General features: G+C 42.4%; 7 protein-coding genes and 1 long non-coding RNA gene across 11 annotated transcripts in view; 2 read left to right on the top strand and 6 right to left on the bottom strand.

Moving 5' to 3' along the window:
* LOC139424325 (calmodulin-regulated spectrin-associated protein 3-like) overlaps positions 1 to 567 on the top strand; it is a 44,383-nt gene extending 43,816 nt beyond the window's left edge. Inside the window, exon 18 of the mRNA XM_071176040.1 lies at positions 1 to 567. This exon is cut by the window's left edge and continues 422 nt beyond it. The gene's annotated coding sequence lies outside the window, so the exon portion shown is untranslated.
* Positions 568 to 24,392: 23,825 nt separating this feature from the next.
* LOC139424211 (keratin, type I cytoskeletal 9-like) lies at positions 24,393 to 55,590 on the top strand. Its single transcript, XM_071175889.1, has 9 exons — positions 24,393 to 24,926; positions 27,578 to 27,660; positions 30,162 to 30,318; positions 30,407 to 30,568; positions 30,729 to 30,854; positions 31,086 to 31,229; positions 33,988 to 34,138; positions 53,338 to 55,155; positions 55,454 to 55,590. Exons 1-9 carry the CDS (start codon positions 24,393 to 24,395, stop codon positions 55,492 to 55,494), a joined length of 3,216 nt encoding a protein of 1,071 aa, XP_071031990.1. The 3' UTR covers positions 55,495 to 55,590.
* Positions 55,591 to 58,254: 2,664 nt separating this feature from the next.
* On the bottom strand, positions 58,255 to 65,584 carry LOC139424324 (heme-binding protein 1-like). The gene is made up of 7 exons (XM_071176038.1): positions 65,452 to 65,584; positions 64,277 to 64,345; positions 64,022 to 64,103; positions 63,804 to 63,924; positions 61,268 to 61,407; positions 60,197 to 60,360; positions 58,255 to 59,896 (listed from the first exon to the last, which is right to left on the bottom strand). Coding segments are annotated over exons 1-7 (1,047 nt in total). The 5' UTR covers positions 65,454 to 65,584; the 3' UTR covers positions 58,255 to 59,427.
* On the bottom strand, positions 58,642 to 59,411 carry LOC139424209 (uncharacterized protein in mobD 3'region-like). The gene is made up of 2 exons (XM_071175888.1): positions 59,356 to 59,411; positions 58,642 to 59,080 (listed from the first exon to the last, which is right to left on the bottom strand). The coding sequence occupies exons 1-2, from the start codon at positions 59,409 to 59,411 to the stop codon at positions 58,642 to 58,644; spliced, it is 495 nt and encodes a 164-aa protein (XP_071031989.1).
* Positions 65,585 to 74,665: 9,081 nt separating the features above from the next.
* Positions 74,666 to 75,696, bottom strand: LOC139424323 (uncharacterized). Its single transcript, XR_011635925.1, has 2 exons — positions 75,459 to 75,696; positions 74,666 to 75,380 (listed from the first exon to the last, which is right to left on the bottom strand). It is a non-coding gene; the product is annotated as an uncharacterized lncRNA (long non-coding RNA).
* Positions 75,697 to 75,963: 267 nt separating this feature from the next.
* LOC139424322 (protein GPR108) lies at positions 75,964 to 100,054 on the bottom strand. Of its 4 annotated transcripts, none has more exons than XR_011635922.1 (19): positions 99,797 to 100,049; positions 98,361 to 98,471; positions 98,221 to 98,271; positions 95,568 to 95,653; positions 95,375 to 95,454; positions 91,545 to 91,909; positions 91,175 to 91,237; positions 90,863 to 90,964; positions 90,650 to 90,783; positions 83,442 to 83,517; positions 83,180 to 83,253; positions 82,378 to 82,495; positions 79,919 to 80,049; positions 79,661 to 79,704; positions 78,865 to 78,914; positions 78,268 to 78,351; positions 78,007 to 78,128; positions 76,616 to 77,866; positions 75,964 to 76,294 (listed from the first exon to the last, which is right to left on the bottom strand). XR_011635922.1 is itself a non-coding variant. In XM_071176037.1 (18 exons), exons 1-18 carry the CDS (start codon positions 99,881 to 99,883, stop codon positions 77,779 to 77,781), a joined length of 1,866 nt encoding a protein of 621 aa, XP_071032138.1. In that variant the 5' UTR covers positions 99,884 to 100,049; the 3' UTR covers positions 75,964 to 77,778. The 4 variants fall into 4 exon arrangements, 1 of the variants encoding a protein (XP_071032138.1); XR_011635923.1 differs by having other exon boundaries at positions 75,964 to 76,760; positions 77,091 to 77,866; XR_011635924.1 differs by lacking the exon at positions 75,964 to 76,294 and having other exon boundaries at positions 76,573 to 76,760; positions 77,187 to 77,866; positions 99,797 to 100,054.
* A 2,464-nt stretch (positions 100,055 to 102,518) lies between these two features.
* Positions 102,519 to 106,300, bottom strand: LOC139423650 (uncharacterized). Its single transcript, XM_071175246.1, has 7 exons — positions 106,105 to 106,300; positions 105,954 to 106,012; positions 105,621 to 105,835; positions 104,861 to 105,493; positions 104,592 to 104,745; positions 104,328 to 104,354; positions 102,519 to 103,170 (listed from the first exon to the last, which is right to left on the bottom strand). The coding sequence occupies exons 1-4, from the start codon at positions 106,225 to 106,227 to the stop codon at positions 105,174 to 105,176; spliced, it is 717 nt and encodes a 238-aa protein (XP_071031347.1). The 5' UTR covers positions 106,228 to 106,300; the 3' UTR covers positions 102,519 to 103,170; positions 104,328 to 104,354; positions 104,592 to 104,745; positions 104,861 to 105,173.
* A 3,141-nt stretch (positions 106,301 to 109,441) lies between these two features.
* Positions 109,442 to 130,402, bottom strand: LOC139423640 (uncharacterized). Its single transcript, XM_071175232.1, has 15 exons — positions 130,308 to 130,402; positions 129,673 to 129,761; positions 126,319 to 126,394; positions 125,725 to 125,998; positions 125,333 to 125,578; positions 125,125 to 125,195; positions 123,378 to 123,657; positions 114,795 to 115,046; positions 114,616 to 114,707; positions 113,421 to 113,479; positions 112,860 to 113,074; positions 112,440 to 112,693; positions 112,184 to 112,312; positions 111,328 to 111,520; positions 109,442 to 111,051 (listed from the first exon to the last, which is right to left on the bottom strand). Exons 1-15 carry the CDS (start codon positions 130,320 to 130,322, stop codon positions 110,741 to 110,743), a joined length of 2,556 nt encoding a protein of 851 aa, XP_071031333.1. The 5' UTR covers positions 130,323 to 130,402; the 3' UTR covers positions 109,442 to 110,740.
* Positions 130,403 to 144,179: the final 13,777 nt, after the last annotated feature.

Raw genomic sequence — 144,179 nt, 5'->3', positions numbered from 1 at the left:
TATACTGTATATACATACACACCTGTGGCACAGCAAGAGGCCTGGCAAGCCAAAATAAACATGTATATACTGTATATACATACAGGAATGGATACACACATACACACACAAACAACTGAATTACTGTTTGTCCTGCATGGGACACACTACCCCTCTCGCCCTTCTCATCGGACCTACTGACTGTTGACGAGGTGCTTTCTCTCCCCTGTATGTGCATGGAAATGGAACAGTCCAACTATCCACCCTTATGGAGAAGGCTCTAAGACTCGTCCACACGCGGGGGATACTGAAGAACCAGTTGTTGTTGTTGTAAAAATGACCTTTTCAATCTTAAATGGTTACACTACACAGAAACAAACTCTACACAAAAAAAGTGTATCTTTCTCTTTTTTTAGTTAAAACGTTCTCCTGGAAATGTCTGAGGTACAAAATGATTGTTTCTCTGCTACCCATAAACCCTTTGGCCTTATGTTCTGTTCACTACTAGCTGAAAGGCTGGAGGCATGCTGATAGCCATTGTGTAGGTTGACTAAAGTTTTCTGTTTTATAACATGAACACGATCCTTCTAATGCCTTCTGCCCAACGACTGGCAGGCACGGGACTTTTATTATCCTGCAAACCACTTCTGCCCAACGACTGGCAGGCGCGGGACTTTTATTATCCTGCAAACCACTTCTGCCCAACGACTGGCAGGCACGGGACTTTTATTATCCTGCAAACCACTTCTGCCCAACGACTGGCAGGCACGGGACTTTTATTATCCTGCAAACCACTTCTGCCCAACGACTGGCAGGCACGGGACTTTTATTATCCTGCAAACCACTTCTGCCCAACGACTGGCAGGCACGGGACTTTTATTATCCTGCAAACCACTTCTGCCCAACGACTGGCAGGCACGGGACTTTTATTATCCTGCAAACCACTTCTGCCCAACGACTGGCAGGCACGGGACTTTTATTATCCTGCAAACCACTTCTGCCCAACGACTGGCAGGCACGGGACTTTTATTATCCTGCAAACCACTTCTGCCCAACGACTGGCAGGCACGGGACTTTTATTATCCTGCAAACCACTTCTGCCCAACGACTGGCAGGCACGGGACTTTTATTATCCTGCAAACCACTTCTGCCCAACGACTGGCAGGCACGGGACTTTTATTATCCTGCAAACCACTTCTGCCCAACGACTGGCAGGCACGGGACTTTTATTATCCTGCAAACCACTTCTGCCCAACGACTGGCAGGCACGGGACTTTTATTATCCTGCAAACCACTTCTGCCCAACGACTGGCAGGCACAGGACTTTTATTATCCTGCAAACCACTTCTGCCCAACGACTGGCAGGCACGGGACTTTTATTATCCTGCCAACCACTTCTGCCCAACGACTGGCAGGCACGGGACTTTTATTATCCTGCCAACCACTTCTGCCCAACGACTGGCAGGCACGGGACTTTTATTATCCTGCCAACCACTTCTGCCCAACGACTGGCAGGCACAGGACTTTTATTATCCTGCAAACCACTTCTGCCCAACGACTGGCAGGCACGGGACTTTTATTATCCTGCAAACCACTTCTGCCCAACGACTGGCAGGCACGGGACTTTTATTATCCTGCCAACGCCTGGGTCAAAACAAGGAATGGCAGACGTGTTGTTTAATGTGAATAGGAGAAAAGAACAGGAGATGTGTGTTCAGCAAATAGCACAAAATCAAAGATTGTACATAGCTGTGACGGACGGGCCATCATTAAGGCCTAGATTCAATCCGATTCCGCACTATAGCTCGACTGAAATTTAAAAGCACCTGTTCCCGCATTCGCCAAGACTGCATTCTCGACAAACGCTGAATACGTTGGCCAAATCGGAAATTACCTTGAAATTTAAATCACGCTATAAGGCAGATGTTCTGCGCTATGGATTGAATCCCTAATCTGCCATAACTGATTTGTACAAAGACGCTGCAGCATGGACATGTGGTCTCACAGTGCTTGACTTGGACAGGACCTCACCGGGACTGAGTACCGAACGGCACCTTAAATGTTCTACTGCTTGACTTGGACAGGACCTCACCGGGACTGAGTACCGAACGGCACCTCTAATGTTCTACTGCTTGACTTGGACAGGAGCTCACCGGGACTGAGTACCGAACGGCACCTCAAATGTTCTACTGCTTGACTTGGACAGGAGCTCACCGGGACTGAGTACCGAACGGCACCTCAAATGTTCTACTGCTTGACTTGGACAGGAGCTCACCGGGACTGAGTACCGAACGGCACCTCAAATGTTCTACTGCTTGACTTGGACAGGAGCTCACCGGGACTGAGTACCGAACGGCACCTCAAATGTTCTACTGCTTGACTTCCTGCACCTCTTACAGAATATTATCTCTAAACCGTTGCAGAGTTCCTGCACCTAAATATAAACAGTACCCGTACTCAAAATGAGTCCTGGCACCTATTTTAGTCCAAGTCAAGCACTGGTTGTTATGGGTTGTCAGCCAATAGAAATGTAAAACCCTGACAGTTAAAGGTCAGGGGTCAGGGGTTATGATCCACCCACGGTACAGTCGGGTTAATAAAGTAGATGTGTTTTAAAACCTGACTCTCTGTCTATCTGAACTAAACAGTTGTCTGAACCTCTCTCTCTCTCTCCCTCTCTATATCTCTCTCTCTTTCCTCCCCCACTCCCTCCCTCCCATCCTCCCTGTCTTATTTCATCAACATTGTTTTTCTCTCTCTTATTTTGAGGGTTATATCATTATGATAATCACAACCCAACTGTATAAAGTTGAATTATACTATATATAATGTCACTGTAAATGCCCTGCTGTCACGGCAGATTTCCTCCTCTTCGTCTGAGGAGGAGGAGGAGGAGGAGTAAGGATCGGACCAAGATGCGGCGAGGTAATTCCTTCATTTTAATGGGAAAAACTGGACACAACAAAACAACAAAATGACAACCGTGAAGCTAATGAATGATCGTGCTGAACACAAACACTACACATAGACAATCACCCACAATCCACAATGACAAAACAGGCTACCTAAATATGGTTCCCAATCAGAGACAACGACTAACACCGGCCTCTGATTGAGAACCGTATCAGGCCCAAACACAGAAACAGACAAACAAGACATCCAACATAGAATGCCCACTCAGATCACACCCTGACCAAACAGAACATAGAAACATACAAAGCAAACTATGGTCAGGGTGTGACACCTGCGGCAGCTAACTCACTGAGAAGACCTCAAGTAGTATTTAGTAACCTAGAAAATAAATGCAGAGAGAACTACTGTATAGAATAAATAAATATACCTAAATATGTGTACATTCTACTAGAGTATGTATAGTGATAGTTATAGGATATGTACATTTCACTAGGGTATAGTGGTAGTTATATATACATTCTACTAGGGTATAGTGGTAGTTATATATACATTCTACTAGGGTATAGTGGTAGTTATATATACATTCTACTAGGGTATAGTGGTAGTTATAATATATGTACATTCTACTAGGGTATAGTGGTAGTTATATATACATTCTACTAGGGTATAGTGGTAGTTATATATACATTCTACTAGGGTATAGTGGTAGTTATATATACATTCTACTAGGGTATACTGGTAGTTATATATACATTCTACTAGGGTATAGTGGTAGTTATATATACATTATACTAGGGTATAGTGGTAGTTATAATATATGTACATTATACTAGGGTATAGTGGTAGTTATAATATATATACATTTCACTAGGGTATAGTGGTAGTTATAATATATGTACATTCTACTAGGGTATAGTGGTAGTTATATATACATTCTAGTAGGGTATAGTGGTAGTTATATATACATTCTACTAGGGTATAGTGGTAGTTATATATACATTCTACTAGGGTATAGTGGTAGTTATAATATATGTACATTCTACTAGGGTATAGTGGTAGTTATATATACATTCTACTAGGGTATAGTGGTAGTTATATATACATTATACTAGGGTATAGTGATAGTTATAATATATGTACATTCTACTAGGGTATAGTGGTAGTTATATATACATTATACTAGGGTATAGTGGTAGTTATAATATATGTACATTCTACTAGGGTATAGTGGTAGTTATAATATATGTACATTCTACTAGGGTATAGTGGTAGTTATAATATATGTACATTCTACTAGGGTATAGTGGTAGTTATAATATATGTACATTCTACTAGGGTATAGTGGTAGTTATATATACATTATACTAGGTTATAGTGGTAGTTATAATATATGTACATTCTACTAGGGTATAGTGGTAGTTATAATATATGTACATTCTACTAGGGTATAGTGGTAGTTATAATATATGTACATTCTACTAGGGTATAGTGGTAGTTATAATATATGTACATTCTACTAGGGTATAGTGGTAGTTATAATATATGTACATTCTACTAGGGTATAGTGGTAGTTATAATATATGTACATTCTACTAGGGTATAGTGGTAGTTATATATACATTCTACTAGGGTATAGTGGTAGTTATATATACATTCTACTAGGGTATAGTGGTAGTTATATATACATTCTACTAGGGTATAGTGGTAGTTATATATACATTCTACTAGGGTATAGTGGTAGTTATATATACATTCTACTAGGGTATAGTGGTAGTTATATATACATTCTACTAGGGTATAGTGGTAGTTATATATACATTCTACTAGGGTATAGTGGTAGTTATATATACATTCTACTAGGGTATAGTGGTAGTTATATATACATTCTACTAGGGTATACTGGTAGTTATATATACATTCTACTAGGGTATAGTGGTAGTTATATATACATTCTACTAGGGTATAGTGGTAGTTATATATACATTCTACTAGGGTATAGTAGTAGTTATAATATATGTACATTATACTAGGGTATAGTGGTAGTTATATATACATTCTACTAGGGTATAGTGATAGTTATAGGATATGTACATTTCACTAGGGTATAGTGGTAGTTATATATACATTCTACTAGGGTATAGTGGTAGTTATATATACATTCTACTAGGGTATAGTGGTAGTTATATATACATTCTACTAGGGTATAGTGGTAGTTATATATACATTCTACTAGGGTATAGTGGTAGTTATATATACATTCTACTAGGGTATAGTGGTAGTTATAATATATGTACATTCTACTAGGGTATAGTGGTAGTTATAATATATGTACATTCTACTAGGGTATAGTGGTAGTTATAATATATGTACATTCTACTAGGGTATAGTGGTAGTTATATATACATTATACTAGGTTATAGTGGTAGTTATAATATATGTACATTCTACTAGGGTATAGTGGTAGTTATAATATATGTACATTCTACTAGGGTATAGTGGTAGTTATAATATATGTACATTCTACTAGGGTATAGTGGTAGTTATAATATATGTACATTCTACTAGGGTATAGTGGTAGTTATAATATATGTACATTCTACTAGGGTATAGTGGTAGTTATAATATATGTACATTCTACTAGGGTATAGTGGTAGTTATATATACATTCTACTAGGGTATAGTGGTAGTTATATATACATTCTACTAGGGTATAGTGGTAGTTATATATACATTCTACTAGGGTATAGTGGTAGTTATATATACATTCTACTAGGGTATAGTGGTAGTTATATATACATTCTACTAGGGTATAGTGGTAGTTATATATACATTCTACTAGGGTATAGTGGTAGTTATATATACATTCTACTAGGGTATAGTGGTAGTTATATATACATTCTACTAGGGTATAGTGGTAGTTATATATACATTCTACTAGGGTATACTGGTAGTTATATATACATTCTACTAGGGTATAGTGGTAGTTATATATACATTCTACTAGGGTATAGTGGTAGTTATATATACATTCTACTAGGGTATAGTGGTAGTTATAATATATGTACATTATACTAGGGTATAGTGGTAGTTATATATACATTCTACTAGGGTATAGTGATAGTTATAGGATATGTACATTTCACTAGGGTATAGTGGTAGTTATATATACATTCTACTAGGGTATAGTGGTAGTTATATATACATTCTACTAGGGTATAGTGGTAGTTATATATACATTCTACTAGGGTATAGTGGTAGTTATATATACATTCTACTAGGGTATAGTGGTAGTTATATATACATTCTACTAGGGTATAGTGGTAGTTATATATACATTCTACTAGGGTATAGTGGTAGTTATATATACATTCTACTAGGGTATAGTGGTAGTTATATATACATTCTACTAGGGTATACTGGTAGTTATATATACATTCTACTAGGGTATAGTGGTAGTTATATATACATTCTACTAGGGTATAGTGGTAGTTATAATATATGTACATTATACTAGGGTATAGTGGTAGTTATATATACATTCTACTAGGGTATAGTGGTAGTTATATATACATTCTACTAGGGTATACTGGTAGTTATATATACATTCTACTAGGGTATAGTGGTAGTTAGTTATATATACATTCTACTAGGGTATAGTGGTAGTTATAATATATGTACATTCTACTAGGGTATAGTGGTAGTTATATATACATTATACTAGGGTATAGTGGTAGTTATATATACATTCTACTAGGGTATAGTGGTAGTTATAATATATGTACATTCTACTAGGGTATAGTGGTAGTTATATATACATTCTACTAGGGTATAGTGGTAGTTATATATACATTCTACTAGGGTATAGTGGTAGTTATAATATATGTACATTCTACTAGGGTATAGTGGTAGTTATATATACATTCTACTAGGGTATAGTGGTAGTTATAATATATGTACATTCTACTATGGTATAGTGGTAGTTATATATACATTCTACTAGGGTATAGTGGTAGTTATATATACATTCTACTAGGGTATAGTGGTAGTTATAATATATGTACATTCTACTAGGGTATAGTGGTAGTTATATATACATTCTACTAGGGTATAGTGATAGTTATATATACATTCTACTAGGGTATAGTGGTAGTTATATATACATTCTACTAGGGTATAGTGGTAGTTATATATACATTCTACTAGGGTATAGTGGTAGTTATATATACATTCTACTAGGGTATAGTGGTAGTTATATATACATTCTACTAGGGTATAGTGGTAGTTATATATACATTCTACTAGGGTATAGTGGTAGTTATATATACATTCTACTAGGGTATAGTGGTAGTTATATATACATTCTACTAGGGTATAGTGGTAGTTATATATACATTCTACTAGGGTATAGTGATAGTTATATATACATTATACTAGGGTATAGTGGTAGTCATAATATATGTACATTATACTAGGGTATAGTGATAGTTATATATACATTCTACTAGGGTATAGTGGTAGTTATATATACATTCTACTAGGGTATAGTGGTAGTTATAATATATATACATTATACTAGGGTATAGTGGTAGTTATATATACATTCTACTAGGGTATAGTGGTAGTTATAATATATATACATTATACTAGGGTATAGTGGTAGTTATATATACATTCTACTAGGGTGTAGTGGTAGTTATAATATATGTACATTCTACTAGGGTATAGTGGTAGTTATAATATATGTACATTCTACTAGGGTATAGTGGTAGTTATATATACATTCTACTAGGGTATAGTGGTAGTTATAATATATGTACATTCTACTAGGGTATACTGGTAGTTATATATACATTATACTAGGGTATAGTGGTAGTTATATATACATTATACTAGGGTATAGTGGTAGTTATATATACATTATACTAGGGTATAGTGGTAGTTATATATACATTCTACTAGGGTATAGTGGTAGTTATATATACATTATACTAGGGTATAGTGGTAGTTATATATACATTCTACTAGGGTATAGTGGTAGTTATAATATATGTACATTCTACTAGGGTATAGTGGTAGTTATATATACATTCTACTAGGGTATAGTGGTAGTTATATATACATTCTACTAGGGTATAGTGGTAGTTATATATACATTCTACTAGGGTATAGTGGTAGTTATATATACATTCTACTAGGGTATAGTGGTAGTTATATATACATTCTACTAGGGTATAGTGGTAGTTATATATACATTCTACTAGGGTATAGTGGTAGTTATATATACATTCTACTAGGGTATAGTGGTAGTTATATATACATTCTACTAGGGTATAGTGGTAGTTATATATACATTCTACTAGGGTATACTGGTAGTTATATATACATTCTACTAGGGTATAGTGGTAGTTATATATACATTCTACTAGGGTATAGTGGTAGTTATATATACATTCTACTAGGGTATAGTGGTAGTTATAATATATGTACATTATACTAGGGTATAGTGGTAGTTATATATACATTCTACTAGGGTATAGTGATAGTTATAGGATATGTACATTTCACTAGGGTATAGTGGTAGTTATATATACATTCTACTAGGGTATAGTGGTAGTTATATATACATTCTACTAGGGTATAGTGGTAGTTATATATACATTCTACTAGGGTATAGTGGTAGTTATATATACATTCTACTAGGGTATAGTGGTAGTTATATATACATTCTACTAGGGTATAGTGGTAGTTATATATACATTCTACTAGGGTATAGTGGTAGTTATATATACATTCTACTAGGGTATAGTGGTAGTTATATATACATTCTACTAGGGTATAGTGGTAGTTATATATACATTCTACTAGGGTATACTGGTAGTTATATATACATTCTACTAGGGTATAGTGGTAGTTATATATACATTCTACTAGGGTATAGTGGTAGTTATAGGATATGTACATTTCACTAGGGTATAGTGGTAGTTATATATACATTCTACTAGGGTATAGTGGTAGTTATATATACATTCTACTAGGGTATACTGGTAGTTATATATACATTCTACTAGGGTATAGTGGTAGTTAGTTATATATACATTCTACTAGGGTATAGTGGTAGTTATAATATATGTACATTCTACTAGGGTATAGTGGTAGTTATATATACATTATACTAGGGTATAGTGGTAGTTATATATACATTCTACTAGGGTATAGTGGTAGTTATAATATATGTACATTCTACTAGGGTATAGTGGTAGTTATATATACATTCTACTAGGGTATAGTGGTAGTTATATATACATTCTACTAGGGTATAGTGGTAGTTATAATATATGTACATTCTACTAGGGTATAGTGGTAGTTATATATACATTCTACTAGGGTATAGTGGTAGTTATAATATATGTACATTCTACTAGGGTATAGTGGTAGTTATATATACATTCTACTAGGGTATAGTGGTAGTTATATATACATTCTACTAGGGTATAGTGGTAGTTATAATATATGTACATTCTACTAGGGTATAGTGGTAGTTATATATACATTCTACTAGGGTATAGTGATAGTTATATATACATTCTACTAGGGTATAGTGGTAGTTATATATACATTCTACTAGGGTATAGTGGTAGTTATATATACATTCTACTAGGGTATAGTGGTAGTTATATATACATTCTACTAGGGTATAGTGGTAGTTATATATACATTCTACTAGGGTATAGTGGTAGTTATATATACATTCTACTAGGGTATAGTGGTAGTTATATATACATTCTACTAGGGTATAGTGGTAGTTATATATACATTCTACTAGGGTATAGTGGTAGTTATATATACATTCTACTAGGGTATAGTGGTAGTTATATATACATTCTACTAGGGTATAGTGATAGTTATATATACATTATACTAGGGTATAGTGGTAGTCATAATATATGTACATTATACTAGGGTATAGTGATAGTTATATATACATTCTACTAGGGTATAGTGGTAGTTATATATACATTCTACTAGGGTATAGTGGTAGTTATAATATATATACATTATACTAGGGTATAGTGGTAGTTATATATACATTCTACTAGGGTATAGTGGTAGTTATAATATATATACATTATACTAGGGTATAGTGGTAGTTATATATACATTCTACTAGGGTATAGTGGTAGTTATAATATATGTACATTCTACTAGGGTATAGTGGTAGTTATAATATATGTACATTCTACTAGGGTATAGTGGTAGTTATATATACATTCTACTAGGGTATAGTGGTAGTTATAATATATGTACATTCTACTAGGGTATACTGGTAGTTATATATACATTATACTAGGGTATAGTGGTAGTTATATATACATTATACTAGGGTATAGTGGTAGTTATATATACATTATACTAGGGTATAGTGGTAGTTATATATACATTCTACTAGGGTATAGTGGTAGTTATATATACATTATACTAGGGTATAGTGGTAGTTATATATACATTCTACTAGGGTATAGTGATAGTTATAGGATATGTACATTTCACTAGGGTATAGTGGTAGTTATATATACATTCTACTAGGGTATAGTGGTAGTTATATATACATTCTACTAGGGTATAGTGGTAGTTATATATACATTCTACTAGGGTATAGTGGTAGTTATATATACATTCTACTAGGGTATAGTGGTAGTTATATATACATTCTACTAGGGTATAGTGGTAGTTATATATACATTCTACTAGGGTATAGTGGTAGTTATATATACATTCTACTAGGGTATACTGGTAGTTATATATACATTCTACTAGGGTATAGTGGTAGTTATATATACATTCTACTAGGGTATAGTGGTAGTTATAATATATGTACATTATACTAGGGTATAGTGGTAGTTATATATACATTCTACTAGGGTATAGTGATAGTTATAGGATATGTACATTTCACTAGGGTATAGTGGTAGTTATATATACATTCTACTAGGGTATAGTGGTAGTTATATATACATTCTACTAGGGTATACTGGTAGTTATATATACATTCTACTAGGGTATAGTGGTAGTTAGTTATATATACATTCTACTAGGGTATAGTGGTAGTTATAATATATGTACATTCTACTAGGGTATAGTGGTAGTTATATATACATTCTACTAGGGTATAGTGGTAGTTATATATACATTCTACTAGGGTATAGTGGTAGTTATAATATATGTACATTCTACTAGGGTATAGTGGTAGTTATATATACATTCTACTAGGGTATAGTGGTAGTTATATATACATTCTACTAGGGTATAGTGGTAGTTATATATACATTCTACTAGGGTATAGTGGTAGTTATATATACATTCTACTAGGGTATAGTGGTAGTTATATATACATTCTACTAGGGTATAGTGATAGTTATATATACATTCTACTAGGGTATAGTGGTAGTTATATATACATTCTACTAGGGTATAGTGGTAGTTATATATACATTCTACTAGGGTATAGTGGTAGTTATATATACATTCTACTAGGGTATAGTGGTAGTTATATATACATTCTACTAGGGTATAGTGGTAGTTATATATACATTCTACTAGGGTATAGTGGTAGTTATATATACATTCTACTAGGGTATAGTGATAGTTATATATACATTATACTAGGGTATAGTGGTAGTCATAATATATGTACATTATACTAGGGTATAGTGATAGTTATATATACATTCTACTAGGGTATAGTGGTAGTTATATATACATTCTACTAGGGTATAGTGGTAGTTATAATATATATACATTCTACTAGGGTATAGTGGTAGTTATATATACATTCTACTAGGGTATAGTGGTAGTTATAATATATATACATTATACTAGGGTATAGTGGTAGTTATATATACATTCTACTAGGGTATAGTGGTAGTTATAATATATATACATTATACTAGGGTATTGTGGTAGTTATATATACATTCTACTAGGGTATAGTGGTAGTTATAATATATGTACATTCTACTAGGGTATAGTGGTAGTTATAATATATGTACATTCTACTAGGGTATAGTGGTAGTTATATATACATTCTACTAGGGTATAGTGGTAGTTATAATATATGTACATTCTACTAGGGTATACTGGTAGTTATATATACATTATACTAGGGTATAGTGGTAGTTATATATACATTATACTAGGGTATAGTGGTAGTTATATATACATTATACTAGGGTATAGTGGTAGTTATATATACATTCTACTAGGGTATAGTGGTAGTTATATATACATTATACTAGGGTATAGTGGTAGTTATATATACATTCTACTAGGGTATAGTGATAGTTATAGGATATGTACATTTCACTAGGGTATAGTGGTAGTTATATATACATTCTACTAGGGTATAGTGGTAGTTATATATACATTCTACTAGGGTATAGTGGTAGTTATATATACATTCTACTAGGGTATAGTGGTAGTTATATATACATTCTACTAGGGTATAGTGGTAGTTATATATACATTCTACTAGGGTATAGTGGTAGTTATATATACATTCTACTAGGGTATAGTGGTAGTTATATATACATTCTACTAGGGTATACTGGTAGTTATATATACATTCTACTAGGGTATAGTGGTAGTTATATATACATTCTACTAGGGTATAGTGGTAGTTATAATATATGTACATTATACTAGGGTATAGTGGTAGTTATATATACATTCTACTAGGGTATAGTGATAGTTATAGGATATGTACATTTCACTAGGGTATAGTGGTAGTTATATATACATTCTACTAGGGTATAGTGGTAGTTATATATACATTCTACTAGGGTATACTGGTAGTTATATATACATTCTACTAGGGTATAGTGGTAGTTAGTTATATATACATTCTACTAGGGTATAGTGGTAGTTATAATATATGTACATTCTACTAGGGTATAGTGGTAGTTATATATACATTCTACTAGGGTATAGTGGTAGTTATATATACATTCTACTAGGGTATAGTGGTAGTTATAATATATGTACATTCTACTAGGGTATAGTGGTAGTTATATATACATTCTACTAGGGTATAGTGGTAGTTATATATACATTCTACTAGGGTATAGTGGTAGTTATATATACATTCTACTAGGGTATAGTGGTAGTTATATATACATTCTACTAGGGTATAGTGGTAGTTATATATACATTCTACTAGGGTATAGTGATAGTTATATATACATTCTACTAGGGTATAGTGGTAGTTATATATACATTCTACTAGGGTATAGTGGTAGTTATATATACATTCTACTAGGGTATAGTGGTAGTTATATATACATTCTACTAGGGTATAGTGGTAGTTATATATACATTCTACTAGGGTATAGTGGTAGTTATATATACATTCTACTAGGGTATAGTGGTAGTTATATATACATTCTACTAGGGTATAGTGATAGTTATATATACATTATACTAGGGTATAGTGGTAGTCATAATATATGTACATTATACTAGGGTATAGTGATAGTTATATATACATTCTACTAGGGTATAGTGGTAGTTATATATACATTCTACTAGGGTATAGTGGTAGTTATAATATATATACATTCTACTAGGGTATAGTGGTAGTTATATATACATTCTACTAGGGTATAGTGGTAGTTATAATATATATACATTATACTAGGTTATAGTGGTAGTTATATATACATTCTACTAGGGTATAGTGGTAGTTATAATATATATACATTATACTAGGGTATTGTGGTAGTTATATATACATTCTACTAGGGTATAGTGGTAGTTATAATATATGTACATTCTACTAGGGTATAGTGGTAGTTATAATATATGTACATTCTACTAGGGTATAGTGGTAGTTATATATACATTCTACTAGGGTATAGTGGTAGTTATAATATATGTACATTCTACTAGGGTATACTGGTAGTTATATATACATTATACTAGGGTATAGTGGTAGTTATATATACATTATACTAGGGTATAGTGGTAGTTATATATACATTATACTAGGGTATAGTGGTAGTTATATATACATTCTACTAGGGTATAGTGGTAGTTATATATACATTCTACTAGGGTATAGTGGTAGTTATAATATATGTACATTCTACTAGGGTATAGTGATAGTTATAATATATGTACATTCTACTAGGGTATAGTGATAGTTATAATATATGTACATTCTACTAGGGTATAGTGGTAGTTATATATACATTCTACTAGGGTATAGTGGTAGTTATATATACATTATACTAGGGTATAGTGGTAGTTATATATACATTATACTCGGGTCCTCAAACTCAACTCTGGACCTCTTAGCCAGTTCCACTGCGTTGTTTCATTGTTCCCCTCTAATCAGGGACGGGTTGAGACCTGGGACACCAGGTGGTTGTAGTTAATATCAGGTAGAACAGAAACCCAGCATGCTCTGGACCTCGTAGGGTCAGAGTTGAATTCCCGGTACTAGGGTATGTATAGTGATAGAGTTATGTCTGTGTTCTGGACCTCGTAGGGTCAGAGTTGAACTCCCTGTACTAGGGTATGTATAGTGATAGAGTTATGTCTGTGTTCTGTAGGTTAAACAGAGAGTGGTATATTTATATAACTGAGATGCAACACACAAACACATACACACACACACGCACACACACACACACACACACACGGACACACACACACACACGCACACACGACATGCACTTTTATGCTTTCTGAAAGATGGACACATACATGTGCACAAAGACTTTCTCTTGGGTGTACACAAACACACACACACACACACACACACAGGTGTTGTTAGTGATTCCTGCTGTGTAATTGCTTTAGCCATGTGAATGGAGAATAAAGGGTGTGATGAGAGATCTGATGACACCCTGGTTAACACTCATTACTACCCAAGATGCACCACTTCACTGTCTTACAATACATCATCCCTCCCTCCCTCCCTCCCTCCCTCCCTCCCTCCCTCCCTCCCTCCTGTCCCCTTTCTCTCTCTGTTTCTCTCCCCCGTCCCCTTTCTCTCTCCGCCTCTATCTGGCTCTCTCCCTGTTTCTCTCTCTCTCCCCCCTCTCTCTGTGTCTGCGTACCTCTAAGGTGCTGAGGCATGGACTCACGTTTATCAGCGTACACAAAGAAGTTCATCAGAACCCCCCCCCATCTCCTTCCCCCTCACTACACACCAGACACCTGAGAGCATTTTGAAAGTCATGTTGCTACAATCAGAACTAGATATTAACTCAGGGACTAAAGGGGATATAAGAGCTAGGGTAAGGAGACATAGGCTAGGAGCTAGGGGACATAGGAGGTAGGGTAAGTAGGCTAGGAGCTAGGGGACATAGGAGGTAGGGTAAGTAGACATAGGCTAGGAGCTAGGGGACATAGGAGCTAGGGTAAGGAGACAGGCTAGGAGTTAGGGGACATAGGACCTAGGGTAAGGAGACATAGGCTAGGAGCTAGGGGACATAGGAGCTACGGTAAGAAGACGTAGGCTAGGAGCTAGGGGACATAGAAGGCTAGGAGCTAGGGTAAGGAGACACAGGCTAGGAGCTAGGGGATATAGAAGGCTAGGAGCTAGGGTAAGGAGACACAGGCTAGGAGCTAGGGGACATAGAAGGTTAGGAGCTAGGATAAGGAGACACAGGCTAGGAGCTAAGGGATATAGAAGGTTAGGAGCTAGGATAAGGAGACACAGGCTAGGAGCTAGGGGATATAGAAGGTTAGGAGCTAGGATAAGGAGACACAGGCTAGGAGCTAGGGGATATAGAAGGTTAGGAGCTAGGGTAAGGAGACACAGGCTAGGAGCTAGGGGATATAGAAGGTTAGGAGCTAGGGTAAGGAGACACAGGCTAGGAGCTAGGGGATATAGAAGGTTAGGAGCTAGGATAAGGAGACACAGGCTAGGAGCTAGGGGATATAGAAGGTTAGGAGCTAGGATAAGGAGACACAGGCTAGGAGCTAGGGGATATAGAAGGTTAGGAGCTATGATAAGGAGACACAGGCTAGGAGCTAGGGGATATAGAAGGTTAGGAGCTAGGATAAGGAGACACAGGCTAGGAGCTAGGGGATATAGAAGGTTAGGAGCTAGGATAAGGAGACACAGGCTAGGAGCTAGGGGATATAGAAGGTTAGGAGCTAGGGTAAGGAGACACAGGCTAGGAGCTAGGGGATATAGAAGGTTAGGAGCTAGGATAAGGAGACACAGGCTAGGAGCTAGGGGATATAGAAGGTTAGGAGCTAGGATAAGGAGACACAGGCTAGGAGCTAGGGGATATAGAAGGTTAGGAGCTATGATAAGAAGACACAGGCTAGGAGCTAGGGGATATAGAAGGTTAGGAGCTAGGATAAGGAGACACAGGCTAGGAGCTAGGGGATATAGAAGGTTAGGAGCTAGGATAAGGAGACACAGGCTAGGAGCTAGGGGATATAGAAGGTTAGGATCTAGGATAAGGAGACACAGGCTAGGAGCTAGGGGATATAGAAGGTTAGGAGCTAGGATAAGGAGACACAGGCTAGGAGCTAGGGGACATAGAAGGTTAGGAGCTAGGATAAGGAGACACAGACTAGGAGCTAGGGGACATAGAAGGTTAGGAGCTAGGATAAGTAGACACAGGCTAGGAGCTAGGGGACATAGAAGGTTAGGAGCTAGGATAAGGAGACACAGACTAGGAGCTAGGGGACATAGAAGGCTAGGAGCTAGGATAAGTAGACACAGGCTAGGAGCTAGGGGACATAGAAGGTTAGGAGCTATGATAAGGAGACACAGGCTAGGCAGACAGATTGTACACTGTGTTCTAGTACCACTCCTCCAACAGTCCTCCCATCACAGGGCTGGGCTGGGGAAAACCACACAGGACGAACATAAACATTAGATTAACCATTAGACACCACACAACGTGGGCCGCTGCCAGCCATTGTCTCAGAGGTGACAAGAGGAACGTCAGATAGGCATTTTTCAACTGAAGTTATTATGAAACTGCATTGCTTGTTGTTATCAAAATGATTCTACTGTTGTAGGCCCTGTGTGTATAACCATATGTGTAAAAGTGATTTGCTTTGGTGTACACACACGTTTAATATCTCCATAGTTACAGAAGATTTATATAGTTTAATATCTCCATAGTTACATAAGATTTATATAGTTTAATATCTCCATAGTTACATAAGATTTATATAGTTTTATATCTCCATAGTTACGTAAGATTTATATAGTTTAATATCTCCATAGTTACATAAGATTTATATAGTTTTATATCTCCATAGTTACAGAAGATTTATATAGTTTTATATCTCCATAGTTACAGAAGATTTATATAGTTTTATAACTCCACAGTTACACAAGCTGTAAATGTGTTTTATATCTCCATAGTTACATAAGCTTTAAATACGTTTTATATCTCCATAGTTACATAAGCTTGATATACATTTTTATTCTCCAAATTACTACACACTTTCCCACTCAAGGTGTTGTGTCCCCCTCCCCCTTCTTAATCTCCCCCACCACCTCCCCCTCTCCCCCTCCTTAACAATAAGGCCTATAATTGTACCCAGGACTCCCGGGGCGACAGATGAGCAGAACACCTGAGCATCCTAACAGGTTCAATCATGACACCCTGACTGTTGTGCCAAGAGTCAATCTCATTCTTTATCTCACCGTTTCTCTCTCCATTCTCCCACTATCATTCTCTCTTTATCTCTTTATCTCCTCACTCTCTTCTCTCACACACTCTCTCTCCCGTTCTCTCTCCATTCTCCCACTATCATTCTCTCTTTATCTCTTTATCTCCTCACTCTCTTCTCTCACACACTCTCTCTCTCCCTTTCTCTCTCCTCCAGTGTCTCCCTCACCACTCTTCCTCTCTCCAACAATCCGTAAATCAATCTTAAATGTGTATCAAACGTTTAGGCACAGGACTCGCGGTTGGGAGACCTCGAGCTGTGCAGGGCGCACACGAACAACACTTTAAATAAACCTATCTTTGATATCTGCATTTAAACGATTCCTTCCCTTCGAAGCTTCATGCAAATGTCGTTATGCTTCATTTGATTACTTACGCTGTGATGAACAACAACAACAACACCCAACCCCTTTGGTCTTGGTGAAGAAATGCAACCGGGCCACTTTTTTTTGCACACAGCTGCAGGCAGAGTGAATGCGCTGGCTGCAAACCGTGGGATCACGAAAGGAGAGATCTTTCCCCACTGTGGGTGGAATCGAAGAAGGGATTTGTCCCGAAGGGTGTCTCCTCTATTCTGTTATTTTATTATCTGTTACTGTTTATTATTATTATTTATTATTATTATTCATTTGGAATCAGTCAAAAAGTCTAAAAGAGAAGCCATCATCTGGGGGGGTTTTGATTGGGTTACATAAATTCAAGTGTGACTTGCATTGAATCCCTTTCTGTGCCATGTAGACCTGTCTCAGCCAGGCATCTGTCATTATGTTGGTGTTGAATCAACAATCAATCATGAACTGTCACGATCATCACCTACACAAACTGGCACACCCAATGGTACACACAAACTGGCTGACACACACCCAATGGTACACACAAACTGACTGACACACACACACACACACACACGCACGAACACACCACAAATTCAGAATTTCCGCTTAATGAGATGTAAAAGTAATAGAAAAACACTTGTGATTATTTCCCTAATGGCCCCCTATTCCCTACATAGTGCACTACTTTACCCTAATGGCCCCCTATTCCCTACATAGTGCACTACTTTACCCTAATGTACATCCCCAATGGCACCCTATTCCCTACATAGTGCACTACTTTACCCTAATGTACATCTCTAATGGCCCCCTATTCCCTACATAGTGCACTACTTTACCCTAATGTACATCTCTAATGGCACCCTATTCCCTACATAGTGCACTACTTTACCCTAATGTACATCCCCAATGGCCCCCTATTCCCTACATAGTGCACTACTTTACCCTAATGGCCCCCTATTCCCTACATAGTGCACTACTTTACCCTAATGTACATCCCCAATGGCACCCTATTCCCTACATAGTGCACTACTTTACCCTAATGTACATCTCTAATGGCCCCCTATTCCCTACATAGTGCACTACTTTACCCTAATGTACATCTCTAATGGCCCCCTATTCCCTACATAGTGCACTACTTTACCCTAATGTACATCTCTAATGGCCCCCTATTCCCTACATAGTGCACTACTTTACCCTAATGTACATCCCTAATGGCCCCCTATTCCCTACATAGTGCACTACTTTACCCTAATGTACATCTCTAATGGCACCCTATTCCCTACATAGTGCACTACTTTACCCTAATGGCCCCCTATTCCCTACATAGTGCACTACTTTACCCTAATGGCCCCCTATTCCCTACATAGTGCACTACTTTACCCTAATGTACATCTCTAATGGCCCCCTATTCCCTACGTAGTGCACTACTTTACCCTAACGTACATCTCTAATGGCCCCCTATTCCCTACATAGTGCACTACTTTACCCTAATGTACATCCCTAATGGCCCCCTATTCCCTACATAGTGCACTACTTTACCCTAATGTACATCTCTAATGGCCCCCTATTCCCTACATAGTGCACTACTTTACCCTAATGTACATCCCTAATGGCCCCCTATTCCCTACATAGTGCACTACTTTACCCAAATGGCACCCTATTCCCTACGTAGTGCACTACTTTACCCTAATGTACATCTCTAATGGCACCCTATTCCCTACATAGTGCACTACTTTACCCTAATGGCCCCCTATTCCCTACATAGTGCACTACTTTACCCTAATGGCCCCCTATTCCCTACATAGTGCACTACTTTACCCTAATGTACATCTCTAATGGCCCCCTATTCCCTACGTAGTGCACTACTTTACCCTAACGTACATCTCTAATGGCCCCCTATTCCCTACATAGTGCACTACTTTACCCTAATGTACATCCCTAATGGCCCCCTATTCCCTACATAGTGCACTACTTTACCCTAATGTACATCTCTAATGGCCCCCTATTCCCTACATAGTGCACTACTTTACCCTAATGTACATCCCTAATGGCCCCCTATTCCCTACATAGTGCACTACTTTACCCTAATGGCACCCTATTCCCTACGTAGTGCACTACTTTACCCTAATGTACATCCCTAATGGCCCCCTATTCCCTACATAGTGCACTACTTTACCCAAAGTACATCCCCAATGGCCCCCTATTCCCTACATAGTGCACTACTTTACCCTAATGGCCCCCTATTCCCTACATAGTGCACTACTTTACCCTAATGTACATCTCTAATGGCCCCCTATTCCCTACATAGTGCACTACTTTACCCTAATGTACATCTCTAATGGCCCCCTATTCCCTACATAGTGCACTACTTTACCCTAATGTACATCCCTAATGGCACCCTATTCCCTACATAGTGCACTACTTTACCCTAATGGCCCCCTATTCCCTACATAGTGCACTACTTTACCCTAATGGCCCCCTATTCCCTACATAGTGCACTACTTTACCCTAATGGCCCCCTATTCCCTACATAGTGCACTACTTTACCCTAATGTACATCTCTAATGGCCCCCTATTCCCTACATAGTGCACTACTTTACCCTAATGTACATCTCTAATGGCCCCCTATTCCCTACATAGTGCACTACTTTACCCTAATGTACATCCCTAATGGCCCCCTATTCCCTACATAGTGCACTACTTTACCCTAATGGCACCCTATTCCCTACGTAGTGCACTACTTTACCCTAATGTACATCCCTAATGGCCCCCTATTCCCTACATAGTGCACTACTTTACCCTAATGGCCCCCTATTCCCTACATAGTGCACTACTTTACCCTAACGTACATCTCTAATGGCCCCCTATTCCCTACATAGTGCACTACTTTACCCTAATGTACATCCCTAATGGCACCCTATTCCCTACATAGTGCACTACTTTACCCTAATGTACATCCCTAATGGCCCCCTATTCCCTACATAGTGCACTACTTTACCCTAATGTACATCCCTAATGGCACCCTATTCCCTACATAGTGCACTACTTTACCCTAATGGCCCCCTATTCCCTACATAGTGCACTACTTTACCCTAATGGCACCCTATTCCCTACGTAGTGCACTACTTTACCCTAATATACATCTCTAATGGCACCCTATTCCCTACATAGTGCACTACTTTACCCTAATGTACATCCCTAATGGCACCCTATTCCCTACATAGTGCACTACTTTACCCTAATGTACATCTCTAATGGCACCCTATTCCCTACATAGTGCACTACTTTACCCTAATGTACATCCCTAATGGCACCCTATTCCCTACATAGTGCACTACTTTACCCTAATGTACATCCCTAATGGCACCCTATTCCCTACATAGTGCACTACTTTACCCTAATGGACCCCTATTCCCTACATAGTGCACTACTTTACCCTAATGTACATCCCTAATGGCACCCTATTCCCTACATAGTGCACTACTTTACCCTAATGTACATCCCTAATGGCACCCTATTCCCTACATAGTGCACTACTTTACCCTAATGGCCCCCTATTCCCTACATAGTGCACTACTTTACCCTAATGGCCCCCTATTCCCTACGTAGTGCACTACTTTACCCTAATGTACATCTCTAATGGCACCCTATTCCCTACATAGTGCACTACTTTACCCTAATGTACATCCCTAATGGCACCCTATTCCCTACATAGTGCACTACTTTACCCTAATGGACCCCTATTCCCTACATAGTGCACTACTTTACCCTAATGTACATCCCTAATGGCACCCTATTCCCTACATAGTGCACTACTTTACCCTAATGTACATCCCTAATGGCACCCTATTCCCTACATAGTGCACTACTTTACCCTAATGGCCCCCTATTCCCTACATAGTGCACTACTTTACCCTAATGGCCCCCTATTCCCTACGTAGTGCACTACTTTACCCTAATGTACATCTCTAATGGCACCCTATTCCCTACATAGTGCACTACTTTACCCTAATGTACATCCCTAATGGCACCCTATTCCCTACATAGTGCACTACTTTACCCTAATGTACATCTCTAATGGCACCCTATTCCCTACATAGTGCACTACTTTACCCTAATGTACATCCCTAATGGCACCCTATTCCCTACATAGTGCACTACTTTACCCTAATGTACATCCCTAATGGCACCCTATTCCCTACATAGTGCACTACTTTACCCTAATGGACCCCTATTCCCTACATAGTGCACTACTTTACCCTAATGTACATCCCTAATGGCACCCTATTCCCTACATAGTGCACTACTTTACCCTAATGTACATCCCTAATGGCACCCTATTCCCTACATAGTGCACTACTTTACCCTAATGGCCCCCTATTCCCTACATAGTGCACTACTTTACCCTAATGTACATCCCTAATGGCACCCTATTCCCTACATAGTGCACTACTTTACCCTAATGGCCCCCTATTCCCTACATAGTGCACTACTTTACCCTAATGTACATCCCTAATGGCACCCTATTCCCTACATAGTGCACTACTTTACCCTAATGTACATCCCTAATGGCACCCTATTCCCTACATAGTGCACTACTTTACCCTAATGTACATCTCTAATGGCACCCTATTCCCTACATAGTGCACTACTTTACCCTAATGTACATCCCTAATGGCACCCTATTCCCTACATAGTGCACTACTTTACCCTAATGTACATCCCTAATGGCACCCTATTCCCTACATAGTGCACTACTTTACCCTAATGGACCCCTATTCCCTACATAGTGCACTACTTTACCCTAATGTACATCCCTAATGGCACCCTATTCCCTACATAGTGCACTACTTTACCCTAATGTACATCCCTAATGGCACCCTATTCCCTACATAGTGCACTACTTTACCCTAATGGCCCCCTATTCCCTACATAGTGCACTACTTTACCCTAATGGCCCCCTATTCCCTACGTAGTGCACTACTTTACCCTAATGTACATCTCTAATGGCACCCTATTCCCTACATAGTGCACTACTTTACCCTAATGTACATCCCTAATGGCACCCTATTCCCTACATAGTGCACTACTTTACCCTAATGGACCCCTATTCCCTACATAGTGCACTACTTTACCCTAATGTACATCCCTAATGGCACCCTATTCCCTACATAGTGCACTACTTTACCCTAATGTACATCCCTAATGGCACCCTATTCCCTACATAGTGCACTACTTTACCCTAATGGCCCCCTATTCCCTACATAGTGCACTACTTTACCCTAATGGCCCCCTATTCCCTACGTAGTGCACTACTTTACCCTAATGTACATCTCTAATGGCACCCTATTCCCTACATAGTGCACTACTTTACCCTAATGTACATCCCCAATGGCCCCCTATTCCCTACATAGTGCACTACTTTACCCTAATGTACATCCCCAATGGCCCCCTATTCCCTACATAGTGCACTACTTTACCCTAATGGCCCCCTATTCCCTACGTAGTGCACTACTTTACCCTAATGTACATCTCTAATGGCACCCTATTCCCTACATAGTGCACTACTTTACCCTAATGTACATCCCCAATGGCCCCCTATTCCCTACATAGTGCACTACTTTACCCTAATGTACATCCCTAATGGCACCCTATTCCCTACATAGTGCACTACTTTACCCTAATGGCCCCCTATTCCCTACATAGTGCACTACTTTACCCTAATGGCCCCCTATTCCCTACGTAGTGCACTACTTTACCCTAATGTACATCTCTAATGGCACCCTATTCCCTACATAGTGCACTACTTTACCCTAATGTACATCCCCAATGGCCCCCTATTCCCTACATAGTGCACTACTTTACCCTAATGTACATCCCCTAATGGCCCCCTATTCCCTACATAGTGCACTACTTTACCCTAATGTACATCCCTAATGGCACCCTATTCCCTGCACTACTTTCCAGTGGTGGTTAAAGTACCCAATTGTAAGTAGTGATTTCAAGTATTTTTTACTTAATGAAGTACTTTACATCACTGCATAGTGCACTACTTTTACACAGAGTCCTGTGGGCTGTCCTGTGTGCAGTGCCACGCCCTTAGCCACGTGACAGTCACATTAATACACAGTTCACCTCCCTGTACCTTCAGCTCCACCCAAAAGATCAAGGAACATTGGCCTGGGGCTGGGGGGTTCGGCTAACAGTGGCCAATTGCGCTTTACCGGGGCGTGGAGAGCGAGCCAGTGCCGCTCTATATATATATCCATCACTTAATACTCAGGATATTAACACTTGACGCTCGGTGACAGTAGCCGCGGTCACAGGCTCTCTCAGCCGCTTCAGACCCTCGCCACCTCAGCAGCAGCACAAGCAGCAGTAGCGGTAGAGGACAGAAGACTGAAAGATAGGCAGTCTCTTTCTCTCAGATAGGCCATAGTCATTGTTGTAATCGTGATCGATGAGTCTGTCCGGGAAGCAGCGGTTCTCCGCCAACTCTTTCTCCGGGTTCGGGAGCCGGAAGATGGCATTGTCCTCCGCCGGGGGTTCGTCAATGCGCTCCAGCTTCGGGAGCAGAATGGGCATTGGGGTCGGAGGAGGAGGAGGAGGCGCTAGTCTCGGATTCGGGAAGGGCTTTGGAGACGGTGGAGGAGGAGGGTTCAGGATGTCATCCTCCAGCCACATGGCAGGTCTGGGGAGTGGGATGAGCACCGGTGGCAGTGGCAGCGGGATGTTCGGTGGTGGTGGAGGCGGTGGAGGAGGAGGTTTCGGGTACGGTGGAGGTGTTGAGGACACGTCCCTCGGGTTCGCCGGTAACGAGAAGCAGCACATGCACAACCTGAACGACCGCCTGGCAACCTACATGGAGAAGGTTCGCCAGCTGGAGGCCACCAACCACCAGCTGGAGGAGAAGCTGAAGACCTTCACCTTCAACAAGGTGGAGGCGCACGACCTGACCATCTACGACGCAAAACTCAAACCACTCATGGAGCAGGTAGGCGTTAAAACTATCTCTCTCCGTATTTCTCTCCCTGAGCGAGCTTGCCAATTGTAAAAGTTGTGCGTAAAAGCGCACAATAACTATCCCACGGGAGACACACTGGTTCAATCAACGTTGTTCCCACATAATTTCAATTATATTACGTTGAACCAATGTGGGACAGACATTGAATTGACATACAGTATGTGCCCAGTGGGAGCCTACTGCTAAACGTCTTGCGATGTTTTTGTTAAAATAATATCCAGTATTGTAGATTACCTTATCTATATTTGCTATAGTCATATATGTCGTTGAGTGCATTATGGGGTACGTCGTCGAGTGCATTATGGGGTATGTCGTTGAGTGCATTATGGGGTATGTTATTGAGTGCATTATGGGGTATGTTATTGAGTGCATTATGGTTATTGAGTACATTATGGGGTATGTTATTGAGTGCATTATGGGGTATGTTATTGAGTGCATTATGGGGTATGTTATTGAGTGCATTATGGGGTATGTTATTGAGTGCATTATGGTTATTGAGTACATTATTGGGTATGTTGTTGAGCTCATTATGGGGTACGTTGTTGAGTGCATTATGGGGTACGTTGTTGAGTGCATTATGGGGTAAGGTGTTGAGTGCATTATGGGGTACATTGTTGAGTACATTATGGGGTACGTTACTGAGTGAATTATGGGGTACGTTACTGAGTGAATTATGGGGTATGTTACTGAGTGAATTATGGGGTACGTTACTGAGTGAATTATGGGGTATGTTGTTGAGTATCTTATGGGGTACGTTGTGGAGTACCTTATGGGGTATATTATTGAGTACATTATGGGGTATATTATTGAGTACATTATGGGGTGTATTATTGAGTACATTATGGGGTATATTATTGAGTACATTATGGGGTATGTTATTGAGTGCATTATGGTTATTGAATACATTATAGTTATCGAGTACATAATGGGGTACTTTGTTGAGTGCATTATGGGGTACGTTGTTGAGTGCATTATGGGGTACGTTGTTGAGCTCATTATGGGGTACGTTGTTGAGTGCATTATGGGGTACGTTGTTGAGTGCATTATGGGGTAAGTTGTTGAGTGCATTATGGGGTACGTTGTTGAGTGCATTATGGGGTACGTTGTTGAGTACATTATGGGGTACGTTACTGAGTGAATTATGGGGTACGTTACTGAGTGAATTATGGGGTACGTTACTGAGTGAATTATGGGGTATGTTACTGAGTGAATTATGGGGTACGTTACTGAGTGAATTATGGGGTACGTTACTGAGTGAATTATGGGGTACGTTACTGAGTGAATTATGGGGTACGTTACTGAGTGAATTATGGGGTATGTTACTGAGTGAATTATGGGGTATGTTACTGAGTGAATTATGGGGTATGTTACTGAGTGAATTATGGGGTATGTTACTGAGTGAATTATGGGGTATGTTACTGAGTGAATTATGGGGTATGTTGTTGAGTACCTTATGGGGTACGTTGTGGAGTACCTTATGGGGTATATTATTGAGTACATTATGGGGTATATTATTGAGTACATTATGGGGTATATTATTGAGTACATTATGGGGTATGTTATTGAGTGCATTATGGTTATTGAGTACATTATGAGGTACTTTATTGAGTACATTATTGGGTATGTTGTTGAGTGCATTATGAGGTATGTCATTGAATGCATTATGGTTATTGAGTACATTATGGGATATGTTATTGAGTACATTATGGGGTATATTATTGAGTACATTGTGGGGTATGTTGCTGAGTACATTATGGGGTAAGTTGTTGAGTGCATTATGGGGTAAGTTGTTGAGTGCATTATGGGGTAAGTTGTTGAGTGCATTATGGGGTATATTATTGAGTACATTATGGGGTACTTTATTGAGTACATTATTGGGTATGTTGTTGAGTGCATTATGAGGTATGTCATTGAATGCATTATGGTTATTGAGTACATTATGGGATATGTTATTGAGTACATTATGGGGTATATTATGGGGTATATTATTGAGTACATTATGGGGTATGTTGCTGAGTGCATTATGGGGTAAGTTGTTGAGTGCATTATAGGGTATGTTGTTGAGTGCATTATGGGGTAAGTTGTTGAGTGCATTATGGGGTAAGTTGTTGAGTGCATTATGGAGTATGTTGTTGAGTACATTATGGGGTATGTTGTTGAGTGCATTATGGGGTATGTTGTTGAGTGCATTATGGGGTATGTTACTGAGTGCATTATGGGGTATGTTGTTGAGTACCTTATCGGGTACGTTGTTGAGTGCATTATGGGGTATGTTGTTGAGTACATTATGGGGTATGTTGTTGAGTGCATTATGGGGTATGTTGTTGAGTGCGTTATGGGGTGTTGTTGTTGAGTGCGTTATGGGGTATGTTGTTGAGTGCATTATGGGTCTGTTATTGAGTAGATCATTTGAATATCTTACTACATGCCCTAAAAAACGTCTTTGGAATTATTTCTCAAAAAATTAAATGATATTTTTGAAAAGCATCATCTTTTGTGAAATGGCTTGTGGGACTGGGACGGACAGACACACACACACACACACACACACACACACACACACACACACACACACACACACACACACACACACAGTGTCTGACTCCTGTCTCTGTCTGCAGCTCATGGGTTTCCTGATTCAGAACACTCAGATTGCTGTGGAGATCGACAACGCCAAGCTGACTGCTGACGACTTCAGAGTCAAGTAGGATGGATGGATGAGCGATTGGATGGATGGATGAATAGTTTATTGTCCTTGGCAACATTCTGAGTAGATTGTCATGCAAACTTGATTGAATTATTTTCTTCATTAAGGTGTCTCAGTGATACGTAGTGGACATATCCTGAACAGTGAAACAGGTTTTATGTCCTGGAGGAGAATGGTTCTTTATGCACCACTCTCACACAGTTGTTACCTATATAATTAATCAACAATATATACACAACAATATGTACACTATGTCTCATTTAAATAGATACCAGTTGTTACCTATATAATTAATCAACAATATATACTCAGCAATATGTACACTATGTCTCAATGAAGTAGATACCAGTTGTTACCTATATAATTAATCAACAATTTATACACAGCAATATGTACACTATGTCTCAATGAAGTAGTTACCTATAAAACCAGGTGTACCCTATATAATCAATCAACAATATATACACTGTCTCAATGAAGTAGATACCAGTTGTTACCTATATAATGAATCAACAATATATACACAGCAATATGTACACTATGTCTCAATGAAGTAGGTACCAGTTGTTACCTATATAATTAATCAACAATATATACACAGCAATATGTACACTATGTCTCAATTAAGTAGATACCAGTTGTTACCTATATAATTAATCAACAATTTATACACAGCAATATGTACACTATGTCTCAATTAAGTAGTTACCAGTTGTTACCTATATAATTAATCAACAATATATACACAGCAATATGTACACTTATGTCTCAATTAAGTAGATACCAGTTGTTACCTATATAATTAATCAACAATATATACACAGCAATATGTACACTATGTCTCAATGAAGTAGATACCAGTTGTTACCTATATAATTAATCAACAATTTATACACAGCAATATGTACACTATGTCTCAATGAAGTAGGTACCAGTTGTTACCTATATAATTAATCAACAATATATACACAGCAATATGTACACTATGTCTCAATGAAGTAGATACCAGTTGTTACCTATATAATTAATCAACAATATATACACAGCAATATGTACACTATGTCTCAATGAAGTAGATACCAGTTGTTACCTATATAATTAATCAACAATTTATACACAGCAATATGTACACTATGTCTCAATGAAGTAGGTTCCGGTAAAGAAAATAATTCAATCAGTTGTAGCCTATAGTCCAAACAACACTATTCATTACTTAATCCTCATCTTCTCCTACAGACCAAGTCTATTGGACAATTAGTCGTCAGGAAATGGCAAGGACGTGAGTTAGAAGACACAGCTGTTAGCTTGGTACCAGTCTGTCTGTGCTAACATTCCACTCCGTGTCACATTCCAAACAGGGAGTGGCAAGGAGTGGAACGACAGCACTGACAGACAGGTGCCCAGGCTAACAGCTTTGGTTCGGGAGATGAAATGCTCACCGTTATCATAGGCTTCTTCTATAGGGTCTTTGCTTGTAGTTGTAACCCCACTGATTTTCTTCATTATCTATCACTCTCAGACAAAACATACATTTCTTACAACAAAACCATGGCAGTTATCGAGTTCACCTGACCCGGTGTTGAAATAATAGAACTACAATGATTCTGTTTCTATGGTTGAAATGCTCACTGTGTGTAGCGTGTAGGCTATGAACTAGTCGTATTGGGCCTTATCTTGCAGTTAATCAATCACAGTCCTTTCTTAATAAACAACCTCCTAAGGATCCGCCCCTTTTTTCAATTCTCGCCTAAAATGACATACCCAAATCTAGCTGCCGGTAGCTCAGGCCCTGAAGCAAGGATATGCATATTCTTGATAACATTTGAAAGGAAACACTTTGAAGTTTGTGGAAATGTTAAATTAATGTAGGAGAATATAACTCATTAGATCTGGTCAAAGATAATACAAAGAAAAAAACAGGCGTTGTTTGTATTTGTTTTGTAGCATCATCTTTTAAATGCAAGAGAAAGGCCATAATGTATTATTCCAGCCCAGGCGCAATTTAGATTTTGGCCAGTAGATGGCAGCAGTGCGTGCACAATGGTTTAGACTGAACCATTGCATATCTGTTCAAAATGTTGTATCAAGACTGCCCAAATGTGCCTAATTGGTTTATTAACACATTTTCAAGTTCATAACTGTGCACTCTCCTCAAACAATAGCATGGTATTCTTTCACTGCAATAGCTACTGTAAATTGGACAGTGCAGTTAGATTAACAAGAATGTAAGCTTTCTACCCATATCAGATATGTCTATGTCCTGGGATATGTTTTTGTTACTTACAACCTCATGCTAATCACATTAGCCTATGTTAACTCAATCGTCCCTCGGGGGACCCATCGATCCTGTAGAGTTAAAGCCCTTTTTGCATCAGCAGGTGTCACAAAACGGGCTTGACAGATACCCAGCCTAAAACCCCAAAGAGCTAACGGATCTGTCACTCATCTCTCTGGGCCTGTTAATGTGGTGTCATCTCTGTTCATTGTATTTCTGCCAGGTGGGAGAATGAGCTGTCTTTGCGCCAGTGTGTGGAGGGGGACATCGGAGGTCTGAGGAACCTGCAGCGGGAGTTTGAGATGAACATCACAGCCACGATGCAGGACCTGCAGGGGTACGAGAACGAACGGGTCTCCATGGCGAAGAGCCATGAAGAGGTGAGGGCACGCCTGTCTCTCGCTCTCTCCCGCTGTGTTTCTCTCGGTCTCTCTCACCCTCTGACCCCTAAAAATGTGACCTCTCTAGGAGCTGTTGTCCATGCGTGGGGGGATGACGGGCCAGGTGAACGTGGATGTCCAGGCTACTAAGAGCCAGGACCTGTCTCTGATGCTGGCTGAAGTCAGGTCGGAGTACGAGGCGGCCGTGGAGAAAAACCGCAGACAGGCCGAGGCCTGGTACATGAAACAGGTCTGTTACCACGCCAACGCAGGCACTACCACAGGCCAACATTAAAATATGTATCAGAGGTGCTGAGTGTGTGTGTGTGTGACATGTCTCTCTCTCTGTGTGTGTGTGACATGTCTCTCTCTCTGTGTGTGTGACTTGTGTCTCTCTCTGTGTGTGTCAGGTGGAGATGAAGCAGGCAGAGTCGGCGGTGGTGATGGAGACGACCACGACGACCACGTCGGAGATGACAGAGTTACGGAACCGCTACCAGACCCTACAGATGGAATACCAGGGACTACGTATGGGGGTGGGTCACACACACACACACACACACACACACACTAGAGAAACCCTACAGATGGAATACCAAGGACTATGTATGGGGTGGGGTGGGTACCATGCCCACTCACTCACTATACTCCCCAAATGTCCCCATTTCTAATCCTTGTCATGTGTCTTCTGTGTGTGTGTGCGCCTGTGTGTGTGTTACCTTCGTGTCTCTCTCTCTGTGTTTGTCCCCCACCCGGCCCTCCTCCAGATGGCGAACCTAGAGGCCAGGCTGTTGGAGGTTCAGTCCCAGTTCCAGCAACGTCTGTCTGGGTATAGTGGCAAGGTGATGGGCCTGGAGGGAGAACTGACCTCCATAAGGGCCAGCACCACTGAGCAGAGCCAGGACTACCAGGTACAGTCACCATACCTCTATACGGAATCACTCACAAACACTGATTAGGGATTCAATCCAAGGTGTGTTACAGAGCAGCGTTACAGAGCAGCGTTACAGAGGAGCGTTACAGAGGAGCGTTAGAGAGGAGCGTTACAGAGGAGCGTTACAGAGGAGCGTTACAGAGGAGCGTTAGAGAGGAGCGTTACAGAGGAGCGTTACAGAGGAGCGTTACAGAGGAGCGTTACAGAGGAGCGTTACAGAGGAGCGTTACAGAGGAGCGTTACAGAGGAGCGTTACAGAGGAGCCTTAGAGAGGAGCGTTAGAGAGGAGCGTTACAGAGGAGCCTTAGAGAGGAGCGTTACAGAGGAGCCTTAGAGAGGAGCGTTACAGAGCAGCGTTACAGAGGAGCGTTACAGAGGAGCGTTAGAGAGGAGCGTTACAGAGGAGCGTTACAGAGGAGCGATACAGAGGAGCGTTACAGAGGAGCGTTACAGAGGAGCGTTACAGAGGAGCGTTACAGAGGAGCGTTACAGAGGAGCGTTACAGAGCAGCGTTACAGAGGAGCGTTACAGAGGAGCGTTACAGAGGAGCGTTACAGAGGAGCCTTAGAGAGGAGCGTTAGAGAGGAGCGTTACAGAGGAGCCTTAGAGAGGAGCGTTACAGAGGAGCCTTAGAGAGGAGCGTTACAGAGGAGCCTTAGAGAGGAGCGTTACAGAGGAGCGTTAGAGAGGAGCGTTACAGAGGAGCGTTACAGAGGAGCCTTAGAGAGGAGCGTTACAGAGGAGCCTTAGAGAGGAGCGTTACAGAGGAGCCTTAGAGAGGAGCGTTAGAGAGGAGCGTTACAGAGGAGCCTTAGAGAGGAGCGTTACAGAGGAGCGTTAGAGAGGAGCGTTACAGAGGAGCGTTAGAGAGGAGCGTTACAGAGGAGCGTTAGAGAGGAGCGTTACAGAGGAGCGTTAGAGAGGAGCGTTACAGAGGAGCGTTAGAGAGGAGCGTTACAGAGGAGCGTTACAGAGGAGCCTTAGAGAGGAGCGTTACAGAGGAGCCTTAGAGAGGAGCGTTACAGAGGAGCGTTAGAGAGGAGCGTTACAGAGGAGCGTTACAGAGGAGCCTTAGAGAGGAGCGTTACAGAGGAGCCTTAGAGAGGAGCGTTACAGAGGAGCGTTAGAGAGGAGCGTTACAGAGGAGCGTTACAGAGGAGCCTTAGAGAGGAGCGTTACAGAGGAGCGTTACAGAGGCGCGTTACAGAGGAGCCTTAGAGAGGAGCGTTACAGAGGAGCGTTACAGAGGAGCCTTAGAGAGGAGCGTTACAGAGGAGCCTTAGAGAGGAGCGTTACAGAGGAGCCTTAGAGAGGAGCGTTAGAGAGGAGCGTTACAGAGGAGCCTTAGAGAGGAGCGTTACAGAGGAGCCTTAGAGAGGAGCGTTACAGAGGAGCGTTAGAGAGGAGCGTTAGAGAGGAGCGTTACAGAGGAGCGTTACAGAGGAGCGTTACAGAGGAGCGTTACAGAGGAGCCTTAGAGAGGAGCGTTACAGAGGAGCCTTAGAGAGGAGCGTTAGAGAGGAGCGTTACAGTGGAGCCTTAGAGAGGAGCCTTAGAGAGGAGCGTTACAGAGGAGCGTTACAGAGGAGCGTTACAGAGGAGCGTTACAGAGGAGCGTTAGAGAGGAGCGTTAGAGAGGAGCGTTAGAGAGGAGCGTTACAGAGGAGCGTTACAGAGGAGCGTTAGAGAGGAGCGTTACAGAGGAGCGTTACAGAGGAGCGTTACAGAGGAGCGTTACAGAGGAGCGTTACAGAGGAGCGTTACAGAGCAGCGTTACAGAGGAGCCTTAGAGAGGAGCGTTAGAGAGGAGCGTTACAGAGGAGCGTTACAGAGGAGCGTTAGAGAGGAGCGTTACAGAGGAGCGTTAGAGAGGAGCGTTACAGAGCAGCGTTACAGAGGAGCCTTAGAGAGGAGCGTTAGAGAGGAGCGTTACAGAGGAGCCTTAGAGAGGAGCCTTAGAGAGGAGCGTTACAGAGGAGCGTTAGAGAGGAGCGTTACAGAGGAGCGTTACAGAGGAGCCTTAGAGAGGAGCGTTACAGAGGAGCGTTACAGAGGAGCCTTAGAGAGGAGCGTTACAGAGGAGCGTTACAGAGGAGCGTTACAGAGGAGCGTTACAGAGGAGCGTTAGAGAGGAGCGTTAGAGAGGAGCGTTACAGAGGAGCCTTAGAGAGGAGCGTTACAGAGGAGCGTTACAGAGCAGCGTTACAGAGCAGCGTTACAGAGGAGCGTTACAGAGGAGCGTTACAGAGGAGCGTTACAGAGCAGCTAACAATACGTAATTTCTCCAGCATGGATATCGCATTCATGGTAAGCGCTGTGAATGCCGGCTCAATCATAAATTACCTCTCCACTTCTCTCCCTCTCTCCCACTCCCCTCTCTCTCTATCACCCTCTCCCTCCCGTCTCTCTATACCACCCTCTCCCTCCTCTCTCTCTACCCCCTCTCTCTTTACCACCCTCTCCCCCCCCCCTCTCTCTACCACCCTCTCCCCCCCTCTCTCTACCACCCTCTCCCCCCTCTCTCTACCACCCTCTCTCCCTCCTCTCTCTCTACCCCCTCTCTCTTTACCACCCTCTCCCCCCCTCTCTCTACCACTCTCTCTCCCTCCTCTCGCTCTACCCCCTCTCTCTTTACCACCCTCTCTACCTACTCTCCCCCTCTGTCTTTCTCTTTCTCTCTCTCTACCTCCCCCTCTCTCGCTCTCTACCTCCCCCTCTCTCGCTCGCTCTCCCAGATCCTTCTGAACATCAAGAGTCGTCTAGAGATGGAGATCCAGCAGTATAAGCATCTGCTGGAGGGAGCCGGCCTGGGAGGGGGCATGGTCCCTGGAGGGGCTGACCTGGGAGGGGGCATGGTGGTCTCTGGAGGGGCCGGGAGGTCGGCAGGTAAAACTTGTTAGTTAGGATATCTCTCAGCCCATGCATGAAAGGCTGATCTTTCAAGAGTCTGTAAAATATAAAAATACACAAAGAAAACATTTGAAGTTCAAAGTTATCAAGTATTGAGTCCTACAGTATGAGTCATAAAACCCAGAAATGGTTCCAATCGTTTTTTTCACAATTCATTTTTCCATCTGGGATTTTGGAACTACTTTTATTCAAGGTCTGTGTCTGGTGTAGGCTTACACTGGTGTGACGTGTTGATAACCTGGTCTGTGTCTGGTGTAGGCTTACACTGGTGTGATGTGTTGATAACCTGGTCTGTGTCTGGTGTAGGCTTACACTGGTGTGATGTGTTGATAACCTGGTCTGTGTCTGGTGTAGGCTTACACTGGTGTGACGTGGTGATAACCTGGTCTGTGTCTGGTGTAGGCTTACACTGGTGTGACTTGTTGATAACCTGGTCTGTGTCTGGTGTAGGCTTACACTGGTGTGATGTGTTGATAACCTGGTCTGTGTCTGGTGTAGGCTTACACTGGTGTGATGTGTTGATAACCTGGTCTGTGTCTGGTGTAGGCTTACACTGGTGTGATGTGTTGATAACCTGGTCTGTGTCTGGTGTAGGCTTACACTGGTGTGATGTGTTGATAACCTGGTCTGTGTCTGGTGTAGGCTTACACTGGTGTGACGTGTTGATAACCTGGTCTGTGTCTGGTGTAGGCTTACACTGGTGTGACGTGTTGATAACCTGGTCTGTGTCTGGTGTAGGCTTACACTGGTGTGACTTGTTGATAACCTGGTCTGTGTCTGGTGTAGGCTTACACTGGTGTGACATGGTGATAACCTGGTCTGTGTCTGGTGTAGGCTTACACTGGTGTGACTTGTTGATAACCTGGTCTGTGTCTGGTGTAGGCTTACACTGGTGTGACTTGTTGATAACCTGGTCTGTGTCTGGTGTAGGCTTACACTGGTGTGACGTGTTGATAACCTGGTCTGTGTCTGGTGTAGGCTTACACTGGTGTGACGTGTTGATAACCTGGTCTGTGTCTGGTGTAGGCTTACACTGGTGTGACTTGTTGATAACCTGGTCTGTGTCTGGTGTAGGCTTACACTGGTGTGACTTGTTGATAACCTGGTCTGTGTCTGGTGTAGGCTTACACTGGTGTGACATGGTGATAACCTGGTCTGTGTCTGGTGTAGGCTTACACTGGTGTGACTTGTTGATAACCTGGTCTGTGTCTGGTGTAGGCTTACACTGGTGTGACTTGTTGATAACCTGGTCTGTGTCTGGTGTAGGCTTACACTGGTGTGACGAGGTGATAACCTGGTCTGTGTCTGGTGTAGGCTTACACTGGTGTGACTTGTTGATAACCTGGTCTGTGTCTGGTGTAGGCTTACACTGGTGTGACATGGTGATAACCTGGTCTGTGTCTGGTGTAGGCTTACACTGGTGTGACTTGTTGATAACCTGGTCTGTGTCTGGTGTAGGCTTACACTGGTGTGACTTGTTGATAACCTGGTCTGTGTCTGGTGTAGGCTTACACTGGTGTGACATGGTGATAACCTGGTCTGTGTCTGGTGTAGGCTTACACTGGTGTGATGTGTTGATAACCGCGCAAATCTCTCCCGCCGGACAAGGTAACGTTTGTCAACAATTAGCATGTCCATTTTTTTGGAGGAAATTTAGGTGGATATATTGGTAAAACTCACACTGTTCGAGAGAATTACACGGCTGTTAAAACATCACGCCAAGGTACAGTGCATTCAGAAAGTATTTAGACCCCTTGACTTTTTTCCAGATTTTGTTACGTTACAGCCTAATTCTTAAAATTGATTAAATAGTTTTTTCCCTCATCAATATACATACAATAACCCATAATGACATCACAATACCCCATAATGACATCACAATACCCCATAATGACATCACAATACCCCATAATGACATCACAATACCCCATAATGACAATTATTGTAGCAAAAATATATAAAATGGAAACATCACATTCACGTAAATATTCAGACCCTTTACTCAGTACTTTGTTGAAGCACCTTGGGCAGAGATTACAGCCTAGAGTCTTCTTGGATATGATGCTACAAGCTTGGCACACCTGTATTTGGGGAGTTTATTGGCTGTGTGCTAAGTGTCGTTGCTTAGGGTACTGAGCGCTCTGGAGCAGGTTTTCATCAAGGGTCTCTCTGTACTTTGCTCCGTTCATCTTTCCCTCGATCCTGACTAGTCTCCCAGTCCCGGTCGCTGAAAAACATCCCCACAGCATGATGCTGCCACCACCATGCTTCACCGTAGGGATAGTGCCAGGTTTCCTCCAGACGTGACACTTGGCATTCAGGCCAAAGAGTTCAATTTTGGTTTCATCCGACCAGAGAATGTTCTGAGAGTCCTTTAGTTGCCTCTTGGAAAAATCCAAGCGGGCTGTCATGTGACTTTTACTAAGGAGTGGCTTCTGTCTGGCCACTCTATCATAAAGGCCTGATTGGTGTAGTGCTGCAGAGATGGTTGTCCTTCTGGAAGGTTTTCCACAGAGGAACTCTGGAGCTCTGTCAGATTGACGATCAGGTTCTTGGTCACCTCCACCTCCAAGGCCCTTCTCCCCCGATTGCTCAGTTTGGCAGGGCGACCAGCTCTAGGAAGAGTCTTGGTGGTTCCAAACTTCTTCCATTTAAGAATGATGGAGGCCACTGTGTTCTTGGGGACCTTCAATGCTGCTGAAATGTTTTGGTACCCTTCCCCAGATCTGTGCCCCAACACAATCCTGTCTCGGAGCTCTACAGACAATTCCTTTGACCTCATGGCATGGTGTTTGCTCTGACATGCACTGTCGACTGTGGGACCTTATATAGACAGGTGTGTGCCTTTCCCAATCATGTCCAATCAATTGAATTTACCACAGGTGGACTCCAGTCAAGTTGTTGTCTCAAGGATGATCAATGCAAACAGGATGCACCTGAACTCAATTTTGAGTCTCATAGCAAAGGGTCTGAATACTCATGTTAATAAGGTATTTCTGTTTTTAAATGTTTAATACATTTGCACAGTTGTTGCTTTGTCATTATGGGGTATTGGGGGTAGATTGAGGAAAAACATTTATTTAATCCATTTTAGAACTAGGCTGTAACGTGACAAAGCGTGGCAAAAAGGAAGGGGTCTGAATACTTTCCGAATGCCCAGTAAACCTACACCAAATACACGCTTCGTTTGAAATGTTTGTGCAATTCACGACGTGAAACATTAATGGCATGAAAAATCATTGGAACCAGTTCTGTTGTTTTTATGGGTAATATGACTCTACTGGGGAGGACTATTGTTTTATATGTAGATGTGTTTATGGGTAATATGACTCTACTGGGGAGGACTATTGTTTTATATGTAGATGTGTTTATGGGTAATATGACTCTACTGGGGTGGACTATTGTTTTATATGTAGATGTGTTTATGGGTAATATGACTCTACTGGGGTGGACTATTGTTTTATATGTAGATGTGTTTATGGGTAATATGACTCTACTGGGGAGGACTATTGTTTTATATGTAGATGTGTTTATGGGTAATATGACTCTACTGGGGAGGACTATTGTTTTATATGTAGATGTGTTTATGGGTAATTTGACTCTACTGGGGAGGACTATTGTTTTATATGTAGATGTGTTTATGGGTAATATGACCCTACTGGGGTGGACTATTGTTTTATATGTAGATGTGTTTATGGGTAATATGACTCTACTGGGGAGGACTATTGTTTTATATGTAGATGTGTTTATGGGTAATATGACTCTACTGGGGAGGACTATTGTTATATATGTAGATGTGTTTATGGGTAATATGACTGATCTACTGGGGAGGACTATTGTTTTATATGTAGATGTGTTTATGGGTAATATGACTCTACTGGGGAGGACTATTGTTTTATATGTAGATGTGTTTATGGGTAATATGACTCTACTGGGGAGGACTATTGTTTTATATGTAGATGTGTTTATGGGTAATATGACTCTACTGGGGAGGACTATTGTTTTATATGTAGATGTGTTTATGGGTAATATGACTCTACTGGGGAGGACTATTGTTTTATATGTAGATGTGTTTATGGGTAATATGACTCTACTGGGGAGGACTATTGTTTTATATGTAGATGTGTTTATGGGTAATATGACTCTACTGGGGAGGACTATTGTTTTATATGTAGATGTGTTTATGGGTAATATGACTGATCTACTGGGGAGGACTATTGTTTTATATGTAGATGTGTTTATGGGTAATATGACTCTACTGGGGTGGACTATTGTTTTATATGTAGGTGTGTTTATGGGTAATATGACTCTACTGGGGAGGACTATTGTTTTATATGTAGATGTGTTTATGGGTAATATGACTCTACTGGGGAGGACTATTGTTTTATATGTAGATGTGTTTATGGGTAATATGACTCTACTGGGGAGGACTATTGTTTTATATGTAGATGTGTTTATGGGTAATATGACTCTACTGGGGAGGACTATTGTTTTATATGTAGATGTGTTTATGGGTAATATGACTCTACTGGGGTGGACTATTGTTTTATATGTAGATGTGTTTATGGGTAATATGACTCTACTGGGGAGGACTATTGTTTTATATGTAGATGTGTTTATGGGTAATATGACTCTACTGGGGTGGACTATTGTTTTATATGTAGATGTGTTTATGGGTAATATGACTCTACTGGGGGGGACTATTGTTTTATATGTAGATGTGTTTATGAGTAATATGACTCTACTGGGGAGGACTATTGTTTTATATGTAGATGTGTTTATGGGTAATATGACTCTACTGGGGAGGACTATTGTTTTATATGTAGATGTGTTTATGGGTAATATGACTCTACTGGGGTGGACTATTGTTTTATATGTAGATGTGTTTATGGGTAATATGACTCTACTGGGGGGGACTATTGTTTTATATGTAGATGTGTTTATGAGTAATATGACTCTACTGGGGAGGACTATTGTTTTATATGTAGATGTGTTTATGGGTAATATGACTCTACTGGGGAGGACTATTGTTTTATATGTAGATGTGTTTATGGGTAATATGACTCTACTGGGGTGGACTATTGTTTTATATGTAGATGTGTTTATGGGTAATATGACTCTACTGGGGAGGACTATTGTTTTATATGTAGATGTGTTTATGGGTAATATGACTCTACTGGGGTGGACTATTGTTTTATATGTAGATGTGTTTATGGGTAATATGACTCTACTGGGGTGGACTATTGTTTTATATGTAGATGTGTTTATGGGTAATATGACTCTACTGGGGTGGACTATTGTTTTATATGTAGATGTGTTTATGGGTAATATGACTCTACTGGGGAGGACTATTGTTTTATATGTAGATGTGTTTATGGGTAATATGACTCTACTGGGGAGGACTATTGTTTTATATGTAGATGTGTTTATGGGTAATATGACTCTACTGGGGTGGACTATTGTTTTATATGTAGATGTGTTTATGGGTAATATGACTGATCCACTGGGGAGGACTATTGTTTTATATGTAGGTGTGTTTATGGGTAATATGACTCTACTGGGGAGGACTATTGTTTTATATGTAGATGTGTTTATGGGTAATATGACTCTACTGGGGTGGACTATTGTTTTATATGTAGATGTGTTTATGGGTAATATGACTCTACTGGGGTGGACTATTGTTTTATATGTAGGTGTGTTTATGGGTAATATGACTCTACTGGGGAGGACTATTGTTTTATATGTAGATGTGTTTATGGGTAATATGACTGATCCACTGGGGAGGACTATTGTTTTATATGTAGATGTGTTTATGGGTAATATGACCCTACTGGGGAGGACTATTGTTTTATATGTAGATGTGTTTATGGGTAATATGACTCTACTGGGGAGGACTATTGTTTTATATGTAGATGTGTTTATGGGTAATATGACTGATCTACTGGGGTGGACTATTGTTTTATATGTAGATGTGTTTATGGGTAATATGACTCTACTGGGGAGGACTATTGTTTTATATGTAGATGTGTTTATGGGTAATATGACTCTACTGGGGAGGACTATTGTTTTATATGTAGATGTGTTTATGGGTAATATGACTCTACTGGGGAGGACTATTGTTTTATATGTAGATGTGTTTATGGGTAATATGACTCTACTGGGGAGGACTATTGTTTTATATGTAGATGTGTTTATGGGTAATATGACTCTACTGGGGTGGACTATTGTTTTATATGTAGATGTGTTTATGGGTAATATGACTCTACTGGGGAGGACTATTGTTTTATATGTAGATGTGTTTATGGGTAATATGACTCTACTGGGGTGGACTATTGTTTTATATGTAGATGTGTTTATGGGTAATATGACTCTACTGGGGAGGACTATTGTTTTATATGTAGATGTGTTTATGGGTAATATGACTGATCCACTGGGGAGGACTATTGTTTTATATGTAGATGTGTTTATGGGTAATATGACTCTACTGGGGTGGACTATTGTTTTATATGTAGATGTGTTTATGGGTAATATGACTCTACTGGGGTGGACTATTGTTTTATATGTAGATGTGTTTATGGGTAATATGACTCTACTGGGGAGGACTATTGTTTTATATGTAGATGTGTTTATGGGTAATATGACTCTACTGGGGAGGACTATTGTTTTATATGTAGATGTGTTTATGGGTAATATGACTCTACTGGGGTGGACTATTGTTTTATATGTAGATGTGTTTATGGGTAATATGACTCTACTGGGGAGGACTATTGTTTTATATGTAGATGTGTTTATGGGTAATATGACTGATCTACTGGGGAGGACTATTGTTTTATATGTAGATGTGTTTATGGGTAATATGACTCTACTGGGGAGGACTATTGTTTTATATGTAGATGTGTTTATGGGTAATATGACTCTACTGGGGTGGACTATTGTTTTATATGTAGATGTGTTTATGGGTAATATGACTGATCTACTGGGGAGGACTATTGTTTTATATGTAGATGTGTTTATGGGTAATATGACTCTACTGGGGAGGACTATTGTTTTATATGTAGATGTGTTTATGGGTAATATGACTCTACTGGGGTGGACTATTGTTTTATATGTAGATGTGTTTATGGGTAATATGACTCTACTGGGGTGGACTATTGTTTTATATGTAGATGTGTTTATGGGTAATATGACTCTACTGGGGAGGACTATTGTTTTATATGTAGATGTGTTTATGGGTAATATGACTCTACTGGGGAGGACTATTGTTTTATATGTAGATGTGTTTATGGGTAATATGACTCTACTGGGGTGGACTATTGTTTTATATGTAGATGTGTTTATGGGTAATATGACTCTACTGGGGAGGACTATTGTTTTATATGTAGATGTGTTTATGGGTAATATGACTCTACTGGGGTGGACTATTGTTTTATATGTAGATGTGTTTATGGGTAATATGACTCTACTGGGGTGGACTATTGTTTTATATGTAGATGTGTTTATGGGTAATATGACTCTACTGGGGTGGACTATTGTTTTATATGTAGATGTGTTTATGGGTAATATGACTCTACTGGGGAGGACTATTGTTTTATATGTAGATGTGTTTATGGGTAATATGACTCTACTGGGGAGGACTATTGTTTTATATGTAGATGTGTTTATGGGTAATATGACTCTACTGGGGTGGACTATTGTTTTATATGTAGATGTGTTTATGGGTAATATGACTCTACTGGGGAGGACTATTGTTTTATATGTAGATGTGTTTATGGGTAATATGACTCTACTGGGGAGGACTATTGTTTTATATGTAGATGTGTTTATGGGTAATATGACTCTACTGGGGTGGACTATTGTTTTATATGTAGATGTGTTTATGGGTAATATGACTCTACTGGGGAGGACTATTGTTTTATATGTAGATGTGTTTATGGGTAATATGACTCTACTGGGGAGGACTATTGTTTTATATGTAGATGTGTTTATGGGTAATATGACTCCACTGGGGAGGACTATTGTTTTATATGTAGATGTGTTTATGGGTAATATGACTCTACTGGGGAGGACTATTGTTTTATATGTAGATGTGTTTATGGGTAATATGACTGATCTACTGGGGAGGACTATTGTTTTATATGTAGATGTGTTTATGGGTAATATGACTCTACTGGGGTGGACTATTGTTTTATATGTAGATGTGTTTATGGGTAATATGACTCTACTGGGGAGGACTATTGTTTTATATGTAGATGTGTTTATGGGTAATATGACTGATCCACTGGGGAGGACTATTGTTTTATATGTAGATGTGTTTATGGGTAATATGACTCTACTGGGGTGGACTATTGTTTTATATGTAGATGTGTTTATGGGTAATATGACTCTACTGGGGAGGACTATTGTTTTATATGTAGATGTGTTTATGGGTAATATGACTCTACTGGGGTGGACTATTGTTTTATATGTAGATGTGTTTATGGGTAATATGACTCTACTGGGGGGGACTATTGTTTTATATGTAGATGTGTTTATGGGTAATATGACTCTACTGGGGAGGACTATTGTTTTATATGTAGATGTGTTTATGGGTAATATGACTCTACTGGGGAGGACTATTGTTTTATATGTAGATGTGTTTATGGGTAATATGACTCTACTGGGGTGGACTATTGTTTTATATGTAGATGTGTTTATGGGTAATATGACTCTACTGGGGGGGACTATTGTTTTATATGTAGATGTGTTTATGGGTAATATGACTCTACTGGGGAGGACTATTGTTTTATATGTAGATGTGTTTATGGGTAATATGACTCTACTGGGGAGGACTATTGTTTTATATGTAGATGTGTTTATGGGTAATATGACTCTACTGGGGTGGACTATTGTTTTATATGTAGATGTGTTTATGGGTAATATGACTCTACTGGGGAGGACTATTGTTTTATATGTAGATGTGTTTATGGGTAATATGACTCTACTGGGGAGGACTATTGTTTTATATGTAGATGTGTTTATGGGTAATATGACTCTACTGGGGTGGACTATTGTTTTATATGTAGATGTGTTTATGGGTAATATGACTCTACTGGGGTGGACTATTGTTTTATATGTAGATGTGTTTATGGGTAATATGACTCTACTGGGGAGGACTATTGTTTTATATGTAGATGTGTTTATGGGTAATATGACTCTACTGGGGAGGACTATTGTTTTATATGTAGATGTGTTTATGGGTAATATGACTCTACTGGGGTGGACTATTGTTTTATATGTAGATGTGTTTATGGGTAATATGACTCTACTGGGGAGGACTATTGTTTTATATGTAGATGTGTTTATGGGTAATATGACTCTACTGGGGAGGACTATTGTTTTATATGTAGATGTGTTTATGGGTAATATGACTCTACTGGGGTGGACTATTGTTTTATATGTAGATGTGTTTATGGGTAATATGACTCTACTGGGGTGGACTATTGTTTTATATGTAGGTGTGTTTATGGGTAATATGACTCTACTGGGGAGGACTATTGTTTTATATGTAGATGTGTTTATGGGTAATATGACTGATCCTACTGGGGAGGACTATTGTTTTATATGTAGATGTGTTTATGGGTAATAATACTGACTCTACTGGGGAGGACTATTGTTTTATATGTAGATGTGTTTATGGGTAATATGACTCTACTGGGGAGGACTATTGTTTTATATGTAGATGTGTTTATGGGTAATATGACTCTACTGGGGAGGACTATTGTTTTATATGTAGATGTGTTTATGGGTAATATGACTCTACTGGGGTGGACTATTGTTTTATATGTAGATGTGTTTATGGGTAATATGACTCTACTGGGGTGGACTATTGTTTTATATGTAGATGTGTTTATGGGTAATATGACTCTACTGGGGAGGACTATTGTTTTATATGTAGATGTGTTTATGGGTAATATGACTCTACTGGGGAGGACTATTGTTTTATATGTAGATGTGTTTATGGGTAATATGACTCTACTGGGGAGGACTATTGTTTTATATGTAGATGTGTTTATGGGTAATATGACTGATCTACTGGGGAGGACTATTGTTTTATATGTAGATGTGTTTATGGGTAATATGACTCTACTGGGGTGGACTATTGTTTTATATGTAGATGTGTTTATGGGTAATATGACTCTACTGGGGTGGACTATTGTTTTATATGTAGATGTGTTTATGGGTAATATGACTCTACTGGGGAGGACTATTGTTTTATATGTAGATGTGTTTATGGGTAATATGACTCTACTGGGGAGGACTATTGTTTTATATGTAGATGTGTTTATGGGTAATATGACTCTACTGGGGTGGACTATTGTTTTATATGTAGATGTGTTTATGGGTAATATGACTCTACTGGGGAGGACTATTGTTTTATATGTAGATGTGTTTATGGGTAATATGACTCTACTGGGGAGGACTATTGTTTTATATGTAGATGTGTTTATGGGTAATATGACTCTACTGGGGAGGACTATTGTTTTATATGTAGATGTGTTTATGGGTAATATGACTCTACTGGGGTGGACTATTGTTTTATATGTAGATGTGTTTATGGGTAATATGACTGATCCACTGGGGAGGACTATTGTTTTATATGTAGATGTGTTTATGGGTAATATGACTCTACTGGGGAGGACTATTGTTTTATATGTAGATGTGTTTATGGGTAATATGACTCTACTGGGGTGGACTATTGTTTTATATGTAGATGTGTTTATGGGTAATATGACTCTACTGGGGTGGACTATTGTTTTATATGTAGATGTGTTTATGGGTAATATGACTCTACTGGGGAGGACTATTGTTTTATATGTAGATGTGTTTATGGGTAATATGACTCTACTGGGGAGGACTATTGTTTTATATGTAGATGTGTTTATGGGTAATATGACTCTACTGGGGTGGACTATTGTTTTATATGTAGATGTGTTTATGGGTAATATGACTCTACTGGGGAGGACTATTGTTTTATATGTAGATGTGTTTATGGGTAATATGACTCTACTGGGGTGGACTATTGTTTTATATGTAGATGTGTTTATGGGTAATATGACTCTACTGGGGTGGACTATTGTTTTATATGTAGATGTGTTTATGGGTAATATGACTCTACTGGGGTGGACTATTGTTTTATATGTAGATGTGTTTATGGGTAATATGACTCTACTGGGGAGGACTATTGTTTTATATGTAGATGTGTTTATGGGTAATATGACTCTACTGGGGAGGACTATTGTTTTATATGTAGATGTGTTTATGGGTAATATGACTCTACTGGGGTGGACTATTGTTTTATATGTAGATGTGTTTATGGGTAATATGACTCTACTGGGGAGGACTATTGTTTTATATGTAGATGTGTTTATGGGTAATATGACTCTACTGGGGAGGACTATTGTTTTATATGTAGATGTGTTTATGGGTAATATGACTCTACTGGGGTGGACTATTGTTTTATATGTAGATGTGTTTATGGGTAATATGACTCTACTGGGGAGGACTATTGTTTTATATGTAGATGTGTTTATGGGTAATATGACTCTACTGGGGAGGACTATTGTTTTATATGTAGATGTGTTTATGGGTAATATGACTGATCCACTGGGGAGGACTATTGTTTTATATGTAGGTGTGTTTATGGGTAATATGACTCTACTGGGGAGGACTATTGTTTTATATGTAGATGTGTTTATGGGTAATATGACTGATCCACTGGGGAGGACTATTGTTTTATATGTAGATGTGTTTATGGGTAATATGACTCTACTGGGGAGGACTATTGTTTTATATGTAGATGTGTTTATGGGTAATATGACTCTACTGGGGAGGACTATTGTTTTATATGTAGATGTGTTTATGGGTAATATGACTGATCCACTGGGGAGGACTATTGTTTTATATGTAGATGTGTTTATGGGTAATATGACTCTACTGGGGTGGACTATTGTTTTATATGTAGATGTGTTTATGGGTAATATGACTCTACTGGGGAGGACTATTGTTTTATATGTAGATGTGTTTATGGGTAATATGACTGATCCACTGGGGAGGACTATTGTTTTATATGTAGATGTGTTTATGGGTAATATGACTCTACTGGGGAGGACTATTGTTTTATATGTAGATGTGTTTATGGGTAATATGACTGATCTACTGGGGTGGACTATTGTTTTATATGTAGATGTGTTTATGGGTAATATGACTGATCTACTGGGGTGGACTATTGTTTTATATGTAGATGTGTTTATGGGTAATATGACTGATCCACTGGGGAGGACTATTGTTTTATATGTAGATGTGTTTATGGGTAATATGACTGATCCACTGGGGAGGACTATTGTTTTATATGTAGATGTGTTTATGGGTAATATGACTCTACTGGGGTGGACTATTGTTTTATATGTAGATGTGTTTATGGGTAATATGACTGATCCACTGGGGAGGACTATTGTTTTATATGTAGATGTGTTTATGGGTAATATGACTGATCCACTGGGGAGGACTATTGTTTTATATGTAGATGTGTTTATGGGTAATATGACTGATCCACTGGGGAGGACTATTGTTTTATATGTAGATGTGTTTATGGGTAATATGACTCTACTGGGGTGGACTATTGTTTTATATGTAGATGTGTTTATGGGTAATATGACTCTACTGGGGAGGACTATTGTTTTATATGTAGATGTGTTTATGGGTAATATGACTCTACTGGGGAGGACTATTGTTTTATATGTAGATGTTTTTATGGGTAATATGACTCTACTGGGGTGGACTATTGTTTTATATGTAGATGTGTTTATGGGTAATATGACTCTACTGGGGTGGACTATTGTTTCATATGTAGATGTGTTTATGGGTAATATGACTCTACTGGGGAGGACTATTGTTTTATATGTAGATGTGTTTATGGGTAATATGACTCTACTGGGGAGGACTATTGTTTTATATGTAGATGTGTTTATGGGTAATATGACTCTACTGGGGAGGACTATTGTTTTATATGTAGATGTGTTTATGGGTAATATGACTCTACTGGGGAGGACTATTGTTTTATATGTAGATGTGTTTATGGGTAATATGACTCTACTGGGGTGGACTATTGTTTTATATGTAGATGTGTTTATGGGTAATATGACTCTACTGGGGAGGACTATTGTTTTATATGTAGATGTGTTTATGGGTAATATGACTCTACTGGGGTGGACTATTGTTTTATATGTAGATGTGTTTATGGGTAATATGACTCTACTGGGGTGGACTATTGTTTTATATGTAGATGTGTTTATGGGTAATATGACTCTACTGGGGAGGACTATTGTTTTATATGTAGATGTGTTTATGGGTAATATGACTCTACTGGGGAGGACTATTGTTTTATATGTAGATGTGTTTATGGGTAATATGACTCTACTGGGGAGGACTATTGTTTTATATGTAGATGTGTTTATGGGTAATATGACTCTACTGGGGTGGACTATTGTTTTATATGTAGATGTGTTTATGGGTAATATGACTCTACTGGGGTGGACTATTGTTTTATATGTAGATGTGTTTATGGGTAATATGACTCTACTGGGGAGGACTATTGTTTTATATGTAGATGTGTTTATGGGTAATATGACTCTACTGGGGAGGACTATTGTTTTATATGTAGATGTGTTTATGGGTAATATGACTCTACTGGGGAGGACTATTGTTTTATATGTAGATGTGTTTATGGGTAATATGACTCTACTGGGGAGGACTATTGTTTTATATGTAGATGTGTTTATGGGTAATATGACTCTACTGGGGAGGACTATTGTTTTATATGTAGATGTGTTTATGGGTAATATGACTCTACTGGGGAGGACTATTGTTTTAATGTAGATGTGTTTATGGGTAATATGACTCTACTGGGGTGGACTATTGTTTTATATGTAGATGTGTTTATGGGTAATATGACTGATCCACTGGGGAGGACTATTGTTTTATATGTAGATGTGTTTATGGGTAATATGACTCTACTGGGGAGGACTATTGTTTTATATGTAGATGTGTTTATGGGTAATATGACTCTACTGGGGAGGACTATTGTTTTATATGTAGATGTGTTTATGGGTAATATGACTCTACTGGGGAGGACTATTGTTTTATATGTAGATGTGTTTATGGGTAATATGACTGATCCACTGGGGAGGACTATTGTTTTATATGTAGATGTGTTTATGGGTAATATGACTCTACTGGGGAGGACTATTGTTTTATATGTAGATGTGTTTATGGGTAATATCTACTGGGGAGGACTATTGTTTTATATGTAGATGTGTTTATGGGTAATATGACTCTACTGGGGAGGACTATTGTTTTATATGTAGATGTGTTTATGGGTAATATGACTCTACTGGGGAGGACTATTGTTTTATATGTAGATGTGTTTATGGGTAATATGACTCTACTGGGGAGGACTATTGTTTTATATGTAGATGTGTTTATGGGTAATATGACTCTACTGGGGAGGACTATTGTTTTATATGTAGATGTGTTTATGGGTAATATGACTCTACTGGGGAGGACTATTGTTTTATATGTAGATGTGTTTATGGGTAATATGATACTGGGGAGGACTATTGTTTTATATGTAGATGTGTTTATGGGTAATATGACTCTACTGGGGAGGACTATTGTTTTATATGTAGATGTGTTTATGGGTAATATGACTCTACTGGGGAGGACTATTGTTTTATATGTAGATGTGTTTATGGGTAATATGACTCTACTGGGGAGGACTATTGTTTTATATGTAGATGTGTTTATGGGTAATATGACTCTACTGGGGAGGACTATTGTTTTATATGTAGATGTGTTTATGGGTAATATGACTGATCCACTGGGGAGGACTATTGTTTTATATGTAGATGTGTTTATGGGTAATATGACTCTACTGGGGAGGACTATTGTTTTATATGTAGATGTGTTTATGGGTAATATGACTGATCTACTGGGGTGGACTATTGTTTTATATGTAGATGTGTTTATGGGTAATATGACTCTACTGGGGAGGACTATTGTTTTATATGTAGATGTGTTTATGGGTAATATGACTCTACTGGGGAGGACTATTGTTTTATATGTAGATGTGTTTATGGGTAATATGACTCTACTGGGGAGGACTATTGTTTTATATGTAGATGTGTTTATGGGTAATATGACTGATCTACTGGGGTGGACTATTGTTTTATATGTAGATGTGTTTATGGGTAATATGACTCTACTGGGGTGGACTATTGTTATATATGTAGATGTGTTTATGGGTAATATGACTCTACTGGGGTGGACTATTGTTTTATATGTAGATGTGTTCATGGGTAATATGACTCTACTGGGGAGGACTATTGTTTTATATGTAGATGTGTTTATGGGTAATATGACTCTACTGGGGTGGACTATTGTTTTATATGTAGATGTGTTTATGGGTAATATGACTCTACTGGGGAGGACTATTGTTTTATATGTAGATGTGTTTATGGGTAATATGACTCTACTGGGGAGGACTATTGTTTTATATGTAGATGTGTTTATGGGTAATATGACTCTACTGGGGAGGACTATTGTTTTATATGTAGATGTGTTTATGGGTAATATGACTCTACTGGGGAGGACTATTGTTTTATATGTAGATGTGTTCATGGGTAATATGACTCTACTGGGGTGGACTATTGTTTTATATGTAGATGTGTTTATGGGTAATATGACTCTACTGGGGTGGACTATTGTTTTATATGTAGATGTGTTTATGGGTAATATGACTGATCCACTGGGGAGGACTATTGTTTTATATGTAGATGTGTTTATGGGTAATATGACTCTACTGGGGAGGACTATTGTTTTATATGTAGATGTGTTTATGGGTAATATGACTCTACTGGGGTGGACTATTGTTATATATGTAGATGTGTTTATGGGTAATATGACTCTACTGGGGAGGACTATTGTTTTATATGTAGATGTGTTTATGGGTAATATGACTCTACTGGGGTGGACTATTGTTATATATGTAGATGTGTTTATGGGTAATATGACTGATCCACTGGGGAGGACTATTGTTTTATATGTAGATGTGTTTATGGGTAATATGACTCTACTGGGGTGGACTATTGTTATATATGTAGATGTGTTTATGGGTAATATGACTCTACTGGGGAGGACTATTGTTTTATATGTAGATGTGTTTATGGGTAATATGACTCTACTGGGGAGGACTATTGTTTTATATGTAGATGTGTTTATGGGTAATATGACTCTACTGGGGAGGACTATTGTTTTAATGTAGATGTGTTTATGGGTAATATGACTCTACTGGGGAGGACTATTGTTATATATGTAGATGTGTTTATGGGTAATATGACTCTACTGGGGAGGACTATTGTTTTAATGTAGATGTGTTTATGGGTAATATGACTCTACTGGGGTGGACTATTGTTTTATATGTAGATGTGTTTATGGGTAATATGACTGATCCACTGGGGAGGACTATTGTTTTATATGTAGATGTGTTTATGGGTAATATGACTCTACTGGGGAGGACTATTGTTTTATATGTAGATGTGTTTATGGGTAATATGACTCTACTGGGGAGGACTATTGTTTTATATGTAGATGTGTTTATGGGTAATATGACTCTACTGGGGAGGACTATTGTTTTATATGTAGATGTGTTTATGGGTAATATGACTGATCCACTGGGGAGGACTATTGTTTTATATGTAGATGTGTTTATGGGTAATATGACTCTACTGGGGAGGACTATTGTTTTATATGTAGATGTGTTTATGGGTAATATGACTCTACTGGGGAGGACTATTGTTTTATATGTAGATGTGTTTATGGGTAATATGACTCTACTGGGGAGGACTATTGTTTTATATGTAGGTGTGTTTATGGGTAATATGACTCTACTGGGGAGGACTATTGTTTTATATGTAGATGTGTTTATGGGTAATATGACTCTACTGGGGTGGACTATTGTTTTATATGTAGATGTGTTTATGGGTAATATGACTCTACTGGGGAGGACTATTGTTTTATATGTAGATGTTTTTATGGGTAATATGACTGATCCACTGGGGAGGACTATTGTTTTATATGTAGATGTGTTTATGGGTAATATGACTCTACTGGGGAGGACTATTGTTTTATATGTAGATGTGTTTATGGGTAATATGACTCTACTGGGGAGGACTATTGTTTTATATGTAGATGTGTTTATGGGTAATATGACTCTACTGGGGAGGACTATTGTTTTATATGTAGATGTGTTTATGGGTAATATGACTCTACTGGGGAGGACTATTGTTTTATATGTAGATGTGTTTATGGGTAATATGACTGATCCACTGGGGAGGACTATTGTTTTATATGTAGATGTGTTTATGGGTAATATGACTCTACTGGGGTGGACTATTGTTTTATATGTAGATGTGTTTATGGGTAATATGACTGATCTACTGGGGTGGACTATTGTTTTATATGTAGATGTGTTTATGGGTAATATGACTCTACTGGGGAGGACTATTGTTTTATATGTAGATGTGTTTATGGGTAATATGACTCTACTGGGGAGGACTATTGTTTTATATGTAGATGTGTTTATGGGTAATATGACTCTACTGGGGAGGACTATTGTTTTATATGTAGATGTGTTTATGGGTAATATGACTGATCTACTGGGGTGGACTATTGTTATATATGTAGATGTGTTTATGGGTAATATGACTCTACTGGGGTGGACTATTGTTATATATGTAGATGTGTTTATGGGTAATATGACTCTACTGGGGTGGACTATTGTTTTATATGTAGATGTGTTTATGGGTAATATGACTCTACTGGGGTGGACTATTGTTTTATATGTAGATGTGTTCATGGGTAATATGACTCTACTGGGGAGGACTATTGTTTTATATGTAGATGTGTTTATGGGTAATATGACTCTACTGGGGTGGACTATTGTTTTATATGTAGATGTGTTTATGGGTAATATGACTCTACTGGGGAGGACTATTGTTTTATATGTAGATGTGTTTATGGGTAATATGACTCTACTGGGGAGGACTATTGTTTTATATGTAGATGTGTTTATGGGTAATATGACTCTACTGGGGAGGACTATTGTTTTATATGTAGATGTGTTTATGGGTAATATGACTCTACTGGGGAGGACTATTGTTTTATATGTAGATGTGTTCATGGGTAATATGACTCTACTGGGGTGGACTATTGTTTTATATGTAGATGTGTTTATGGGTAATATGACTCTACTGGGGTGGACTATTGTTTTATATGTAGATGTGTTTATGGGTAATATGACTGATCCACTGGGGAGGACTATTGTTTTATATGTAGATGTGTTTATGGGTAATATGACTCTACTGGGGAGGACTATTGTTTTATATGTAGATGTGTTTATGGGTAATATGACTCTACTGGGGTGGACTATTGTTATATATGTAGATGTGTTTATGGGTAATATGACTCTACTGGGGAGGACTATTGTTTTATATGTAGATGTGTTTATGGGTAATATGACTCTACTGGGGTGGACTATTGTTATATATGTAGATGTGTTTATGGGTAATATGACTGATCCACTGGGGAGGACTATTGTTTTATATGTAGATGTGTTTATGGGTAATATGACTCTACTGGGGTGGACTATTGTTATATATGTAGATGTGTTTATGGGTAATATGACTCTACTGGGGAGGACTATTGTTTTATATGTAGATGTGTTTATGGGTAATATGACTCTACTGGGGAGGACTATTGTTTTATATGTAGATGTGTTTATGGGTAATATGACTCTACTGGGGAGGACTATTGTTTTAATGTAGATGTGTTTATGGGTAATATGACTCTACTGGGGAGGACTATTGTTATATATGTAGATGTGTTTATGGGTAATATGACTCTACTGGGGAGGACTATTGTTTTATATGTAGATGTGTTTATGGGTAATATGATTCTACTGGGGTGGACTATTGTTTTATATGTAGATGTGTTTATGGGTAATATGACTCTACTGGGGAGGACTATTGTTTTATATGTAGGTGTTTTAAAGGTCTTATTAACAGGTTTGTCTATGTACTCAGGTAAGGCTGTTGTGACCAGGACCACTGTGTTGGAGGTGAAATCCTCGGGAGGAGGAGTGGGGACGGGAGGAAGCTCCATGTTGATGCATTCCACTAGCTCCACCTCCAGCAGTTCTGGGGGCGGGGCAGCCATGCTGTCATCAGGAGGCGCCGCGATGGTGTCCGTCAGGGGACCAGCCATGCTGTCATCAGGAAGCCCCGCAATGGTGTCTGGCAGCGGATCAGCCACGGCGCAATCAGGAGGAGGCACGGCGCCATCAGGAGGAGGCACGGCGCCATCAGGAGGAGGCACGGCGCCATCAGCAGGAGGCACGGCGCCATCAGCAGGAGGCACGGCGCCATCAGCAGGAGGCACGGCCCCATCAGCAGGAGGCACGGCCCCATCAGCAGGAGGCACGGCCCCATCAGCAGGAGGCACGGCCCCATCAGGAGGAGGCACGGCGCCATCAGGAGGAGGCACGGCGCCATCAGCAGGCGGCACGGCGCCATCAGCAGGCGGCACGGCGCCATCAGCAGGCGGCACAGCGCCATCAGCAGGCGGCACGGCGCCATCGGGAGGCACGGCGCCATCAGCAGGAGGCACGGCCCCATCAGGAGGCGGCACGGCGCCATCAGCAAGCGGCACGGCCCCATCAGCAGGAGGCACGGCGCCATCAGCAGGAGGCACGGCGCCATCAGCAAGCGGCACGGCCCCATCAGCAGGAGGCACGGCGCCATCAGCAGGAGGCACGGCGCCATCAGCAGGAGGCACGGCGCCATCAGCAGGAGGCACGGCGCCATCAGCAGGAGGCACGGCGCCATCAGCAAGCAGCACGGCCCCATCCGCAGGAGGCACGGCCCCATCAGCAGGAGGCACGGCGCCATCAGTAGGAGGCACGGCCCCATCAGCAGGAGGCACGGCCCCATCAGCAGGAGGCACGGCCCCATCAGCAGGAGGCACGGCGCCATCAGCAGGAGGCACGGCGCCATCAGCAGGAGGCACGGCGCCATCAGCAGGCGGCACGGCGCCATCAGCAGGAGGCACGGCGCCATCAGGAGGCGGCACGGCGCCAGCAGCAGGCGGCACGGCGCCATCGGGAGGCGGCACGGCGCCATCGGGAGGCGGCACGGCGCCATCGGGAGGCGGCACGGCGCCATCAGCAGGAGGCACGGCGCCATCAGCAGGAGGCACGGCGCCATCAGCAAGCGGCACGGCCCCATCAGCAGGAGGCACGGCGCCATCAGCAAGCGGCACGGCCCCATCAGCAGGAGGCACGGCCCCATCAGCAGGAGGCACGGCCCCATCAGCAGGAGGCACGGCCCCATCAGGAGGAGGCACGGCGCCATCAGGAGGAGGCACGGCGCCATCAGGAGGAGGCACGGCGCCATCAGCAGGAGGCACGGCGCCATCAGCAGGAGGCACGGCGCCATCAGCAGGCGGCACGGCGCCAGCAGCAGGCGGCACGGCGCCAGCAGCAGGCGGCACAGCGCCATCAGCAGGAGGCACGGCGCCATCAGGAGGCGGCACGGCGCCATCGGGAGGCACGGCCCCATCAGCAGGAGGCACGGCGCCATCAGCAGGAGGCACGGCGCCATCAGCAGGAGGCACGGCGCCATCAGCAGGTGGGGGACCAGCTCTGATGTCATCAGGAGGCGTCGCAATGGTGTCCGGTGGGGGACCAGCTCTGATGTCATCCGGAGGAGCCGCGATGGTTTCCAGCGGGGGCCCAGCCACGGTGTCATCAGGAGGTGCTGCGATGGTGTCATCGGGCGGGGGCATGACCGTGTCCGGTAGCAACTCGTCTTCCACCAGCGTGTTGACCAGCTCCACCATGGAAGGTGAACATAGAGATATAATAACTAGACCAGCTCCACCATGGAAGGTGAACATAGAGATATAATAACTAGACCAGCTCCACCATGGAAGGTTAACATAGAGATATAATAACTAGACCAGCTCCACCATGGAAGGTTAACATAGAGATATAATAACTAGACCAGCGCCACCATGGAAGGTGAACATAGAGATATAATAACTAGACCAGCTTCACCATGGAAGGTGAGGATAGAGATATTACAACATTGAAAAAAAAAGATTTTGCTACTCAATGTCTCTCTCTCCATCTCTCTCTTCCAGGTAAAGTCTCTACTGGTGATATTGCCATAGTTCCCATATAGTGATTCCCTTCTCTGATTCACGTCACAACACTCTCCAGGACCACGGAACCCCCTACACACACACACACACACACACACACACACACACACACACACACACACACACACACACACACACACACACACACACACACACACACACACACACACACACACACACACACACACACACACGACGTGTAGCCTCTCTCTACTACTAACACACAGCTCACCTGGCAGAACACACACAGTCCACATTCTGACCTGAACATCACGACGTGTAGCCTCTCTCTACTACTAACACACAGCTCACCTGGCAGAACACACACAGTCCACATTCTGACCTGAACATCATGACGTGTAGCCTCTCTCTACTACTAACACACAGCTCACCTGGCAGAACACACACAGTCCACATTCTGACCTGAACATCATGACGTGTAGCCTCTCTCTACTACTAACACACAGCTCACCTGGCAGAACACACACAGTCCACATTCTGACCTGAACATCATGACGTGTAGCCTCTCTCTACTACTAACACACAGCTCACCTGGCAGAACACACACAGTCCACATTCTGACCTGAACATCATGACGTGTAGCCTCTCTCTACTACTAACACACAGCTCACCTGGCAGAACACACACAGTCCACATTCTGACCTGAACATCATGACGTGTAGCCTCTCTCTACTACTAACACACAGCTCACCTGGCAGAACACACACAGTCCACATTCTGACCTGAACATCATGACGTGTAGCCTCTCTCTACTACTAACACACAGCTCACCTGGCAGAACACACACAGTCCACATTCTGACCTGAACATCATGACGTGTAGCCTCTCTCTACTACTAACACACAGCTCACCTGGCAGAACACACACAGTCCACATTCTGACCTGAACATCACGACGTGTCGCCTCTCTCTACTACTAACACACAGCTCACCTGGCAGAACACACACAGTCCACATTCTGACCTGAACATCATGACGTGTAGCCTCTCTCTACTACTAACACACAGCTCACCTGGCAGAACACACACAGTCCACATTCTGACCTGAACATCATGACGTGTAGCCTCTCTCTACTACTAACACACAGCTCACCTGGCAGAACACACACAGTCCACATTCTGACCTGAACATCATGACGTGTAGCCTCTCTCTACTACTAACACACAGCTCACCTGGCAGAACACACACAGTCCACATTCTGACCTGAACATCATGACGTGTAGCCTCTCTCTACTACTAACACACAGCTCACCTGGCAGAACACACACAGTCCACATTCTGACCTGAACATCATGACGTGTAGCCTCTCTCTACTACTAACACACAGCTCACCTGGCAGAACACACACAGTCCACATTCTGACCTGAACATCATGACGTGTAGCCTCTCTCTACTACTAACACACAGCTCACCTGGCAGAACACACACAGTCCACATTCTGACCTGAACATCACGACGTGTCGCCTCTCTCTACTACTAACACACAGCTCACCTGGCAGAACACACACAGTCCACATTCTGACCTGAACATCATGACGTGTAGCCTCTCTCTACTACTAACACACAGCTCACCTGGCAGAACACACACAGTCCACATTCTGACCTGAACATCATGACGTGTAGCCTCTCTCTACTACTAACACACAGCTCACCTGGCAGAACACACACAGTCCACATTCTGACCTGAACATCATGACGTGTAGCCTCTCTCTACTACTAACACACAGCTCACCTGGCAGAACACACACAGTCCACATTCTGACCTGAACATCACGACGTGTCGCTTCTCTCTCTTCTGTTTAATTTAAATTACATTTGACGTTTCCATTTATAATAAAAACCTGACCCTACAATGAGATGTTGTTTTTCTTTGTGTTTCATTATTAAAGATGACGCTGCATTGATCGTGTGTTAAATCAAAGTGTTGGACTAGTAACCGGAAGGTTGCAAGTTCAAACCCCTGAGCTGACAAGGTACAAATCTGTCGTTCTGCCCCTGAACAGGCAGTTAACCGACTGTTCCTAGACCAGTTAACCCACTGTTCCTAGACCAGTTAACCCACTGTTCCTAGACCAGTTAACCCACTGTTCCTAGGCCGTCATTGTAAATAAGAATTTGTTCTTAACTGACTTGCCTAGTTAAATAAAGGTTAAATAAATATATATTTTTTTAAAGGATTATGATCTATGATACATGTTGTCTTTTAGATTAGAATGAATGGGATTCAATGGGCAGGGGAACCTGATCCCAGATCAGCACTCTGACAACCTTCATGAATACCAGGGCCCAGGAGAAGAGATGTAATCTGGGGCCGAGAAACTAGTTTTTGTGGGCTGTTTTCACAGATGAGATGAATCCAGGAGCCGGTTTAATCCTGACTAGGGTTACTTGAGTCTAAATGTGGTTGAATGAACATCAACTGACCTCAGACTACATGCTCCCTCCTGATCTTTTATTTTTTATTTAACTAAGTCAGTTAAAGAACTCATTCTTATTCACAATGACGGCCTACCCCCGGCCAAAACCGAACGACGCTGGGCCAATGGTGCTCCGCCCTACGGGACTCCCAATCACAGCCGGATGTGATGCAGGCTGGATCTGTGACTTTACATTTATAAACTGGTGTCCCAGACACAGATTAAACCCAGTCCTGGAAGAAACACCAATCTCCATTCAAAGGGTGTTGAAGACATATAAATGTATGAACTCTGGTTTAGTGAAGTCCAAATCCACACAGCGATAATTCTATGACTCAGTATGTTTGTTTTAGTGGTTTTATTGCGCCATCCTCAAGACTTGACAGATATGACAACCAGACTAACAGAAACCCTCTCGGGTACATCTACAGATGAAACATCAGTCTATCACTTTTAAATTGTTACATTTCGACTATTTGACTAATGATACAAGTTAAGCATTTTCACACACACCATAGTGTCATACAGACAACATGGTGAGCAATTATACACTACCGACTGATATCAAGCTGAATGTAAAAGCTGCTCGCAAACGACAGAAAATACATGTATAAATAATGACAAATAAATACACAACGGAGACGACAACGAGTGGAGAACCTTCTAGTCAGTGTGACAGAAATAAAACTGTTTATCTGTAAACAATGAATAATGATAAAGGAGAATAAAGTTACCACACTGCTACAGCGCTGCCATTGGCCAGGGTTAGATCTGCAGCGCTGCCATTGGCCAGGGTTAGATCTACACCGCTGCCATTGGCCAGTGTTAGATCTACAGCGCTGCCATTGGTCAGGGTTAGATCTACAGCGCTGCCATTGGCCAGGGTTAGATCTGCAGCGCTGCCATTGGCCAGGGTTAGATCTACACCGCTGCCATTGGCCAGTGTTAGATCTACAGCGCTGCCATTGGCCAGGGTTAGATCTACAGCGCTGCCATTGGCCAGGGTTAGATCTACAGCGCTGCCATTGGCCAGGGTTAGATCTACAGCGCAACTATTGGCCAGGGTTAGATCTACAGCGCTGCCATTGGCCAGGGTTAGATCTACAGCGCAGCTATTGGCCAGGGTTAGATCTACAGTGCTGCCATTGGCCAGGGTTAGATCTACAGCGCTGCCATTGGTCAGGGTGGTAACATGGATAACAGATCAGTGTGGTAACATGGATAACAGATCAGTGTGGTAACATGGTTAACAGATCAGTGTGGTAACATGGATAACAGATCAGTGTGGTAACATGGATAACAGATCAGTGTGGTAACATGGATAACAGGTGAGCGGCAGGTGAATAAAGCTAATATGTGTAGTAACCATATGACACCAGTAGGGGGCGGTGGTGTATTACAGTAAATACTGAGGCAAGAGCCCAATTCCAAATGGACATCTAACTGAAGGAGCTCTCTCACCACAGCAGCCCTCCGTACCCCTCTACTGTTCAGGGTCATATATAGTATTCCAGAACTAGGCCAGGTTGAGGTCAGCGGGGTCGGCGACAGCGTTATCAGAGGGGGTGTCCTCCAGGGAGGCCTCCACAGTGTTGTTCCATGGGCCGTCCGTCTGGGGGTCAGAGCTGTTGGCCGAGGGGGTCTCCCCGACCACCGGTCCCTGAGAGGGGGTCACCTCGGGGGCCTGGGAGGGGGTAGGTGGCCGGTTGGCTGGGAGATCTGAGGGGGAGTCAGAGATGGTGCTGGAGGGGATGTATGTGGCATTGGGTGTGTGTGAGGTGTTGGGTGTGTGTGTGGCGTTGGGTGTGTGTGAGGTGTTGGGTGTGTGTGTGGCGTTGGGTGTGTGTGTGGCATTGGGTGTGGCATTGGATGTGTGTGTGGGGGTAGGTGTGTGTGGTGGGGTTGGTTCCTGGGGGTCAGAGCAGACAGCCTCTCCCTCAGCTACGTACCACACCTCATTGTGTCTGTTCAGCAGCTTCAGAGGACTGGAGAGAAACACAGGAAATAATCAATACAGAGAGAGAGAGCGAGAGAGAGAGTGTTCATAAAGGAAGTGGGATAGAGAGCGACAGACAGACGGACAGACTCAATACTAAGAGAGAAAGAGGCGTATATGTGTATTTATGAGATCATAGTGTGTGTGTATATGAGATTAGTTTGTGTGTGTGTGTGCTTGTGTGTGTATCTGAGATGAGTGTATTTGTGTATAACTGAGATTAGTTTGTGTGTGTGTGTGTGTACATGCAAAAACGTGTGTGTGCATATGTGTGTGTGTCCAGGCCTACCTGTCGTAACCCACTCCGTAGTGGTAGGTGTGGTTGTAGTCAGCCTGGACCCTGGCCAGCTCCTTGGTCAGTAGGTGAGCGTGAAGCCTGGAGGTCACTGACAACATCCAGCCTCCGTAGCTACGCACGTACACATCCATAGAGGGCATCTCAGTAAAGTAGAGCTGGAGAGAGAGACATCCCAACAACAATAACACATTATAACATCACTGATAACATCCAGCCTGGATTAGTTCACACAGACATAATGACATGGCACAATTCCTTAGAATTCAAGTCATTATCCCCTCTGATAGAAATAACTCCAGAACCATAGAGCATTATCCCCACAGATATGTAGATGTTCAAGCATTTTCCCCACATATATATAGATCATAGAACAATATCCCCACAGATATATAGATCATACAGCATTATCCCCACAGATATATAGATCATACAGCATTATCCCCACAGATATATAGATCATAGAACAATATCCCCACAGATATATAGATCATACAGCATTATCCCCACAGATATATAGATCATACAGCATTATCCCCACAGATATATAGATAATAGATGCAGACCGGCCCCAGCTCCATAGCTGTCTACTGTAGAGCAGAAGAGAACATCTTGATTCATCATCTGTTGAGAACATCACTGTGTATACCTGCGTAGTGTAACGCTAGGAACGTCAAGTTCCTGGGTTCGAATCCCGCAAGGGTCGCACACACTCACATGCTAGAAATATATATAAATATACACACTCACATGCTAGAAATATATATAAATATCCACACTCACATGCTAGAAATATATATAAATATACACACTCACATGCTAGAAATATATATAAATATACACACTCACATGCTAGAAATATATATAAATATACACACTCACATGCTAGAAATATATATAAATATACACACTCACATGCTAGAAATATATATAAATATACACACTCACTACTACTGTCAGTGGCTTGGGATAAACACCTCTGGTAAAACGGCATACCTCATAATATTAATTGTGATGTGTTCGTTCCACCTGTTTCTGATTGGAGGGTTAGCCGGCCAGACTCACCTTGTCATTGGTAGGTGTGGGAGGCCTCTCCTGATAGGCTGCTGGCAGCAGGAAACTGAGGGTGTAGATGGCTGGTTCCCACATCCTGGTCTCCTCAGGGATCCTCACCAGGACTGGAGCAGTCATCTCCATCTGGAGACCTGGGACACACAGACACGCAGACACGCAGACACACAGACACACAGACACACAGCCATACACACAGACACAGAGACACACAGACACGCAGACACACAGATCCATTTAGAGGTGTGTAGTATTTAGACACACAGTGCATTCTGTAGAGGTACAATGTCCTCAAATGTGTAAATTCAGACACACAGGATTAACACACTCTCTCTCTCACCTATGTTGTTGTCTCCAGTGATGTACTAGAACAGTCTCTTACCTCTGTTGTTGTCTCCAGTAATGTACTAGAACAGTCTCTTACCTCCAGTGATGTACTAGAACAGTCTCTTACCTCCAGTGATGTACTAGAACAGTCTCTTACCTCCAGTGATGTACTGGAACAGTCTCTTACCTCTGTTGTTGTCTCCAGTGATGTACTAGAACAGTCTCTTACCTCCGTTGTTGTCTCCAGTAATGTACTAGAACAGTCTCTTACCTCCAGTGATGTACTAGAACAGTCTCTTACCTCCAGTGATATACTGGAACAGTCTCTTACCTCTGTTGTTGTCTCCAGTGATGTACTAGAACAGTCTCTTACCTCCGTTGTTGTCTCCAGTGATGTACTAGAACAGTCTCTTACCTCCAGTGATATACTAGAACAGTCTCTTACCTCCGTTGTTGGCCACAGTGATGTACTAGAACAGTCTCTTACCTCCAGTAATGTACTAGAACAGTCTCTTACCTCCAGTGATGTACCAGAACAGTCTCTTACCTCCAGTGATGTACTGGAACAGTCTCTTACCTCCGTTGTTGTCCCCAGTGATGTACTAGAACAGTCTCTTACCTCCAGTGATGTACTAGAACAGTCTCTTACCTCCAGTGATGTACTGGAACAGTCTCTTACCTCTGTTGTTGTCTCCAGTGATGTACTAGAACAGTCTCTTACCTCCGTTGTTGTCTCCAGTAATGTACTAGAACAGTCTCTTACCTCCAGTGATGTACTGGAACAGTCTCTTACCTCTGTTGTTGTCTCCAGTAATGTACTAGAACAGTCTCTTACCTCTGTTGTTGTCTCCAGTGATGTACTAGAACAGTCTCTTACCTCCGTTGTTGTCTCCAGTAATGTACTAGAACAGTCTCTTACCTCCGTTGTTGTCTCCAGTGATGTACTAGAACAGTCTCTTACCTCCAGTGATGTACTAGAACAGTCTCTTACCTCCAGTGATGTACTGGAACAGTCTCTTACCTCCAGTGATGTACTAGAACAGTCTCTTACCTCTGTTGTTGTCTCCAGTGATGTACTAGAACAGTCTCTTACCTCCAGTGATGTACTAGAACAGTCTCTTACCTCCAGTGATGTACTGGAACAGTCTCTTACCTCCAGTGATGTACTAGAACAGTCTCTTACCTCTGTTGTTGTCTCCAGTGATGTACTGGAACAGTCTCTTACCTCCAGTGATGTACTAGAACAGTCTCTTACCTCTGTTGTTGTCTCCAGTGATGTACTGGAACAGTCTCTTACCTCCAGTGATGTACTAGAACAGTCTCTTACCTCTGTTGTTGTCTCCAGTGATGTACTAGAACAGTCTCTTACCTCCAGTGATGTACTAGAACAGTCTCTTACCTCCAGTGATGTACTGGAACAGTCTCTTACCTCTGTTGTTGTCTCCAGTGATGTACTAGAACAGTCTCTTACCTCCGTTGTTGTCTCCAGTAATGTACTAGAACAGTCTCTTACCTCCAGTGATGTACTGGAACAGTCTCTTACCTCTGTTGTTGTCTCCAGTGATGTACTAGAACAGTCTCTTACCTCTGTTGTTGTCTCCAGTGATGTACTAGAACAGTCTCTTACCTCCAGTGATGTACTAGAACAGTCTCTTACCTCCAGTGATGTACTGGAACAGTCTCTTACCTCTGTTGTTGTCTCCAGTGATGTACTAGAACAGTCTCTTACCTCCGTTGTTGTCTCCAGTGATGTACTAGAACAGTCTCTTACCTCCGTTGTTGTCTCCAGTGATGTACTAGAACAGTCTCTTACCTCCAGTGATGTACTAGAACAGTCTCTTACCTCCAGTGATGTACTAGAACAGTCTCTTACCTCCAGTGATGTACTAGAACAGTCTCTTACCTCCAGTGATGTACTAGAACAGTCTCTTACCTCTGTTGTTGTCTCCAGTGATGTACTAGAACAGTCTCTTACCTCTGTTGTTGTCTCCAGTAATGTACTAGAACAGTCTCTTACCTCCAGTGATGTACTAGAACAGTCTCTTACCTCTGTTGTTGTCTCCAGTAATGTACTAGAACAGTCTCTTACCTCCAGTGATGTACTAGAACAGTCTCTTACCTCCGTTGTTGGCCCCAGTGATATACTGGAACAGTCTCTTACCTCCGTTGTTGTCCCCAGTGATGTACTGGAACAGTCTCTTACCTCCGTTGTTGGCCCCAGTGATATACTGGAACAGTCTCCTGAAGGCCATGGCTGCTCCCACCCCCATAAAGTAGGCCTCCGCATCCGTAGACACCCAACGAGTAGGACTGTAGTGACGGACCTGACAAACACACACATATTATTAAAGGAGATATTTTTAACATATAGGTGCAGGTGTCCATCTCTCTCTCTCTCTGTGTGTGTGTGTGTCCACTCACCTCATATTCGTCTGTTTTGCACACCAGCTCATACTCCAGACATTCCTTTGACTCGGTGCAGAAACTGGAGTTGTTGCTGGGGCTAGAGGACAGGAGATAGTAGGTTGTTAGTAGTGTATCATTCTAACACACTACTAACACACTCCATCACACACACACACACACACACACACACACACACACACACACACACACACACACACACACACACACACACGGTAAGGGGGTGTCATTGAAAAGGAGAGATTGTCTTACCCGACGCCACCTTCAGCACCAACTGAAACCATTAGAGCCACCAGCATCACCAGCCCTGGGAACAACTCCCTGAGGACACACACAGTTGTTCATATCCACTGTCTATTGGTGTGTGTGTGATGATGTGTGTGTATTGGTGTGTGTGTGATGGTGTATGATGGTGTGTGTGTGATGGTGTGTGTGATGGTATGTGATGGTATGTGATCGCGTGTGATGGTGTGTGTGTGTGTGATGGTGTGTGAAGGTTTGTGTGTGTGTGATGGTGTGTGAAGGTTTGTGTGTGTGATGGTGTGTGTGTGATGGTGTGTGTGTGTGTGTGATGGTGTGTGTGTGTGTGTGTGATGGTTTGTGTGTGAGGGTGTGTGTGTGTGTGTGATGGTGTGTGTGAGGGTGTGTGATGGTGTTTGTGATGGTGTGTGTGTGTGATGGTGTGTGTGTGTGTGTGTGATGGTGTTTTCTGCAAAGGTACAATGGGGCACATTATCCTCTGAGAGGGAGAGAGAGCTGGGAGGTGTGTGTGTGTGAGAGAGAGAAAGAGAGAAATAGAGAGAGAGAGAGATTTTGCTGCAGCGTCATTCTCTCTCTGCACCAGCCACAGCATCAGCAGCAGAACAGGCGATCTGAGGTCACGGTGGAAAAGATAATGATGCCAATGGTCTTAACTAGATCCTTATCAACCACTAACTGACCTACTGCAGGGCAGAAACAATCCCGTTACTCAACTCAGCTAGCAACCGTTATTTAACGGCTGGAAGCGAGCCAACGGTGGCGTTTCAATGCGGTAGACACACGGTGCTTGCCTTTCCTCAGCCAGGACCCGGTTAAATATTGATGCAGCGGACCGAAACATGAGAGGAGGTGGCTCAGAAACAGACTCGCTCTCTCGCTCTTTCTATCGCTCTCTCTCTACGTGAGATGCGCAAGCAATGCGTCATTTTGCTGCTCAGGTCAATGTCACACCCACTTTACACTTTCTTTCTCATATTTTGTTATACAACTACAAAAATGACTTCAAAAACAATACCCATAGAAGTACTCTCGTCCCACACACGTTGCAGTCAAACAAATAAACCTAACTAAAATTGTCCCATTTGCTTTAATTAAACCAATATGCAGTAATAAATACTAGCCCAACAGTCCGCTGAACAGCAGCAACATGCAGAATGAGAACTCACATTGTGAAGAGGAATGTCCTGTCCGGTGTCCGTTATCCGCCGGTGAAATATGACTAGGCTACTGCGTGCTTTGTGCGCTCTGGAGGATGACGACAGTCACCCGGTTAGATCAGCAGTAGCTTTATAGTGTACTGCAGAGCTCTCGCTGCTTACGAAACCACAGCCAGGTCTGGGCTGGCCCACTAACGGCCGACCGGAGGGGCGCAGGTGTGTCTGTGTGTGATAATAATGGAGCGGCGTGGGGTTACCTCAGGAAGTAGTTTAAGGGATATTTAAGGGATGCAGAATTAATGCAGGTTTTTGGCTGCACTGAAGGCATCAATACTGGTCTGCTGATACTGAACTAGTGAAGGCCCACTGATACTGAACTAGTGAAGGTCTGCTGATACTGAATACAGAACTAGTGAAGGTCCATTGATACTGAATACTGAACTAGTGAAGGTCCATTGATACTGAATACAGAACTAGTGAAGGTCCATTGATACTGAATACTGAACTAGTGAAGGTCCCTTGATACTGAATACTGAACTAGTGAAGGTCCATTGATACTGAATACTGAACTAGTGAAGGTCCATTGATACTGAATACTGAACTAGTGAAGGTCCATTGATACTGAATACTGAACTAGTGAAGGTCCATTGATACTGAACTAGTGAAGGTCCATTGATACTGAATACTGAACTAGTGAAGGTCCATTGATGCTGACTACTGAACTAGTGAAGGTCCATTGATACTGAATACTGAACTAGTGAAGGTCCATTGATGCTGAATACTGAACTAGTGAAGGTCCGTTGATACTGAATACTGAACTAGTGAAGGTCCATTGATACTGAATACTGAACTAGTGAAGGTCCATTGATACAGAACTAGTGAAGGTCCATTGATACTGAATACTGAACTAGTGAAGGTCCATTGATACTGAACTAGTGAAGGTCCATTGATACTGAATACTGAACTAGTGAAGGTCCATCGATACAGAACTAGTGAAGGTCCATTGATACTGAATACTGAACTAGTGAAGGTCCATTGATGCTGAATACTGAACTAGTGAAGGTCCATTGATACTGAATACTGAACTAGTGAAGGTCCATTGATGCTGAATACTGAACTAGTGAAGGTCCGTTGATACTGAATACTGAACTAGTGAAGGTCCATTGATACTGAATACAGAACTAGTGAAGGTCCATTGATACTGAATACTGAACTAGTGAAGGTCCATTGATACAGAACTAGTGAAGGTCCATTGATACTGAATACAGAACTAGTGAAGGTCCATTGATACTGAATACTGAACTAGTGAAGGTCCATTGATACTGAATACAGAACTAGTGAAGGTCCATTGATACTGAATACTGAACTAGTGAAGGTCCATTGATACTGAACTAGTGAAGGTCCATTGATACTGAATACTGAACTAGTGAAGGTCCATTGATACTGAATACTGAACTAGTGAAGGTCCATTGATACTGAATACTGAACTAGTGAAGGTCCATTGATACTGAATACTGAACTAGTGAAGGTCCATTGATACAGAACTAGTGAAGGTCCATTGATACTGAATACTGAACTAGTGAAGGTCCATTGATACAGAACTAGTGAAGGTCCATTGATACTGAATACTGAACTAGTGAAGGTCCATTGATACAGAACTAGTGAAGGTCCATTGATACTGAATACTGAACTAGTGAATGTCCGCTGATACTGAACCAGTGAAGGTCCATTTCAATACTTCAGTGAATAACATTTAACTCGACGTATTTGAGTGTTTACCAGCATTTGTAACTTGAGTCTGACAATTATCTGTAAAACACAGTTAATCTGATAATACTTGTGGAATATAAAAATTATTGCTTAACTCTTGTGTTGTTTTAAGGGTTTAAAAAAATGGTCCGCAACTATGTTCAACAGCAAAGAAAACCCCCTAAATTATATTTTTTTCAACTTGAAATTTGATGACTTTTCCTAGAGTGACCCCAACATTAAAAGTGCAACATGGCACGTGTTCATATTTCCATGAAAGCTGGACACCACCAGGGTATAAAGATGAGGGTCGTTTCACCCTGAGGAAGGCGCCGTGATGCCCAAACATTGGTACATACCCATTACATTGCTGGGAGTGGATATATGGAGTGTGCGCCTTTCTTTGTTTTGCTGGGGCAGGCAAGAGGAGGAGATGCCAATTCTGCCCCCCAAAGAAGGACTGTAGAACACATACTATGTGCTGGGAGAAATACATCTGCAAAGTCCATGCACACACACTGTCCTACATGTGCTAATTTGAGTTTTTGTATCTATTATCTTATTTTATTCTTATTTATTGTTGTTGTTTAAACACCTTGTGGGTGGGGGGGGGGGGGGGCAATGGTTAAAAATATGGTAGAAGACTAGTATTTTGTTGTTGAATTCCTCATTGTACAGTATATAAGAATATATAATAATAATAATAATACTAATAATAATTCTAAACCTCTACTTTAGTAAAGAAAACAACTATGACAGGTGTGTTGAAATAAAAACAACTGGTGTCCACAGATTAAATACAGTCTTTCTGCGTTGTGAAGAGGGAAAACCCAGATATTCACAACGTTTCTGATGAACCACAGGTTGTTTCTTCATGCAAAATAGATTTGGGGTTTAAAATTCATTTAAGCTGCTTTATTTTAGGGGTTTAGTGAAGGTGGGTCATTTTTTGACCCTTAGGACAAGACGAGTATACAGAATTTTAAGACTACACAAGGGTTACCCGAGTCACATCATGGCATCACAACATCACAAACCACTTGGCGCCCAATGTAGTTAATTACTGTAGTGGTCATTGTTTTTCTACAGGCTGATGGAAAGTCTACAGGTACAAACCTAGATGACCAGCCTCTGTACAATACAGTCATGTACATTTACATTCTGTTTAGCAAGGATGGTAATACTGTACAAAAAGTGGTTGTTTCCATGTTATTTAATTTGATGTGAATGTTTTGTGTCTGTTCATAACTTTGCACTAATTTGATGATGTAAATGTTTGAGGACAGCGTTTTGTTCTTTCTAGATTCCATTAGAATGACATCACAGAGAAAGGGACAGGGTTTTGTTCTTTCTAGATTCCATTAGAATGACATCACAGAGAAAGGGACAGCGTTTTGTTCTTTCTAGATTCCATTAGAATGACATCACAGAGAAAGGGGCAGGGTTTTGTTCTTTCTAGATTCCATTAGAATGACATCACAGAGAAAGGGACAGCGTTTTGTTCTTTCTAGATTCCATTAGAATGACATCACAGAGAAAGGGACAGCGTTTTGTTCTTTCTAGATTCCATTAGAATGACATCACAGAGAAAGGGACAGGGTTTTGTTATATCTGGATTCCATTAGAATGACATCACAGGGAAAGGGACAGGGTTTTGTTCTTTCTAGATTCCATTAGAATGACATCACAGAGAAAGGGACAGGGTTTTGTTCTTTCTAGATTCCATTAGAATGACATCACAGAGAAAGGGGCAGGGCAACAACTCTTACAATTCCAACTATTGAAACCTGATTCTGTTCCTAATTACAACCTTTTTGGCCAAAGCTAAGACGCTGATTATTTGTTGCTAATGCTACAGATGTCTATATTGGTCAGCTTATACTAGTAAAGGCCCAGTGCACTGCTTTGTGAGAAATAATATTTTTCCAAAAATTATATATTTTTCTATTAATTCATATTTTTAATTCTGATTCTTCAGGGGTTGCTGCAGCCCCCTCAGCACCCCTACTTCCTGTGGATGTGGGCGTGGCCAGGGGTGCCTAGAGCTGCATAAATATGCTGGTTTCGTGAAGCAGTTACAGTTCGCCCAGCCAGACAGCTCCCCGGTTACAGTACACCCAGCCAGACAGCTCCCCGGTTACAGTACGCCCAGCCAGACAGCTCCCCGGTTACAGTACGCCCAGCCAGACAGCGCCCCGGTTACAGTACGCCCAGCCAGACAGCACCCCAGTTACAGTACGCCCAGACAGCTCCCCGCGCCCCGGTTACAGTACACCCAGCCAGACAGCTTCCCGGTTACAGTACGCCCAGCCAGTCAGCGCCCCGGTTACAGTACGCCCAGCCAGATAGCACCCGGTTACAGTACGCCCAGCCAGCGCCCCAGGAACAGATGACAGTGCTCCAAATATCAATATTGAGATCACCAGGGACACTTCTTCTGTGGTAGGTTAAAGGGGACAGTTTAGATTACCAGTGTCTTCTTCTGTGGTAGGTTAAAGGGGACAGTTTAGATTACCAGTGTCTTCTTCTGTGGTAGGTTAAAGGGGACAGTTTAGATTACCAGTGTCTTCTTCAGTGGTAGGTTAAAGGGGACAGTTTAGATTACCAGTGTCTTCTTCAGTGGTAGGTTAAAGGGGACAGTTTAGATTACCAGTGTCTTCTTCAGTGGTAGGTTAAAGGGGACAGTTTAGATTACCAGTGTCTTCTTCAGTGGTAGGTTAAAGGGGACAGTTTAGATTACCAGTGTCTTCTTCAGTGGTAGGTTAAAGGGGACAGTTTAGATTACCAGTGTCTTCTTCAGTGGTAGGTTAAAGGGGACAGTTTAGATTACCAGTGTCTTCTTCAGTGGTAGGTTAAAGGGGACAGTTTAGATTACCAGTGTCTTCTTCAGTGGTAGGTTAAAGGGGACAGTTTAGATTACCAGTGTCTTCTTCAGTGGTAGGTTAAAGGGGACAGTTTAGATTACCAGTGTCTTCTTCAGTGGTAGGTTAAAGGGGACAGTTTAGATTACCAGTGTCTTCTTCAGTGGTAGGTTAAAGGGGACAGTTTAGATTACCAGTGTCTTCTTCAGTGGTAGGTTAAAGGGGACAGTTTAGATTACCAGTGTCTTCTTCTGTGGTAGGTTAAAGGGGACAGTTTAGATTACCAGTGTCTTCTTCAGTGGTAGGTTAAAGGGGACAGTTTAGATTACCAGTGTCTTCTTCTGTGGTAGGTTAAAGGGGACAGTTTAGATTACCAGTGTCTTCTTCTGTGGTAGGTTAAAGGGGACAGTTTAGATTACCAGTTTCTTCTTCAGTGGTAGGTTAAAGGGGACAGTTTAGATTACCAGTGTCTTCTTCAGTGGTAGGTTAAAGGGGACAGTTTAGATTACCAGTGTCTTCTTCTGTGGTAGGTTAAAGGGGACAGTTTAGATTACCAGTGTCTTCTTCAGTGGTAGGTTAAAGGGGACAGTTTAGATTACCAGTGTCTTCTTCTGTGGTAGGTTAAAGGGGACAGTTTAGATTACCAGTGTCTTCTTCTGTGGTAGGTTAAAGGGGACAGTTTAGATTACCAGTGTCTTCTTCAGTGGTAGGTTAAAGGGGACAGTTTAGATTACCAGTGTCTTCTTCTGTGGTAGGTTAAAGGGGACAGTTTAGATTACCAGTGCCTTCTTCAGTGGTAGGTTAATGGGGACAGTTTAGATTACCAGTGTCTTCTTCTGTGGTAGGTTAATGGTGACAGTTTAGATTACCAGTGTCTTCTTCAGTGGTAGGTTAATGGTGACAGTTTAGATTACCAGTGTCTTCTTCAGTGGTAGGTTAAAGGGGACAGTTTAGATTACCAGTGTCTTCTTCAGTGGTAGGTTAATGGTGACAGTTTAGATTACCAGTGTCTTCTTCAGTGGTAGGTTAATGGTGACAGTTTAGATTACCAGTGTCTTCTTCAGTGGTAGGTTAAAGGGGACAGTTTAGATTACCAGTGTCTTCTTCAGTGGTAGGTTAAAGGGGACAGTTTAGATTACCAGTGTCTTCTTCTGTGGTAGGTTAAAGGGGACAGTTTAGATTACCAGTGTCTTCTTCAGTGGTAGGTTAAAGGGGACAGTTTAGATTACCAGTGTCTTCTTCAGTGGTAGGTTAAAGGGGACAGTTTAGATTACCAGTGTCTTCTTCAGTGGTAGGTTAAAGGGGACAGTTTAGATTACCAGTGTCTTCTTCAGTGGTAGGTTAATGGTGACAGTTTAGATTACCAGTGTCTTCTTCAGTGGTAGGTTAAAGGGGACAGTTTAGATTACCAGTGTCTTCTTCTGTGGTAGGTTAAAGGGGACAGTTTAGATTACCAGTGTCTTCTTCAGTGGTAGGTTAAAGGGGACAGTTTAGATTACCAGTGTCTTCTTCAGTGGTAGGTTAAAGGGGACAGTTTAGATTACCAGTGTCTTCTTCAGTGGTAGGTTAAAGGTGACAGTTTAGATTACCAGTGTCTTCTTCTGTGGTAGGTTAAAGGTGACAGTTTAGATTACCAGTGTCTTCTTCTGTGGTAGGTTAATGGTGACAGTTTAGATTACCAGTGTCTTCTTCTGTGGTAGGTTAAAGGTGACAGTTTAGATTACCAGTGTCTTCTTCTGTGGTAGGTTAAAGGTGACGGTTTGAATAAGACTGCTCTTTGATATGTTTAGGATGTGTTAAATCAAATGCCACCACTTTCCTTCTGCACTTTTCCCTGTGTGACACGGCCTGTCCTACAGGTCTTACTTGTCTTGGGTGAGCTATATTGGGCCTTCTTTTTAAAGCCCAAAGCCCAGTCTTGACCCTGACCCACAGCTTTGCATAACATTCTTAAATCTGTTGACATACAGGTAGGTGTGTGTGTGTGTGTGTGTGTGTGTGTGTATTAGTGGACAGTATACACAGAGTGTACAAAACATTAAGAAAACCTTCCTAATATTGAGTTGCACCTCCTTTTGCCCCCAGAACAGCCTCAATTTGTTACGGGGTCTGGACTCGACAAAGGTGTCTAGCGCATTCCACAGGGATGCCGAACCATGTTGACTCCACTGTTAGTACTGACCCAAAGGAAGAGGTCAGATCCAGGTTGACTCCACAGCTTCCCACAGTCGTGTCAGGTAGGCTGGATGTCCATTCTTGATCCACAGGGGAAACTGTTGAGCATGAAAAACCCAGCAGCGTTGCAGTTCTTGACAGACACCGGTGCCCCTGGTACCTTCCACCATACCTCGTTCAAAGGCACTTAAATCTTTTGTCCTGACCATTCACCCTCGGAACGTCACACACAAACCATGTCTCAACTGTCTCAAGGCTTAAAAATCATTCTTTAACCTGTCTCCTACCCTTCATCTACACTGATTGAAGTGGATTTAACAGGTGACATCAATAAGGGATCATGGCTTTCACCTGGATTCACCTGGTCAGTCTCATGGAAAGAGCAGGAGTTCCTAATGTCTTGTCCACTCACTGTATAGATGTGCTATATTGAAAGCAGGTTGTAGATTAGGCTGTAGGGGCTCGGTCTCTCCTACACATGTTCCAAACATCCGCTTTATTTAACCATGTGACCTCCATCATACTGTTAGACATTACATGGTTGGTTAGCAGGATTTAGTTTAAAACACTACACACACACACAGACACACACACACACACACACAGACACACACAAACAGACACAGACACACACACAGGAACAGATCCATTCAAATCCTCCCTCTGTCACAAATGGCATCCTTTCCCCTGTATAGTGCACTACTTAAGAGATAGAACCCATAGGGCTCTGGTCAAATGCAGTGTACTATATAGGGCTCAACCCATAGGGTTCTGGTCAAATGAAGTGCACTATATAGGGCTCTGGTCAAATGAAGAGCACTATATAGGGCTCAACCCATAGGGCTCTGGTCAAATGAAGTGCACTATATAGTGCTCTGGTCAAATGAAGTGCACTATATAGGGCTCAACCCATAGGGCTCTGGTCAAATGAAGTGCACTATATAGGGCTCAACCCATAGGGTTCTGGTCAAATGAAGTGCACTATATAGGGCTCTGATCAAATGAAGTGCACTATATAGGGCTCAACCCATAGGGCTCTGGTCAAATGAAGTGCACTATATAGGGCTCTGGTCAAATGAAGAGCACTATATAGGGTTCAACCCATAGGGCTCTGGTCAAATGAAGTGCACTATATAGGGGATAGGGTACCATTTGGGATGTAAATTAGGTATACCTTTGACATGTTGCTATTAGCAACAACTCCACTGATGTACAGTCCATGTATGATCAGATCTTTAGGAGTTAGAGCAGGAAACCTACTTAGAGGCTACTTGTCCCCTTCATAAGCAATACTTAAGGGCCTACGTCATCCCTGTGGAGGATCCATAGCCCAATCCCAGATTAACGGGTCTGTATGGGTCGGATAGTTTCAAATACTTGCTGGAAGGGTGTGGGGTTGTTGTGATTGGGTCATGTCATATTGGACTAGAATGAAGATGATGCTTTTACCTATGAAGCCCTCATGCACTGATTATGAAGGTGCTATATACTGCTTATGAAGGTGCTATATACTGCTTATGAAGGCGCTATATACTGCTTATGAAGGCGCTATATACTGCTTATGAAGGTGCTATACACTGCTTATGAAGGCGCTATATACTGCTTATGAAGGCGCTATATACTGCTTATGAAGGTGCTATACGCTGCTTATGAAGGTGCTATACACTGCTTATGAAGGTGCTATATACTGCTTATGAAGGTGCTATATACTGCTTATGAAGGTGCTATATACTGCTTATGAAGGTGCTATATACTGCTTATGAAGGTGCTATATACTGCTTATGAAGGTGCTATATACTGCTTATGAAGGTGCTATATACTGCTTATGAAGGTGCTATATACTGCTTATGAAGGTGCTATACGCTGCTTATGAAGGTGCTATATACTGCTTATGAAGGTGCTATATACTGCTTATGAAGGTGCTATACACTGCTTATGAAGGTGCTATATACTGCTTATGAAGGTGCTATACGCTGCTTATGAAGGTGCTATACACTGCTTATGAAGGTGCTATATACTGCTTATGAAGGTGCTATATACTGCTTATGAAGGTGCTATATACTGCTTATGAAGGTGCTATATACTGCTTATGAAGGTGCTATATACTGCTTATGAAGGTGCTATATACTGCTTATGAAGGTGCTATATACTGCTTATGAAGGTGCTATACGCTGCTTATGAAGGTGCTATACACTGATTATGAAGGTGCTATATACTGCTTATGAAGGTGCTATATACTGCTTATGAAGGTGCTATATACTGCTTATGAAGGTGCTATACACTGCTTATGAAGGTGCTATATACTGCTTATGAAGGTGCTATACGCTGCTTATGAAGGTGCTATATACTGCTTATGAAGGTGCTATATACTGCTTATGAAGGTGCTATATACTGCTTATGAAGGTGCTATACACTGATTATATTACCACCAACGATAATAACATCATCCTCAGTCTTTTATCAATATTTACAAACTCGTGATCTGTTAAATAATGTCAATAACAACACAGTAAAACCAAAAACCAGACTAAATACAAAACATCAGCCGCTCAGTAAAAACAGCACTTCATAAAAATCTGAGAAACTAAATTAAAATTCATCCCCAGTCTCTGATTCTGACAAACAAAGTCAAACACATCAGTGTCCTTCAATCCCAGTCCTGGAAAACCCACAGGGTGTGGCAGGGTTTTGTGCCAGCCTAACACACCTCAATCAACTTATCAAAAGGGGCTTGATGATTGGACGATTGATGGAATCAGGTGTGCTGAGTGCTGAGATGGAACCAGGATGAAAGAAAAGTGAAATAAACAATATCTTGATATACATTTCAACATGTGAATCATCTATATTGACGAGAAGAGAAGATATAATGGAGATGCAAATGAAATGATGAAGATTGACTGGTCCACCGTTCACTATCCTGACCAGGGTTCTGATAACTTCCTCCACATAGATGCTGCTTTCACTGGGGGTGTCTCTGTACTCTGGTCCAGGGGTCAGAACCTGTCTGTTCTCTGGTCCAGGGGTCAGAACCTGTCTGTTCTCTGGTCCAGGGGTCAGAACCTGTCTGTTCTCTGGTCCAGGGGTCAGAACCTGTCTGTTCTCTGGTCCAGGGGTCAGAACCTGTCTGTTCTCTGGTCCAGGGGTCAGAACCTGTCTGTTCTCTGGTCCCGGGGTCAGAACCTGTCACGACCACGGTGGGCGTCTGTTCTCTGGTCCAGGGGTCAGAACCTGTCAGGGCCACAGTGGGTGTCTGTTCTCTGGTCCAGGGGTCAGAACCTGTCAGGACCACGGTGGGTGTCTGTTCTCTGGTCCAGGGGTCAGAACCTGTCAGGGCCACGTGGGTGTCTGTTCTCTGGTCCAGGGGTCAGAACCTGTCAGGGCCACGGTGGGTGTCTGTTCTCTGGTCCAGGGGTCAGAACCTGTCAGGGCCACGTGGGTGTCTGTTCTCTGGTCCAGGGGTCAGAACCTGTCAGGGCCACGGTGGGTGTCTGTTCTCTGGTCCAGGGGTCAGAACCTGTCAGGGCCACGGTGGGTGTCTGTTCTCTGGTCCAGGGGTCAGAACCTGTCAGAACCACAGTGGGTGTCTGTTCTCTGGTCCAGGGGTCAGAACCTGTCAGGACCACGGTGGGTGTCTGTTCTCTGGTCCAGGGGTCAGAACCTGTCAGAACCACGGTGGGTGCAACACATCAGACTCCACTAATAAAGTCTTTATTGATGACTATGACTAATTGGATCAGTTGAATCAGCTGTTCTTTATTGATAACTAGAATTTGACTTAACTATAATTAAATCAACGTTTAAAAAATGATTAGTTGAAACAGGTTTTACTGCAGGGCGGGAGCTGAAGCCTGCACCCATACCAGCTTCTACAGAGGAAGGTTGGATAACCCCTGTTCGACAGGCAGATGGCTCAAACTGCACCTCCCAATGGAAGAAACACACAACAGCCAAAACACACATCAAAATACAGCCTAAGGTGTCCAACAGAACAGAAGTACCACTTAAATAAACAGAGGCTGTGTAGTGTAGTGCACTACACCAGGAACAGGGTTCCAAACCACACCCTGTGTAGTGTAGTGCACTACATCGGTAACAGGGTTCCAAACCACACCCTGTGTAGTGTAGTGCACTACACTACACAGGGTTCCAAACCACACCCTGTGTAGTGCAGTGCACTACACTACACAGGGTTCCAAACCACACCCTGTGTAGAGCACTACACCGGGAACAGGGTTCCAAACCACACCCTGTGTAGTGTAGTGCACTACACCGAGAACAGGGATCCAAACCACACCCTGTGTAGTGTAGTGCACTACACCAGGAACAGGGTTCCAAACCACACCCTGTGTAGTGCACTACACCGGGAACATGGTTCCAAACCACACCCTGTGTAGTGTAGTGCACTACATCAGGAACAGGGTTCCAAACCACACCCTGTGTAGTGTAGTGCACTACACCAGGAACAGGGTTCCAAACCACACCCTGTGTAGTGTAGTGCACTACACCAGGAACAGGGTTCCAAACCACACCCTGTGTAGAGCACTACACCAGGAACATGGTTCCAAACCACACCCTGTGTAGTGTAGTGCACTACACCAGGAACAGGGTTCCAAACCACACCCTGTGTAGTGTAGTGCACTACACCGGGAACAGGGTTCCAAACCACACCCTGTGTAGTGTAGTGCACTACATCGGGAACAGGGTTCCAAACCACACCCCGTGTAGTGCAGTGCACTACACCGGGAACAGGGTTCCAAACCACACCCTGTGTAGTGTAGTGCACTACATCGGGAACAGGGTTCCAAACCACACCCCGTGTAGTGTAGTGCACTACACCGGGAACAGGGTTCCAAACCACACCCTGTGTAGTGCAGTGCACTACACCGGGAACAGGGTTCCAAACCACACCCTGTGTAGTGCAGTGCACTACACCGGGAACAGGGTTCCAAACCACACCCTGTGTAGTGTAGTGCACTACACCAGGAACAGGGTTCCAAACCACACCCTGTGTAGAGCACTACACCAGGAACAGGGTTCCAGTTGGGACACATTAAAACAGAACAGGAGACTCTGGATATAAAATATACCGATCACACATCTGGAAAACAATCATCTTTGGAGTGTCGCTTCCTCCGTTCTCCAGAGAGAAGAAAAGGAGAGAGAGAGGGAAAGGGAGTGAGAGAGAGGTCATTAGAGGTCCATTCTACCCCAGACCAGACCGTTCTATTCATCCATCGATGAGGGGGGGGTGGAAGAGTTCTCTCCCTGGAATGAACCATTATGACACCAGGCAGGGGTGCAGAGCTTCCAGAAAGTCTCCAGATAAACGAGAGAGAGAAGGTCCAACGACAACTAAAGTCTGTCATCGTTCGTCTTGTTGCATAGCGAGGCGGTGGTTGCTTTAGTAACAGCCACCCAGTTTCAGATCGAGGGGAAGTGTTTTAGGGGAGGGGTAAAGGGTGTGTCTTGGTCCATTTCAGTCCCCGTTTCTCTCCAACGTTGAGGGGTTATGGGTGTTTAGAACACACACCCCTCTTCACACACACTCTCACAAGGTAGACTCTTTCTGGCGCTCGCGACCATTAGATGTCTTCTTGACTTTAGAGATGCCCTCCAACATACCTGACTCCGTCACCCTGTAGAGAGAAGAGAGGGAGGGAGAGAGAGAGAAGAGAGGGAGAAAGAGAGAGAGAGAGGGAGAGAGAGGGTTAGTTGAATACATGACATGTTTAAACATCCCAGGTGCGACCTCACAAAGCAACGACAAGTCTCTTACACTTCGTCCATCTCCACGTCCTCCTCATCCAGGGGCAGCTGGAGGTAGGGGTTGTTGGAAGCCGGGCGGAACTTATACCCCGTCAACACAAAGAAGATCAGAGTCGACACCTCCACTAGGAACTACAGGGAGGGACGGGGTAGAGGGGGAAAATAAAACATTCAGACCAACTCTCTAAAAACAACGAAGAAATGGATATCAGCGGTGTCAAAGAGTTTCACAGTGTGACATCATCAGAAGTGGACAGTGACGGCATCTCACCTCGTAACACCACTGCCACTGGAAAGGCACCGTCACCTTCAGCAGGATGGCGATGATCCTCGTGAAGTAGATATAACACACTATCTACAGATGGAGAGATGGAGGGAGGGAGGATGGAAAGAGGGATGATGGAGAGAGGGAGGATGGATGATGGAGAGAGGGAGGATGGATGATGGAGAGAGGGAGGATGGATGATGGAGAGAGGGAGGATGGATGATGGAGAGAGGGAGGATGGATGATGGAGAGAGGGAGGATGGATGATGGAGAGAGGGAGGATGGATGATGGAGAGAGGGAGGATGGATGATGGAGAGAGGGAGGATGGATGATGGAGAGAGGGAGGATGGATGATGGAGAGAGGGAGGATGGATGATGGAGAGAGGGAGGATGGATGATGGAGAGAGGGAGGATGGATGAGGGAGAGAGGGAGGGATGAGGTAGAGAGGGATGGAGGACAGAGAGAGAGGGATGGAGGGAGGAGGGATGAGAGAGAGAGAGATTACCCATCCTGACATCTTTCAGAACTTTCACAGAAACATACGTTTCTGAATTCAAAATAACTGTGAGGAAAAGAGACAGACAGACAGATGTCTCCTCACCATGACGTAGTAATGTCTGAATAGTTTGAGTTTCTCCAGGTTCATGGCAGCTGAGGTAAACAAAGAGAGACAGACAGTATTACTACAGACAGCTACAGGGGAACTACAGGAGAACTACTGGGGAACTACTGGGGAACACAGAGAGACAGGCAGTATTACTACAGACAGCTACAGGGGAACTAACAGGGGAACTACCAGGGGAACTAACAGGGGAACTAACAGGGGAACTAACAGGGGAACTAACAGGGGAACTAACAGGGGAACTAACTGGGGAACTAACTGGGGAACTAACTGGGGAACTAACTGGGGAACTAACTGGGGAACTAACTGGGGAACTAACTGGGGAACTAACAGGGGAACTAACAGGGGAACTAACAGGGGAACTAACAGGGGAACTAACTGGGGAACTAACTGGGGAACTAACTGGGGAACTAACTGGGGAACTAACAGGGGAACTAACAGGGGAACTAACAGGGGAACTAACAGGGGAACTAACAGGGGAACTAACAGGGGAACTAACAGGGGAACTAACAGGGGAACTAACAGGGGAACTAACTGGGGAACTAACTGGGGAACTAACTGGGGAACTAACTGGGGAACTAACTGGGGAACTAACTGGGGAACTAACAGGGGAACTAACAGGGGAACTAACAGGGGAACTAACAGGGGAACTAACAGGGGAACTAACAGGGGAACACAGCACCAACTACAAGGTTCAAACTACATGTTACTCAGCTATAGTTATTAACCACTGCTAACTGTCCATGAAATGTTTCCCTCCCTGTAGATGGCTCACCTTTCCCATCAGTGCTGGAAGCCTCTTGTAGGTGACGAATAGACCTGGAAACACACACACACACCACATTATCCTCTGATGGCCCGTCAGGGAGGAAGGAGCCCCCTTCTCAAACCCAACAGTAATAAGTCAACCAGGTCAACCATGAGGTCAACCAGGAACAAAACCTCCTTCCACAGGGCGTACTCACTAGAGCCCTCCTCTGTAGACTCTATTATGATGTAGGCTACGTTGGCCAGAACCTGAGAGAATACTGACCATATAACAGGGAAGAGGATAGCTCCACAGCAGATGAGGTCAACCAGGAACAGAACCTCCTTCCACAGGGCGTACTCACTAGAGCCCTCCTCTGTAGACTCTATTATGATGTAGGCTACGTTGGCCAGAACCTGAGAGAGGGGGTGGGGGGTGGAAGAGACAGTGAGTGAGTGGGGGGTGGAAGAGACAGTGAGTGAGTGTCAAACTGGTGGAAGTTTGCCAGAGATTAAGAAGAATACATCACTAAATCCATCTCTGTCAGATCATTGGTTAACGCGTCGACCGTCACTCCCCCACACCCCACCCCCAGGTGGACATGTAGAGGGATGATGAGACGTTCTTGTCTAAAGATTTTCTGTATCATGTTTTAAGTTGTGTGTGGACCCCATTAAAACTTCTTTGGGACTGGGGGGCACTATTGAGTAGCTTGGATAAAAAGATGCCCAGAGTAAACTGCCTGCTACTCAGGCCTAAAAACTAGAATATGCATATAATTAGTAGATTTGGATAGAAAACACTCTGAAGTTTCTAAAACTGTTTGAATGATGTCTATAACAGAACTCATATGGCAAAAACCTGAGAGAAAATCCAAACAGGAAGTGGGAAATCTGAGGTTTGCAGTTTTTCAAGTCATTGCCTATCGAATATACAGTGTCTATGGGGTCATATTGCACTTCGTAAGGCTTCCATTAGATGTCAACAGTCTTTAAAACCTTGTTTGAGGCTTCTACTACGAAGTGGGAGAGAATGAGAGCTCTTTCAATCAGGTGTCTGCCGTGAGCTGATCACGCGCCCTCCCGTGAGAGCGACCTGCGTTCCATTGGATTTCTGTAGACAAAGGAATTCTCCGGTTGAAACATTATTGAAGATTTATGTTAAAAACAGCCTAAAGATTGATTCTATACATCGTTAGACCTGTTTCTACGAACTGTAACGGAACTTTTTGACTTGGGTGGACCTAGTGCTCGAGCCTCATGAATATGGTTGTGTACTAAACGCACAAACAAAAAGGAGGTATTTGGACATAAATGGACTTTATCAAACAAAACAAACATTTATTGTGGAACTGGGATTCCTGGGAGTGCATTCTGATGAAGATCAAAGGTAAGTGAATATTTATAATGCTATTTCTGACTTCGGTTGACTCCACAACATGGCGGGTATCTGAATGGCTTGTTTTTGTGTCTGAGCGCTGTACTAGTCTTTTTGAAATCTGACACAGCGGTTGCATTAAGGAGAAGTGGATCTAAAATTCCATGCATAACACTTGTATCTTCTAGCAATGTTTTTTATGAGTATTTCTGTAAATTGATGTGGCTCAAAATCACCGGATGTTTTGGAACCACTGAACATAACGCGCCAATGTAAACTCAAGATTTTTGGATATAAATATGAACTTTATCGAACAAAACATACATGTATTGTGTAACATGATGTCCTATGAGTGTCATCTGATGAAGATCAAAGGTTAATGATTAATTTTCTCTCTATTTCTGCATTTTGTGACTCCTCTCTTTGGCTGGAAAAATGGCTGTGTTTTTCTGTGTCTTGGTTCTGACCTAACATAATCGTTTGGTGTGCTTTCGTCGGAAAGCAAGTTTGTCTTTAAAATGGTGTAAAATACTTGTATGTTTGAGGAATTTTAATTATGGGATTTCTGTTGTTTTTTAATTTGGCGCCCTGCAGTTTCACTGGCTGTTGGCGAGGTGGGACGCTACCGTCCCAAATATCCCGGAGAGGTTAAGAGTAGCTGCTGCCTTTACAACAACTAATGGGGATCCTAATAAAATACCAACCCCCTCCTCCTCCCAGGTGTACCTGTAGAGGGATGATGATATAACCTCTCCCAGGTGTACCTGTAGAGGGATGATGATATAACCCCCCCCAGGTGTACCTGTAGAGGGATGACGATAACCCCCCCCCCCCAGGTGTACCTGTAGAGGGATGACGATATAACCCCCCCCCAGGTGTACCTGTAGAGGGATGACGATATAACCCCCCCCCCCCCCCAGGTGTACCTGTAGAGGGATGACGATATAACCCCCCCAGGTGTACCTGTAGAGGGATGACGATATAACCCCCCCAGGTGTACCTGTAGAGGGATGATGATATAACCCCCCCCAGGTGTACCTGTAGAGGGATGATGATATAACCCCCCCCCCGGTGTACCTGTAGAGGGATGATGATATAACCCCCCCAGGTGTACCTGTAGAGGGATGATGATATAAACCCCCCCCCCCCCCCCCCGGTGTACCTGTAGAGGGATGACGATATAACCCCCCCAGGTGTACCTGTAGAGGGATGATGATATAAACCCCCCCCCCCCCCGGTGTACCTGTAGAGGGATGACGATATAACCCCCCCAGGTGTACCTGTAGAGGGATGATGATATAAACCCCCCCCCCCAGGTGTACCTGTAGAGGGATGATGATATAACCCCCCCCCCCCCCCAGGTGTACCTGTAGAGGGATGACGATCATGAAGATCTTCTTCTCCTTGTCTGACAGGATGTATTTAACGAAGGCCCAGCCAGTACCAATCAACGCCAGAGTGATGAACAGCAGAGCCCCCTTCAACCTGCACACACCACATTACCACATACCACATTACCACACACCACATTACCACACACCACATTACCACACACATACACACGTTATTATGCAAAATGTAACAGACACACGTATCAAAACATCACCCTGATCAGAAACATGCTTTACTCATTTCATATGTAAATACACTGCATTTCAGTCAATGCCACTCTGACATTGTTCGTCCTAATATTTATATATTTCTAAATTCCAATCTTTTACTTTTAGATTTATGTGTGTTGTTGTGAAATTGTTAGATATTACTGCACTGTTGGAGCTAGAAACACAAGCATTTCACTACACCCGCAATAACATCTGCTAACCATGTGTATGTGACCAATAACATCTGCTAACCATGTGTATGTGACCAATAACATCTGCTAACCATGTGTATGTGACCAATAACATCTGCTAACCATGTGTATGTGACCAATAACATCTGCTAACCAAGTGTATGTGACCAATAACATCTGCTAACCATGTGTATGTGACCAATAACATCTGCTAACCATGTGTATGTGACCAATAACATCTGCTAACCATGTGTATGTGACCAATAAATTAATAAATATCCCCCAGACTGAAATAGCACCCAGAGTGAAATATCCCCCAGACTGAAATATCACCCAGACTGAAATATCACCCAGACTGAAATATCACCCAGACTGACAGGTGGGTGATGTAGTACATGACAGCCCATCCTTCTATGGGGTGTCCCTCCGTGTTGATGAAGTGGTAGTTGATCTGAGAGGAAGACCAACATGTTATAGGATATTCCATTGTACATCACAGGCAATTGTAATTTAGTGGGGTCGGTCAGGTGGAGGATGTACGTGGAGGTCCGTGTGTGTGGGTTGCTCAGTGGGTTGCTCTGTGGGTGTGGAGGTCAGTATGTATGTGTGTGTGTCTACATGTGTGTCTGTTGTACTCACACTGTGGAAAACCAGGGAGATGGACTTGGTGAAGGCCAGAGCTGCCATCAGCCAGTGGATCTTAAACACACTGTACCTACAGGAGAGGATAGCAGAGGAAGAGAGAATGAGAGGAGGATAGCAGAGGAAGAGAGAATGAGAGGATAGCAGAGGAAGAGAGAACGAGAGGATAGCAGAGGAAGAGAGAATGAGAGGATAGCAGAGGAAGAGAGAATGAGAGGAGGATAGCAGAGGAAGAGAGAATGAGAGGATAGCAGAGGAAGAGAGAACGAGAGGATAGCAGAGGAAGAGAGAACGAGAGGATAGCAGAGGAGAGAACGAGAGGATAGCAGAGGAAGAGAGAACGAGAGGATAGCAGAGGAAGAGAGAACGAGAGGATAGCAGAGGAAGAGAGAACGAGAGGATAGCAGAGGAAGAGAGAACGAGAGGATAGCAGAGGAACAGAGAACGAGAGGATAGCAGAGGAAGAAAGAACGAGAGAGAGAGACAGGAGAGGATAGCAGAGGAAGAGAGAGAGACAGGATAGCAGAGGAAGAGAGGGAGGAGAGGATAGCAGAGGATAAGAAGAGTTATAAACTGTTTACGTTCCTATGTGTACCGGTGCTTCGTCAGTGTGTAGACCCAGAACAATGTCTGCTACAGGGTTTCCGGCTGATAAGATTAATGAATATCCGATCAAAATAAAAAACTGTAGCCGGTCAGATTGTCCAGGGCTGCCCATCATACACCCTGCAGCACCATACTCTTCTCTCACTGCCTTATGAGCTGCTGAGAGACAGACAGAGAGAGAGAGAGCATAGGCTACTGTTGATTGTGAAGATAACAGGCCTCTTTCAAAGCAGTAAAATGATCAGTAGAGAGTAGGTCTGTAGAGAGTAGGTCTATAGAGAACAGCCTAGGAGTAGAGTAGGTCTACAGAGAACAGCCTAGGAGTAGAGTAGGTCTATAGAGAACAGCCTAGGAGTAGAGTAGGTCTATAGAGAACAGCCTAGGAGTAGAGTAGGTCTATAGAGAACAGCCTAGGAGTAGAGTAGGTCTATAGAGAACAGCCTAGGAGTAGAGTAGGTCTATAGAGAACAGCCTAGGAGTAGAGTAGGTCTATAGAGAACAGCCTAGGAGTAGAGTAGGTCTATAGAGAACAGCCTAGGAGTAGAGTAGGTCTATAGAGAACAGCCTAGGAGAAGAGTAGGTCTATAGAGAACAGCCAAGGAGAAGAGTAGGTCTATAGAGAACAACCTAGGAGTAGAGTAGGTCTATAGAGAACAGCCTAGGAGAAGAGTAGGTCTATAGAGAACAGCCTAGGAGAAGAGTAGGTCTACAGAGAACAGCCTAGGAGTAGAGTAGGTCTACAGAGAACAGCCTAGGAGTAGAGTAGGTCTATAGAGAACAGCCTAGGAGTAGAGTAGGTCTATAGAGAACAGCCTAGGAGTAGAGTAGGTCTATAGAGAACAGCCTAGGAGTAGAGTAGGTCTATAGAGAACAGCCTAGGAGAAGAGTAGGTCTATAGAGAACAGCCTAGGAGTAGAGTAGGTCTATAGAGAACAACCTAGGAGTAGAGTAGGTCTATAGAGAACAGCCTAGGAGAAGAGTAGGTCTATAGAGAACAGCCTAGGAGAAGAGTAGGTCTATAGAGAACAGCCTAGGAGTAGAGTAGGTCTATAGAGAACAGCCTAGGAGAAGAGTAGGTCTATAAGAGAACAGCCTAGGAGAAGAGTAGGTCTAGAGAGAACAGCCTAGGAGTAGAGTAGGTCTATAGAGAACAGCCTAGGAGAAGAGTAGGTCTATAGAGAACAGCCTAGGAGTAGAGTAGGTCTACAGAGAACAGCCTAGGAGTAGAGTAGGTCTATAGAGAACAGCCTAGGAGAAGAGTAGGTCTATAGAGAACAGCCTAGGAGTAGAGTAGGTCTACAGAGAACAGCCTAGGAGTAGAGTAGGTCTACAGAGAACAGCCTAGGAGTAGAGTAGGTCTACAGAGAACAGCCTAGGAGAAGAGTAGGTCTATAGAGAACAGCCTAGGAGTAGAGTAGGTCTATAGAGAACAGCCTAGGAGTAGAGTAGGTCTATAGAGAACAGCCTAGGAGAAGAGTAGGTCTATAGAGAACAGCCTAGGAGTAGAGTAGGTCTATAGAGAACAGCCTAGGAGTAGAGTAGGTCTATAGAGAACAGCCTAGAGTAGGTCTATAGAGAACAGCCTAGGAGTAGAGTAGGTCTATAGAGAACAGCCTAGGAGTAGAGTAGGTCTATAGAGAACAGCCTAGGAGAAGAGTAGGTCTATAGAGAACAGCCTAGGAGTAGAGTAGGTCTATAGAGAACAGCCTAGGAGGGTAATGACCTCCATGTGAATAAGTTTACTGTGCAACTCGCTATTCAGGTAGGATGTAATCTTTGAACTTAAAATGTATTTATTTTATTCCTATTTATAATAATTTGTTTTATAATTAGTGTTACTGTATATCATTGTTACTACGGTGGGCCTATTTATTATACATGTATTATTATTTATGTTGTAAAATAAATATCAGTAGCCTATTGCTCCCATTTGTTGAATACAGTAGGCACTAACTAGCCTTTCTTGGTAATTGCTGCAATGTAGCCTGTTCCAAACTTTTGTGAAGGTTCAAACCATTTTCGCAAGCGTTTTGTTTCATTCTGTTGAGCCATTTTCTTTGGCCAACTTAAGTTGCAACTAATGGTGTGTTTGCCACAATAGAATAATCCTGTTCGTATTTTCCATATAAAAACAACGGCTTGACTTTTGATATTACCCTAATAAAGTTTACCACTTTTGAAAAAAGTTTGTTGTGGCTACTAGCCTCCTATACTGGGGGCCCACGATCTGAAGGCGGCGCGGGAGGCCCACGATCTGAAGGCGGCGCGGGAGGCCCACGATCTGAAGGCGGCGCGGGAGGCCCACGATCTGAAGGCGGCGCGGGAGGCCCACGATCTGAAGGCGGCGCGGGAGGCCCACGATCTGAAGGCGGCGCGGGAGGCCTACAATCTGAAGGCGGCGCGGGAGGCCTACGATCTGAAGGCAGCGTGGGAGGCCTACGAGTGGGGTCACAGCCACGGAGACCAGTGTCCAGCACCCCTGGATCAAATGGGGTTAAGTGCCGTGCTCAAGGGCACAGCGACAGATTTTTAACGTTGTCGATTGCGGGATTCAAACAAGCAACCTTTCGGTAAGTGGCCAAAACGCTCAAACCTTGAAGCTACCTGGCGTTTAGCAGACACAGTAGCCGATCTGACAAGGATAAAGAAATGCATGTCGGTGTCGTAGCATGCCGCAGTGCATGTGTGTGTGTGTACCTGTGCTTCAGCAGTGTGTGTGTGTACCTGTGCTTCAGCAGTGTGTGTGTCTGTGCTTCAGCAGTGTGTGTGTGTACCTGTGCTTCAGCAGTGTGTGTGTACCTGTGCTTCAGCAGTGTGTGTGTACCTGTGCTTCAGCAGTGTGTGTGTACCTGTGCTTCAGCAGTGTGTGTGTGTACCTGTGCTTCAGCAGTGAGTGTGTGAACCTGTGCTTCAGCAGTGAGTGTGTGTACCTGTGCTTCAGCAGTGAGTGTGTGTACCTGTGCTTCAGCAGTGAGTGTGTGTACCTGTGCTTCAGCAGTGTGTGTGTGTACCTGTGCTTCAGCAGTGTGTGTGTGTGTGTACCTGTGCTTCAGCAGTGTGTGTGTGTGTGTGTACCTGTGCTTCAGCAGTGTGTGTGTGTGTGTACCTGTGCTTCAGCAGTGTGTGTGTGTGTGTACCTGTGCTTCAGCAGTGTGTGTGTGTGTGTACCTGTGCTTCAGCAGTGTGTGTGTGTGTGTGTACCTGTACTTCAGCAGTGTGTGTGTGTGTGTGTGTACCTGTGCTTCAGCAGTGTGTGTGTGTGTGTGTGTGTGTGTGTGTACCTGTGCTTCAGCAGTGTGTGTACCTGTGCTTCAGCAGTGTGTGTGTGTGTGTGTGTGTGTGTGTGTGCTTCAGCAGTGTGTGTGTGTGTGTGTGTGCTTCAGCAGTGTGTGTGTGTGTGCTTCAGCAGTGTGTGTGTGTGTGTGTGTGTACCTGTGCTTCAGCAGTGTGTGTGTGTGTGCGTGCTTCAGCAGTGTGTGTGTGCGTGCTTCAGCAGTGTGTGTGTGCGTGCTTCAGCAGTGTGTGTGTGCGTGCTTCAGCAGTGTGTGTGTACCTGTGCGTGCTTCAGCAGTGTGTGTGTGCGTGCTTCAGCAGTGTGTGTGTGCGTGCTTCAGCAGTGTGTGTGTACCTGTGCGTGCTTCAGCAGTGTGTGTGTACCTGTGCGTGCTTCAGCAGTGTGTGTGTACCTGTGCGTGCTTCAGCAGTGTGTGTGTACCTGTGCGTGCTTCAGCAGTGTGTGTGTATCTGTGCGTGCTTCAGCAGTGTGTGTGTACCTGTGCGTGCTTCAGCAGTGTGTGTGTACCTGTGCGTGCTTCAGCAGTGTGTGTGTACCTGTGCGTGCTTCAGCAGTGTGTGTGTACCTGTGCGTGCTTCAGCAGTGTGTGTGTACCTGTGCGTGCTTCAGCAGTGTGTGTGTACCTGTGCGTGCTTCAGCAGTGTGTGTGTACCTGTGCGTGCTTCAGCAGTGTGTGTGTACCTGTGCTTCAGCAGTGTGTGTGTACCTGTGCTTCAGCAGCGTGTGTGTACCTGTGCTTCAGCAGCGTGTGTGTGTACCTGTGCTTCAGCAGCGAGTGTGTGTACCTGTGCTTCAGCAGTGTGTGTGTGTACCTGTGCTTCAGCAGTGTGTGTGTGTACCTGTGCTTCAGCAGCGAGTGTGTATACCTGTGCTTCAGCAGTGTGTGTGTGAACCTGTGCTTCAGCAGTGTGTGTGTGAACCTGTGCTTCAGCAGTGAGTGTGTGTACCTGTGCTTCAGCAGTGAGTGTGTGTACCTGTGCTTCAGCAGTGTGTGTGTGTACCTGTGCTTCAGCAGTGTGTGTGTGTACCTGTGCTTCAGCAGTGTGTGTGTGTGTGTACCTGTGCTTCAGCAGTGTGTGTGTGTGTGTACCTGTGCTTCAGCAGTGTGTGTGTGTGTGTACCTGTGCTTCAGCAGTGTGTGTGTGTGTGTACCTGTGCTTCAGCAGTGTGTGTGTGTACCTGTGCTTCAGCAGTGTGTGTGTGTGTGTACCTGTGCTTCAGCAGTGTGTGTGTGTGTGTACCTGTGCTTCAGCAGTGTGTGTGTGTGTGTGTACCTGTGCTTCAGCAGTGTGTGTGTGTGTGTGTACCTGTGCTTCAGCAGTGTGTGTGTGTGTGTGTGTGTGTACCTGTGCTTCAGCAGTGTGTGTGTGTGTGTGTGCGTGTGTGCTTCAGCAGTGTGTGTGTGTGTGCTTCAGCAGTGTGTGTGTGTGTGCTTCAGCAGTGTGTGTGTGTGTGCTTCAGCAGTGTGTGTGTGTGTGCTTCAGCAGTGTGTGTGTGTGTGCTTCAGCAGTGTGTGTGTGTGTGCTTCAGCAGTGTGTGTGTGTGTGCTTCAGCAGTGTGTGTGTGTGTGTGTGTGTGTACCTGTGCTTCAGCAGTGTGTATGTGTGTGTGTGCTTCAGCAGTGTGTGTGTGTGTGTGTGCTTCAGCAGTGTGTGTGTGTGTGCTTCAGCAGTGTGTGTGTGTGTGCTTCAGCAGTGTGTGTGTGTGTGCTTCAGCAGTGTGTGTGTGCGTACCTGTGCTTCAGCAGTGTGTGTGTGCGTACCTGTGCTTCAGCAGTGTGTGTGTGCGTGCTTCAGCAGTGTGTGTGTGCGTGCTTCAGCAGTGTGTGTGTGCGTGCTTGCTTCAGCAGTGTGTGTGTACCTGTGCGTGCTTCAGCAGTGTGTGTGTACCTGTGCGTGCTTCAGCAGTGTGTGTGTACCTGTGCGTGCTTCAGCAGTGTGTGTGTACCTGTGCGTGCTTCAGCAGTGTGTGTGTACCTGTGCGTGCTTCAGCAGTGTGTGTGTACCTGTGCGTGCTTCAGCAGTGTGTGTGTACCTGTGCGTGCTTCAGCAGTGTGTGTGTACCTGTGCGTGCTTCAGCAGTGTGTGTGTGTACCTGTGCGTGCTTCAGCAGTGTGTGTGTACCTGTGCGTGCTTCAGCAGTGTGTGTGTACCTGTGCGTGCTTCAGCAGTGTGTGTGTACCTGTGCGTGCTTCAGCAGTGTGTGTGTACCTGTGCGTGCTTCAGCAGTGTGTGTGTACCTGTGCGTGCTTCAGCAGTGTGTGTGTACCTGTGCGTGCTTCAGCAGTGTGTGTGTACCTGTGCGTGCTTCAGCAGTGTGTGTGTACCTGTGCGTGCTTCAGCAGTGTGTGTGTACCTGTGCGTGCTTCAGCAGTGTGTGTGTACCTGTGCGTGCTTCAGCAGTGTGTGTGTACCTGTGCGTGCTTCAGCAGTGTGTGTGTACCTGTGCGTGCTTCAGCAGTGTGTGTGTACCTGTGCGTGCTTCAGCAGTGTGTGTGTACCTGTGCGTGCTTCAGCAGTGTGTGTGTACCTGTGCGTGCTTCAGCAGTGTGTGTGTACCTGTGCGTGCTTCAGCAGTGTGTGTGTACCTGTGCGTGCTTCAGCAGTGTGTGTGTACCTGTGCGTGCTTCAGCAGTGTGTGTGTACCTGTGCGTGCTTCAGCAGTGTGTGTGTACCTGTGCGTGCTTCAGCAGTGTGTGTGTACCTGTGCGTGCTTCAGCAGTGTGTGTACCTGTGCGTGCTTCAGCAGTGTGTGTGTACCTGTGCTTCAGCAGTGTGTGTGTACCTGTGCTTCAGCAGTGTGTGTGTACCTGTGCTTCAGCAGTGTGTGTGTACCTGTGCTTCAGCAGTGTGTGTGTACCTGTGCTTCAGCAGTGTGTGTGTACCTGTGCTTCAGCAGTGTGTGTGTACCTGTGCTTCAGCAGTGTGTGTGTACCTGTGCTTCAGCAGTGTGTGTGTACCTGTGCTTCAGCAGTGTGTGTGTACCTGTGCTTCAGCATTGTGTGTGTACCTGTGCTTCAGCAGTGTGTGTGTACCTGTGCTTCAGCAGTGTGTGTGTGTACCTGTGCTTCAGCAGTGTGTGTGTGTACCTGTGCTTCAGCAGTGTGTGTGTGTACCTGTGCTTCAGCAGTGTGTGTGTGTACCTGTGCTTCAGCAGTGTGTGTGTGTACCTGTGCTTCAGCAGTGTGTGTGTGTACCTGTGCCTCAGCAGCGAGTGTGTGTACCTGTGCTTCAGCAGTGTGTGTGTGTACCTGTGCTTCAGCAGCGAGTGTGTGTACCTGTGCTTCAGCAGTGTGTGTGTGTACCTGTGCTTCAGCAGTGTGTAAACCCAGACCATGGCTATAATGAAGAAAACTCCAGCCATGAAGATGTAGAGACGAGGGAGAGGGATCTCTGCTGCTGACAGGTAACCTCCTGGGTTCTTCTCCGTCACCTCCACCTGGACACACACACACACACACACTCAGAAAACACTAAGAAATGAAAACACTAACAAGGTAATACAGAACACCACTCACGTTGAGAGTGTAGGGGCGGTTGTTCCCTGGCAGAATGTTCTCGCAGTAGTGGAAGTCGAGGTTGTACAGGCCCTCATCCAACTGGCCAATCACCATGTGGAACTGTGGAGAGGGAGGGGCCAAGGTCAGCTGTCACTCAAATAAACACCCAGCAGTGTGAGAGTAGAACAATGTGTGGAAGACTAAAAGCTGTGGAAAGGTTGGAGAATTATTTGACAGTGTCTGTAAAAAGGTTGTTTTAAGGTTTTGCGGAAGATGTTTTGAAGGTATTTAAACGTTGTGTAAAGGTTGTGTTAAGGTTAGTGGACTCACCCTGAAGCTGTAGGAGCCATTGATTTTCTGCACATCCAGAGTCAGCCCGTTGATCCGCCCTGTCTGGCGAAACATAGTCAGAAGTTACACACAAAGAGAGAGAGAGAGAGAAACACACACACACAGAGAAACACACACAAAGAGAGAGAAAGAGACACACACACAGAGAGAGAGAGAGAAACACACACAGAGAGAGAGACACACAAAGAGAGAGAGACACACACAGAGAGAGAGAGAGAAACACACAAAGAGAGAGCGACACACACAGAGAGAGAGAATGCGAGACACACACACAGAGAGAGAGAATGCGAGACACACACACAAGCTTGGTAGATTTTTTAGTCTCCATTTTGTCCAACTCCGCTTTTACTTTTTCCTCCTTGGGTTCTGGCTTCTTTTCCTCCTTCGTCCCCTCCTCCTTCAGCTCTGCATCTTTCTTAATTTCCTCCTTCGTCCCCTCCTCCTTCAGCACTACATCTGTCTTCTTTTCCTCCTTCGTCCCCTCCTCCTTCAGCACTACATCTGTCTTCTTTTCCTCCTTCGTCCCCTCCTCCTTCAGCACTACATCTGTCTTCTTTTCCTCCTTCGTCCCCTCCTCCTTCAGCACTACATCTGTCTTCATTTCCTCCTTCGTCCCCTCCTCCTTCAGCACTACATCTTTCTTCATTTCCTCCACATTACTCTTCTGTACTGTCACTTTCAAGTCATTGACAGTTGCTCTTCTTCTCCTGGAACCTGAACACACAGCCAATCAGAAGACAGCACATAATGATGACGATAATGATGGATGCAACGTGAATAAACTCTAACATTGATACTCTGTAGTCAGGTTTCATATAAAGACAACCCTACTCTGTAGTCAGGTTATATATAAAGACAACACTACTCTGTAGTCAGGTTACATATAAAGACAACCCTACTCTGTAGTCAGGTTACATATAAAGACAACCCTACAGGTTATATATAAATAAAGACAACCCTACTCTGTAGTCAGGTTACATATAAAGACAACCCTACAGGTTACATATAAAGACAACCCTACTCTGTAGTCAGGTTATATATAAAGACAACCCTACTCTGTAGTCAGGTTACATATAAAGACAATCCTACAGGTTATATATAAAGACAACCCTACTCTGTAGTCAGGTTATATATAAAGACAACCCTACTCTGTAGTCAGGTTACATATAAAGACAACCCTACTCTGTAGTCAGGTTACATATAAAGACAACCCTACAGGTTACATATAAAGACAACCCTACTCTGTAGTCAGGTTATATATAAAGACAACCCTACTCTGTAGTCAGGTTACATATAAAGACAACCCTACTCTGTAGTCAGGTTACATATAAAGACAACCCTACTCTGTAGTCAGGTTATATATAAAGACAACCCTACTCTGTAGTCAGGTTATATATAAAGACAACCCTACTCTGTAGTCAGGTTATATATAAAGACAACCCTACAGGTTACATATAAAGACAACCCTACAGGTTACATATAAAGACAACCCTACTCTGTAGTCAGGTTACATATAAAGACAACCCTACTCTGTAGTCAGGTTATATATAAAGACAACCCTACAGGTTATATATAAAGACAACCCTACTCTGTAGTCAGGTTATATATAAAGACAACCCTACAGGTTATATATAAAGACAACCCTACTCTGTAGTCAGGTAAAGACAACCCTACAGGTTATATATAAAGACAACCCTACTCTGTAGTCAGGTTACAGGTTATATATAAAGACAACCCTACTCTGTAGTCAGGTTACATATAAAGACAACCCTACTCTGTAGTCAGGTTATATATAAAGACAACCCTACTCTGTAGTCAGGTTATATATAAAGACAACCCTACTCTGTAGTCAGGTTATATATAAAGACAACCCTACTCTGTAGTCAGGTTACATATAAAGACAACCCTACAGGTTATATATAAAGACAACCCTACTCTGTAGTCAGGTTATATATAAAGACAACCCTACTCTGTAGTCAGGTTATATATAAAGACAACCCTACTCTGTAGTCAGGTTACATATAAAGACAACCCTACTCTGTAGTCAGGTTACATATAAAGACAACCCTACTCTGTAGTCAGGTTACATATAAAGACAACCCTACTCTGTAGTCAGGTTACATATAAAGACAACCCTACTCTGTAGTCAGGTTATATATAAAGACAACCCTACTCTGTAGTCAGGTTATATATAAAGACAACCCTACTCTGTAGTCAGGTTATATATAAAGACAACCCTACTCTGTAGTCAGGTTATATATAAAGACAACCCTACTCTGTAGTCAGGTTATATATTACAGGTTATATATAAAGACAACCCTACTCTGTAGTCAGGTTACATATAAAGACAACCCTACTCTGTAGTCAGGTTATATATAAAGACAACCCTACTCTGTAGTCAGGTTATATATAAAGACAACCCTACTCTGTAGTCAGGTTATATATAAAGACAACCCTACTCTGTAGTCAGGTTATATATAAAGACAACCCTACTCTGTAGTCAGGTTACATATAAAGACAACCCTACAGGTTATATATAAAAAGACAACCCTACTCTGTAGTCAGGTTATATATATATATAAAGACAACCCTACTCTGTAGTCAGGTTACATATAAAGACAACCCTACAGGTTACATATAAAGACAACCCTACTCTGTAGTCAGGTTATATATAAAGACAACCCTACTCTGTAGTCAGGTTATATATAAAGACAACCCTACTCTGTAGTCAGGTTATATATATAAAGACAACCCTACTCTGTAGTCAGGTTACATATAAAGACAACCCTACAGGTTATATATAAAGACAACCCTACTCTGTAGTCAGGTTACATATAAAGACAACCCTACTCTGTAGTCAGGTTATATATAAAGACAACCCTACTCTGTAGTCAGGTTACATATAAAGACAACCCTACAGGTTACATATAAAGACAACCCTACAGGTTACATATAAAGACAACCCTACTCTGTAGTCAGGTTACATATAAAGACAACCCTACAGGTTACATATAAAGACAACCCTACTCTGTAGTCAGGTTATATATAAAGACAACACTACTCTGTAGTCAGGTTACATATAAAGACAACCCTACTCTGTAGTCAGGTTACATATAAAGACAACCCTACAGGTTACATATAAAGACAACCCTACAGGTTATATATAAAGACAACCCTACTCTGTAGTCAGGTTATATATAAAGACAACACTACTCTGTAGTCAGGTTATATATAAAGACAACCCTACTCTGTAGTCAGGTTATATATAAAGACAACACTACTTTGTAGTCAGGTTATATATAAAGACAACCCTACTCTGTAGTGCTTTTTGGGTTGGGTTCTCCCTGTAGTTCAGGCCCCCCAGACAGCACACGATCACATAAGTCTTTCCTTCAATCATTATTTATGACAAGAAACAGTAGCTACTCAGCCTCATGGCAAAATGTGTAGAACAGCGTGAAATTAACTCATGAATTCTTGAAAGTTGAGACTGAAAGTGTGAAATTTTATAGAGGGAAAACATTTGCTTGGGGAATTTTCCTTTTACTTTCAATATTATTAATTTCCATTTTGGTTCTTATTCCTGGAAATTCTCTTTTTTTGGTGCAAAGGATCTCAATTGCAAATGCTCATAAAAAAAAAAAGGGCAATAATGAATATTAACTGACAAAATATTGTATGTAGTTTCTTGCAAAAGCCCTAAAAGAATATTTCTCTTAAAACTGATTCCTAAAAGATTTGTCCAGAGACTTAGTCAACTCCGTCAGATTAAACTAAAATCGAAAAAAATGAGTCAGGAATACGCAGGGACAGCTATACTATAAGGACCCTGTTTTGAATGACCTCAGTACATGCAGAGCAGCAAGACCACTCATGGTCTGTAAAGTTCATCATGTTCTGTACACTCAGTGTAATATATATATTTCAAATTAATATTCAGACAAATATTTGTGGGGAAAAAAGTTGACATTGTCCCATCTTTCAAGTATCTCTAAGCTCTAAAACAGCAAAATGTTTCTCTCAGCCTCATGTCAAAATGTGTAAAATAGCCATGAGACTATAGCATATAAAACGACAGTTCTTTCTGCACCATGACAACAACCCCCCCCCCTCCCACCCCCTCCCGGGGGACTACACTACGTCACTGTGTTGTATTGAAGGGAGGTAAATAGTGCTGACCTGAGTCTTCAGTGAGTGTCTTGTCTGTCTTCAGCTGGGTCAAGACGCTGTCCTGGTCTCCAGAAGACCTCACATTGACTCTACAGAAGAGAGGAGGACACAAACAGTTGGTTTTTGACACACACACACACACACACACGTATTCACTAGACACAAAAACACAGCTAATTTCATCTCTCTCAGACAACCGTACCTGAGGTTGTTGGTGTCAATGAGGAAGAGGAAGAAGGGCTCAACACCGCTGTGTTTGCTGAGCGGACACACCGCCGTCTCCTCCGCCTGGAGAACAAACATTACAACATTACTACACAACCTTGTACAAACTTACCACAACCGTTCAGAAACATTACATTAGACCTATATGAACCCTGAAAGAACATCTCAAGAACAGCAGACCCTTTTCCTTTCTTCCTGAGTCAATCAAAATTCGCCTAGACCTATCGTCAAGTTGCTAGGTAACATGACTGAACAACATTGTTTGTTATCAAAACAATAACAAGCGACCCGGGGAAAAGTTTAAAACGCCCCGTGACACGGTTTGTGAAATTATATCAAATGTGAGCAAAAAATAAATAAATCACACAGGAAGAAATACAGTAGCTCCAGTAATAGAAGTAATTTAGTCATTTTCTGAACCGTTTCATCTAGAGAAGCTGTTTTCTTTGCTGTAAAACTGTTTTCTCTCTGGTATTGCTGCTCGACAGCAAACGTGCAAAGCCTATCAGACTGGCGTGGCCTGTGTGCTCTTGGTTATACCAGGGATTAAATGATAACCAACTTTGCTCACTCTGCTCCAATGTATCAAATGTATCAAGTGTAAGAGCAGAAGAATGATCAGGGGCTGCATCCCCCACTCGCCATCACGGCTACAAACTGATGGAGGAATAGATGAGCAGGAAGAGCTGACGGAGAGGAGCAGGTGAGTGAGGTCAGGTACGGGATGAGACCGGCAGATTGCAGCACACGTGATATGAAAGTGAAGTGGACATTGTTGGACCGGCGCATATAAGAGACTAGTTGCTGTTGCTTTTAAACATTTCACCCATTTTATAAAACACAACTTTCTAATCATTTTACAACACGACCCAGCGGCTTCTTTAGATCGTAAGGCAGAAAAAAATGTGGTTAATGTCAAATGAAACGGTACTAAAACAATTTATTATCTAGTATATTTACTGATAGTAAAACATAAATGGGAGTTTCTCAATATGCATACTACCGTGCTACAAGTGCTTTCTCCGAGGTTTTTCTTGTGAGGACGAGTGTGGAGAACACATAAAACAAGTACATTTCAGCAGCACTTTCACTCCCCCCCGTGTATTACCTCGCGCCGCTCCTCCCCCTCGTGTATTACCTCGCGCCGCTCCTCCCCCTCGTGTATTACCTCGCGCCGCTCCTCCCCCTCGTGTATTACCTCGCGCCGCTCCTCCCCCTCGTGTATTACCTCGCGCCGCTCCTCCCCCTCGTGTATTACCTCGCGCCGCTCCTCCCCCTCGTGTATTACCTCGCGCCGCTCCTCCCCCTCGTGTATTACCTCGCGCCGCTCCTCCCCCTCGTGTATTACCTCGCGCCGCTCCTCCCCCTCGTGTATTACCTCGCGCCGCTCCTCCCCCTCGTGTATTACCTCGCGCCGCTCCTCCCCCTCGTGTATTACCTCGCGCCGCTCCTCCCCCTCGTGTATTACCTCGCGCCGCTCCTCCCCCTCGTGTATTACCTCGCGCCGCTCCTCCCCCTCGTGTATTACCTCGCGCCGCTCCTCCCCCTCGTGTATTACCTCGCGCCGCTCCTCCCCCTCGTGTATTACCTCGCGCCGCTCCTCCCCCTCGTGTATTACCTCGCGCCGCTCCTCCCCCTCGTGTATTACCTCGCGCCGCTCCTCCCCCTCGCGTATTACCTCGCGCCGCTCCTCCCCCTCGCGTATTACCTCGCGCTGCTCCTCCCCCTCGCGTATTACCTCGCGCTGCTCCTCCCCCTCGCGTATTACCTCACGCTTCACTTCCCCGTTCACTGAACCTTCTCCCAGCCAGGACAATGGCAACAATAGAGACCAAAACAAGATATACACAAAGCAAAAGTCTTACTTCATAACTATCAGCTAGCTAGCTATATGTGAATCGTAATAATGTAGTTAGATAGTTTAACAGGCAAAAATGACCTAAGACTAATGTTAAGTAAGGTAGATTCAAGTCTTTGTGGCTAGCTAGCTAACAGTAGTAGCTAGCTAGCAGTAGTAGCTAGCTAGCAGTAGTAGCTAGCTAGCTAACGTTAGCCCTATTGAATTACTATGGGCTTGCGATCTACGCTCACTACAGTGGGTATCGTGGGCCGGCAAACATGCCAAAATGAACACGTGTATTTATTAAACGTATCAAGACCAAATATTGTACTCAGGGAACATATGAGAGGTGAATAGGCAACATCTGCTTCAGATTAAATCATTTTTATACTTTTTTTTTTTACCAACGTTTTTTTCTTGGGTTATTTCATATTTCTGTTCATTCTTTCCATCGACGCGTGATATTTTGATATGTCAAAATACGAACAAAAATATGGAACAAATGGAATACACATCGGAGAAGTGCCCTTCACGCTCTGTTTCACTTGGATTTGGACTCATGTTTCCACCCTCCAGTGCTCGAAGCGCAGTAGATTGCATTTTGAGAAACACCAAATGTCTCACATAGTAGTCTATATATATCTCACCTTATCTACTTGATAGTGAAACCAATACCATGGTATTGTTGAACATTCGATTTTGATTGGCTGGCGGGTCGTTCTAGAGAGTGCATTCATTTCAGATAACGGAAGAGTTGCAAAAGTGATTTGGTTTGATGAGATCTACTCACTGTGTAGGACAGCACGCCATTAACACGAGACTTGGAGAGACTGAATCCCACCTGTATGGAGAGAGAAAACAATGATACAATTCACTAACTGGAGACAATATAGCCAGAGATGAAGCTGCACACACATCAGTTGTTCTTACAGGGTGCTTGCTGTTGCCCTCGGGCAGTCTCAGGGAGAGAACGTTGACGTCCAGGGTTCCGTTGGCAAAGAAACCAAAGGTGTTGAGATGAACCACAAATCTAGAGTCATTCTGAAAGAGAGAGGTGGAGGGAGAGATGGAGGGGAGGGAGAGAGAAAGAGGTGGAGGGGAGGGAGAGAAAGTGGTGGAGGAGAGGGAGAGAAAGTGGTGGAGGAGAGGGAGAGAAAGTGGTGGAGGAGAGGGAGAGAAAGTGGTGGAGGAGAGGGAGAGAAAGTGGTGGGGGGAGAACGTGGTGGGGGGGAGAAAGTGGTGGGGGGGAGAAAGTGGTGGAGGGGGGAGAGAAAGAGGTGGAGGGGGGAGAGAAAGAGGTGGAGGGGGGAGAGAAAGAGGTGTAGGGGAGGGAGAGAAAGTGGTGGGGGGAGAGAAAGTGGTGGGGGGAGAGAAAGTGGTGGGGGGGGGGGGGGGAGAGAAAGTGGTGGAGGGGGGAGAGAAAGAGGTGGAGGGGGGAGAGAAAGAGGTGGAGGGGGGAGAGAAAGAGGTGGAGGGGGGAGAGAAAGAGGTGGAGGGGGAGAGAAAGAGGTGGAGGTGGGGGGGGAGAGAAAGAGGTGGGGGGCAAGAGGGATGGGGGGGCAAGAGGGATGGGGGAGAGACAGGTTGGAGGGAGGAAGAGAGGGAGGTGGAGGGAGAGATGGAAGGGAGAGAGAGGGAGATGGAGGGGAGACGGGTTGGAGGGGAAGGATGGGGCAAGGGGGCAAAAGGGATGGGAGGGAGACAGGTTGGAGGGAGGAAGAGAGTTGGGGGGGAGGCCGATGAGGGGAGAAAGAATGAGGGAGAGAGGTGGCATTTGTTATCCAAGTATGACAAATATCAATGTGAAAAATGTATCAATTTATTTTTTACCTTTATTTAACTAGGCATGTCAGTTAAGAACTATTTCTTATTTTCAGGGGCAGGATGACAGATTTGTACCTTGTCGGCTCGGAGATTCGAACCTTTCGTTTACTAGTCTAACCACTAGGCTACCCTGCCTCCCCATCACGAGAACATCGAGGCTGTAGACAGTGTATCTAGCTGAATGCGTTAACATCTCAGCTGATGTAACGTTAGCCAGCCAGCTAACTAACCATTTTCTAGTTGTTTAGCTGCAACGTTTCTTTGACAGTCCAAGTGTAAAATCACAGACACATTAAAAGGTTGCCTAGTTAGCCAGCCAACTAAATAGCTGGCTAAGTTAAGTGATTTATAGTAGCTAGCAAACAGTTGCAGAAATCCCCTGACGTAGGTGCTAAACAAGTGCTACACGTTAGCCAGCTGCTGAAAAGGGAAAAACATTGCTACCACTATCCCAAGTTCGCATATTATTGGCTATAAGTACACATTACCTGAGAACACACAGTATATGAAGTAACGTTAAAGCAAGGTTGGTGTTATTTTACCTTTAGGGCGAGTTTGTGTCTTCTTGCTTCGCAAAAGACCAGCACGAGTACGAAAACCGCTAAACCAACGCCCCCATGTCGTCCCATGGTAGCTCACTAGACGGCTGGTAATATGTTACACAACTAGAGTATACACCTATTCACTACAGAATAAATTATATTCTTTGATAACGAGTGAAAATAATCAATTTACCAAAACTATTTTGCTTCCCTAGTTCACACTTCCTGGTATCATTGCTACTTACACGTCACCAGAGTAACCGGTGCCCACTCTGCTGCGGTGCTCCCAGGCGGAGGGAGGGTGTAGGACAACAGAAAACACCAGCTAAGGTTTTAAACAGTCTTTTCTTCAAAGACTGAATTATCGTTTCCTGAGAAATAATTACTGTTGTCAATGTTTGTTCTCAATGCATCAGTCAGGTTTAGACTAAAATAAGTCAGTCCAATATGATGATGATGGTGACTGCACTTTGTGACCTGTGACCACAATAATCTCCTAATAACAGTTTTTCTTAATTCAATGAAATATTTTATTAATTAATGAATGGATCAGATAAATGTGTTTGTGTAGGGATAATGACGTGGAAATATTAAAAGCTTAAAAATATATACAAATACCTTTATATACCAGTGTAGTCTACTATAAATCAAATCAAACGTTTATTAATCACATGCACAGAATACAGCGGGTGTAAATGGCACAGTGAAATGCAAGCTCCTATGCACAAAACATATCTCCCTTAAAGCTCTGAGGAAGGCCGTGAGGCCGAAATGTAAAGCTTACTAAAGAGCAGTGATACTATCAAGAGCAGTGATACTATCAAGAGCAGTGATACTATCAAGAGCAGTGATACTATCAAGAGCAGTGATACTATCAAGAGCAGTGATACTATCAAGAGCAGTGCGTGGGTTCTTTCTTTTTTTTCTCTCTCATCTTATTCAACCATTAAAAAGCAAAGTCCCTGAGCAGTGACTTCACCTGAGACATGAAGCTAATTCAAGACGGTTAAAGGGATTCTCCGGTACTTCTGCATACTTTTCAGCCAGTAGTTCTGAAAGTAGGCCTCAGGGCCAAAAGTGGTCCTCAAAACTGTCATAATACCTCATATGTGCAGATATGTTCACCACGTCATTACTCTCTCTCTCTCTCTCTCTCTCGCTGCTGTGTGTGATTCTTGCTAGTTGTCAGTCAAATGGTGAGGCTGAATCTCATTGTCTGGAACTCAAATTGCTAGAGGTTGGCCCACGTGGGGGGGAAATGTATGGAAAATGGCACAACACAGCTTCCAGAAAACAGTGGCTTTCAAAGCAGGTATTTCACACGTTGACACACCCAGCCCAAAGCGGGAGGTTTAAGAAATACTAACTAGTTCCCAAAGTACCGAAGCATGTCTTTAAACATTCATAATGTTGCAGCTCGATAGCCTCTCGTTTATGACAATACATCCTTCATTTACATTGGACATTTTCAGTTGTTTAGCAGACGCTATTATCCAGAGTGACATCCAGAGCATTTCAACTGAGGTAACATACATTACAGATATTAGGATTAAAAAATACTTACTAGTTCGCAAACGTTCATAATGTTGCAGATAGCTAGCATATCTAATTTAAGATAATACATCCTTCATTTACATTTGAGTTATTTAGCTATCAAACAGAGTGAGACCAGAGCATTTTAACTGAGGTAAGTAAGACAACCACATATTACAGTCACAGTGATGTATTTTGTGAACAGTCCATGATTTGCATTTGAAAAGCTCTTAATTACTTTCACTCTCTGGGGGGGGTGGGGGGGGGGGTCAAATACTTATGTCATGCAATACATTTTCTGGATTTTTGTTTTAGATTCCGTCTTTCACAGTTGAAGTGTACCTATGATACAAATTACAGACCTCTACATGCTTTATAAGTAGGAAAACCTGCAAAATCAGCAGTGTGTCAAATACTTGTTCTCCCCACTGTATATGTACTGTATACAGTACCAGTCCACAGTTTGGACACACCTACTCATTCAAGGGCTTTTCTTTATTTTACTATGTTCTACATTGTAGAATAATAGTGAAGACATCAAAACTATGAAATAACACATATGGAATCAAGTAGTAACCAAAAAAGTGTTAAACTAATCCAAATATATTTATATTTGAGATACTTCAAAGTATCCATCCTTTGCCTTGATGACAGCTTTGACCTTCCCCAGATCTGTGCCTCGACACCATCCTGTCTCTGAGCTCTACGGACAGTTCCTTCCACCGCTTGTCTTGGTTTTTGCTCTGACATGTGCTGTCAACTGTGGAACATTATATAGACAGGTGTGTGCCTTTCCAAATGTCCAGTCAATTACATTTACCACAGGTGGACTCCAATCGAGTTGTAGAAACATCCCAAGGATGATCAATGGAAAAAGGATGCACCTGAGCTCAATTTCTAGTCACATAGCAAAGTGTCTGAATACCTATTTAAAAATTGTATTTAAAAATTTTTTTTTAATACATTTGCTAAATGTCTAAAAACCTGTTTTCACTTTGTCATTATGGGGTATTGTGTGGAGATTGAGGATTATTATAATTTTGTATGCATTTTAGAATGAGGCTGTAACGTAACAAAATGTAGAAAAAGGGAAGGGGTCTGAATGCACTGTAAGTATCGTTATAATATTGTATTGTGAGGTCCCTGGTAATTCCCAGCCCAACTAATGCAGTGTAGCCTACTATAAATACAATTAAATATAACTTTTATTAAATACACGCATAGGATACAGCGGGTGTAAAGGATATAGCGAAACACTTACTAGCATGTTCTTTCCTACACACAAAGATATACAAATAGTTCCCTTATCTGACCATTAATGAATGTGGCATAATATCAAGGGTCAATTTTCGGTTCAAAAAAATAACAAACCACTTTAACAACTCTCTAATTCATAGAGCTATGGATACAAGGACTGACCATCCATAATATCCACATGATAGTTCATGCTGAGGCTTAGTGTTTATTCTTTTTTAATATATTTTTTTTACAATTCTATTGTTTACAAACAATTGATTAAAACAAGGTTATATTTTGGCCTCTGATGGGGAATGGCAGTTGAACTAAGCTCATGAGGCACATAAGTTATATTCTTCAATAATCAATGAAAAATCTATGAAATAATATTTCTCATTATCATCCATTTAAATCTCAGATTGCTCCTGCTTTAGATAAACACTTTTCACTACATTTCTATATGGAAGCCACTGATTTGATCATCTCAAGTCTGGTTGATCTTCACGGACAGATGGACGAACAGCAGCAGTAGGAGCTGCAGGCCTATGAGGCTGGACCCTGACAGGAGCTGCTGGTACTGATGCCACAGGCCCGTGGGGTTGGACCTGGACAGGAGTTGCTGGTACTGGTGCCACAGGCCCGTGGGGTTGGAACTGGACAGGAGCTGCTGGTACTGGTGCCACAGGCCCATGAGGCTGGACCTGGGCGGGGCCTGCTGGTACTGGTGCCACAGGCCCATGGGGTTGGAACTGGACATGAGCTGCTGGTACTGGTGCCACAGGCCCATGGGGTTGGAACTGGACATGAGCTGCTGGTACTGGTGTAACAGGCCCGTGGGGTTGGACCTGGACAGGAGCTGCAGGTGTAACACATAATACATTTTACAACACAGAACCATTAGGAGAATTTTAGTTTTTTTTTCAAATGGGATTTCCTCATATTATCATTGTTTGTGATGAGGTGGCCATCAGGGAGGAGACTAATAGAACTAGAAGACTTGATGAGAACATATATCATCATCACCAGAGGTTCTCATCAGGTCTTCATCATAATTCAATAACAGCAACACCTGTAGTTCTACTTCTATTCCTAATGCTACTTCTTCCTACACCACATGTCAGAGTTCATTTGAGTTTAGCTCTAAATGTCCATTACCTAGAAGGCAGAGACATCTCTCCCATTCATTACTGCCCTGTTCTATCAGAAGAATATCAAACTCTTAAACAAAATGTTGCTTACACACCCCCCGGTCCACGCTGTTAACCCCCCCCCCCCCCCCGGTCCACGCTGTTAACCCCCCCCCCCCGGTCCACGTTGTTACCCCACCCCCTGGGTCATGCTGTTACCCCACCCCCTGGTCCATGTTGTTAACCCACCCCCTGGTCCATGTTGTTAACCCACCCCCTGGTCCATGTTGTTAACCCACCCCCTGGTCCATGTTGTTAACCCACCCCCTGGTCCATGTTGTTAACCCACCCCCTGGTCCATGTTGTTAACCCACCCCCTGGTCCATGCTGTTAACCCACCCCCTGGTCCATGCTGTTAACCCAAAAGTGGGTATATAGTATTTAAAGTGAGCTAGGCTACACTGCAGGCAAGATCCAATGAAAGACTCTATACACCATCATTCATTTAACAACACAGAACCACGAGGATAATTAGAGTTCTTCACATTTGATTTCCTCATAGTATCATTGTTTATGATGAGGAAACCATCGGTGATGAGACTAAGACAAGTAGAAGGTTTGATGAGAACCGTTACCTGAAGAGGGAACTTCTGTTGGGGAGACTGTGGATGAGAAAGATAAGGTGTTGTACTATGTAGTAAAATAACAATGTATCATAATTCATCTAATTGAATCAACAACAACGATATGACTACTACTACTAATATTACTACTACTACTGCAATCACCACTACTAACTACTGTTATCACTACTACTACTACTACAATGGCGGTTACTAATGTAATGTAAAATGCTATTAGTTATATTGTAACTCCTACTCTCTCTGAGTTTCAGTTACCTGGTAGTGAAACAAGGCGGTTCCATACACGTTCATTTTCAGGACCGCCATGTTCTTCCAGAAGAAGATCCACTTCTTCAACAACAGTTTTTAAACGCAACTGAAATGTCAGCATGTAGTTTGTATAGGAATCATAATCCACAAACTCTGCTTTCTGAAGAGAAAAAAGTGTAAGTATCAAGTCAAACAGAATTGTATGTGATTTCTATATCTTATCAAGGTAGCATCACAAAAATGATTTAAGTCTTAGCTCATATTTATTAGACTACCTTTGGATCTATGTGATGTTCATCTGTTAGATCGGTGGAGAGGGTGTATTCTTCGTCCGGGGTTAGTCTACAGTTAGGATTTATTTCCATGTATATTTCTCTGTCTCCATTCCTTGTCCTCCTGGTCTTACACACCTTGAGAGGATTGGAAATGGTTTGGAACACACTGTCATGATTTAGTAGCAGTACCTGAAACATGGAAGCCCAAATGTCGCCCTCGGATCTTGAGGGTATCATCTTGATGTAATGGTCTGGATTCACCATTTACAATTGCATTACACCCCAAAATATTGTTCTGTGGCAAAAGGTGAGTTCAACAGTGCATATTTGATAGAATTCCAACCAAAGAGGAGTTTGACAACTCTGATCTACTTACCTCATCAATGTCAACATTTCTGGGCAGCAACAACACATTTAGGGTGGACTCATTATTATCATCTGGGAGTTGGTAAAATAGTAGCACCAGAGCACGGATAGGAGAGACAGGAGCTTCCTGTTTCTTGGTGATGCCATATTTGCCGAATCCAGTGATGTTTAATATGACGTGAGATTCTGTTGCCTCATGGGGAAGGAGAAACTCCATACTGTCATCATCAGTCACATGGGCTACAGACAGGAAGTCACATCCACCCTCTAGGTGAGAAAGAGAACATTAGTCTTCTGTTCAGATGACGATGACAACCCAGTAGTGGAGTAGTGATGCTACTGATGGTGATTAAGAATACATAGGCTATAACCTCCCTGGAAATGTATTACTTACCAGAATGAATCTCACAGTGTGGAAGGTGTAGTTGACAGACAGACCCCTTAAGGCATGTAAACATGAACAGAGGTCCTGCAGGCCTCTTGCCACTCTTGGCTAGAAGCCTCGTGTCCCAGTGGACTGTCCTATAGAGCACCTCTCCCTCTCCCTCCATCCTGAACACCAGGCCTGTTATACTGCACTGGAACAGACCTGCACTGGGGCACTGGAACCTAGAGGAAACAATGGTGAAGAATGACATTTTAATTACATTCCCTGAATATGACTTGAAAAATGAGGCATTGTCCTTAAACTATTCATGAGAAAACAAGTAAAATAATACTGAGTTACCTGTATGCTCCCTTGCCCTCATGATCGTAGATTTCTGGTTCAAAGTTTTCAAGAGACCTCTAAAATGGAAAAACAATAGATTTTAAAGATTATGTAGAGAAATGTAATAGAAACATAGTCAACTTGTATTTCTTTCCAGTGAGGGTCTTACCATGGGAGGATCAGTAGTACACAGGCTCTGGTCCACTACTCTACATTCTGTGACGCTTAACTCCTCCATGGCCTCAGCTGAGCTGTCAGACACTCTGACACAGTCCTGGCTCTCTTCTTCCATTGTCCCATTAGTCGATGATGGCAAGGTGAAGGCCTGTCCAACAATGGGATCATTGGGATCCAGGAGGAGAGGAGAATCTGCACAAAAAATAGTGTAAACATCAAATGGTGTTAGTTACTGGTTTGAAGTCGTCTTTGTATTAAATACAGATGTAGGATCTTAATTTGAGCCATGTTTGCTTCAGCAGGAAAATAATCCTGCAGCAACAGGAAATGTTAACTATTTTTCATTTAACTAGGCAAATAAGTTCCTACAAATGCCTATTTACAATGACTCCCTACCTTGACGACGATGTGCCAATTGTACGCAGCCCTATTGGACTCCAATTACAGCCGGTTGTGATACAGCCTGGAAATCAAACCAGGGACTGTAGTGACGCCTCTAGCACTGAGATGCAGTGCCTTAGACCGCTGCGCCCCTTGGTAGCACATTGTGTATTATAATTAACTGACAGTTTTTTAGGGGTTGATACATTTTTTATTAGGGCAAATCAAGTGGAAAATACAAACTTCAGAGAACTTTAAACTCCAATACATTACAAGTTTGCATTTCCTGCTGTGTAGTAAAATTATTTGCAACAAATGAGTGATCAAATTAAGATCCTACATCTGTAGGACCATCTCCTTCACTCTTACCTTGGGTTCTAGGAACCGTTTGTTACCACCAATATGTATTTTTCCATCTTCACAATAACCTTCAACCTGTCATTTCTGCTTTCCACATCCAGAGTCGTATTGATAAAAACTATGAAGCCAACTTTATTCATTATGGGGCGGCAGGGTAGCCTAGTGGTTAGAGTGGTGGACTAGTTCAATCCCCCCGAGCTGGCAAGTCTGTCGTTCTGCCCCTGAACAGGCAGTTAACCCACTGTTCCTAGGCCGTCATTGAAAATAAGAATTTGTTCTTAAAACTGACTTGCCTAGTTAAATAAAGGTAAAAAATAATAATAATTTTAATCAAAGTGTCCATTTATGAGCACAATATTTCTGAACAGACCTCCAAACCAAGCCAGGACCAGCAGAAACACAAGACCCGACAGCAGGTTCACTTACTACAGATGCATCCATGTCAGCTCCATCAGTCTGACAGTAGGTCTACTTACTACAGGAACATCCATGTCAGCTCCATCAGTCTGACAGTAGGTCCACTTACTACAGATACATCCATGTCAGCTCCATCAGTCTGACAGTAGGTCCACTTACTACAGATACAGCCATGTCAGCTCCATCAGTCTGACAGTAGGTCCACTTACTACAGATACATCCATCTCAGCTCCATCAGTTTGACAGTAGGTTCACTTACTACAGATACATCCAACCAGTACCAGCAGGCCCCGCCCAGGTCCAGCCTCATGGGCCTGTGGCACCAGTACCAGCAGGCCCCACCCAGGTCCAACCTCATGGGCCTGTGGCACCAGTACCAGCAGGCCCCACCCAGGTCCAGCCTCATGGGCCTGCAGCTCCTACTGCTGTTGTCCGTCCATCTGTCCGTGAAGATTAACCAGACTTGAGATAATCAAATCAGCGGCTTCCAAATAAACATTTAATGAAAAGTATCTTAAAGGAGCAATCTGTGATTTAGTAGAGCTGGGAATTTCCAGGGACCTCACAATACAATACTTCGGTGCCGATACGATATGTATTGCGACAAAAATATAAATGCAACATGGAAAATGTTGGTAACATGTTTCATGAGCTAAAACAAAAGAACATCACACAACATAGAAGCTTATTTCTCAAATTATATGCACACATTTGTTTACGTCCCTGTTAGTGAGCATTTCTCGTTTGACAAGGTAATCCATCCATGTGACAGGTTTGGCTTATCAAGAAGCTGATTAAACAGCATCATTACACAGGTGCACCTTGTGCTGGGGACAAAAGGCTACTCTAAAATGTGCAGTTTTGACACACATTACAGATGTCAAGTTTTGTGGGTGCGTGCAAGTGGTCTGCTGACCGCAGGAATGTCCAACAGAGCTGTTGCCAGAGAATTTTATAATAGCTTATGGCCGAGAAACAAACTCCAACGTCGTTTTAGAGAATCTGGCAGTACATCCAACCGGCCTCACAATCGCTGACGAAGTGTAACCACACCAGCCCAGGGCCTCCACATCCGGTTTCATCGTCTGAGACCAGCCATCCGGACAGCTGAGGAAACTGATGAGCATTTTTGTCTGTAATCAAGCCTTTTTGTAGGGAAAAACTCATTCTGATTGGCTGGGCATGGCTCCCCAGTGGGTAGGCCTATGCCCACCCATGGCTGCGCCCCTGCCCAATAGTGAAATCCATAAATTAGAGCCTAAATAATTCATATCAATTGACTGATTTCCTAATATGATATCAGATATTTTATACACCAGGTTTGTGCTCAATAAAGAATTTGGGAATTGACTCCCATTCCACCCATGAGATTAAATTTAAATTGGCCACACCACAGGATGTAGAATCTGAATGAGTGACAGGAAGTGTAATTTTATTTATTGAATATTTGAAACGTACAATATGTGAAGCTGCTCAATAACTACAGTCCAACAGATTCCCATTCAGAGCCACACACAGAAGCATCCAGGGTCAATACCCTGCTCAATAACTACAGTCCAACAGATTCCCATTCAGAGCCACACACAGAAGCATCCAGGGTCAATACCCTGCTCAATAACTACAGTCCAACAGATTCCCATTCAGAGCGACACACAGAAGCATCCAGGGTCAATACCCTGCTCAATAACTACAGTCCAACAGATTCCCATTCAGAGCCACACACAGAAGCATCCAGGGTCAATACCCTGCTCAATAACTACAGTCCAACAGATTCCCATTCAGAGCGACACACAGAAGCATCCAGGGTCAATACCCTGCTCAGGGGCATGTTGACCGATCTACCACCAGGCCAAAAAACGTGGAAGTATCATTTAATTCAGTGTAATTCAAATACATTTCACTCAGTCACAGAACATGAGTTTAATTGAATCTGACAGGTCACACTTCCAGAAACCAAAGTATCACTTTTCTCTGGAAACAATGTTCATATACTCTATTAACATTAGTACTTAGAATAGACCATTATATTTCCACCAACCATTTCATTTGTTTGGCTTTGTCTTGAAGGCTTTAGGGTAAATTTGTGCATTAGACTAATGCATTGTGGGAAATGTATTTCCCCCATATTGAACAACATTTAAGTGATTAATGAAATATAACTACAGGTTTCGTTTTCCTTGTTTTCATTCATTTGAAGAGTTTGTCCTGAAAATCAATTGTTTCATCAATATTTTATATGCATGTATATAACATGTTTGGTATTTTATTTACAAGATGTATATTTGTATAGACTACAACTATAGAATCGAATAGGCATTGAATATTACTGAATTCAACTCTATTTCCTTGAATTGCAATTCGGTATCCTGCTTATTAATTCAAATTCATGAATTGAATTTATGAGCCATTCTAAATTCAATTCTGAATTGACCACAAGTCTGTTATACACTACAGTACATATTTCCCTGAGTGAAATGAGTCCCTGACATTCAGGCTGATTAAAGCTGGAATCTTTAATGGTTAAACAGCCACGTCCATTTGCAATATTACAAACAAGCTGTAAACAACAACACTGTTTTCCCCTTGAACGTCCTTTTATGCACAATAGAGGAGCACAATATTCACTTTAATGATTTTTAGCATGCTACGCGACGCTCTGTTGCTAGGCAACAAAAACAACTGGTGGGGCGGACAGTGGGGCTGTTTCCCCCTACTGCTGATACACAGTATTTGTCATCTCAATTGAATTGAGGGAGATTAAATAGATTAATGCAATTACAAAACACTATAACAGATATTTAAACACTACACAATATGACATCTTTCCCTGAGAGTGAAATGAGTCCCAGAGATTCAGCCTGATTAAGTCTGTAATGGCAGAGAAGTCAAACATAAAGGACACATTCCTTATCTCAAGAGTTGCTCCTATTTCTCCTGATCAATCACAAAAGGAGACTAGTCCCTATTGTTGGAAAATAATGTCATTCATTTTAAAAGATGCTCTTAACCGTTATATAAACATATACACTATATCTAAACAGAGATATATCTGGTGTTCAGCCAGTAGAGCTGTCCAGTACAAGTCAGTTGTCTGGTAGATGTTAAGTCTCACATGTTGTCTGAGACCTGTCCAAGATGATTCAACATTCACCATGTTACAGATAGAAATTCAATCATCTTGTAGTCTGTAGCCAGTGTACCAGAGTAACACAGGTAGGTTGTCTGGTAGACAGTAGCTCCTCGAAGTGCTGCTCTCTGTCTCTGATAAATGTTTTGATATCTTCTGAGGTTGTATCCATGGTTACCTCTCAGTCTGTCTGTCTCTTTCAGAGCATGTATTAGTATTGTGATATTATATATCCTGATGCTGTTGTATCCATGGGGACCTCTCAGTCTGACTGTCTCTTTCAAAGCATGTATTAGTATTGTGGTGATATATATCCTGATGCTGTTGTATCCATGGTTCCCTCTCAGACTGTCTGCTCTTCCAGGTCTTCAACCAGGCAGGGATCTACTTCCTTCAGGACCTGGTAGAAGTGTTCCTGGGCACGAGCCCCCTTCTTTACCACCATGTCCAGCAGGGTTTGGTTCTGTAGGGTCTTGGTGGATTTACTGACCACCTCCTCCCTCTCCTCGTCAATCAGAACCCCACGATCCTGGAGACGCAGGAATATGGGCTGTAACAGTCCCAGGCGAGTTTCTAGAGCAATCCTGTGTTTTGGAATGAAGTCTCGTCCTGGGAAAGTAGGGGGTTTGGCAGGAGTGGCTGCAGGGACAGGGGCTTGGACAGAGAGAGGAGAAAAAGGGTCTATAACCTCAAGTGTATATATTACACATTTTAAAAGTGTGATCAACTTATATCAGAAAAATATATATATATCAGAAAAATGTATAATTCAGTTGTATTGATCTTACAATACAGGACATCAGTAATAATCTCAGTCATTAATTATGCTCCTCTGCCCAGCGGTAGGCCTGTCTCTCCTTGGGAGTTAGGAGTTTACATTACACTGATTAGTGCTGTACAAAACATGGACTGTTTTATCTGAACTGTTACCTTGATATCTGTAGAAACCCTTCCACGGATGTTCAAGATTCACAAATAGACTGGACAGTAGGTCTAATATGGACCAGGCTATATTCTTCTTCTTCCTCAATGTCAGTTCAGCTTTTTGAACTTTGGCAGGTAAGAATACCGCAAACGTTGTGGTGTAGTTTTCGTAGTCTTTATCATTATCAAACTTTTTGGTCTGGATCAAAAAATGGACAAACATAAGACAGTGTCAGTTGAACAACATTAACTTCCTCTTGAAGTCTTTGATTCAGTCAGATCCAGCACTAACCCAGGCTACCTGATACCTGCACAGCAGATCATTGGTTTTATTGGCGTTGAACAACATTAACTTCCTCTTGAAGTCTTTGATTCAGTCAGATCCAGCACTAACCCAGGCTACCTGACACCTGCATGGCAGATCATTGGTTTTATTGGCGTTGAACAACATTAACTTCCTCTTGAAGTCTTTGATTCAGTCAGTTCCAGCACTAACCCAGGTTACCTGACACCTGCACGGCAGATCATTGGTTTTATTTAGGTGATACGTCGGAGGTGGAACCGTATTGGAGTTCAAATCGCTGAGCAGCTGCTCTTGTCATTGTCACAAAACCACACCTGTATCATCCTAATCAAGGTGTATATTACAACATGTTCCACTGTTCCAACTTGTAACAAGGCTGTATGGGATTATTACTAATGTCACTCAGTGCATCTAATGGTTTTACCTCTCTGACATCATCTAAATCAAAACGATGAAGCTGCTATGCAGTTGTTGGTTATCAGGAGTTAAGGTGGATCTGATTGAGTCCAGCTGTTTTTCCTGTTATTCAGTGGATGTTGAACTATTAACCATCACTACCTTAGGTGTCACCTTATGATACCCATCAGTGGAGAGGCTGTAAATCTGATCAGGGGTCAGTTCACAGTCAGAGGTTGTTTCAATGAAGGTTTCTCTCATGCCATTCCTCCTCGCCCTCTCCTCTTGCACCTAGAGTAGAGTAGTAGATTATCTTGATGAGAGCAAAATATCTTCACAATATCTAGGATTCAGAATGAATTTCAAATCCCCGATAGGACAATAAGTAAAATGTCCATTATGGAATTACAGTTGTCACCTTCATTAGGACAACGTTCCGTGGCAGCAACAACACATGCAGTACAGATTCCAGTTCAGGGTCATCTGATGGATGGTAGAACAACAACACCTGGGCTTTGATAGGGAAGACAGGAGCATCCTTATCCTTGATGAGGCCATAAGCAGAGAATCCATAGATGTTTATTATGACGTGTGTTTCTGTTATCTTATGAGGGATAAACTCAATGATGTCATCAGTCACATGGGCTACAGACAGGAAGTCACATCCACCACCTGGGAAAGAAAAATAAAACAGCATTGTTGGTTAGAAAGTAACAAGAGATAGAAAACACTACAATCACTTTTCTTATTAACTGTGTAGTTTCCAGGGCAGATCTCACAGTATGTTTGAGGTGTAGTTTCCAGGGCAGATCTTACAGTATGTTTGAGGTGTAGTTACCAGGGCAGATCTCACAGTGGGGGAGGTGTAGTTGACTGACAGACCCCTTAAGGCATCTAAACATGAACAGGGGTCCTGCAGGCCTCTTGACACTCTGGGCTAGAAACCTCCTGTCCCAGGGGACAGTCCTATAGAGCACCTCTCCCTCTCCCTCCATCCTGAACACCAGGCCTGTTATACTGCACTGGAACAGACCTGCACTGGGGCACTCTAACCTGTAGTGTATAACACATGTATGACATACAATGCATTTAAAATAGGAAAAGCACATCTGAGTTTGCTTGTTGTTGGTGTGTGGGAATAATTCAATATCTTAAAAGCTAAATAAATACCTGCACACTGTCAGTATCACGTTGTTTATGGAAGTTGTTTAATTAGATCTTAAATAAGGGATTCTGGCAAGAGCAGTGTTGGTGTTTCTTTTAAAATGACAAATGGCTTGAACTGTTCTTTAAGACTTCATATTCTTAAAGTTAAATAAGTTACATTTAAATGTATCTATTATCCTTTCATAAATGGAAAACTATAACTGTAAAAACAAGTAAGAGAAGACCAAGTTACCGGTATGTTCCATTGTCCTCCTGATCATAGTCCTCTGGTTCAAAGTCCTCAGGAAACCTCTAAAAACAATATATACTGAACAAATCTGTTATTATAAACTGGGTGGTTTGAGCCCTGAATGCTGATTGGCTGACAGCCGTGGTATGACAAAACATTTATTTTTACTTCTCTAATTATGTTGGTAACCAGTGTATAATAGCAGTAAGGCACCTCTGGGGTTTGTGGTATATGGCCAATATACCACGGCTGTTTACTTTGTATCGTGCCTAAGAACAGCCCTTAGCCATAGTATATTGGCCATATACCACATCCCCTCGGGCATTATTTGTTAAATAGTCAACTGGTCAATCGGTCATTCTGTCTGTCTTTCCAGTAAAGATCTTACCAGAAGAGGGTCAGTAGTACACAGGCCCTGGTCCACTGTTCTACATTCTGTGATGTTTAACTCCTACATGACATTAGGTCAGCCTTATAATCTCTGTGATGTTTAACTTCTCCATGACATTAGGTCAGCCTTATAATCTCTGTGATGTTTAACTTCACCATGACATTAGGTCAGCTTTATAATCTCTGTGAAGTTTAACTTCTCCATGACATTAGGTCAGCTTTATAATCTCTGTGATGTTTAACTTCACCATGACATTAGGTCAGCTTTATAATCTCTGTGATGTTTAACTTCTCCATGACATTAGGTCAGCCTTATAATCTCTGTGATGTTTAACTTCTCCATGACATTAGGTCAGCCTTATAATCTCTGTGATGTTTAACTTCACCATGACATTAGGTCAGCTTTATAATCTCTGTGAAGTTTAACTTCTCCATGACATTAGGTCAGCCTTATAATCTCTGTGATGTTTAACTTCTCCATGACATTAGGTCAGCCTTATAATCTCTGTGATGTTTAACTTCACCATGGCATTAGGTCAGCTTTATAATCTCTGTGAAGTTTAACTTCTCCATGACATTAGGTCAGCTTTATAATCTCTGTGATGTTTAACTTCACCATGGGAATTAAGCAAGCTGTCAGTACTCTGACTTGTTCCTCACTCCAATTGAACCCTTGCTAGATGAAAGCCAACTAGAAGAGGATTTCATTTGGTGACTCTCTTTCTGTTGGTCATTGTTCGTCAGCTTGTCTCCATGTCTTTTAGCAGGTATTGTTGTTGTGAACCCAAACATCCCCTCTCCTCCTCACCTCTCTCTCTATCTTCTTTGACAGATCATCCCAGTTCATATTCTTCAGGAACTCCGGTGTGATCTCCACAGCTTCCTCAGGGCCGGAGGGTTCTCATTGGGTGAAGTAAAGATGCACTCAATCAATGTAGCTATAAACAACTAATGGAACTTTTAAAGAACAGATTCATGTTGTTTTACCTGTGTGATCACTCTGTAACTTCTCAGTGAGATCATGGTCATTCATCCACCTCAGGATCCTCAGTGTGATCTTCACAGCTCTCTCAGGGTCGTATATCTTCATCATCAGATCCACTGTGACCTGTCTGTCAGTGTTCTCCAGCTGGCTCTTTGGGATGGGAGGAAAGCCAAGCAGCTTGCAACTAGTCAGGTAGTTTTGAAATGTCTTCAGCTCGTTTATGTTCAGCTCCTCCAGAGAGTTCAGCAGCCAAGCTGGAAAAGATAGAGAGAGAGATGTCCTACATGTCAGATAGAGAGAGAGAGAGAGATGTCCTACATGTCAGATAGAGAGAGAGAGAGAGAGATGTCCTACATGTCAGATAGAGAGAGAGAGAGATGTCCTACATGTCAGATAGAGAGAGAGATGTCCTACATGTCAGATAGAGAGAGAGATGTCCTACATGTCAGATAGAGAGAGAGATGTCCTACATGTCAGATAGAGAGAGAGAGAGAGATGTCCTACATGTCAGATAGAGAGAGATGTCCTACATGTCAGATAGAGAGATGTCCTACATGTCAGAGAGAGAGATGTCCTACATGTCAGATAGAGAGATGTCCTACATGTCAGAGAGAGAGAGAGAGAGATGTCCTACATGTCAGATAGAGAGAGAGAGATGTCCTACATGTCAGATAGAGAGAGAGAGAGAGATGTCCTACATGTCAGATAGAGAGATAGATGTCCTACATGTCAGATAGAGAGAGAGATGTCCTACATGTCAGATAGAGAGAGAGAGAGATGTCCTACATGTCAGATAGAGAGAGAGAGATGTCCTACATGTCAGATAGAGAGAGAGAGAGAGATGTCCTACATGTCAGATAGAGAGAGAGATGTCCTACATGTCAGATAGAGAGAGAGAGATGTCCTACATGTCAGAGAGAGAGAGAGAGAGATGTCCTACATGTCAGATAGAGAGAGAGAGATGTCCTACATGTCAGATAGAGAGAGAGAGAGAGAGATGTCCTACATGTCAGATAGAGAGAGAGAGATGTCCTACATGTCAGATAGAGAGAGAGAGAGATGTCCTACATGTCAGATAGAGAGAGAGAGATGTCCTACATGTCAGATAGAGAGAGAGAGAGATGTCCTACATGTCAGATAGAGAGAGAGAGATGTCCTACATGTCAGATAGAGAGAGAGAGAGAGAGATGTCCTACATGTCAGATAGAGAGAGAGAGAGATGTCCTACATGTCAGATAGAGAGAGAGAGATGTCCTACATGTCAGAGAGAGAGAGAGAGAGATGTCCTACATGTCAGATAGAGAGAGAGAGATGTCCTACATGTCAGATAGAGAGAGAGAGAGAGATGTCCTACATGTCAGATAGAGAGAGAGAGAGAGATGTCCTACATGTCAGATAGAGAGAGAGAGAGATGTCCTACATGTCAGATAGAGAGAGAGAGATGTCCTACATGTCAGATAGAGAGAGAGAGAGATGTCCTACATGTCAGATAGAGAGAGAGAGAGATGTCCTACATGTCAGATAGAGAGAGAGAGATGTCCTACATGTCAGATAGAGAGAGAGAGAGATGTCCTACATGTCAGATAGAGAGAGAGAGATGTCCTACATGTCAGATAGAGAGAGAGAGAGATGTCCTACATGTCAGATAGAGAGAGAGAGAGATGTCCTACATGTCAGATAGAGAGAGAGATGTCCTACATGTCAGATAGAGAGAGAGATGTCCTACATGTCAGATAGAGAGAGAGATGTCCTACATGTCAGATAGAGAGAGAGAGAGAGAGAGATGTCCTACATGTCAGATAGAGAGAGAGAGAGAGAGAGATGTCCTACATGTCAGATAGAGAGAGAGATGTCCTACATGTCAGATAGAGAGAGAGAGAGAGATGTCCTACATGTCAGATAGAGAGAGATGTCCTACATGTCAGATAGAGAGATGTCCTACATGTCAGAGAGAGAGATGTCCTACATGTCAGATAGAGAGATGTCCTACATGTCAGAGAGAGAGAGAGAGATGTCCTACATGTCAGATAGAGAGAGAGATGTCCTACATGTCAGATAGAGAGAGAGAGATGTCCTACATGTCAGATAGAGAGAGAGAGAGATGTCCTACATGTCAGATAGAGAGAGAGATGTCCTACATGTCAGATAGAGAGAGAGATGTCCTACATGTCAGATAGAGAGAGAGAGAGATGTCCTACATGTCAGATAGAGAGAGAGAGATGTCCTACATGTCAGATAGAGAGAGAGAGAGAGATGTCCTACATGTCAGATAGAGAGAGAGATGTCCTACATGTCAGATAGAGAGAGAGAGAGAGATGTCCTACATGTCAGATAGAGAGAGAGAGAGATGTCCTACATGTCAGATAGAGAGAGAGAGGTGTCCTACATGTCAGATAGAGAGAGAGAAATGTCCTACATGTCAGATAGAGAGAGAGAGAGATGTCCTACATGTCAGATAGAGAGAGAGAGAGATGTCCTACATGTCAGATAGAGAGAGAGAGATGTCCTACATGTCAGAGAGAGAGAGAGATGTCCTACATGTCAGATAGAGAGAGAGAGATGTCCTACATGTCAGATAGAGAGAGAGAGAGAGAGATGTCCTACATGTCAGATAGAGAGAGAGAGATGTCCTACATGTCAGATAGAGAGAGAGAGAGATGTCCTACATGTCAGATAGAGAGAGAGAGATGTCCTACATGTCAGATAGAGAGAGAGAGAGATGTCCTACATGTCAGATAGAGAGAGAGAGATGTCCTACATGTCAGATAGAGAGAGAGAGAGAGAGATGTCCTACATGTCAGATAGAGAGAGAGAGAGATGTCCTACATGTCAGATAGAGAGAGAGAGATGTCCTACATGTCAGATAGAGAGAGAGAGATGTCCTACATGTCAGATAGAGAGAGAGAGAGATGTCCTACATGTCAGCTAGAGAGAGAGAGAGAGAGATGTCCTACATGTCAGATAGAGAGAGAGAGAGAGAGAGATGTCCTACATGTCAGATAGAGAGAGAGAGAGAGATGTCCTACATGTCAGATAGAGAGAGAGAGAGAGATGTCCTACATGTCAGAGAGAGAGAGAGAGAGATGTCCTACATGTCAGATAGAGAGAGAGAGATGTCCTACATGTCAGATAGAGAGAGAGAGATGTCCTACATGTCAGATAGAGAGAGAGAGAGATGTCCTACATGTCAGATAGAGAGAGAGAGAGAGAGAGAGAGATGTCCTACATGTCAGATAGAGAGAGAGAGAGATGTCCTACATGTCAGATAGAGAGAGAGAAATGTCCTACATGTCAGATAGAGAGAGAGAGATGTCCTACATGTCAGATAGAGAGAGAGATGTCCTACATGTCAGATAGAGAGAGAGAGATGTCCTACATGTCAGAGAGAGAGAGAGAGAGATGTCCTACATGTCAGATAGAGAGAGAGAGATGTCCTACATGTCAGATAGAGAGAGAGAGAGAGAGATGTCCTACATGTCAGATAGAGAGAGAGAGATGTCCTACATGTCAGATAGAGAGAGAGAGAGATGTCCTACATGTCAGATAGAGAGAGAGAGATGTCCTACATGTCAGATAGAGAGAGAGAGAGATGTCCTACATGTCAGATAGAGAGAGAGAGATGTCCTACATGTCAGATAGAGAGAGAGAGAGAGAGATGTCCTACATGTCAGATAGAGAGAGAGAGAGATGTCCTACATGTCAGATAGAGAGAGAGAGATGTCCTACATGTCAGATAGAGAGAGAGAGATGTCCTACATGTCAGATAGAGAGAGAGAGAGATGTCCTACATGTCAGATAGAGAGAGAGAGAGAGAGATGTCCTACATGTCAGATAGAGAGAGAGAGAGAGAGAGATGTCCTACATGTCAGATAGAGAGAGAGAGAGATGTCCTACATGTCAGATAGAGAGAGAGAGAGAGATGTCCTACATGTCAGAGAGAGAGAGAGAGAGATGTCCTACATGTCAGATAGAGAGAGAGAGATGTCCTACATGTCAGATAGAGAGAGAGAGATGTCCTACATGTCAGATAGAGAGAGAGAGAGATGTCCTACATGTCAGATAGAGAGAGAGAGAGAGAGAGAGAGATGTCCTACATGTCAGATAGAGAGAGAGAGAGATGTCCTACATGTCAGATAGAGAGAGAGAGAGAGATGTCCTACATGTCAGATAGAGAGAGAGAGAGAGAGATGTCCTACATGTCAGATAGAGAGAGAGAGAGATGTCCTACATGTCAGATAGAGAGAGAGAGAGATGTCCTACATGTCAGATAGAGAGAGAGAGAGATGTCCTACATGTCAGATAGAGAGAGAGAGAGATGTCCTACATGTCAGATAGAGAGAGAGAGAGAGATGTCCTACATGTCAGATAGAGAGAGAGAGATGTCCTACATGTCAGATAGAGAGAGAGAGAGATGTCCTACATGTCAGATAGAGAGAGAGATGTCCTACATGTCAGATAGAGAGAGAGAGAGATGTCCTACATGTCAGATAGAGAGAGAGAGAGAGAGATGTCCTACATGTCAGATAGAGAGAGAGAGAGAGAGAGATGTCCTACATGTCAGATAGAGAGAGAGATGTCCTACATGTCAGAGAGAGAGAGAGAGATGTCCTACATGTCAGATAGAGAGAGAGAGATGTCCTACATGTCAGATAGAGAGAGAGAGATGTCCTACATGTCAGATAGAGAGAGAGAGATGTAGGAGAGATGACATGTAGGACATCTCTCTCTCTATCTGACATGTAGGACATCTCTCTCTCTCTCGCTCTATCTGACATGTAGTACATCTCTCTCTCTCTATCTGACATGTAGGACATCTCTCTCTCTCTATCTGACATGTAGGACATCTCTCTCTCTCTCTATCTGACATGTAGGACATCTCTCTCTCTCTCTCTCTATCTGACATGTAGGACATCTCTCTCTCTCTCTATCTGACATGTAGGACATCTCTCTCTCTCTCTATCTGACATGTAGGACATCTCTCTCTCTCTCTATCTCACATGTAGGACATCTCTCTCTATCTGACATGTAGGACATCTCTCTCTCTCTCTATCTGACATGTAGGACATCTCTCTCTCTATCTGACATGTAGGACATCTCTCTCTCTCTCTATCTGACATGTAGGACATCTCTCTCTCTCTATCTGACATGTAGGACATCTCTCTCTCTCTCTCTATCTGACATGTAGGACATCTCTCTCTCTCTCTATCTGACATGTAGGACATCTCTCTCTCTCTATCTGACATGTAGGACATCTCTCTCTCTCTATCTGACATGTAGGACATCTCTCTCTCTCTCTCTGACATGTAGGACATCTCTCTCTCTATCTGACATGTAGGACATCTCTCTCTCTCTCTCTATCTGACATGTAGGACATCTCTCTCTCTCTCTCTCTCTGACATGTAGGACATCTCTCTCTCTCTCTCTATCTGACATGTAGGACATCTCTCTCTCTCTCTATCTGACATGTAGGACATCTCTCTCTCTATCTGACATGTATTACATCTCTCTCTCTCTCTCTCTCTATCTGACATGTAGGACATCTCTTTCTCTCTATCTGACATGTGTCCTACATGTCAGATAGAGAGAGAGAGAGATGTCCTACATGTCAGATAGAGAGAGAGAGAGATGTCCTACATGTCAGATAGAGAGAGAGATGTCCTACATGTCAGATAGAGAGAGAGAGAGAGATGTCCTACATGTCAGATAGAGAGAGAGAGAGAGATGTCCTACATGTCAGATAGAGAGAGAGATGTCCTACATGTCAGATAGAGAGAGAGATGTCCTACATGTCAGATAGAGAGAGAGAGATGTCCTACATGTCAGATAGAGAGAGAGAGAGATGTCCTACATGTCAGAGAGAGAGAGAGAGAGAGAGAGATGTCCTACATATCAGATAGAGAGAGAGAGAGAGATGTCCTACATGTCAGATAGAGAGAGAGAGATGTCCTACATGTCAGATAGAGAGAGAGAGGTGTCCTACATGTCAGATAGAGAGAGAGAGAGATGTCCTACATGTCAGATAGAGAGAGATGTCCTACATGTCAGATAGAGAGAGAGAGATGTCCTACATGTCAGATAGAGAGAGAGAGAGATGTCCTACATGTCAGATAGAGAGAGAGAGAGATGTCCTACATGTCAGATAGAGAGAGAGAGATGTCCTACATGTCAGATAGAGAGAGAGAGATGTACTACATGTCAGATAGAGCGAGAGAGAGAGAGATGTCCTACATGTCAGATAGAGAGAGAGATGTCCTACATGTCAGATAGAGAGAGAGAGAGATGTCCTACATGTCAGATAGAGGGAGAGAGAGATGTCCTACATGTCAGATAGAGAGAGAGAGAGATGTCCTACATGTCAGATAGAGAGAGAGAGAGATGTCCTACATGTCAGATAGAGAGAGAGATGTCCTACATGTCAGAGAGAGAGAGAGAGAGATGTCCTACATGTCAGATAGAGAGAGAGAGATGTCCTACATGTCAGATAGAGAGAGAGAGATGTCCTACATGTCAGATAGAGAGAGAGAGATGTCCTACATGTCAGATAGAGAGAGAGAGATGTCCTACATGTCAGATAGAGAGAGAGAGAGATGTCCTACATGTCAGATAGAGAGAGAGAGAGATGTCCTACATGTCAGATAGAGAGAGAGAGAGATGTCCTACATGTCAGATAGAGAGAGAGAGAGATGTCCTACATGTCAGATAGAGAGAGAGAGAGATGTCCTACATGTCAGATAGAGAGAGAGAGAGATGTCCTACATGTCAGATAGAGAGAGAGATGTCCTACATGTCAGATAGAGAGAGAGAGAGAGATGTCCTACATGTCAGATAGAGAGAGAGAGAGAGATGTCCTACATGTCAGATAGAGAGAGAGATGTCCTACATGTCAGATAGAGAGAGAGATGTCCTACATGTCAGATAGAGAGAGAGAGATGTCCTACATGTCAGATAGAGAGAGAGAGAGATGTCCTACATGTCAGAGAGAGAGAGAGAGAGAGAGAGATGTCCTACATATCAGATAGAGAGAGAGAGAGAGATGTCCTACATGTCAGATAGAGAGAGAGAGATGTCCTACATGTCAGATAGAGAGAGAGAGGTGTCCTACATGTCAGATAGAGAGAGAGAGAGATGTCCTACATGTCAGATAGAGAGAGATGTCCTACATGTCAGATAGAGAGAGAGAGATGTCCTACATGTCAGATAGAGAGAGAGAGATGTGCTACATGTCAGATAGAGAGAGAAAGAGATGTCCTACATGTCAGATAGATAGAGAGAGAGATGTCCTACATGTCAGATAGAGAGAGAGAGAGATGTCCTACATGTCAGATAGAGAGAGAGAGATGTCCTACATGTCAGATAGATAGAGAGAGAGATGTCCTACATGTCAGATAGAGAGAGAGAGAGATGTCCTACATGTCAGATAGATAGAGAGAGAGATGTCCTACATGTCAGAGAGAGAGAGAGATGTCCTACATGTCAGATAGAGAGAGAGAGAGATGTCCTACATGTTAGATAGAGAGAGAGATGTCCTACATGTCAGATAGAGAGAGAGAAAGAGAGTGATGTCCTACATGTCAGATAGAGAGAGAGAGAGAGGGATGTCCTACATGTCAGATAGAGAGAGAGAGATGTCCTACATGTCAGATAGAGAGAGAGAGAGATGTCCTACATGTCAGATAGATAGAGAGAGAGATGTCCTACATGTCAGAGAGAGAGAGAGAGAGATGTCCTACATGTCAGATAGAGAGAGAGATGTCCTACATGTCAGATAGAGAGAGAGATGTCCTACATGTCAGATAGAGAGAGAGATGTCCTACATGTCAGATAGAGATAGAGAGAGAGATGTCCTACATGTCAGATATATTAATGTATTGTTTAGCCTCGCCTCCAGGCTTCTTTTTCTAATATCAGTATTGAATGTAGTGTCAATAAGCTTGTCCCCTACAAACATTACTCTTACTAACTGACTCTTTGATTGGTTAGAATTTAGGTAGCTCAAGAAGAGATGTACAGCCATGATTTGTAAGAACCAACGCTGGAGAAGAGAAGCAGGTACGGGGAGTTGAACATTAAATAAGGAACAGACGCCCTCAGAACCCGGTATGCAACGACAAACTAACATTATTCCTGAAGCAGGGAACAGATATTTGGAACAGACAGATATAGGGGAGGATATGGCACAGGTGATTGAGTCCAGGTGAGTCCAATAATCGCTGATGCGCGTGACGGGGGAAGGCAGGTGTGTGTAATGATGGTGGCAGGAGTGTTTAATGCTGGGGAGCCTGGTGCCTTCGAGGGCCAGAGGGGGGGAGCGGGAGCAGGCGTGGCATGATTAGACAGTGCAATCTGTAATATCTTGTAATATCTTACCTATGTCTACTGAGCCATTGTACTGTTGATTTTATGTATTATATGTAATGAATGATTGCTTTCTGTTTAATCTCAATGATATCACCTGGATACACACAATAACTAAAAGAGGGGTCTGCTGAATGTTATTATGGAGTCAGTTGAATGTTCTTTCTGGTTAGACCTACACTGAACTGTGATGGTGATGTATAGATTGATAGACAGAATGTACATGTTACCTCTAGTGTGATCTCTCTCTAACTTCTCTGCCAGATCATCCAGATTCCTCCTCCTCAGGATCTTCAGTGTGTTCCTCACAGCTCTCTCAGGGCCGTAACTCTTCATCATCTGATCCACTGTGTCCTGTCTGTCAGTGTTCTCCAGCTGTCTCTCTGGGATGAGAGGAAAGTCAGGCAGCTGATCACTAGACAGGTAAAACTTAAACGTCTTCAGCTGTTCTTCAGTGAGCTCCTTCAGAGTGGTCAGCAGCAGAGCTGGAACATCCAACATGGAGGGTCTCTAAAATAACAAAGATGATAAGATATAAGAGAATAGAAATACTGACTACTGATTTAAAGAACATGAACATCGCCACACACAACGTGGTACAGGAATATACTCCGATGTTTTGAAATGAACTGACTATGACAGTGAGTACAGGTGATGTAACATATGAGGTAGAACTGACTATGACAGTGAGTACAGGTGTTTTAACATATGAGGTAGAACTGTAGAACTGACTATGACAGTGAGTACAGGTGTTTTAACATATGAGGTAGAACTGTAGAACTGACTATGACAGTGAGTACAGGTGATGTAACATATGAGGTAGAACTGTAGAACTGACTATGACAATGAGTACAGGTGATGTAACATATGAGGGTAGAACTGACTATGACAGTGAGTACAGGTGATGTAACATATGAGGGTAGAACTGACTATGACAGTGAGTACAGGTGATGTAACATATGAGGGTAGAACTGACTATGACAGTGAGTACAGGTGATGTAACATATGAGGGTAGAACTGACTATGACAGTGAGTACAGGTGATGTAACATATGAGGGTAGAACTGACTATGACAGTGAGTACAGGTGATGTAACATATGAGGGTAGAACTGACTATGACAGTGAGTACAGGTGATGTAACATATGAGGGTAGAACTGACTATGACAGTGAGTACAGGTGATGTAACATATGAGGGTAGAACTGTAGAACTGTCTATGACAGTGAGTACAGGTGATGTAACATATGAGGGTAGAACTGTAGAACTGACTATGACAGTGAGTACAGGTGATGTAACATATGAGGGTGGAACTGACTATGACAGTGAGTACAGGTGATGTAACATTGAGGGTAGAACTGACTATGACAGTGAGTACAGGTGATGTAACATATGATGGTAGAACTGTAGAACTGACTATGACAGTGAGTACAGGTGATGTAACATATGATGGTAGAACTGTAGAACTGACTATGACAGTGAGTACAGGTGATGTAACATATGATGGTAGAACTGTAGAACTGACTATGACAGTGAGTACAGGTGTTTTAACATATGAGGGTAGAACTGACTATGACAGTGAGTACAGGTGATGTAACATATGATGGTAGAACTGTAGAACTGACTATGACAGTGAGTACAGGTGATGTAACATATGAGGGTAGAACTGACTATGACAGTGAGTACAGGTGATGTAACATATGAGGGTAGAACTGTAGAACTGACTATGACAGTGAGTACAGGTGATGTAACATATGAGGGTAGAACTGACTATGACAGTGAGTACAGGTGATGTAACATATGAGGGTAGAACTGTAGAACTGACTATGACAGTGAGTACAGGTGATGTAACATATGAGGGTAGAACTGTAGAACTCACTGTTAACTGTAGCACACACACATTTCAGACAGCATGTGGCTGTGATCTATATGTGGTTTGTCCGCAATGACATTTGACCTCTGACATGGCCACTGGTCTTACCCTCATTACTACATCCTTCTTCCTCCTTCTCCATTTATCACTGTCTGATGAGTCTCTCCGCCATGTTGTTGCTGTGGTAGATACAGGTATAGAAGAGAAGTGAAGAGAGGTAACGGTATATTTGTTGTATTACATGATCAATTATTCATTTAAATCATGTTGTCTTTTGTTTGAAGGAACGTTTGACACATTTTCTTAACAGTGTTACCTCTAGTGTGATCTCTCTCTAACTTCTCTGCTACATCATGTCGGCCTATCTCCCTCAGGATCCAGATTGTGATCACCACAGCTTCCTCAGCGTCGTCACTCTCCACCATCTGATCCACTGTGTCCTGTCTGTCAGTGTTATCCAGCTTGCTCTCTGGAATGTGAGGAATGCCAAATATCCTGCCACTAGACTGAAATTTCTTCAGCTGATCTTCAGTGAGCTCTTGCAGACTGGTCAGCAGTAGAACTGGAAAGAGAGAAACAGGGAAACAGAGGGGAAGACAGGAGGGGGATAGAGAGTTATTATGAAGTCAGTAGAATGTTATTCCTGGTTAGACCTACACTGAACTGTGATGGTGATGTATAGATTTATGTACATTGTTGTTATGTTACCTCTAGTGTAATCTCTCTCTAACTTCTCTGCCAGATCATCCAGATTCCTCCTCCTCAGGATCTTCAGTGTGTTCCTCACAGCTCTCTCAGGGCCGTATCTCTTCACCATCTGAACCACTGTGTCCTGTCTGTCAGTGTTCTCCAGCTGACTCTCTGGGATGAGAGGAAAGCCTAACATCCTGCCACTAGTCAGGTAAGACTGGAATCTCCTTAACTCATATGGGTTTATCTCCTCCAGAGTGGTCAGCAGCAGAGCTGGAACATCCAATGTTTTCTAAAACAACAAAGATAACAACAGTGAGGAAGGAATAAAAAACCTGACAACTGAAATAAAATAAAGAACCTGATTATATTCATATTGTTAAGACGTACTAGAATATTTATACTGGTCTCTCAATATCTCATATCATCATGAAATACATTACATTAGGAACTTACACACACACATGCACACACACGCACACACACGCACACATGCACACATGCACACACACTCACACACACGCACACATGCACACACACGCACACACACGCACACACGCACAAACGCACACACATTCACACACACACGCACTTACCTAGTAACCTACCTACCTTTCCCACATTCAGCATCTCCAGCCTAGAGATCACAGTCTCCAGACTACGACACTTCTCTCCAGACGGGGTCAACCTGGAAACAGGAAACAGTCACACACTGTTCTGTTCCCCTACTACACCACCACATGCTGTGGTCACTACACTGTTCTGTTCCCCTACTACACCACCACATGCTGTGGTCACTACACTGTTCTGTTCCCCTACACCACCACCACATGCTGTGGTCACTACACTGTTCTGTTCCCCTACACCACCACTACATGCTGTGGTCACTACACTGTTCTGTTCCCCTACACCACCACCACATGCTGTGGTCACTACACTGTTCTGTTCCCCTACACCACCACTACATGCTGTGGTCACTACACTGTTCTGTTCCCCTACACCACCACTACATGCTGTGGTCACTACACTGTTCTGTTTCCCTACACCACCACTATATGCTGTGGTCACTACACTGTTCTGTTCCCCTATACTCCTAAATAATTACAGCATCTAAACAGTGGACTGCATGTATACTGACACCATCTAAACAGTGGACAGCATGTACACTGACACCATCTAAACAGTGGACTGCATGTATACTGACACCATCTAAACAGTGGACTGCATGTATACTGACACCATCTAAACAGTGGACTGCATGTACACTGACACCATCTAAACAGTGGACTGCATGTACACTGACACCATCTAAACAGTGGACAGCATGTATACTGACACCATCTAAACAGTGGACTGCATGTATACTGACACCATCTAAACAGTGGACTGCATGTATACTGACACCATCTAAACAGTGGACTGCATGTACACTGACACCATCTAAACAGTGGACTGCATGTACACTGACACCATCTAAACAGTGGACTGCATGTACACTGACACCATCTAAACAGTGGACTGCATGTATACTGACACCATCTAAACAGTGGACTGCATGTACACTGACACCATCTAAACAGTGGACTGCATGTACACTGACACCATCTAAACAGTGGACTGCATGTACAGTGACACCATCTAAACAGGGGACTGCATGTACACTGACACCATCTAAACAGTGGACTGCATGTACACTGACACCATCTAAACAGTGGACTGCATGTACAGTGACACCATCTAAACAGGGGACTGCATGTACACTGACACCATCTAAACAGTGGACTGCATGTACACTGACACCATCTAAACAGTGGACTGCATGTATACTGACACCATCTAAACAGTGGACTGCATGTACACTGACACCATCTAAACAGTGGACTGCATGTACAGTGACACCATCTAAACAGGGGACTGCATGTACACTGACACCATCTAAACAGTGGACTGCATGTACACTGACACCATCTAAACAGTGGACTGCATGTATACTGACACCATCTAAACAGGGGACTGCATGTACACTGACACCATGTGATGAATAGAAATAGACATCTGTTACAAAACACCATAAAGACTGAATAATGACATGCAGCGACTGCCATTGATTAGAGCTACATTAGTTGATGCTTCTTGATGACAAATTGACACCTGAAATGGGACTGAAACTGTCCCAGGAACATCTGGATGGTCAATTTACTAGACTAGACTACAATGTGTATTGCCATGAACTTCTGATAGGCTGAACCAGTGACCAGTGGTTTAAGCTGAAAAAATGCGCTCCTGCAACAGCTGCATAGTGTGGATCCCAGCCTATAGAATAACAGCTGCATAGTGAGGATCCCAGCCTATAGAATAACAGCTGCATAGTGAGGATCCCAGCCTATAGAATAACAGCTGCATAGTGTGGATCCCAGCCTATAGAATAACAGCTGCATAGTGTGGATCCCAGCCTATAGAATAACAGCTGCATAGTGAGGATCCCAGCCTTTAGAATAACAGCTGCATAGTGTGGATCCCAGCCTATAGAATAACAGCTGCATAGTGTGGATCCCAGCCTATAGAATAACAGCTGCATAGTGAGGATCCCAGCCTATAGAATAACAGCTGCATAGTGAGGATCCCAGCCTATGGAATAACAGCTGCATAGTGAGGATCCCAGCCTATGGAATAACAGCTGCATAGTGTGGATCCCAGCCTATAGAATAACAGCTGCATAATGTGGATCCCAGCCTATAGAATAACAGCTGCATAGTGTGGATCCCAGCCTATAGAATAACAGCTGCATAGTGTGGATCCCAGCCTATAGAATAACAGCTGCATAGTGAGGATCCCAGCCTATAGAATAACAGCTGCATAGTGTGGATCCCAGCCTATAGAATAACAGCTGCATAGTGAGGATCCCAGCCTATAGAATAACAGCTGCATAGTGAGGATCCCAGCCTATAGAATAACAGCTGCATAGTGAGGATCCCAGCCTATAGAATAACAGCTGCATAGTGTGGATCCCAGCCTATAGAATAACAGCTGCATAGTGTGGATCCCAGCCTATAGAATAACAGCTGCATAGTGCGGATCCCAACCTATAGAATAAAATTGAGGCTTTTTTTCCTAAAACTTTTGATAGGCTTAAAGGGCCAATCTGTAGTTGCTACATCCATTTTTGGACTTATAAATTATAAATACAGTACCAGTCAAAAGTTTGGGCACTCCTCATTCAAGGGTTTTTCTTTATTTGTACTATTTTCTACATTGTAGAATAATAGTGAAGACATCAAAACTATGAAATAACACATATGGAATCATGTAGTAACCAAACAAAGTGTTGAACAAATCAAAATATTTGTTGTATTTGAGATTCTTCAAGTAGCGACCCTTCAAGTAGCGACCCTTTGCCCTTTGCCTTGATGACAGCCTTAACAGAGTAGACTGGCTAACTCCGTAGTTTTGGGGTCATGCTCAGGTTAAACACTTTGGCTAATCTATACTTCCATATTTCCAAGTCCTATTCTTGAAGATCAAGGGGTATAACATTATTGGAATGACTGGAAATCTGATAGACTTTGGTTTTTAATGTAAATATATAATTGAATCATATTATTATATGAAGTGGAAAGTGATGGTTAAGAAGAAGCCTACATAACCACCACAAAGTAAAATGTAACATCCATATATGGCCAGCTATGTAAACATTAACATTGATTTATCCTGCAATAGATGTCGTTCAAATGTTAACATACATTATTGTCTTCTTCTAATGGCTCTTCAGGGGAAAGTCATCTAAAAGTAACGGAACGTAATCAGATTACATTACTGAGTTTGGGGGTAATCCAAAAGTTACGTTACCGACAGATAATTTGTAACTGTAACGGATCACATTTAGAAAGTAACCTTCCCAACCCTGACGGTTTATTTGAGCCAACCCATAATTCGCACCCTGGACTAATATCCTCTATGTTCACTCACATTCCATAAGAGGTGATGGACGGTTCGCTGGACGTCTCTTCACTCTCCTTCCCTGCTGGCTTCTGTTCCTTCTCAGAGGCAGCTACCACCTACACACACACACACACACACACACACACAGTCTGTCTTGTCTGAAGTCTTCTTTTTACTGAGGACCACACCAGGTTAGGGTCTAGGCGTGTAATAAAACTTAATGGATGAGAGAGTCATTGTTGAGAACACTAGTTCTCTTGACAACATCACTTGATTGTAAATCGCAACAGTTTACCAGTTAATTAACGTTGCAAAGTAAATTATAAACGAGTTCTGCTTTCTTCACTCGTTCGAATGACGTGCCAAGTACTAGCTATGAATTAATATGATATTACTGCGTTATGAATTCATAGCAAGATTAGAATATATAGTTCGTAGGCCTACATTAATGTCTATTACATCACATGTTATTGCATTTCATCATGTAAATCACTATTTCCGTTACTTTGATCGAGTCAATCTCGCACTTCCATGTTGCTGTAAATCAAATATGAAACGGATACAATGTAGCCTACTTAACTGTATCAACAACCTTTTTCAGGGACGTTTACAGATAAAATAGTAACATACTAAGTTTTCCTTTCCGAACTATATTGTCTTACTTTTGATGAGTCCATTTTCAGACACTCCAGGCGCAGCCAGCCGAATGGAAAATAATGAAGCCCGATGGCAGAGCGCTACAGTTTCCTTTCGTTTTGAGCAGCCCAGCTCATCCCATGACACATCCTACCAAAGGTCTCTAGTAGTGCGTCGCCCTCTTGTGGACAAACTGACAACAAACCAAAATAGGTCTGAGAGAAAGTCAAGAGACCATGGTTAAACCATTCTAATCTAGCTGCGAAGTCGATATAACATCTCTGATTATACCCTCCTGATTCAGGGAATCCTCCAACAGTGATTTTGGGAAAACTAGGGAATTTATTAAAATATTCAGCAATTTTGCAACCCTATCTCTAGGGCCCCCTGGTGGTTCAGCAGGACATTACACTGTAATGTGGGTGAAGAGGAAGAGGAGGAGCCATGGGCATGTGATGCTGTGAGGGAGGAATGCGAGAGAGATAATAGACACAATATGACATTTGAAATGTCTTTATTCTTTTGGAACTTCTGTGAGTGTAATGTTTTCTCTGAATTTTTATTCTTTATCTACTTAACATGTGTTTCCAATGCTGAGAGAGTATATATGTATATTCATACCTGTTGTCGTGTTATCATCAGACAGGTCAATTCATATCTGTTGTCATTAATATTATTATCATCGGACAGGGCAATTGTAGAAATTTATGATAGTATAAATGTAAATGAATGAATGATGCATTTGTAGCATTTGTAGCATGAAGTGAGTTGATGACCATGTTTCTGGGGTGGATATGAATTTTGACGTGAAAATACACTGAACAGAAACATAAATGCAACATGTAAAGTGTTGCTCCCATGTTTCATGAACTGAAATAAAAGATCCCAGAAATGATCCAAACTCAGGAGTATTTCTGTCTGTAATAAAGCCCTTTTGTGGTGAAAAACTCATTCTGATTGGCTTGGCCTGGCTCCCAAGTGGGTGGGCCTATGCCCTCCCATGGCTGCATCCCTGCCAAATTGTGAAATCCATAGATTAGAGTTTAATTTATTTATTTAAATTGACCGATTCCCTAATATGAACTGTGACTCAGTAAATTTGTTGAAATTGTTGCATGTTGCGTTTATATTTTTGTTCAGTATAGAATAATACAATCGAAAAAACTATATGATATTTTATACACCAGGGTTGTGCTCAAATCTGAACTTTAGAATAGACTCCCATTCAACTCATGAGTTGAAATTATAATTAAATTGGCAACACTGCACAGGATGTAGAATAAGAATTTAAGTGACAGAAGTATAATTTAATTCAGTGCAATTCAAAAGTCACTTTGTCACAGAACATGAGAGTTTAATTGAATCTGACAGGTCACACTTCCAGATACCAAAGAATATATCACTTTTCTCTGGAAACAATGTTCATTATACTCTATTAACCTTACTGCTTAGAATAGACCAGGGTTTCCCAAACTCGGTCCTGGGCTGAGAATATGTACATATAAGTATATGGATGAGCAATGGCCGAGTGGCACAGGCAAGGTGCAGTAGATGGTATAAAACACAGTATATACAGTGGGGCAAAAAAGTATTTAGTCAGCCACCAATTGTGCAAGTTCTCCCACTTAAAAAGATGAGAGACCTGTAATTTTCATCATAGGTACACTTCAACTATGACAGACAAAATTAGAAAAAAAAATCCAGAAAATCACATTGTAGGATTTTGAATGAATTTATTTGCAAAATATGACGTGGAGGAGTATATTAAAATGAATAAAGCTGGTGATACTTCAGTAGACAATATCACAACCCTTTGGACTGATTACATACACGATTCTCTGTTGTATTCTTCTTCATCATCATCTTCCTCTTTTCCTTCTTCTTCTCTGCATATTTCTGCCATTATCAGGATCTCATCTGGACAGCGGGTGGCCTGAACATAGAGACAGAATTAGTACTAAATGCTCAGCAGTAAATGTCCCCAAGTTGATTTATAGTGGACTGTCTGACTAGTCTCTTATCTCTTACACTCCTCTGCAGGGTTCTTTCTCACCAACACCCTGTTTTCACTGCCATAACTCACACATCTCACATCTTTAATTGTGCTGACCATTTGGAACAATGTAAACATCACTAAATAAAGTGTCAGGATACCAGAGAGTCTGCTGTTACGTTTTTATTGCAGCCAAGACTAAAGACAGTCGCATTCATTCGTGAATGCAATTTCCGAAAATGAACTTTATTTATTTTTTACCTAATTATTCGATGTTTGCTTTATTTTATTTTAAAACTTTAAATGATTAATTGCATTTCAAGTCATAAATGACTTGTATGCTGTGTGATGACATGAGCGAATTGATTGATACAGTAGCCTATATAAGTATTGAAATATAGGTAAGTTATGGTATTAAGACTAAACAGGATGCGCTCTTAGGCCTACAGCTCGATGGTGGTTATACAAGACTGCTATACTAAGCCTTCTAATGATAATGACATTACCTATTATTATAATGATGATAACAATAATAATTATAATAATAACAATAAGAAAGAGATCAAGATAAAGTAACATTATTATTATCTCTCCTCTATCTCCCTATCTTATCCTTCCTCTCTCCTCTCTACCTTCTCTTCTTCTGTATACACTGCTAAAGCCATTTTCTATCACTATAAATGTCAAGCTTCTGCCTCGAACCCTGGGAAACTCTTCTCCCACTTTCTCCTCCCTCCTTAATCCTCCATCTCCTCCTGCTCTCTCCTCCCTCTCTGCGGATGACTTTGTCAATCACTTTGTAAAAAAAGTTGATGATATCCGCTCCTCTTTCACTCAGCCCACTGAGTCCACTGGTCCTACTCAGACCCTACACATTGACTTCTTTCTTCCCTCTCTCTCCAGATGAAATCCTGCGACTAGTGATGTCCGGCCGCCCGAGAACCTGGCCACTTGACCATATCCCCTCCTCCCGTCTCCAGACGATGTCTGGAGACATTCTCCCATTCCTCACTTCCCTCATCAACTCCATTTTGAGACGATGTAGCCAGTATACACTTACTGAAAATATAATTAATCTAAGATAACTCAAGAAATCTGTCATTCATTTACAAGTTTTTGCAGAGGAGATCATAATTGCGCAATTTTGCATCTGACTAGGATGTTTGGTGGCATGAATATACGGGACAAGGGCGGTCCCGCATGGGACAAACCTATTTAGCCCAATATAAAGGACATCCCGCCTAATTCGGGACAGTTGGCAACCCTATTACAGATATAATATATTTATCCATGAAATAACAGCATACTCAGTTTTCCTTCAACTCAATTTCTTACCATGGACGGGTCCGTTTTCAGACACTCCAGACGAGCGAGCAAGCCGAAGAAGAGCGCTACAGTTAACTTTCGTTTCCAACCGCCCAGCCCATCCTTTTTCTTCGTTGTGGTTTAACCGCGGCTGGCATCCAATAAATGTTGCGTGAGATGAGAGAACTCGATCTGGTGACCACTCTGCTACGGTTCTCCCAGGAGTAGGACAAGAGAAAACACTAGGCAGAGCCCCGCCTGTTTTGAGCCCCACATGTTTTTCAAAAAATAAAAATAATAAAATTACATGGGGCTTGCCAGTTTTGCAAACTATATATATATCATTGAGTTAATAAAGCATGCACACATGGTCTCTTTTTTATATTCTTGAGCAAGGCAGCTCCAAAATGCAGGTGTTTCAGCCTAGCTCAGTGCTTTCTGTGGTGGTGGGTCAAGGTCATTGGACACAGATAACTGAAGTCAAATCACGTTATATCTACAGTAGCTTTGATTGGACTGATCATGTCAACATCTTACTTTCAAAGTTAGCTTGCAGTCATCATGAATCAAGTCGACAATCTACTGGCAAATCCTTTTTAATTCATGTCATATGAAGATAAATAATGAAGAGAAGTTATAGCTAAAACGTATCTGTCCTCATCGGCCATTGGACATAAACATTACACAATAAGTTGGAAATTCAACAATGAGTGGTTTGGAAGGAATCAGTGTGGTAACTGCAAGCATTGCAAAGCAATCTTTAGACTGATATTCAGTGGAGTGGCTGTGTGCTCCCAAGTCTAAGATTAAGGGTCTATTTTCTTAGTTTAAAATTATAAACATTCAACATTTGCCATTCTGTCAATGAAGCATGATTTTTGCAGAACTGAAAAAAAAAATGTTAACTCAGAATTGCAAAATCTGACTTTAGTGAGTTCGTGACAACTGGGATCTAAAAAAAAAAAAAGAGCTACAGCTGGGAAAATAGGTTTTGATCTTTCGTCCAACTCGGAAATCGGGAACTCGGACCTCATTCTAGAGCTACGACCTGAAGATCACTGACGTCATCATGATTACATTTTTCCAGAGTTCCCAGTTGTCTTGAAAGCACCATACATCCAGAGAATACCAGACTTTGATGACAAAATTTGCCCATGAAGGATCGCCGCGCCACCTTCCTGTTCAACTGTTCAAGCATACAAAATTGTCTTGTATGCTGCAGCATAAATGATGTAATATGCCAGGGAGATGTGTATTCTGTTGGTAAGAAGGTAATACTAAATGCATGTTTTGTAGTAAGCTTGTAGTAGCCCATGTGCCTCACCCTAATAATTAGGTATATGTTTACCTCTTAATTTCGCCTACTGTTCTGACTTGGTGGTGCACATGTAGCCTATAACCTGTTTTTGAGAAATGTAATCATTGAATATTGTAAGAGCTTTCATTGTCTGCTTATATGCCCCCTTTATTTATCCTACGGTACTGACTTGGTGTACAGGGAGAACACTGTAAGAATGGCCCATGTTCTGAATTCTGTCGCTGTACATTACAAAAGTGCGGAACAAATAGCTCATTAATGTCTGAATCGGAATTACGGATGGCCTCTTATCCGCTTCTCGTCCCCTTATGCCATAGTTTGTACGTCTCATTTGTCATTAGAAAACACATTTGTTACATCAAGTCAGCCATGTTTTTTTTAAAGGCAGTAAATAAGTCTGAATGAACTGTTTCACTGCCAGACAAGGCTCCGCTGATAGCCAGGTGTAGCAGTGGTGCTGTTGGGACAGCTGTATGGAGGCCCTAACAGATTGTAGGCGTCGTTTGTCACCGTTATAGTGCAATTCATGTATTGTTTAGTGTTGTGTTGTGTAGTGGCTTTGCTGGCATGCATCCCACAATGACATTTTTTTATTAAATTAACGAAAACCGTCACTGTAGCTAAGGTTTAAACAGTCTTCTCCAAAGACTGAATATATTTTCTAGAGAAATAATTACTGTTGTAAATGTTTGTTCTCAATGCATCAGTCAGGTTTAGACTAAAATAAGTCAGTCCAATGATGATGGTTGTGTTGATGATGATGACTGCACTTTGTGACCTGTGACCACAATAATCTCATGATAACAGTTTTTCTTAATCCAATGAAATGAAGGATTTGATGAATGAATGGATCAGATAAATATGTTTATGTAGGGATAATGACGTGGAAATGTTAAACGGTTAAAAATATGCAGTATAGTCTACTATAAATCAAATCAAATGTTTATTCATCACGTGCACAGGATACAGCGGCTGTAAATGACACAGGGAAATGCTTGTAAGTTTCTATATACGAAGATGTAAAAAATATGTCCCTTATTTGACCTTTAAAAAGTAAAGTCCCCAAACTTTCCCTGAGCAGTGACTTCACCTGAGACATGAGGCTCATTCAAGACAGTTAAAGCGATTACGTTTTAGCTAGTAGATCTGACAGTGGGCCCCAGGGCCAAAAGCCAAAATCACATATGTGCAGATACAGTTGAAGTCGTAAGTTTACATACACTTAGGTTGGAGTCATTGAAACACTTTTTTCAACCACTTCACAAATGTCTTGTTAACAAACTAGTTTTTGTAAGTCGGTTTGGACATCTACTTTGTGCATGACACAAGTAATTTTTCCAACAATTGTTTACAAACATATTATTTCACTTATTCACTGTATCACAATTCCAGTGAGTCAGAAGTTTACATACACTAAGTTGACTGTGCCTTTAAACAGCTTGGAAAATTCCAGAAAATGATGTCATGGCTTTAGAAGCTTCTGATAGGCTAATTGACATAATTTGAGTCTATTGGAGGTGTACCTGTGGATGTATTTCATACGGCTCAGGAAGGAGACTCGTTCTGTCTACTTGAGATGAACGTACTTTGGTGCGAAAAGTGCAAATCAATCCCAGAAACAGCAAAGGACCTTGTGAAGATGCTGGAGGAAACAGGTACAAAAGTATCTATATACACAGTAAAACGAGTCCTATATCAACATAACCTGAAAGGCCGCTCAGCAAGGAAGAAGCCACTGCTCCAAAACCACCATAGAAAAGCCAGACTACGGTTTGCAACTGCACATGGGGACAAAGATCATACTTTTTGGAGAAATGTCCTCTGGTCTGATGAAACAAAAATAGAACTGTTTGGCCATAATGACCATCGTTATGTTTGGAGGAAAAAGGGGGAGGCTTGCAAGCATAAGAACACCATCCCAACCATGAAGAACCGGGGTGGCATCATCATGTTGTGGGGGTGCTTTGCTGCAGGAGGGACTGGTGCACTTCACAAAATAGATGGCACCATGAGGAGGGAAAATTATGTGGATATTTTGAAGCAACATCTCAACACATCAGTTAAACCTTGGTCGCAAATGGGTCTTCCAAATGGAGTCAAATTTGGTTGGAGTCAAATTACATTTGTTTACTGTGCAATTTATCTCCCCTGTTGTAAATTGCAGGTAGGCTGGCTGACACGAACCCCGTGGTATACTGTACAACGAGGAAGAGCGGTAACTCACTGGTCTGGACAAGAAGCCTTTGCAATATTCTCTCCGATACTTAGCGGATGCATTGATTGATTCTGTCTCATGTTTTTTTTTCTCTGAGGTTGAGACCTCTCATTGTTTGGATTTGAAAATACAACAGTTGTAATGGAAGGTGGCGGCGCTCGAGGCTGTGTGTGGCCGTGTGTGGCAACAACCGAAGGTTGCGTGCCAAGTCATTGACTGTGTCATCAACTGGAAAATAACATATGATGTGGTTAGCTGATACTTAAAATACCTATCCAGGCGTCATAAGATATGTCAGGCGTCAGCAGTGTCTAAACATAGGAATGAGACAAAGAGGAGAGACAACCAGTAAAAACACAGCCCTCTTCATTATCAACACATCATGTCGCCAACATCAAAAGAGCCTTTCAAGACTGAAGTCAGCAGGACTGTGAGTTAGTATCAGCCAGACGTGTTGCTGAGTTACAGGGTTAAATAGCCATTCAACCAGTTTGGAAAAGAGAAAACAGAACGTTCTGCTCCATTGTTACACTCCCATTGTAAAGTGGAAGGGTTCCATTATATTAGAATGCAACTGTACTTTAGAACCAGAAGAGACTCCAATATCAAAATTAGAAATTTATGGTCAACTTTATAGGCACACACAGGCTGGGATTCAATCCAATACTGTACAGACACACAGGCTGGGATACAATCCAATACTGTACAGACACACAGACTGGGATTCAATCCAACACTGTACAGACACACAGGCTGGGATACAATCCAATACTGTACAGACACACAGACTGGGATTCAATCCAACACTGTACAGACACACAGACTGCGATTCAATACAAGACATGGTCTAGAGCACTAGACAGCTGACAATGCAACTTCAGCAGACATTCATATGTATTTACCATAAATGAGATCTCTGTGAATGGGGAAATTGCCTTGCGGGCATCATCAGCTGTCTAGTGCACTGCTCTATAACACACCTTAGTGTTGTTCTGTACGGCAACCTGAGGTCAGAGCATTGGGCCAGTAACCGAAAGGTCGCTGGTTCAACTCCAGGAGCAGACAAGGTGAAACATTTGCAAGAAACACTTGTCCAACTCACACCTGTACAAGTGTGAAATAGGACAAATGACAGCAGCTACTATAGTCACCATGCTAGTGAACCTGACCTGAAATAACCCTCATGACTGTTTTTAATCATGGCAGTTACAGTGGGGCAAAAAAGTATTTAGTCAGCCACCAATTGTGCAAGTTCTCCCACTTAAAAAGATGAGAGAGGCCTGTAATTTTCATCATAGGTACACTTCAACTATGACAGACAAAATGAGAAAAGAAAATCCAGAAAATCACATTTTAGGATTTTTAATTAATTTATTTGCAAATTATGGTGGAAAATAAGTATTTGGCCACCTACAAACAAGCAAGATTTCTGGCTCTCACAGACCTGTAACTTCTTCTTTAAGAGGCTCCTCTGTCCTCCACTCGTTACCTGTATTAATGGCACCTGTTTGAACTTGTTATCAGTATAAAAGACACCTGTCCACAACCTCAAACAGTCACACTCCAAACTCCACTATGGCCAAGACCAAAGAGCTGTCAAAGGACACCAGAAACAAAATTGTAGGCCTTCACCAGGCTGGGAAGACTGAATCTGCAATAGGTAAGCAGCTTGGTTTGAAGAAATCAACTGTGGGAGCAATTATTAGGAAATAGAAGACATACAAGACCACTGATAATCTCCCTCGATCTGGGGCTCCACGCAAGATCTCAACCCGTGGGGTCAAAATGATCACAAGAACGGTGAGCAAAAATCCCAGAACCACACAGGGGGACCTAGTGAATGACCTGCAGAGAGCTGGGACCAAAGTAACAAAGCCTTCCATCAGTAACACACTATGCCGCCTGGCTTAAGCCAGTACATGTCCAGACCCGTCTGAAGTTTGCTAGAGAGCATTTGGATGATCCAGAAGAAGATTGGGAGAATGTCATATGGTCAGATGAAACCAAAATATAACTTTTTGGTAAAAACTCAACTCGTCCTGTTTGGAGGACAAAGAATGCTGAGTTGCATCCAAAGAACACCATACCTACTGTGAAGCATAGGGGTGGAAACATCATGCTTTGGGGCTGCAAAGGGACCAGGACGACTGATCCGTGTAAAGGAAAGAATGAATGGGGCCATGTATCGTGAGATTTTGAGTGAAAACCTCCTTTCATCAGCAAGGGTATTGAAGATGAAACGTGGCTGGGTCTTTCAGCATGACAATGATCCCAAACACACCGCCCAGGCAACGAAGGAGTGGCTTCGTAAGAAGCATTTCAAGGTCCTGGAGTGGCCTAGCCAGTCTCCAGATCTCAACCCCATAGAAAATCTTTGGAGGGAGTTGAAAGTCTGTGTTGCCCAGCAACAGCCCCAAAGCATCACTGCTCTAGAGGAGATCTGCATGGAGGAATGGGCTAAAATACCAGCAACAGTGTGTGAAAACCTTGTGAAGACTTACAGAAAACGGGGCCTCCCGGGTGGCGCAGTGGTTAAGGGCGCTGTACTGCAGTGCCAGCTGTGCCATCAGAGACTCTGGGTTAGCGCCCAGGCTCTGTCGTAACCGGCCGCGACCGGGAGGTCCATGGGGCGACGCACAATTGGCCTAGCGTCGTCCGGGTTAGGGAGGGCTTGGTCGGTAGGGATGTCTTTGTCTCATCGTGCACCAGCGACTCCTGTGGCGGGCCGGGTGCAGTGCGCGCTAAACAAGGTTGCCAGGTGCACGGTGTTTCCCCCGACACATTGGTGCGGCTGGCTTCCGGGTTGGATGCGCGCTGTGTTAAGAAGCAGTGCGGCTAGGTTGGGTTGTGTATCGGAGGACGCATGACTTTCAATCTTCGTCTCTCCCGAGCCCGTACGGGAGTTGTAGCGATGAGACAAGATAGTAGCTACTACAACAATTGGACACCAAAAAATTGGGGAGAAAAAGGGGTAAAAATTTTAAAAAACTTTAACCTTTGTCATTGCCAACAAAGGGTATATAACAAAGTATTATTAAACTTTTGTTACTGACCAAATACTTATTTTCTACCATAATTTGCAAATAAATTCATTACAAATGAATGGATTTTTTTCTAATTTTGTCTGTCATAGTTGAAGTGTACCTATGATGAAAATTACAGGCCTCTCTCATCTTTTTAAGTGGGAGAACTTGCACAATTGGTGGCTGACTAAATACTTTTTTGCCCCACTGTATCTACAGTTTATCTTTGCCTGTTTAGAAACATACAGAAATAGTTCATCATTGTTCCATTGGATAATAATGGTCATGTGGTAAAAGATAAGACAGGTATCTAAAGAGACATCGGCACATGTAGGATGCGTCACATATAGCACCAGATTCCCTTAATAGTGCACTACTTTCTACCAGTACCCTAGTGCCATATAAAGGGAATAGGCTGCCATTTTGTAAAAACCCACAATGTACCCCCACAACACAAACATCCTTCTTAAATGCAAGAGAGTAAAGCATTTAGCATAAACTTCACCTTTTTGTTCAACAGATCACGTTGGTGTCCGGTAGCTAAGCAAATGTTTTGTAAGTTAACCTGACTGGTACACAGGTAAATAGAATCCAGCTACACAGCCTACATTGATCAACCATACTGGAAATGCACCTCCTGAGGAGAAGGACTGTGAGTCTAGAGGGAGTCATTCCATCAACACCAGCTACAGTGTTTAGTCTACTCCAGGTCACACCTGTAGTCAAATCCGGGAAGAGATAAAACCGTGTCTCTGCCCTGTTCAACTTTTATATGGTCTAGATGTTATCTACAAAGCTGTGTCTCTGCCCTGTTCAACTTGTATATGGTCTAGATGTTATCTACAAAGCTGTGTCTCTGCCCTGTTCAACTTGTATATGGTCTAGTGGTTATCTACAATGCTGTGTCTGTAGGGGCGTGCAACTGGTAAAAAGAAGTCAGGTGCAGGAGAGTAGAGATGGGTTATAACAAGCGCACTTTATTCTCTCGCACAGGAAAAGCGATAAAGCCCACAGTTCACCACCGGTACAATAAACAAAAGTAAACACATACCCGGCGCAAACCAGCCTCATGCGACACACACGTAACAACAAACAATATCACACAAAGACATGAGGGGGAACAGAGGAATAAATACATGCAGTGTGATTGGGGAATGAAAAGACATGAGGGGGAACAGAGGAATGAATCCATGCAGTGTGATTGGGGAATGAAAAGACATGAGGGGGAACAGAGGAATGAATCCATGCAGTGTGATTGGGGAATGAAAAGACATGAGGGGGAACAGAGGAATGAATCCATGCAGTGTGATTGGGGAATGAAAAGACATGAGGGGGAACAGAGGAATGAATCCATGCAGTGTGATTGGGGAATGAAAAGACATGAGGGGGAACAGAGGAATGAATCCATGCAGTGTGATTGGGGAATGAAAAGACATGAGGGGGAACAGAGGAATGAATCCATGCAGTGTGATTGGGGAATGAAAAGACATGAGGGGGAACAGAGGAATGAATCCATGCAGTGTGATTGGGGAATGAAAAGACATGAGGGGGAACAGAGGAATGAATCCATGCAGTGTGATTGGGGAATGAAAAGACATGAGGGGGAACAGAGGAATGAATCCATGCAGTGTGATTGGGGAATGAAAAGACATGAGGGGGAACAGAGGAATGAATCCATGCAGTGTGATTGGGGAATGAAAAGACATGAGGGGGAACAGAGGAATGAATCCATGCAGTGTGATTGGGGAATGAAAAGACATGAGGGGGAACAGAGGAATGAATCCATGCAGTGTGATTGGGGAATGAAAAGACATGAGGGGGAACAGAGGAATGAATCCATGCAGTGTGATTGGGGAATGAAAAGACATGAGGGGGAACAGAGGAATGAATCCATGCAGTGTGATTGGGGAATGAAAAGCAGGTGGGCAGGGAACAAGACAAAACAAATGGATACATGAGAAGTTGAGCGGCGATGGCTAGAAAGACGGTGACGTCGACCGCTGAACGCCGCCCGAACAAGGAGAGGAGCCGACTTCGTGACAGTGTCTCTACCCTGTTCAACTTGTATATGGTCTAGTTGTTATCTACAATGCTGTGTCTCTATCCTGTTCAACTTGTATATGGTCTAGTTGTTATCTACAAAGCCGTGACTCTGCCCTGTTCAACTTGTATATGGTCTAGTTGTTATCTACAAAGCTGTGTCTCTACCCTGTTCAACTTGTATATGGTCTAGATGTTATCTACAAAGCCTCTCTAAGCTGACATATGGAATTGTTTTAAGACGTCATACTATGGATCAATTAGCTATTTGATTTAGATTTTTTTTGTCTGACCCTGTCTAAAGACCCCAGCTCTCTGTGGGTGTTGATAATGTCTGACCCTGTCTAAAGACTCCAGCTCTCTGTGGGTGTTGGGATATGTGAGAAACATCTGGACAAGTGTGAAACAGGACAAATAACAGCAGCTACTATAGTCACCATCTAGTGAGTCTGACCTGAAATAACCCCTGAACATCTCATGACTGTTTTAATCATGGCAGTTATCCACGGTTTCTCTTTCCCTGTTTGGAAACATGCAAAACTAATTCATCATCGTTCCATTGGATAATAATGGACATGTGGTAACATGCTGAACTAGTTCATCATCGTTCCATTGGATAAAAATGGACATGTGGTAAAAGATAAGATATGTATCTAAAGAGGAAAGACATCGGCACATGTAGGATGCGTCACAAATGATGAGGGTTGAGGCAAAAGGAATGGCAAATAAGTCTGGCTGTGCAACCGATTGGTAAACGTCTTGCAAATTGAGAAATCACGTGACTAAACTGAATAAAAATAAGAAGATACTACACTGAAACAAAGATAAATTACATAAAGAATGATAGTAAAAAGCTATGGAGCACCTTAAGTGACATTTTTGGAATCATCATTGAATCAGATTTATCACAAAACCGATTGACATTGCCAACTACTTTAATGATTTTTTCATTGGCAAGAGTAGCCAACTTAGGCATGACATTCCAGCAACAAACGCTGACACTACACATCTAAGTATATCTGATCAAATTATGAAAGACAAGCATTTTAATTTTGAATTCCGTAAAGGGAATGTGGAAGAGGTGAAAAATTGATTGCTGTCTATCAACAATGACAAGCCACCGGGGTCTGACAACTTAGATTGAAAATGACTGAGGATAATAGCGGACGATATTGCCACTCCTATTTGTAACGGTTCTCTTGGGGTGAAGTAGAGGCGGACCAAAATGCAGCGTGGTGGTTATTCATGTTTCTTTAATATAGACTCTATACATGAATAAACTAACAAAACAATAAATGTGCGAAAACCTAAACAGTCCTATCTGGTGCAAACACAGAGACAGGAACAATCACCCACAAACCCCAACACCAAACAGGCTACCTAAATATGGTTCCCAATCAGAGACAATGACTAACACCTGCCTCTGATTGAGAACCATATCAGGCCAGACATAGAAATAGACAAACAAGACATCCAACATAGAATGCCCACTCAGATAACACCCTGACCAACCAAAACATAGAAACATACAAAGCAAACTATGGTCAGGGTGTGACACTATTTGCCATATTTTCAATTTAAGCCTACTAGAAAGTGTGTTCCCTCAGGCCTGGAGGGAAGCAAAAGTAATTATGCTAACTAAGAATAGTAAAGCCCCCTTTACTGGCTCAAACAGCCGACCAATCAGCCTGTTACCAACCCTTAGTATACTTTTGGAAATAATTGTGTTTGACCAGATACAATGCTATTTTACAGTAAACAAATTGACAACAGAATTTCAGCACGCTTACAAGGAAGGACATACAACAACCACAGCACCTACACAAATGACAAATGACAGCACCTACACAAATTGATGATAAAAATATTGTGGGGGCTGTTTTTTAGACTTCAGTTTGGCTTTTAACATTATCAATTATAGTCTTCTGCTGAAAAAATGTAGGTGTTATGGCTTTACAGCCCCCGTTACATTGTGGATAAAGAGTCTAACAGAACATAGAGGGT

This window comes from Oncorhynchus clarkii, chromosome 13 (genome assembly GCF_045791955.1).
Source record: "Oncorhynchus clarkii lewisi isolate Uvic-CL-2024 chromosome 13, UVic_Ocla_1.0, whole genome shotgun sequence".
Taxonomy (NCBI): Eukaryota; Metazoa; Chordata; class Actinopteri; order Salmoniformes; family Salmonidae; genus Oncorhynchus; species Oncorhynchus clarkii.
Note: the sequence above shows the minus strand (reverse complement) of the source record. Positions and strands in the feature narration are given on the sequence as shown.

Coding starts and splice junctions, on each gene's coding strand:
- LOC139424211 (XM_071175889.1), top strand. CDS start 24,393: ATGAGTCTGTCCGGGAAGCAGCGGTTCTCCGCCAACTCTTTCTCCGGG. Junction 30,319..30,406: donor TGGCGAAGAGCCATGAAGAG/GTGAGGGCACGC, acceptor TGACCTCTCTAG/GAGCTGTTGTCCATGCGTGG. Junction 55,156..55,453: donor GACCAGCTCCACCATGGAAG/GTGAACATAGAG, acceptor TCTCTCTTCCAG/GTAAAGTCTCTACTGGTGAT.
- LOC139424209 (XM_071175888.1), bottom strand. CDS start 59,411: ATGACCCTGAACAGTAGAGGGGTACGGAGGGCTGCTGTGGTGAGAGAG. Junction 59,081..59,355: donor GTGGTGAGAGAGCTCCTTCA/GTTAGATGTCCA, acceptor GACCAATGGCAG/CGCTGTAGATCTAACCCTGG.
- LOC139424324 (XM_071176038.1), bottom strand. Junction 63,925..64,021: donor GCAAAACAGACGAATATGAG/GTGAGTGGACAC, acceptor TGTGTTTGTCAG/GTCCGTCACTACAGTCCTAC. Junction 59,897..60,196: donor TACGGAGTGGGTTACGACAG/GTAGGCCTGGAC, acceptor GTTTCTCTCCAG/TCCTCTGAAGCTGCTGAACA.
- LOC139424322 (XM_071176037.1), bottom strand. CDS start 99,883: ATGGGACGACATGGGGGCGTTGGTTTAGCGGTTTTCGTACTCGTGCTG. Junction 95,455..95,567: donor ATTGACACCAACAACCTCAG/GTACGGTTGTCT, acceptor TCTCTTCTGTAG/AGTCAATGTGAGGTCTTCTG. Junction 80,050..82,377: donor TGATCGTCATCCCTCTACAG/GTACACCTGGGG, acceptor CCCCTCTCTCAG/GTTCTGGCCAACGTAGCCTA.
- LOC139423650 (XM_071175246.1), bottom strand. CDS start 106,227: ATGGAAGAAGAGAGCCAGGACTGTGTCAGAGTGTCTGACAGCTCAGCT. Junction 106,013..106,104: donor GTACTACTGATCCTCCCATG/GTAAGACCCTCA, acceptor TTTCCATTTTAG/AGGTCTCTTGAAAACTTTGA. Junction 105,836..105,953: donor GAGGGCAAGGGAGCATACAG/GTAACTCAGTAT, acceptor TGTTTCCTCTAG/GTTCCAGTGCCCCAGTGCAG.
- LOC139423640 (XM_071175232.1), bottom strand. Junction 126,395..129,672: donor TCCATCACCTCTTATGGAAT/GTGAGTGAACAT, acceptor TCCTGTTTCCAG/GTTGACCCCGTCTGGAGAGA. Junction 112,694..112,859: donor CCACTGTGAGATCTGCCCTG/GTAACTACACCT, acceptor TTTCTTTCCCAG/GTGGTGGATGTGACTTCCTG.